This window comes from Engraulis encrasicolus, chromosome 1 (genome assembly GCF_034702125.1).
Source record: "Engraulis encrasicolus isolate BLACKSEA-1 chromosome 1, IST_EnEncr_1.0, whole genome shotgun sequence".
Taxonomy (NCBI): domain Eukaryota; kingdom Metazoa; phylum Chordata; class Actinopteri; order Clupeiformes; family Engraulidae; genus Engraulis; species Engraulis encrasicolus.
The window spans coordinates 35,696,366-35,813,714 of NC_085857.1; the positions used below are offsets into that span (position 1 = coordinate 35,696,366).

The window sequence follows — 117,349 nt, forward strand, 5'->3', positions numbered from 1 at the left end:
CTGTGTTCACAAAATGATGGGCCTACATACTTTAGGTCAGTTTCCATACTTTAGGTCAGTGCCCTACAGTTTCCTCAAAAGAAACAGTCAGTGAGTGAGTGAGTGAGTGTGTGCGTTTATTGTCTACTGTTTGTACTCAATTTTGTTTTCTTTTCTGTTTTGGTACAGTAGGACCCCCTCGAAAATGAGATGGCACATCTCAAGGGGCTATCCTTGTAACAAATAAATAAATAATAAAAAAAGCCCATTGTGAACTAAATTGGTTGTGACGCAGCAACTGCAACTGGAAGGTTCGAGTCCTAATGTGTCATTGAGCAAGATACCAAATTGGCAGGGTGGTTCCCAGGGTAGTCACCAGCATGGCAGTCACTGCCACCGATGTGTGAAAGGGTGAATGGGAGGCATACATTGTGAAGCACTTTGAATGTAAAGTAAGTAAGTAAAGCCAACACTCAAACTGCGTCTCATTATTTATTTATATTACTACCATGTCCAAAAAGCAAACACGTTTTGGCTATCAAGCCTTCATCAGTGCGCGGTACCACGCACTCATGAAGGCTTGATAGCCGAAACGCGTTTGCTTTTTGGACATGGTGGTAATATAAATAAATAATGAGACGCAGTTTGTGAGTGCGGATTTTTCTTCCTTAAGTTGATCCATTTTATCGCGCACCCAAAGACTTTCGTTTTTCCAAGAAGTTGAGCGCGTCCTTTGCCTAAACAGTAAGTAAAGCCCACCTGAGGAACTCCAACTCCCATTGTCATTGTGACACAGCACACCAGTGCACACTGAACACAACAAAATTGCATTTATGCCTCACTGGTGCAAAGGGGTCAGCCCCCAATGTCGCCCCAAGGAGCCCCAATGTCATCAAAGTAGTACAGTAGCATGTTGTACAGGCCTTAAGTATGTGAAAGTATTTGTTTGACCCTAAGAAACCTAATCACTCTTTATGGCCACTGATTTGTCAGAATGGATGGATATTTCAGAGCCGGACTAAAAGACCAGGCCATTAGACTTTTGAATTTGCAGGACTGCTAAGGAACATTACTGCCTAAAATGTTTGAAATGGATTACATTGAAATCATTGATAATTAAACATAGAGTGTTACTTAGTTCAATATACGTCTGGATGGAGAGTACGCATCTCATGTTAATTTAATTAAAATTCACATTGAATAGAATGATATAAATATTCATTCTTGCCTAACTATCAGAATTTTCCTCAACAATCAAACGTAACAAATGTAGAAACAGTACCAGAGCTCAGTGATATAGCAGCCTTTAAAAAATAAAAAATAAAACCTGTTGCAAATGGATCACGCAGGAATGCCAGTAAACAACACTAGTTATGACATGATTGTTTTATTAGTTTATGTTTTTTCCGTGGTTCATCCAAAGGTCAGTGACTTTTCGGGCACAATCTGATATGCCATCTGATACTGTAGGTGTGACTTATCCCAATGAGGAAATACAGTAATTCCCGCCATTATAATCAGACAGGGCCGGTTCTAGTCGATAAGGTGCCCAAGAAGGGCATCCCCTTTCTTTTTGTGGATTTAGAAATACATTGGCATCTGTAATTTCACATCTGATCCAAGGACAGCTGATGTAGTTCCAATGTACACTGCGTGCCCATGAGTAATCAACTTTAAGTGCAAGGTTTTATTTCAAATGATGTTCCGATTCTGTAAAACTTTTGGGCATAACCAGTTGCCCCGAGTCATTTCACCTCATCTCTCTATGGCTACTGCTGGCTCAGTAATCAAGCATGGCATATGTATTATTCGTCAGTGCACACACGCATGCACAGTAAATGGAAATGAATGTTAATGTTCCAGTAGGTTTCACTGGGCACCAGGCCCGTCACTAGGTTTGAGAGACAGGGGGGGCTTAGCCCCAGAGGAAGAAAATGCGCGCATATCGCGCGCCGAAATTTTTTCAGCTCACCTGCTAAGGTTTTGTCTATGAATTCATTATTTTAAGAGCAAAGAAATCCTGCACACTGTCCATTCCACCAACAAACTTTAATACATTGTTTCGGTCATCCGACCTTCTTCATGTTGTATTAAAGTTTGTTGGTGGAATGGACAGTATGCAGGATTTCTTTACACTTGAATGACAACCCCACTGGGATAATATCCTAAGCGTCTTCTTGAACAATTATTTTAAGAGCACCATACCAATTTTTAAACACTAGTTACAGTGTTTTTTTTTAATTCACATTTTAATGAACATTCCTTATATGTAAGCTAAACAAAACATTTCAAAATGTTTCAACTGATGAATATTATGTACGGAAGTTAAAATGATTAGATAAAAATGCCGAGAGCATTCTAAAGCCCCTAGCACTTAAAACTGCATTGATATTCATTCATTATGTGTAACAAGAATCTTAGTATGTTCATAGGCTACATTTACATTCACCGGCCACTTAATTAGGAACACCTCTCTAATGGTGGGTTGAACCCCCTTTTGCCTTCAGAACTACCTGAACTGCCTGCAACAATACTCGGGTAGGCTGTGACATTCCAACAAAGATAAATTGGTACTAATTGGCCCAAATTGTGCTAAGAAAGTATCTTTATGTCATTATATCCCCAGCCTGAGACGTTGATTTAAGGCAGGGTTGACCCATGTTTTCATGTTGTTGACGCAAATTCTGACCATTCCACCAGTAGATGTCAAGACTCATCAGACCAGGCAACATTTTTCCGATCTTCTAGTATCATTTATGGTGAGCCTGTCCAAATTGTTGCTTCATTTCCCTGTTCTTAGCTGACAGGAGTGGCACCAAATGTGGTTTTCTGCTGCTATATAGCCCATTTTCCTCAAGATTTGATGTGCTGTGTAATCAGGGATTCTCTTATGCCATACCTCGGTTGTAATGAGTGGTTATTTGACTTAAATGTTGCCTTTGTATCAGCTCAAACCAGTCTGGCCATTTTCCTCTGACCGCTGTCATCAACAAGGCATTTTTTGCCCACAGAATCGCTGCTCACTGCATTTTTTTTCTTTTTCGTACCATGCTTTGTAAACCCTTGAGATGGTTGTGTGTGAAAATCCCCGTAGATCAGTATTTTCTGAAATACTCAAATCAAGCCCTTTCGGCTTGACAGTCATGCCATGTTCAAAGTCATCTAAATAACCTTTCTTCCCCATTTTGATGCTCGGTTCCAATTGCATCACATCATCTCGACCATGTCTGCACAAATGCATTGAGTTGCCACCATGTGATATGCTGATCAGAAATTTGCCTAAAATGAGCAGTTGTAACAGGTGTTCCTAATGTAGTGGCCGGTGAGTGTATGTGTATGTGTAGACTTTTGTACAGAACATTGTCCATTAATTAAATTGATGGGTTTATAATGTAGTAACCTCACATTCTGTAAACATTTGAGATGCCTTATATAAACACTGATGGTTGCTATGCGAGTTACACTGAAATGGTGCCGTGTTATTCCGTGACCTTTGTTTTCCACCAATAGAGAGGGCTATTATTGCTTTATGGGGGAGATACCAGCACCACAGAGACTCTGTCAGGAATCGCACGGCACTTCCTTCTGAGGCCGCATGAATCCAAGAGCACTGCTTTCGTCAAACAAATGTTGAAAAATGTTGTTCTTGATGGCTATTTTGAAATCTATCTACTATCTATCAAAGCACTTTGTCATGGCTTTTCGTCTTCTTTTTACCTGCAGTGTTCTTTGTACGGATATAGAGAGGGCTTGTAAAGAAAGGGGAAAAGACATGCTTATTGCTTGCTGCGCTTGGACTATTTTGCTACAGGGGCAGATTGTGCAAACATTCAAGATATCTTCTAGTACTTATACAAATACATTTGCAATGTAGCCAGAGTTGTAATGTAGTAGGATTTGGATTTTTTGAAATATTTTATTTGCTGGGTCAAGGTTAGGCTTTGCAGCTATGCCTTTCCTTTAAATTAGAATAGCACTGTTTTTTTTTTTTTTTTCAACCATGGCATACGTTAAACCCTGTTTTGCATTGTCATTTTATACAGACACACTTGTGAAAAATATGGCTTGGGTTATTTTACATTGATTTATATAGCTAAGAGTTTAAAGAATGGGCAAACATTTTGGTTCATGCACCAAAAGTTGAGCAACCAAAACAGCATCATTCCCCAAGCCTAATCCTAAATCTTTAACATGTTCCTTTAAAATCTTTCACACGTTAAGACAGTGTTATACCGTATGTCACAGTACACCCCTGACATTTTTGCAGATTTGTAAATATATATTTTCATAGGACAACATTAAAGAAAATTCATTTTGACACAATGATTAGTGGCCTGTTAACAACATATAGGCCTATAACCATTTCATTTTGTTGTTCACTCACAAAAAAACATATCTAAATACAGCCATTAACGTGTGAACATGTAGCCACAAAAGTGAGTACACCCCACTGCCCTACAAAGGCAAAGAGCAGTAGGTCTAAGTGAATTTTTTTATTTTTTATTTTTATCGAAAGTGCACGGTCAGCTCTTCAATCTGTTAACATTTCATGTTGATCTGTAAACAGTTTCATGTAAATATTTGAGATTTTAATTTGCATTGTGTATTTAAAAGTATGGTAACACCAAGCCATAGTGCAATAGTGTTTTTGTTGCAGTTTGCCTATTCTTTTACTGCCGCTTGCCTTGGTTTCAGTCATATGCTGCTGTCTGCCTTGGTTCACCTTGCCATTGCCTTTGTTATTATATTTTTTGAAAAATGGCTTCTTGTAGTTGGTAGTTTGCAGTAGGGTAGTGTTGGTAGTTTGCAGTGTGTGTCATGATTATGTTAGTCATGATTAATAATGCAAATGAGTGGGTTTACACTTTTTATGCAGAGCCAAACAACACCCTTAGAAATGCTAATCGCGATTGCTAATAACTCACTCTAACTGCTAACCAATACACTTTCTTTACACTCCCAAGCAGCACAAACTTAGAAATCCCATACAGATTTTTTTTTTTTGCATGATTGCATGTTTGCATGTTTACAAGGATTAGGGAACAAAATGATCAAAGAACAAAGAAGATGCTAATCACGATTGCTAACTGCTAAGTGTAGCTACTGTTAAGGGAGTGTTTGAAGTACGACACGACACGACATGTAGCGAGCACTCGAATGCCGAGCTCCAGCCTTTATTGATTATATAAACCAACATTGCCCCCTGCGGGCATAACAGGAGATAGCTGGGAGCTATCTCTACATCTCCCTTTCTTAATTGTACCGAACACAGGAAGTCTCAATAAACAACATTACATAGCTGTCTGAAGTCACCACGCTAACTGTGATATGTGAATACCTGTAGAACTAACCAAGTTAAAGAGCATCTACTGTAAACAAAGGACATGTGAACATGTCTGAACTAAACATGTGATTGCCTACGTCTCTCCTTTCCCCCCTCAGATTTAAACACAGAGGATCACATCATATAGGCCAGTCGGCATATCGTCCTTTTTTTTTTTTTTCTCCACATTGTGTGTGTGTGTGTGTGTGTGTGTGTGTGTGTGTGTGTGTGTGTGTGTGTGTGTGTGTGTGTGACTTGCCACCTTAAGTATCAGGGCCAGGGTAGACTACCTGGCCCTGTCATGGGGGAAACTCCGGGTTTATTCTGCCCGTATGAGTATCCACCCGATTAAGTTAGACTGGTCTCAAAGTCCTGCAGATGTATTGGGGGCTCCCGTTGCCTTTCCGGATACCGACGGGGTTCTGGTGGAGGTAGCGCTGCCTCAGCAGGATCGGCGGCCGGTGGGACATCAGGCAGGGCAGGGTTAGAGGAATTAGGTGGGGTTTGGTCGGCGGAGCCCTTGCTGGTCTGCTGAGCAACCGTGAGGTCCCGCCTGTTCCTCCTCACCATACGGCCCTCTACGTCCACGTAGTAGGACCGTGGTGTGTCAGCCTCTCGTTGTACAGTACCTTTGGAGTTACAGTCCCGGACCCAGACACTGTCACCTGGGTTGAGAGGTGGCAGTGCTTTGGCCCTATGGCGGGTGTCAAAGTGTGTTTTTTGTTTCAGCTTAGACTGCTGGTCTTGCGTTGTGAATGCTGAGAGGTCAGGCCAGCCTGGCCGGAGGAGCGATGGATGGGCGGGTACTGGCGTGCGGAGGCGGCGACCCTGCAGGAGCTCAGAGGGGCTGTACCCACCAGCGAGAGGAGTGGAGCGGTAGGCCAGGAGTGCCATGTACGGGTCTGATGACTTCTTGAAGAGCTGCTTGACGGTTTGAACAGCCCTTTCAGCAGCCCCATTACTCTGTGGATAGAGCGGGCTAGATGTCACATGGGTGAAGTCCCAGGTCTTTGAAAAAAGACGGAAGGTGTCTGACGAAAATTGCGGCCCATTGTCGCTGATCAAGGTAACTGGGACACCGTTGCGTGCGAACCACGACTTCATTCGTTCGACGACTGCAGATGAGGTGGTGGACTGCATCTTGGCTACCTCAATGAACCGTGAATAGTAGTCGAACATGACGAGGTAAGTAGAGTCATCTAAATGACAGAGGTCAGCCCCTACTTTTTGCCAGGGGCCTTCGGGTGTGTTCCCGGGGAGGAGAGGCTCAGGAGGTTGCCGTCTGTTCTGTGTGCATATCTGGCATTGTTCTACGATCTGCTGTAGCCGTCTGCTGAGTCCCGGCCACCAGACAGATGTTTTGGCCCTCTCTCTGCATTTGGTGATGCCTTGATGGCCTGCGTGAATTTTGGTAAGGATGTCCTCCTGCATCGAGGTCGGGATGACCAAGCGCGTGCCCTTAAGCAGTAGACCCTGGGCTATGGTGAGGTCAGCTGCGACATCCCAGTATGCTCTCAGTGCACTGTCATGTTTGGCATTGTCAGGCCAGCCTTTTTGGCAGTGGAGGGCCACCTGTCTGAGTACTTCATCCGCGTGTTGAGCTTGTTTGAGCTCTATAAGTCTCTTTTCATTGATGGGTAGTGATGAGACAACTGAATGTACAAACGCTTCAATCACCTGTTCTTGTGCACGGGCTTCTGGGGGCTGTGAAGCAGGCACCGGGGCTCTTGATAGTGTGTCTGCTGTGGCCAGACTCTTTCCTGGCACATGTGTGAGGGAGAAACTGAACCACATGAGTCTCATCCGAAACCGCAGAATGCGGGGTGACAGTTCATCAAGCTGTTTGGTCACCAGGAGGGCTAGGAGGGGCTTGTGGTCAGTTTCAACTTGAAATTTCATTCCCAGCAGGAAGTCTTTGAAGCGCTCACACGCCCACGTTATAGCCAGTGCCTCTTTTTCGATTTGTGCATAACGCTGTTCCGTGGTCGTGAGAGCGCGTGAGATGTATGACACCGGGCGCCAGTCTGCGTCTCCTCGCCGCTGGAGGAGGACCGCCCCCAGGCCATAAGAGGACGCATCGGCAGAGACTTTGGTTTCACAGCTGGAGTCATACAAAGCCAGGCCAGGTGGGGTGGACAGCTCTTTTTTAATGTCCATGAATGCTTGGTGCTGTTGCGGGCCCCAGAACCAGGAAGAGTCCTTACTCAGGAGGTCTCTGAGGGGCTTTGACTTTTCCGCGAGGTGAGGGAGATATTTCCCCAGATGTGTGACCAGGCCCATGAAGCGCCTGACTTCCGTGACATTCTTTGGCTCTGCCATATGAGTGAGTGCTCTGACTTTGTCGGGATCTGCTCTAACCCCCTCTTCATCGACAATCTGGCCTAGAAACTTCATTTGCCTCTTGGAGAACTCACATTTTGTGTTCAGTGTGAGCCCTGCACGATGGAGACGCTCGAGTACAGCCATGAGGCGTGAATCATGTTGTGCCTGTGTAGCCCCAAACACAAGGACATCATCCATGTGGCACAGGGTCCCCTCTAAACCCTCCAGGAGTTGGGACATGCGCCGCTGGAAGTGTTCCGGGGCTGAACTTATTCCAAAGGGCAATCTCCTGTAGCAGAAACGGCCGAATGGGGTTATGAACGTCGTCAGGAGCATTGAGTCCTCTGCAAGTGGGATTTGCCAAAATCCTGACTGTGCATCGAGCTTTGTGAAGATTTTGGCGTCCTTCAGCTGTCCCAGTGTAGATTCGACACAGGGGAGGATGTGGAGTTCTCGCTGGACGTTTTCATTCAGCATGGTGAGGTCCACGCATATCCTCACTCTGCCATCTGGTTTAGGCACGACCACCATGCCTGCGCACCAGGCTGTGGGCTCCTCGACTCGTGTGATGATGCCTAACTCTTCCATTCGACTGAGTTCATCCTTCACTTTGGACATGAGAGGGAGGGAGACCCGTCTAGGGGTGGATAGGGCGAAGGGTGTTGCATTTGGCTTGAGGGATATGTGATACTCCCCCTCCAGGCAGCCAATACCCTTGAAGAGGGTGGGGAAGCGCTGTTTCACTTCTTGTTCGAGGTTGTGAGAGGCATTGTCGAGTGAGTCTATTCTTGTCACTAGGCCAAGGGCTGAAATGGCAGGGCGGCCTAGTAAGGCCATTCTGAGGCCCCTAATGACATACACGTTCTGCTGTGTGGATTTCTCTCCTGACACTAAGGTGGCTGGAAACCCTGCCTCGTATGTCTAGCGGGATGCGGCTAGGGCCCTGAAGCATTTTATCTGACTTCCCCAGGGGTGGCGGCGCCTGGAGGCCCAGATACACGGATTCCGGGATCACAGTCACATCGGCCCCCGTGTCAATTTTAAATACAGTGTTGCGACCACACAGATTGATATGGGCTACCCTTGGTTGCTCCTCATTGTCCGTTACTGTGCTGAGGAATGCAACATCTTCAACATCCCCTGCACCTGCGTTATCTCCCTGGATCTCAGCTGTGACTGCTGGAGTGGACCGACAAACGCCTGCAAAGTGTCCCTGCTTCCCACAGTTCCTACATATGGCATCTTTAGCTGGGCATGCCTGTCTATTGTGGGAGCTTTTGCCACACCAGCCACAATTTTTGTGTTGCATCTGTGGTCTTACTGCAGTTGGGGTGCGGGGCATTGAAGTGGTGGGTGGTCGGTTACTGTATTTTTTCATTGTGACGGCCTCCAGTGACTGTGCAGAGGTTGTCTCTCCTTTGAGGAGGATTTGCTGTTTTTTCACATTTTCGTGTGTAAGACACTTTTGTTTTGCTGTGTCCAGGGTGAGTTTCTCATCCATCTGTAGCTTCTCTGACAATGCCTGATCCCGCAGGCCAACTACCAATCTATCTCTGATAATCTCGTCACGTATAGCACCATACTCGCAGTGTTGGATGAGATCGTACAGTGCTTTTATGAAGCTGTCGACAGATTCGCCACTCTCCTGCACTCTTTTGTGAAATCTGGCACGTTCAAATATCAGGTTGCGTTTGGGAATGAAGTGGTTGGTAAGTTCAGTTTTTACCGTATCAAAGTTTTTAAGTTGGGCTGCGGTGAGATCCCTACAGCGGACGATGGATTCCGCCTCCGGTCCCATGGCATACAGTAGGGTGTTCACTTGCTTTGCCTGCGACTGTTTATCCAGACCTGAAGCATGTCGGAACCGCTCAAATCTACTGAGCCAAAGTGGCCACTCTTCTGGGCGGGAGGTGTCAAACTCGGACGGAGGGGAGATTTGAAAGAACGCCTGCTGATCAGTCATGTCGGCTGTCGATGTATCCTTTCTACGTTTCCGCGGCAGTTTGTAGGATAGGTGAGTAGGCCTACCGTAACTTCGGGGCTAATGCTAACTTCTGGTTGAGGTAAGCATACAGGTGCCGTTAGCTATGTTTCACAGAATGATGTATCGATAGAACTATCAAACCTTGAGGCGAAACGATGCTGTTTCTGACACCGGTAACTTAATAGTACCCATTCGTATGCTTGACGGTCTGGTTATTGGCGTGGATCTTGTCGTAAGAGACCAATTCTGACACCATGTTAAGGGAGTGTTTGAAGTACGACACGACACGACATGTAGCGAGCACTCGAATGCCGAGCTCCAGCCTTTATTGATTATATAAACCAACATTGCCCCCTGCGGGCATAACAGGAGATAGCTGGGAGCTATCTCTACTGCTACCATAGCTTTTTCTTGAAAGTGTGCCTTTATTAGCAGTAAGCATCTGTAAAATACACATTTGTTCCATTGCTTAGGCATAAAGGAACATTTTTACATCAAAATATTGTGAGTGCCCACTGATTTTCCCATAAAAAGAGTGATTATGGTCATCATACTGCAATATCTTATTGTATGCTTGTGTAATTTTAAGCTGTAATACAACGGCAAACTGCAGTAGGCCTATAGCCTATAACAGTGTTTCCCAACCTTTTTTGCCCAGCGTACCCCCTAAGCCATTTTGTCCTATGATAAGTACCCCTCTCACTCATGCTCTATATACCAATGTGACTATACTCCATATATTTGTTATTATTAAATTTTTCTGCGTACCCCCTGAGGTATGCCCGCGTACCCCTAGTGGTACACGTACCCCTGGTTGGGAAACACTGGCCTATAAAATTGCAAAATTTTGCGAAAATGTAAAAAAATATATGGGTGGTGTTCACCTCACTTTAATCTATCTAATAATACATTTTGCTGTTAAAAATGATTTACATTTTTTTGCTTAGTGTAAAGAAAACACAAAAAGCTGATTTTCTCAGTTTGGGGTTTTTGCACTTTTGCCTTTGTAGGGCAGTCCAGGTTAAAATCCAGTAGAGAAGGGACCGTGATGGCTCGAATCGTCTCGAAATGAAAAGGGATTAAAAGGCAGGTCACTGTTGTGCATTTCGACCTTTCTTTTTTTTGAACTTTTACATTTTGAGTCTGCACCTGGTTTAAATATTTGATGTGAGATTTGAATGAAATTCTATTGAGAGTATCATGGAGAGTATCATGATCTGCTTCAGTAGTCACAGTGCAGGTTGACATGCATGTTTCTTTTAGGTGTAATTCAGATTTCCATTGTTGACGAGTCGACGACATTCATGCATCCCCAGAGCCAGCGTTTCGTTGCCCAACCACAAAAAATGGACAATAACGTGAATGCACCACGAAAATTAAAGTTATTTTTTTCGTGGATCCTTCACGAAATTACAGAGATACGGTTGGCAAGTGTGTATGATCCAAACGCTATGCCCGTGTTCATCATGTTACTTTTTTTTGATGGAGTGCGTGAAATATTGCTGCAAATGGTAGCTAATATTCCAATGTAAACGTAGGCCTATCCAAATGACAATGGAGTGCACTGTTTATTTCCGAGAAGTAAGAATGGCGTGGTGCTTGAAATTAGATCGCCAATGTTTCACACTGAGCCTGTGTTGCGCCGTTCCCAGATATCCCAGGTGTAAAACACTGATTGCAGGGAGGTGGTTATCCTAATATTTATGACTAAACTAGCCAGCACGCGCTGTCAAGCAATGTGTGAAACTCGCTCTTGAACAATCTGGCTTTGGACAGCCAAGTGAAGTTCAGATTTTCTCTTTTGCCTGTCTGCGTAATCTAACCGAGGCCATTCCATGTAGCCTACGATGTACGTTATCTCGCCCGCACGCTATAGGCTATTAGTGACATTAAAAGAAAGAAAGAAAGAAAGAAAGAAACAGGGATAAAATGTATCCCAACTCGCGGGCACCAGGGAGGAATTATCAATTGGGCGCGGGCACACGTGTTGCATTATGGGATATCGGATCCATGTTTCGTGCCTTACCGCTAGTAAACAAAGGCAGACGCGAAACAAAGACCGAGGAAGAAACACGATTTTACTGAGAGAGAAACATGCTAAAATGCAAGAAAGGGTGTGGAATATATAGGGACACGTTGCAGAAAGAAGCCAGAGATCGGTATGGAGAAGATTGGCCTTATAAATGGACTGGATCCGTATGAAGTCCCTAGTAAGGAATGAAGTTGCCTTACTGCCTAAGTTCACCCTTTCGGATATCATTGCTTATCTAGTCTGCTCTGCTGTGTCAGTGCTCATACTCTGAACGAGTTTAAGTGTTACAAGTCAGTAGAAGCCTTCAAACAAGTGAACGCTGGACATCTGAGTGGTATGGAGGTCATTAAACAGGAGGAGAATGTCGTGGTCAGAGCAGAGGTAAGCTAAAATCTGTTTCTACTGCTGTACAGCTGCAACACGTGTTTTCAAGTGTTCTAAACGGTATTTAAGGCAGTGATCTGACTAGATGTAATGTAAACATTCAGTGGTTGTCATGCACGTCCTAAGATATACAAAGAAACAGTATATTGTACATATTATTACAAAAATAAACACAGCAGTAGGCTATCAGGCATTGATGTTAACTTTTGCTCACAGGCTAGTAGTTTTTATGGTAATGGTGGTCAATCTACTAGTGGGTAGCAGTCCTGCATAGAGTGAAACTTTGTCATTGTTATGAAAGTGAACAATGCCTATCCATTTTTTTGTTTCCTTAGGTCATGCACTCCCAGCGCGTAAACGACCCTCCGCTGAAACAGTGGATCATCATAACTGGCAGCTGGGAGGTCAGCTGTGCCCACTGTACCTGTATGGCTGGCATTGCGGAGTCCTGTACGCATGTTGGGGCTCTGCTGTTCGCAATAGTCAACTTACCGCAAACGAGAGGCAAAGACTGTGACAGCACTATGCAACTCAAACAAGGCCACAGGTATTACGCACAGGTGCAGACACAGATCTTTGTGACAGGTTCCTCTTACTGTGACTTTGTAGTGTGGACACTGAAAGATCTGGTCGTGGTCAGAGTTGTGCCAGATGTTGTGCCAGATGTTGGCACAGGAATTTTTCCGCAAGGTTTCCCTCCCTGAGCTCATCTGCCGGTACTACTGTACACCCGAGACCCCTCTACACCACAGCGCACCAGAGTTTTTACTGTGAAATCAAAGAACAGCAAAGCAGCCACAGCACCAGCACCAAAGCAGCAGTGGAAAACAGTGAGGAACCCAAAATCAGCAAGGAATGAGACCAACAAAGAATATGTGTGGTGTGTGTACAGAGTGCCTGAGGAGCTAGACACCATGGTTTGCTGTGACAACAGCAGCTGTACGACGCAGTGGTTCCACCTCACCTGTGTTGGACTTGATGCGGCCACTGCAGAAGAGAAGGCATGGTATTGTGATGCTTGCCTCTAATCACAAGGTGGTAGTTTTGCAGAGGTATTCCTGCACTGCACTGAAGTTCTGCACAATTTCCTTTTTTCTTTTTTGAATATTTTTTTTTTTTTGTATACGGTCTGTTAAGATAATTTGTCATTTAATATAATTTGTCCCCCCCTTTATAGTACTCAGGTGTTCTGAAGTTGAACTACTACTGTTAAGATATTGCAATAATTTCCTTTGTCCCCCCCTCCCCACCATTACATTAATATTTTGCCTTGTACTTTTTCAAATGCACCGTTTTGTGCTCTCAGGTTCTCAAGTTGCACTGTGAATTTATGTCAACACTACTGTTAAGATATTTCAATACAATTACAACATTTTTACTTACTGTCAGCTTACTGTACTTACAGATCTCAGGTTATCACTAGTTGCACTTTCAGTATTTACAGTGATTCAAAACGACATACTTGAAATGACTTTTGTCTTATTACTTTACTTGTGAATAAAATTATACACACTTGAGTCTCAAAGCACATTTATTTCAGTCAACTTCAGCTTTGCACAACACTCCTGCTCATGATGGTCAGAGTACAACATACAGACACAATCTTGTCAAGGAATGTTTTTTCTTCACCTTCACATGGCAACACCATGTTGATGGGCACTTTTGCAGACAAAATTGTGTATTTGTTTCAGACAGTTCCAATCACCCTTTCCACGTGAATTCGGAGATGAGCAATTGTCCTTGTGTTTTCCACATCTCTTGCTTCCAATTGACAGTGTCCTCTTGTGAAGGCGGGGATCTTTACCTCAGCACACACCGGCCCCTGGTCAGCTTCATCCTCTAGGCCTGCAGGTGCTGATGCTGATGCTCCCCCAGTTGTCTCCACTGTGGATCAGATACAGATTTTATTAGCCCAATGTGTCATGCAAATACAATGCCCATGCAAAAGGGACAAAACATATCTTAACAAGGCTGATGAGCAGAATCAAAACCACTCGCCGAAGAGTCAAAATAATCATTGTTTTGAAACACTTAACATTTCATTGGACAGACATAGATTTAAGAGATGCACCCAATCTAGATGGAGAAAAGACATTAGAGCCTTAGAGCCCTCATTGTTTTTAATTTTGTCAAAGGTATGTAAGGCTTACCTGGTGTAACAAGGGGTGTCTCATCCATCGACGCTATGCTCTCAGTCCTTCGTCGTTTTCTTTGTTCCTGTCTCATAGCGAGAAGTCTCGGTGGTGGTGGTGACTGTCTTGGTCGTGTACCCCAAGTGCAGTGATAGTGCCCAATCCGGATGGGAGGTGTTCATTTCATTTGCTGGTGTACCTAGTGAAACAACCAGTGTTATTACTATGCTGTGCAGCTTACTAATACGTATGTAGCAGAAAATAAGAGTGTTGTAGAAAGGGAAATCGGGTGCTACACAGTCCTCTGATGAAGACGCATATCGAAATCTTACTGATAGTAGGCCTACTGGTAAAATAAACAATAGGAAAGACAACCGTGTGGCACCAGATACCTTTCCACTTATGATGTAGCCCTGCTCTAAATGCACCTGGTTTATCATTTAAAAGCATGGAGTGCACATTTCCTTTGTTTAAAAAGGGTGTTGTTGTGTTTCAATGGACCTGGCTAGCTATGCCAGCTACAGTAGGCTGTAGATTAGCCAACAGTGGTTGATGAAAGAAACAGTGCATTTAACGAAAACTATTTCACTTACCAAAATGAAAATGCAGAGAGCACACTCGTCAGGATTGAGTGGAAAGTTATTTTTGGTCGTCTTACAGCAGCGACCCATGCTAGCCGACGACACTTTGTTATGTCCCAGACTTGGTCAGCATCAAAGAAACTCAAGAGAAAGAACAATCTCTTGGTGGGGAATGCATTGGCCACGGTGTAGTACGGGGGCGTTGCCTGAGGACACGAGTGGATGGAAAATTAACTCCCTTGCGTGGTCATTGGTCAGTGGGTGCGATGGATGCCATTTTCGTACTCCCTTGCACATGGTCAGTGGGGGCGACACCATGATGGATAATTTGTGGCCAAGTAACGGCAGCTGTTGGTCAGCAGTAATTGCTGGGGGTAATTAAGGACAGCTGACAGACATTCACGCTGTCCTATGACCTGTTCCACAGTGAATAACATTTCCGTACTCCCCTCGCCATCATTTCCTACTACGCTGTTATGACGTGAGTAAGCCCTCTTGTCTCAAGCCTCTTTGGTCAGCATGGTGCTGCCTCCAAGAAGGAAATGAGTAGAAAGATAATCCAATTCCCCCTTTCCTATGGTGGCTTGCGCTATTGCACCCCACGACACAACAACGATGGACAATAGTGGCAAAGAAAAGTGAGCAGCAAGATAGTTAAAAATCACAATTAAGTAGCAAGACCAGGCGAGACTACGTCCTGCGCTGCGCTGGAAAACAATGGGGAAAAGGGACGTCTATGCACTAAACATGGCAGATCCAGCGCGGTGACGTCATATGCCCGTTCCCAATTGGCTATCAGGAAGACTCCTTCATGTCATGCACTTCAGATAGTCTGCGCTATATTTCGAGTGACTGAACGCTATGCCATAGGCCTACATGCCATGAAAGTTAATTTTACATGCCGGTGAGCTCTTTGGATGTATTTTTATTTGGTTGTTGCGCGTGTCGTTTCTGACCAATAGCTGAACGACCTCAGGGCGCGTGGCTTTGTTGTCGATTTTTCGCTTACTGAAATGTAGCCTACACGGTCTGAAAGCGAACCGCACTAAAATTTTAAAATTTGGTTCGGACCAAACAAAGTGAACTATCGGAATTTCCTGGTCTGAATATGCTGAATACGTCTGAATATAGACGTCAAGAGTGACTTCAGTCATTCTTCAACTGATGATGATGGATTTCAAAGCCAACCATTATGACATAACAGTTACACATCACATGTTAAGACATTCTGCAGGTTGCATCATAATCAGTTGCTTGTTCCCTGATTGTATTAGCCTGGGAACTCCCATACTGCCTTTAGTTCTACACAATCGTTTCGATCTGAAAGACAGTATGGCGAGGATGACTCATAACGTACAAGATCATGGTACCTGTGTCATAATGGCCAAGCATTCCGACCTTAACAGTTTCTCTGCCCAATCAGAGAGCAGGGCAGTGTGTCATAATAGCCAAGTATTCCGGCCCCATACGGAATTTACAATAGGCAACTCCCCAGACCTAATCTCACTTGTGATTAGGTCTGGTGTTAACCAGGCAATGATTGTATTCCATTGAGAGTAAAAACTATTTACTGTCAATGTTGTATTCACATTCTCTTTCATATGTGCACCATTTAGGCTACCGAAAATGTGTTATTGTAGTTGTACATTTTTGTATTTAATCATTTGAAAACAAGCAGTTGGAAGAGATAGGTAAGACTCTCTGCAGCCAGAAGAACATGCTGTCAACTGGCATGGCAAATTGTCAATGTTTCAGATAGTTTAAATGAATCAAAGACTCTGATTTTGTGTTTTAGGCCATTCATCATGAGTGTGCCCATGGATGTTGAGAGTTTTAGCGGTTCCAGCTCTTTTGCATCCGACACCAGCCTTATCTGTGGATCGTCCCCCAGTCCGGTAAGATCCCAATGATCTCAGGTTACATCACTGATGATGTGTTCAGAAGCATCCTAGAGATGTATTCTACCAATTTCATTGAAGACTCTAACTTGCAGCAGCTATGTAACACATTTTTGTGATGGAAATACCAAGCAGTTTTAATGTAAATGGACTGAGTTTCAATAAGCCTAGAGGGCCATCTAAAACACATTACATTAACCCACAACTGTGCCCTAACCCATTCTGTCATGGAGGCCACCTTGCAACCTGTAGTTTTATATTTTCCATTACGTAATACTAATGGTTGAGCTGGCCTAGCCCAGACTGCTAGTGATGTTGGCTATGATTATGTCCTCTTTTGAAAGTCGCTTTAGTTATAAATGCAATGCAATGCGATACAATGTAATGTAATGTAATACATCTGAGGAACTCTGATTTACATATTTTTAGCCTGTGACTTTGAGTGGAGAACCGTGCAGTGCTGTTGCTTCCTCCCCCAGTCCCGTCTGTGCAGGGTCCAGTCAGGTAAGACACACAGCTTCAGCTGAAAACTCATACAGCCAGAAAGACTGGCATGTTTGGGGTGAGCGCTTTTAAGCAAGATTTCACATCCAAACGTTAATGATTGGGGAAATCAGATATATGTTTCAAACCTAAGCTTCAAGTAGTTTACTCTGACCACCAGTAAATGTTGCTCCACCATTTCTTCACCATTCCACCATTTCTTTACATATTAACTGGTATGTCTAGCTATGTATCGTGTTTGTACTGTATGTGTGTTTTTTTTTTATTATTGTAGTGTGTTTTCATGTCATTCTGCTGTGCTGTAAGACAAATTGTCTTTTTAAGGGCATTAAAGCGTTTATGTCAAGTCAAGTTTCTGTGTTCCGGACGAATTTCATTGTACGAATGAAATTGTATTTATCTCTTTTTAATGGCCATTGTGTTTGCATCCGTCTCCCTTCTTCTGTATCTATTCTAGTCTGTGAGTGAGTGCTTGAGCCTGGAGAGCTTGAACAGAGAGACGGACATCAGCGCTACCTCCACCTACACCCCCAGCCCCATCTACGCAGGTCCCAGCCAGGTAAGCTGAGGCTCTGTAGCCCTTACTTGTAGATGAGCCAGCAATCCCACTCATTTTTAATTTGCTGAAAAGCACAACTGTATCACATTGCTATGACATTGTTTTAATTGACAGATTAAGACATGGTAACAGCAAGCTTATAATAAGCTACATGATGAACGGTTCTAAACGGAACAGAAACTCTAGATAAATGGAACCAGATAAGCATGTTATAGCCAGCCTTAGGAAAGAACCATATCAGACCTAACCAAGACACTATTGTTGTGAATGTTGTGAAAGTAACATCTCTCTCTCTCTCTCTCTCTCTCTGGTTGATTCAGGTACCTGAGCGTCGTCTTCCATCCACCAGACCCCTCCCACGGCGAGGAGTGGTTAAGTGCTGGACAGCGGCCCCCGGGGGTCATAATGATGACTTAACAGCCACTGACAGCAGCAGTAGCGACAGTCTGGTCATGGAACTCGCTGCTGTCTGTGGACCTAGCAGCAGTTATGTTATGGTAAGTAAAAGCCGTGAAAGCCTGATTGGGAAACTCCAACTCCCATAGTCATTGTGAAGCAGCGCTCCACAGCACACTAGTGTTCACTAGCACACTGCACACAACGAAATAGCATTTATGCCTCATCCGTGCAAGGGAGCAGCCCCCAATGGCGCCCCAAGGGAGCAGTGTGGCGGGATGGTACCATGCTCAGGGTACCTCAGTCATGGAGGAGGATGGGGGATAGCACTGGTTAATTACTCCCCCCACCAACCTGGCGGGTCGGGAGTCGAACTGGCAACCTTTGGGCTACAAGGCTGACACCTTAACCGCTTACCCATTACTGGTAAGACAGACAGCCAGGCATTTAATGATAATGACTATAACCAAAAAGGCAGAGAGTGGTATTTTAAACTTTTGAGAGCATGGCCTCCATATAGAATTCAAAATCTTTGTGTGTGTGTGTGTGTGTGTGTGTGTCCGTGTCTGTGTGTGTGTCTGTGTACGTAATATCTGTGAGCGTATGAAATTGTGAATCCAAGAAAAAAATGTAATACTCTTATCTTATGCTTTTATTTAGCTTGATAGCGACTCCAATGATGGGCGGAGTGTGATCCCCATGGTTGACGCCTGTTTGGGAGACGCCACAAGTCTGTTAGATGTGAGTAGCAACATCTCTTTTCATTGAATGCTTTTTTAAGTGTGTGTATGTGTGTGTGTGTGTGTGTGTGTGTGTGTGTGTGTGTGTGTGTGTGTGCGCGCGCGAGGGAGAGAGGGGGCGGGGGTACGGATTATCAGGGTTTAAAAAATTATTGGTTTAAAAAAAAGAGGGAGGGGGCGTGATAACTAGATTTGTGCCTTGGTTGATGCCCAGATCAAATAAGGCAGCTGCATGTATTGGTATATAGTACAGTAACGTTCAGATGTCATTATTGTCTCTATGAGTATTCATATGAATTTGATCACAATTATGTGTGTTCAGCTGGAAGATGATGAGGGCGATGCCTTCTGGAACACCATCACAGACATCAGGGTGGACAACGCTGGAGACTGCCATCTTAGTGACGCCTCCAGCTTTACTGAGGTACGTTGGCACCTTAATGATGCCTCCGGATTCAATGAGGTATGTTGGCATCGGGGCAGGAATTTTGTGAGGGCCATGAGGGAAATTGGCCCTCGTGCCCTCCTACTTTGGCCTTGTGCCCTTGAAAAAAATATCTGCCATAAGGCCACAGTTGCCTTGATGCCCTCTCTGACTAAGTTTTGGTTTAGCATTAAGCCGGACACCTAATTGATTAAAATGCATTGAAATGTGTGAAATTGCATCTAGAAACGCAAATTTTCTTGGGGGAGGACCCCAAACCCCCCGTCCAAAAACGTGTCCTCCTTTTTGCTGTCACAGACATGGTTACCCTACTGTTCACGCACAATTAGTATTTTGTCTTAATTTATGGCCTTGGTTATCTGCCTTTGGCCTTGGTGCCCTTAAAAAATTGACAACTCAAAAGGCCAAATGGCCTTGCCCCTAAAATGATGAAATTCCAGTCCTGGTTTGACCCCTCCAGATACTTTGAGGGACACTGTCACTTAAGAAGGTTGGCATCTTAGTGTGTGTGTGTGTGTGTGTGTGTGTGTGTGTGTGTGTGTGTGTGTTTAGCTTAAACAAGACCCTGACGAAGAATTACGTGTCCCTCTCCTCGAGAACACTGGCTCCTTGAACGATGATAACAGCCTGCTTGAGGTGAGCAATAGAATGATGCAGTGAAGTGTGAGGATTTTGGATGACCATCATTGGCATCAGAAAAGACATCAGTGTGGTACAACCACAGCTAATGCCAATATTGTGTGAATTAAATGATTGTTTGTTTTTACTGGATTTTCTTTAAAAAAAAAAAAAAAAAAAAACATTTTTTTTAAAAATTTCTTTTACATTTTTTTACCAAGTCTTAATTACTTAATTGTATTAATAAAAGTGGTGGTTATACCACCTGGTGCCACCCCCCCCAAACAAAAAAAACCCTCAATGGCCCAAGCACTGCATGCATATATGTATGTATCTATGTATGTATGTATGCATGCCTGTGTGTCTGTATGTATATTATGCATACTTTATGCATGCATGTCAAACATGGTGGTTACTGAGACAAGTTTTATTTCTGACACCAACACACAATGTGTGTGTGTGTGCGTGTGCATGCATGTGTGTGCTTGTCTGAGAAGGCCTTCAGTAACACTCAGCTGAGGGGATGGCCAACCACCACTGCCACCGGGAACATAGACAACGCCAGCCTCTGCCCAGTGCAGGAACTCAGGGTGGTGGTTCCGACATGTTGGGCAGAGGTTCCGACATGTTGGGCGGAGGAGGAGGGACAGGGCACTGCAGAGCAAGGGGAGACCCCGGAGAGAGTCCCCGCTGAGCAGGACTACGTGCTGCCCTTCCACCTGGAGCCAGAGCCCCACCACCTGAACGTTGTGGAGACAGCTGATACTGCTTTCAGTTCCCTGAAGAGGCAGACACCCACCCAGCAGCAGCTGCAGGACCAGGAAGATGGTGAGGATGATGATGATGACACGGCCGGGGGGCAGGAGGGAACTGTGGCCCGTGTGGAGGAGCGTGAGCATCCTGAGCGCCTCGAGCGACTCGAACACTGCGTGAAGGAGATGCAGCTGGACATCATCAGGCACCTCCAAATGACACAGACACAGCGGCGCCCACCAACGTCCGAAGAAAAGGGTCTGCAGCTTCCTAAGACGCCTTTGTAGCAAATGCAGGTGCCTTGGGAAAAGGAGCAGGAAGGTGGGGCCTCAGAACACCAAGGAGACCGACAGCACGCAGGGAATGAAGGAACGTGCTGAAACGTGCAAGGAGACCCACGACAGGCAGGTAACCAAGGAGATCACAGAGGAGGAGGAGCGTAACATGGCTGAAACGCGGGAGGAGGACATGGAGGAACAGGCGGACGTGCAGCAGCATCAGAAGGGGATCTGCGGCTTCCTTAGGCGCCTTGGCAACGCCGCGAGGGACCTCCGGAAGAAGAAGAGGAGCACGGAGGAGAGCCCATCCGAAAGGAAAGGCCTGAGGAGGTGTGTGTGTGTGTGTGTAGGAGAAGTGAGTCAGCATAGTCATTGATTTGCATGACAATATGCAAAGCACCAGAGGTTTTAAATGTAAAAGTAACTTCATGGTGTAAGCACATGATATTACATAGCTGTTACACCAGTTAATCCTTTGTACCTAAAGAGGTAGTTAGACTGTGTTGCTACTGACAAAACACAAAAAAGACAAAACAAGAACCCACCACAAACTTGATCCAACCAGTGCAGTGCAGTCAGCTGATCGTAAGACAAGTACACAGGTCTACTGGTTTACGCATACTGTGTTGGCAAATGTGTTTCTTTTGTTTATTTTTACTTTCACTTTTGACACCTCTGCAAAGCACTCTTAATTGTGTCTGTGATTTTTCCTAATTAATATCTTGTTTACACTGTTTTGTTCATCCGAGCTTCTCCCCCTTAACACAAATCAAAGTTTTTAATAATCTATCTGCCTTGTGTCCTTCTGCTTACAGGTTCTCCTTCAAAGTTTCCTGCTTCAAGTAAAACAAATGAAGCAGGGAGGGGAAGGGGAAGGGGACCGAAGGGCACATCCGGCTGGACATAATAGGGTGCCTTACCTGGATAGAACTGCTGTAAAGCAGACTGGGGCATCATAATGGGCGGGTAAAGTGGGACAGAATCAACAGGAGGAGTGTGAGCATCTCAAGCGTCTTGGGGCGTCCCGAGCGTCTCGGGCGCCGCGTGGAGGAGATGCAGCTGGACATCATCCGGCACATCCAAACGGTGAAGACACATGAGCTGCAGGAGGGTGCTCACAAACGTCAGAAGAAAAGGGTCTGCAGCCTCCTAAGACGCCTTTGTAGCAAATGCAGGTGCCTTGGAAAAAGGAGCAGGAAGGTGGGCCCCCAGAACACCAAGGAGACCGACAGCACGCAGGGAATGAAGGAACGTGCTGAAACGTGCAAGGAGACCCACGACAGGCAGGTAACCAAGGAGATCACAGAGGAGGAGGAGCGTAACATGGCTGAAACGCGGGAGGAGGACATGGAGGAACAGGCGGACGTGCAGCAGCATCAGAAGGGGATCTGCGGCTTCCTTAGGCGCCTTGGCAACGCCGCGAGGGACCTCCGGAAGAAGAAGAGGAGCACGGAGGAGAGCCCATCCGAAAGGAAAGGCCTGAGGAGGTGTGTGTGTGTGTGTGTGTAGGAGAAGTGAGTCAGCATAGTCATTGATTTGCATGACAATATGCAAAGCACCAGAGGTTTTAAATGTAAAAGTAACTTCATGGTGTAAGCATTAGCAATAGCACATGATATAGTAGTAGAGTAGTATACTGTGTTGGCAACTGTGTTTCTTTTGTTTATTTTTACTTTCACTTTTGACACCTCTGCAAAGCACTCTTAATTGTGTCCCTGATTTTTCCTAATGAATATCTTGTTTTTACTGTTTTGTTCATCCCTTAACACAAATCAAAGTTTTTAATAATCTATCTGCCTTGTGTCCTTCTGCTTACAGGTTCTCCTTCAAAGTCTCCTGCTTCAAGTAAAACAAATGAAGCAGGGAAGGGGAAGGGGACCGAAGGGCACATCCAGCTGGACATAATAGGGTGCCTTACCTGGATAGAACTGCTGTAAAGCAGACCGGGGCATCATAATGGGCGGGTAAAGTGGGACAGAATCACCGGGAGGAGTGTGAGCATCTCAAGCATCTCGAGCGGGCGTCTCGAGCGTAACATGGCTGAAGCATGTCAGGAGGACTTTGGGCAGCAAGTCTACATGGAGGAACAGCAGGAGGTGCAGCAGCATCAGAAGGGGATCTGGGGATTCCTTTGGCGCCTTGGCAACACCGCGAGGGACCTCCGGAAGAAGGATAGGAGCACGGAGGAGAGCCCATCCGAAAGGAAAGGCCTGAGGAGGTGTGTGTGTGTGTGTGTGTGTGTGTGTGTGTAGGAGAAGATTAGTCAGCATATACATAGTCATTGACTTGCATGACAATATGCAAAACGTTCTTTAGTGTGTCTGTGATTTTTCCTATACTAATTAATATCTTGTTTTTACTGTTTTGTTCATCTGAGCTTTTTCCCCTCGACAAGTTTTTAATAATCTATCTGCTTTGTGTCCTTCTGCTTACAGGTTCTCCTTCAAAGTTTCCTGCTTCAAGTAAAACAAATGAAGCAGGGAGGGGGAAGGGGAAGGGGACCGAAGGGCACATCCGGCTGGACATAATAGGGTGCCTTACCTGGATAGAAGTACTGTAAAGCAGACTGCATCATAATGGGCGGGTAAAGTGGTGGGAAGGAATCCTGTCTAAAGGCTCCGTCAGAGAGAGTAGAGAGAGAGAGGTTCCATTGGCCCATTGTTTCCGGGTTCTATTATTGCAAGGGGGAGTGGGGAGAAATCCCCCTTTAGGCAGACCTAGGCAGACGTAAGGACTGTTCTATTCAATGCTAGGAGTATTATGACACGCCCCTTTAGGCAGACCGGAACCTGGTCATGTTAGGTGCCCATAGCAACCTATTACATTGGCATATCTCTATATACTTAAAGAATCTCTGGCTCCGTCAGGCCATAAATGGCTGAAGGCCATAAATGCCATAAATGGCTGAAGGCCTTGCACCTTGACAAGAAGATTTTACAGCTCTCAACTGCAACATTTCAGAGGGGCACAACCGGAAGCATTGTCCTTTTGCAGGTAGACAAGGACATCCTAATGGGCGGGAAAAGTGAGACACAATCACCAGGAGCAAAATTAGCTGCTGTGGCCCCTGAAAGCTGACAAGACTAGTTCAGGCCTTGCAGACATTTGTGACAGTGCTGAAGACGGTGCTGAATAAGTATCAATAGGTAACCATGTGCTACCCGGATGAACCTGCAGATCACGTCGGTGTAATATTTGTTCCGGTTTGCATTGCTAACTAAGACTTGTGAACACGCAAGTCGGTTCGAGATTAGGTGCGGGAACGGGCACCGGCACGGTTCTCTGTCAGCCTGAACGAGTCTACAGTGTCAGATATATTTAAGGTGGTCACGGCGTGGGGGAGTTGTATAGGCCTATAGGGCCCTGAAGTAGCTACTACACCCCTGACAAGCCAACACAGGCAGGTTCAGGCCCTGGCTTAGCACACTTCCAACACAGGCCCGAGTACAACTGGACGAATGAAAGGCTCAGAAGGACAAATGTCCACAACGTTGTATACAAAGTCAAGAACGGGTGTGGGGTGCGGGGTTGTGGAGACTTAAAACTCCAACCAGCATGGGTTGGGGTCAACTGGGCCACACTCAGAGCAATTGTTTGAGTATACCACCAAATAGCATATAAGAAATGTTACTAATAATGAATACATGTTGATTTGTCAATTCATGTAATTGAAATAAATGTGTTACTGTGTGCACAAGTTTGTGTTTTGTCCCTTCCTTTTGATATGATGTCAGATGCTAATGCCAGAAGACAGTCTGTCAGGTTTCCGTAATACGAATAAAATAAAATAAAAAAATGTAATTTTTTAATTGTAATTTTTTGTGTGTAATTTCGTAAACATAAAATAACAACATTGGAAAAATTTAGAAAAATAAATAAGAACAAAAAGTGTAACTGCAAGTGAGAACGAGTGGATTACCTTTGAATGTAGTGTAGAGTTGCAGGACTCTATTAAGTAGGGCTGTAATTTTAACGCTGTAATTTTACAAGGTGCATTAACGCGTTGTAAAAATTAATGGCATTAATTATGTATGGGTAGACATACATTCTAATGGTGCATTCCCCAGAGGTAGGAGCTTCCTAGTAGGCAACAAGAAGGCAGCTACCTCCCACTTGAAAGCGTTCCAACCAGCAAGTCAAACAAACTACAAACATGGAGGGACATCAACTACATATCCACTTCTCAAAGATGTCAGCAATGTAAACAACATCATAAGTTATTTTCATATAGCCGCATTTCATCTTTGAAAGAGGCAATGTAAATATAAATATACCTTAGAAAAGTTAACAGGCTGTTTTGCAACCGTTAACCTGTCCGAATCAACTTTATTTGTCCATAGAATGGTGATGTGCAACATAAACTATTCCTAGTGGTGCGTTCCCCAGGGTTGGGAGATGGGATGTTTCTGACCTCCTACTTGCTGAAATGTATTGGAACGCCTGGAAATGTTCAAGTCGCGAGCTGGGGCAAAAGCGAAGCAAACCGACTTCGCCCCATTGACTATCGTGATGTCATCACAGCAATGGCAGCGCACAGTGTTAGGAATAGTTTATGTTGCACATCACCATTCTATGGACAAATAAAGTTGATTCGGACAGGTTAACAGTTGCAAAACAGCCTGTTAACTTTCCTAAGGTGTAGTTATATTGACATTGCGTATTTCAAAGATGAAATGCGGCAAAATAAAAATAACGCATGATGTTGTTTAGCCTACATTGCTGACATCTTTGAGAAGTGGATATGTAGTTTTTGTCCCTCCATGTTTGTAGTTTGTTTGACTTGCTGGTTGGAACGCTTTCAAGTGGGAAGTAGCTACCTTCTTGTTGCCTACTAGGAAGCTCCTACCTCTGGGGAATGCAGCATAACACTGTGCACTGCCATTGCTGTGATGACATCACGACAGTCAATGGGGCGAAGTCGGTTTGCTTCGCTTTTGCCCCAGCTCGCGACTTGAACATTCCACTTCAACAGGCGTTCCAAACCATTTCAGCAAGTAGGAGGTCAGAAACATCCCATCTCCCAGCCCTGGGGAATGCACCATGTCTCCAAGTTTGGCATGAATCATGAAAGAGCGGTCGGTTGCCAAGCATGATTTGCGCCATTTCCCCCCAACAAGCCATTCATTGTTTGCAAAATCACAGAAGCCCCACTCTCAAGTCCCTGCCGCTGCTGCCATAACGATAAGTCAGCTATTACATGACTGAACCCAGCTATAGGCTCACAGTGACTGGTTAGTTATAAACATGCATGTGAGCGTACACCTCCTAACACATCTGTACAAGCACATTACATGTTAATTATCATATAGGTTCAAGCACATACCATGTTAATTATAAAGGTTCAAGTTTATTTTGCCGTATCATATAGCTTGTCTGTCTTTGTTGGACTCTTTGGAAAGACGCGCCATGAACGTTTGACTACAGTTGTTTGTTTCTACTTGAATAAGAAACAAGTTGCAACCGCTGTATACAATATAGAAGGACTTAGATGTGTAATTACAACAATAGTAGTATGGCATTACAAAGATTGTAGACATGTTATATGTTTGTAATTACACCTGTACAAGTACTTCTACTTTAATGAATACAAAGGAAACAGAGCACATAACAAAGCGGATGATGGGTTGTATGAAATTCCTTCGTCGTGCATAAATGCTTTTACTTTCATTCCATGGGGTTAAGTATATTGTTTTACAAAAAAATATGTGATTGTGGGGATAAGGGAAAAGAGCGCCAACTGTCACGGTGAATAATAACCAGTGATTGGCTCCAAAGCTTACAGCTTCAGCCACTCAGGCTCTAGGTTGCCTCCCCAGCCGTGCACATATAGAGGCGTGAGGTGAAACTACAGGCACTCGATTTTACGAAATCAAAGACAAAGTAACAAACATGAGCGGAAGAGGCAAAACCGGAGGCAAGACAAGGGCGAAGGCCAAGACTCGTTCATCCAGGGCTGGACTGCAGTTCCCCGTCGGTCGTGTGCACAGGTTGCTGCGTAAGGGCAACTATGCTCAGCGCGTGGGAGCTGGTGCACCCGTCTACATGGCTGCAGTGATGGAGTACTTGACTGCTGAGATTCTGGAGTTGGCTGGTAACGCCGCTCGTGACAACAAGAAGAGTCGTATCATCCCCCGTCATCTGCAGCTGGCCGTGCGTAACGACGAGGAGTTGAACAAACTGCTCGGTGGCGTTACCATCGCTCAGGGTGGTGTGCTGCCTAACATCCAGGCTGTGCTTCTGCCCAAGAAGACCGAAAAGTCCAAGTAAATTTGACCTCCAACCTCCCTGACCACAAAGGCTCTTTTAAGAGCCACCCACATCCCTAAAAAAAGCATTTTCCAAGTTGTTAAGAAATTAGTTATAAAATCACAAGGGATTACATTGTTCATAATGAGAACTAAACATGGTGTATTACGGTTATCATTAACAATTTCAATATAGTCTACACGCAGCGAAATCTACATTTCCACATTACGATAACCAGGAAGGTTCTATTGATGTAAAAATGAACAGAAAATCTTACTGGGAGTTCTGGCATAGGTTACGGACATTGGTTACGATTAATAAATACAAATTGACTACCTCAGTAATTTTCTTACAATACCTGGGTTCCAAAGTTTGTTTATAACCTGACTACGCGAAACTATCTGCCCACAACTCAACCTCTGATCTCTGCAGTGTCTTGCCTCTCCTCATAACATCGTGTTTACAAACATTCAGAACCCATGTATAGACGCAGCACAGCTCGTTGCATGTATCCACGACGAGACGCAGCTAACATAGCCTACATATTGTTTCAAAACAAAACCGATGATGGTGATGGCTGTTTGCGCGCCACTCCAAATGAAGCCGAAAACATGAAATGTGAAATATATGGTTATAAGAGAGCTTTGTATGAACAGACGTTTGTTGTTTACTTGGATGTACGCATTATTAGACGTGTAGGCTGGTTGAGACATGAAAAGTACATTTTTAAACGATTATAACACCGATGAATACATTGTACTGGTGGTGGGGCGGTGCTCTACGGTTTGAATTTTGGGCGCCATTAGGATGTAATCCAATCAGAAGGAACAGTCGAGGAAACGTCATTGGAGGCAAGTCTCGGGTGTAGCCATAAATAGCACGCGCTTCGCTATCATCTTCACATTCGTCCCTTCTAACGAAGCTTAATAATGGCAAGAACCAAGCAGACTGCCCGTAAGTCTACCGGTGGCAAGGCTCCGAGGAAGCAGCTGGCCACCAAGGCAGCGCGTAAAAGCGCACCTGCTACCGGTGGCGTGAAGAAGCCTCACCGTTACAGGCCAGGAACTGTGGCTCTGAGAGAGATCCGTCGCTACCAGAAATCCACTGAGCTGCTGATCCGCAAGCTGCCCTTTCAGCGTTTGGTCAGAGAAATCGCTCAGGATTTCAAGACAGACCTGCGCTTCCAGAGCTCTGCTGTCATGGCTCTGCAGGAGGCTAGCGAGGCTTACCTGGTTGGTCTGTTCGAGGACACCAACCTGTGCGCCATCCACGCCAAGAGAGTGACCATCATGCCCAAGGACATCCAGCTGGCTCGTCGTATCCGCGGAGAGCGTGCCTAAGTCTTTCCCCTGAAACCAACAACGGCTCTTTTAAGAGCCACCCACACCTTCATATGAAAGCATTGTTTCTACCCGCCAGTCGTAGTGTCAAGTACAGCACAGCTCAAACGCAACAAAAGCCAACACAACAAAGCGCTTGCACAGTCCAATAGAGCAGCAATCATAAACATAGTCATGGCTTCATAATATCAGCCTGTGAAGTAACGGGCTACACAACGCGTGCGTCTACAGCGAGAGCGCACGCTGGCAGAGCAGTGGGTATTTGTTATTTTTCGCCAATACATCATTGTTGTACTTTTCAGAATATATTCCCCAATCTTAAATGTGATTGAAAGCCAATTATACTACACTGTCGCAACTTATGACTCGCATCAACATGATCCAATCGGCACACTGCAAAAAGTAGAGCAGACGTGCAAAAAAAAGTTAGGGGTCCGGGCTGCTTGACTGTAGTCAACTTAAACTTTTGAGCACATCTCACAGTTTGGTCATCTTGTACGTACGTACTTTAATTGGTCTACAAGTTCAACCAGGGGCTATTGGTGCGTTCCCCAGGGTTGGGAGATGGGATGTTTCTGACCTCCTACTTGCTGAAATGCATTGGAACGCCTGTTAAAGCGGAATGTTCAAGTCGCGAGCTGGGGCAAAAGCGAAGCAAACCGACTTCGCCCCATTAACTATCGTGATGTCATCACAGCAATGGCAGCGCACAGTGTTATGCTGCACATCACCATTCTATGGACAAATAAAGTTGATTCGGACAGGTTAACGGTTGCAAAACAGCCTGTTAACTTTTCTAAGGTGTAGTTATATTGACATTGCATATTTCAAAGATGAAATGCGGCTAAAAGAAAATAACGCATGATGTTGTTTACATTGCTGACATCTTTGAGAAGTGGATATGTAGTTTTTGTCCCTCCATGTTTGTAGTTTGTTTGACTTGCTGGTTGGAACGCTTTCAAGTGGGAGGTAGCTGCCTTTTTGTTGCCTACTAGGAAGCTCCTACCTCTGGGGAATGCACCATTAGTTGACACATGCGGGGACCAATAGAGAAAGACTGCAATATCACACTGCGCGTCATCCTAGGCCTGGCAAATTATTCAGTAGCCTACATTTGGTTTGTTAGCTTTGGTTGAGCGCGTCTGTGTGGAAGACTTCATTTGATCACAAAGGCCTACTAAACAGATAATTCTGTTCAATATTCACAAGTAAATGGAATAGCTTTTCAATGAGATTTTGGGTAGCTCTTAAAAGAGCCTTTGGTTTGGGTAGAGGGGGAGAAGTCTTTACTTTGAGCTGGTGTACTTGGTGACGGCCTTGGTTCCCTCAGACACGGCGTGCTTGGCGAGCTCACCAGGCAGCAACAGACGCACTGCGGTCTGGATCTCCCTGGAGGAGATGGTGTGGCGCTTGTTGTAGTGTGCCAGGCGGGAAGCCTCACCAGCGATGCGCTCGAAGATGTCGTTGACGAAGGAGTTCATGATACTCATGGCCTTAGAAGAGATCCCAGTATCGGGGTGGACCTGCTTCAGGACCTTGTACACGTAGATAGCATAGCTCTCCTTCCTGGTCCTCTTACGCTTCTTGCCACCTTTTCCGGGGGTCTTGCTCACGGCTTTCTTTGAGCCCTTCTTGGGGGCAGGCTTTGCTGGATCAGGCATGGTTAGTAGTTGTCCGGGTCAGTGATATTGTCAGAGTTGCTCTGGTTTTCTTATACCCACCAGTATGCAAATACTTCACTTCAAATCGGCACAAGCTGAGCTCAAGGACAATCCAATGAGCCATTTCCCTCCATTTTCAGAGGGGTTGATTGGTCACTTTTGAAATAGGGGGAGGTTCCGTCTGCCTCAAAGAACACTACCCACAAACGTCAGTTTTGACCTCGTTGCACACTGACCATTTCCCGCACTTTTTAACGAAATAAATTACGTTCAACAAAGTAATACAAGCAGCATATTCTAGTCAGATGAACTTAAATCACCTGAAAAGTTACTATGAGTACGTTTAGCCTATAATTGCGTGCAAGCAGACTCAAGTTTCGTATTAGGGTAAATAGAAGACCTTATTGTACCAGCCTAACATATGTAGTTGCCTTCATTATTCATTCTGTAGTAGAGTAGAGTATAATTTATGGATTCCAGGGGGAATTATTGTGAGGGGCATTCCTGACCATTTGACTACCGTTTTCACGATTTTAAAATATACATTTACACAATGGACCACATTGTGGAAAGTGGCTTTTGTCACGACCAGCTCATAGGAAACCTGCTGGGAAAGTCCTACACACTAAATAAAGACGAGTCAGTAGGGCCCAAGTCATGATGGATAGCCTACAGTTAAATGATTCTACCACGCACGGCAATGGGCATGGTCTAAATTGAAATAAGTTCAACTGCCTCCGAATTACAAATTGATGGAATTGTTTTACTGCAAGTCATGTGAGTGGTTTGAACAAAGTTTAAGTTCAAAGCTTCACACTGTATAATAAAGATCTAAATTAACTTAGATTAAGTTCTGCGGCAGCTTGTGTGGGCTACTTTGCAGTGAAAAGCTAAAATTAGCCTTTTTATTGTTTCATACAGATTTTCCCTTCATTTGAGTGTGGACTCAATGGATATATTAGCTTTTTTAGATAAGTGGGTGGCTCTTAAAAGAGCCTTTAGGTTTTGGCGGGTGAGTCGATATTTAACCTCCGAAACCGTACAGAGTACGGCCCTGGCGTTTCAGAGCATAGACGACGTCCATGGCTGTGACCGTCTTCCTCTTGGCATGCTCGGTGTAGGTGACGGCATCACGGATCACGTTCTCAAGGAACACCTTCAGCACACCACGGGTCTCCTCGTAGATGAGCCCAGAGATACGCTTCACACCACCACGACGAGCCAGGCGCCTGATTGCAGGCTTGGTGATTCCCTGGATGTTATCGCGAAGGACTTTGCGATGACGCTTAGCGCCACCCTTTCCAAGACCTTTTCCTCCTTTGCCGCGCCCGCTCATGTTGGCTGTCTGTAATCACAAAGACTAGTACCTCCTGTTAATGAGCCCCGCTTGTTTATACCAGACAGGAGGACCCTCGGTCCAAGCGCCCCTCCCTTTGTGAGTTCAAAACAGTTATGGCGGGAGCATGTAAGCTATCCATCTTGGTGACTACGGAAGACGAGAGCGGCCCATCTTGTAGTACTCTTTTAATTCACCATGTTATCCCGAGATAACGATATAATTAATTCGAGACCTCGAGAAAACGCAACAATTATTCCGTGATCTCGAGAAAACACAACAATTATTCCGTGATCTCGGGAAAACGAATCATCTTTTTTTTATGATCAGTAGCTGACAAATGGGTCATTCATAGGCACCACGCTAAGAGCTTTTGATGACTTCGGGGCTCTCATAGTTGCAACGCTTGTCTTTACAATGTCTGGAATAATGGATAACCTAATAAGGCAATATTTTGATCAGGGGATGACACAGGCAGATATTGCATTAAGTCCTTTAATAAGGAATCATTTCAAAATTAGTCCGCGGCACCTCCGCAGAAGACTGGCCCGGCTTCGTCTGTAGGCCTACCGACGGAGATATAGCGATCCAGCTGAGGTCGTAGAGTTAATCTCGAGTCTTATGAACGGACCAGGACGGCTTCATGGCTACCGTATGATGCACGCACGGTGCCTTTTCGCTGGATTCCGTGTCAGTCGGGATGTCGTTACGGAGATCCAGACCACCCTTGATCCCGTGGCCGTGCATCGTCGGAAAGGCAGGAGACTGCGGCAAAGATCATACAGTGTTCCGGGGCCTAATTACGTATGGCACATGGATTCATACGACAAGCTCACCCCCTTTGGCATTGGGGTGAACGGGTGCATCGATGGATTTTCGAGGTATATAATTTGGATGGAAGCAAACTCTACCAACAGCAACCCGTGCGTAATCGCAGCCTATTTTGCGCAAACTGTCTCTAAACTCGGAGGCTGCCCCAAAATCCTGAGATCAGATCATGGAACAGAAAATGTCCATGCCAACAGACTACAGACTCTTTTCAGGAAGATGACACTGGAGATGCCCCTGGGCCCCCTTTTGTTATACAAGGAAGGAGCACGGCAAACCAGAGAATCGAATGTTGGTGGGGGATGTACAGGAGACAGAACGTGGACTACTGGCGAGACGTCTTCAGAGAGTTCCAAGCTACGGGTGATTTCAGCGGTGATTTCGTCGACAAGGGTCTTGTGCAATTCTGTTTCCTGAAGATTATACAGGTAAGGAATCAATACGCAATATGCTATTTATTTTGAGAGTAAAACGGTTGAAATAAAGTGGTGGATGTGTGCGTAATATTGTGCGTAACGGTTTGGCCATTGTGCGCAACTAGCCCAATTTGCTAGCCTGATTATCATCGACATTCAAATCTCTTGAGGGTGTTGAGGAGATCACAGTCTGGCTACCAATTTGCAACCCTTGCAAGGTGTTTGGGTGACCCGTTTAGCTTGAGAAAAAAAAAATATTGTTTCACATTGACATTCACATTGTTTCAATTAATGTTTCACATTGACATTCACTGACTTTGGTTCATTTTCTCAGGGGAACATATAATCTGAAAGCAAAACGAGAGACCCCCCCTTGCTAACCCCATTACATATTTCTATTAAACCGGAGGTGTTGCTGGGTCATTTTGACCAGTATCAGGGGGGGTTATAGAGCAATATTGTCTAAACTCTCTGATATAATAGTGATCCCATGTTGAGTTGAGGCAGGGGGTGAATTATGTGGGAAAATGAGCGCCAATATTTTTTGTGTTGTGCATCAATGTTGGCTCAGTCTGAGCCTGGACAGTGACTCACTTTCTTCACCATTTCCTTATCTTTCGCTCTCTGAATCTCTCACTCAAAAATATATTTACAAAGAAATTCACAAGCATGATGAAGGGAACATGGTGAATACGGGCTATGCCCCCCCTAACATTATTTTCCATAGGCCCGGGTCAAAATGTCCAACACCTTCAACAAAAACACAAACACCTTACCAGGGTTAAAGCAGTTAATTATAGTTGTAATCAATGCTTCTCACTAATTGCCTGTCTTACAGGACGAGCTGGACACAGTGGTGCAAATGTGGGACAACCATCACATTCGTCCGGGAAGGAATGGACGTGCTGTCTACCATGGCAAGCCAGTGATGATGTACAACGTACCTGAGCTGTATCATGCACAGAATTATCTGCATCCAGTTGAACTGGACAAAATAAGCACACTCCTAGGTGAAGACATTTGCCAGTGGAAAACAGATATTTCGTGTGACATTGACCTACCTGACTTGTGCTTGATGATGATGGAGGAACACAACTTCACTCACCGCCCTGGAGCTGAAGGAGCCATTAAACTCTACAAAGACCTGAGGCCATTGATAAGGGCACTCCTGGAAGAAGCGGATGACTGATCAAACATATTACTGTTATCATCTGGGTTCATTGTTCCTAATGCTAGACTCTTGCCTTAATCACTACACTGCCTTACTTGCTCTAGGCTACCATCATACAGTCACACAGCATTTTGTGCTACTGAATCACAGGGTCAGGGCTGAAAATGTATCATTGTACATATTATTGTATACCGTATATTAAATGTAGTACTACTGGAGCACAGGACTGGAGAAGAAGTACAACAAGCACTATATAAAAATAAGTTTTGCTGCGAAAATGTCTGGAAATTCAAAATGGCAGACATGGAGCATATCCATCTTTTCAAGAATGAAAAGTGCTCTTTCCCAATCATAATGAATAAGGCTGACAATGTGAGATTGTGATAAGCAGGCTTGTTCGTGAAAAAGGTCATTTGTGAATGGGCAGCATGAATTCTGGAAATGAACTGGAAATGTTACACAGTGCGTCTTTAAATATTAAAGAAAAACTCTACTACTGAAAGGAAAAGTTAAGAAGTAATAAAACAACCCTGATGCACAATTGCCATCAAGGCAAAGGGATCTCAAGCAGTTAACCACTGCCTCCAGGTTAACTTACTCAGATTTGTCTTTTAATTGTCCTTATCAAGTAGTTATTTCATCATATGAAAGTGGAAATGGGTGTAAACACTACTCCAAAAGTTCAGACACTGTATTGTAGTAGCCTACTACTTCCACCTCGTTACTCTGACATCTCTAGTGCCTCATGCTTGCATACTTCAGTGGTTATTCTCAGTACTAAAGTGGCATATACTGGCAAATGTTGATATTCTAGGAGTCTATGTGTGCGTTCCAATATGTGACCTTGTGTCCTCCACTTGTGCTTGTGGCCTCGTACCAGGAAGTAATACATTGTAATGGCATCAAAAACAACAGCATTATATTTCAATATCTCGCAAAACTCAATTGTAAAGTCATTTTCTCATTTTCAAACAGGATGGTAAATGAAGAATAGTCCCCCAAAAATTGTTTTGGCTAGGCTGACAGCGGGGAAAACGTAATCATTTTCTCCACAGAGGCGGGGCATCATCAAAACGTGAGGCCACAAGCCCAAGTGGAGGACGCAAGGTCGCATATTGGAAAGTACCTCTGTGTCACCAGGCAAAAATGCCTACTTGGAATTTACCCTAGCATCCTTGAGGAGTTGGGACACACCACCAATAAGACACACGGGACTACAGAATTAAAGGGTTGAATTTGTTTTATTTAAAATGAGAACACAGCAATCCATGTAAGTAGGGTGAATAACTACCGGTATACACAGCACACTGTAGGTCAATCAACTTGGGCGAGCTGGTTGGAAAGGGCAGTAGAGAACAGCACTAGTCCACAGGTCAGAGGGTGGATGGGAGCCCGATGAGGTCCCCGTCTTTGGGGGAGGGGAAAGCAGCAATAGTGCGATCTGTTAGGTCCCGTCCGGTACCAGCGGGCTGTGCAGCTACATCAAATGTGACCTGAGAGGAGGCATACAGAACACAACACTGTAATCAGGTTAGGCACAAGTGTCATTACAATCTTACGCGTGATGACAAACCCATGCCAGGAGAGGGACAAAGCCTGGGCAGCAGCAGAGTAGGGCAGGTACAACGGGCCAGGGCAGGTTGCCGTTCCTAGTTCCAGCATGCATACAGGTAAGGCTCAGGGGTAGTGAAAGAATATGCATTGATGGAGCAACAGAGACAAGCACAGCACTGTTGCAGCAGTTCAGGTGGTTAAAGGGTTAACAGCATGCATAGGGGCAGGGATTGGCACTTGGGGGATAGCAACAATTGCACTGGAAGAGATCGGGGCAGCAATAGCAACATGGATCAGGTCGGCTCCAGTCACTGTCCAAGTAGGGGTGGGGTCTCCAGGTCAGCTACCCGCATGTAAAAACATGGCACACTTAAGGTCAGGGGTGGGTAACCTATGTGTTGAGGACCGTTTGCAGCTCTTGAAGAGTTTTATCCGGCCCCCGATATAATTTTAATGTTATGCATCCTTCACATAAAATATGACATTGTAAAACTGCATTGGCAATACAATCATGTTATATTAAGGGGCCTAGAGAAGGTGTGGTCTCTTTTAAAGTTTGCTGCCTTCATTATAGACATGAAGTGCAGGGGAATATGCTGGTTTGTGTTCATAGTACAGCCCTCTGAGAACTTCTACGGCCCTTGGAGGAATTTGAAGTGGCCCCTCGAATGAAAAAGGTTCCCCACCCCTGCTTTAGCTCAAGCAGCACAGCTGATAGGCTAAGGTGGGGAGAGGGAGCATAATAACACTACAGACTCACACGTGAAGACAGACCAACGTTGGGGAGATGTGGTGGCATTCCGGCAGGAGTGGGCAGGGTACAGTAGGTCGGAGCCGCCTGGTTTCCTGTGGGCTGGGGCTAGAGAAAAAAAGATGGGGAGGTTAGCAAGGTAGTTACGCAAGAGGGGTAAGCACAGCACGGTTGCAGTAGCCCATGCAAAGGGAGGGACCCGGGGGATAGCAGCAGCTCTTGCAATAAGGGGACAGCAATGGTAAGCACAGCACAATTTACAGCCATGTTGGGGAACTATAGCAACAGTCATACAGGTAAGGGTCGGGAATAGTAACATGGGCAAGCGCTTCAGAATTAGCAGCTCAGGTGGCTAGGGGAGTAGCAGCATTAATGCAAGCAGGGGTTGGGGGAAGCGATTGGTTGTGTGTGCGTGTATTGTATTGTAGCCTACATGTCTATATCAGTATGACAGAGTTTGAAAATTGCACATGTGTGAGTGTGTATTGTCTGTGTACTGCACATGCTGTGAATGAATGTGTCAGAGAAAGAATAAGCTTAGTAAATTCATGTATGAGTAGGTTAGTTAGTGTGTGTGTGTGTGTGTGTGTGTGTATTGCACATTGGAGACTGCATATTGGAGACTGGTCAAACGCAATTTCAAACTGGTTCTGTGCCAACACTGTTACATAGATTTTTGACAATAAAGTACAGTTGACTTGACTTGATAGCAGCACACACAGAAAGGAGTTAACAGGGCGAGCACAGCAGTGGCCATGGGCCAGCAACATTATTACGTATAGAACTAATGCTGGCAGGTATCGGGGGTAGCGACAGCAACACAACGATGGGTTACCAGGGGCAAGCGAAGGCAAGGAGGCAATTGCAAGCACAATGGTAAGCCTACGGTGGAGGTGTAGCGAGCAAGGGCCAACAGAGCATCAGGCAGTGGCAAGGGGGGTATATCGCACAAAGTGACACTTACCTTGCCCAAAGGGCAGAAGGGGGGCTCCGTCCACCGTTTCCCGTCCGTGATGGGGTCCTCCACAGCGATGTCACAGTTTACAACTCCTCCAGTTTTTCACTGTTCCCTCTCGGCCATGTTCCTCTCCGGATAGCTGATGCTTTTAAATTGCACTCCTGCCTACCGCTAGAGTGGTTAATTACTAAAGTGGCTCTCATGGCTTTGCTTTACATTGATTAACAAACTGAATTGGCATGCCAGCGTTTACCAATGAGCTGTTGTTTACCTGCACCTCAGGTGTCGCTGTGACTATTGTTCCCCTCGGAAACAACGCAAGTGAATGCAGTTCCGCCTGTGACACGACATTATTGTTTTATCGAGATCTCCAATTAATTATACCGTTATCTCGGGATAACGAAGTGAATTAAAAAAGATGATACGAGGCCGCTCTCGGCTTCCGTACTATCCATCTTGGTGACATTCGCACCCAGGTCATTTTTTTTTAACTTAAGTGTATTTTAAATATATTTAATTTTTGATAAGTATATTTCAAGTACACTATATTTTTTAAGTACAGTACTTAAATATGTTTTTAAATATATACTTATAGTTGAGTGTATTTTAATCACATTTTAAATACGTTGATATTTTTAAAGTAATGTAGGCCTACTTAAATATAGTTTTAGAAAATATAGTATTATTGTATTGTATTTTAAATGTATTGGTATTTTTAAAGTAATGTGCTAAAGTGTGGTATTAGAAAATATACTATTAGTGTATTGTATTTAAGTATATTTTAAGTGTATTTGTGTTTTAAAAGTAATGTGTTAAAATGTGGTATTAGAAATATAATATTAGTGTATTGCATTTTAAGTGTATTTGTATTTTTAAAGTAATGTGCTAAAGTGTGGTTTTAGAAAATATGCTGTTAGTGTATTGTATTTCAAGTGTATTTTAAGTGTATTTGTATTTTTAAAGTAATGTGCTAAAGTGTGGTATTTGAAAGCATACCATCAGTGTATTATATTTTAAGTGTATTTTTAAGTGAAGTCAAGTCAAGTCAATTTCATTTAAAGCACATTAAAATACAACAGAGGTAACTGCCTAAAGTGCTGGACAAGTATGGGGACTTGAAAGATCCCATAGAACACACAGACAGACATACTTTGAGAACACACAAAAAGACCACTTGACAATAAAAGAGAGATAGTCACAATTAGTAAGATCTAAAATCAGAGCATCATGACATGTAGAGAAAAAAGGTGGCCAGGCAAAATAGTGAGTCTAGGGTAATACATAACTGGAGATAAGTTAGCTGGGGCAGAGCAAAAGGACAGTTAGCCTACATAAAACACATTTCAAAAAGCTAAGGGGCTGATCAACGGCTAGAAATAACAATAGAAATACATAAATAACTAGGTACAAGACCATACAGGGATAAAAGCCAGTGCGAAAAAGTGAGTTTTGGGTTTTCTGAGGTGAGTTTTAAAAGCAGCTAAGGAGGGGGACAGGTGGATATGGAGTGGCAGTACATTCCTGAGTTCGGGGCCCATTACTGCAAATGCTCGGTCTCCTCTGGTTTTCAGCCTGTCGCCATCATGAGGAGAGATTGTTGTAGTGACCTGAGGGACCTGGAGGGGGTGGGGGTGTTTACTTTATGGATACGTTTGAAATTCAATTAAGAACACAACTACTAATGGTGCATTCCCCAGAGGTAGGAGCTTCCTAGTAGGCAACCAAAAGGCAGCTACCTCCCACTTGAAAGCGTTCCAACCTGCAAGCCAACCAAACTACAAACATGGAGGGACAAAAATACATATCAACTTCTCTAAGATGTCAGCAATGTAAACAATGAGGTGTAAACAACACCATGCGTTTTTTTCATGTAGCCACATTTCATCTTTGAAAGAGGCAATGCCAATAACTACAACTTAGAAAGGTTCATGGGCTGTTTTGCAACGGTTAACCTGTCCAAATCAACTATTTGGCCAAAGAATGGTGATTGCTGAGTAATGTGCAACATAAACTATTCCTAACACTGTGCGCTGCCATTTTTTCTTTTTTTCCAATTTTTATACATCATTTTTTTCAGGACTTTGAAAAACGTCAACCACCCATATATATATATATAGTAATGTTAGGTGTATTAACCTAAACATTGTGGCTATGGCCATTATAATATCATGCAACCAATGTGTAGTTTTTTTCTTCTAAATACTGCAAATGTAAAGTAGCCTATAGATAGAATGTAATAAGTGCTTAACCCCCACAGTCCTAATAAATATATCAGTCTTTAAATAAATAGGCAACACCATTTAAACAATTTAGACATTGTCAGTAGACCTCCATGTGAAACAATAAGTGTACATGATTTAAATCTCTAACTACAACTTGTGCATCTGTGCAGTTTTGCCAAATTGGTACCCATATGGGCTACTGTACAACTTTAAGGGCCTGTACATTTTACAATGATAATTTCAGCAAGCTGTAACATCACAGCATTTGGGGGAAACACTTCAACATTTAGATTGAGCAATTCTTGGCTGACAATTCCTGCTCTTATGTTTATTCTGTTACAAATGCCAGGGGGTTCGTAATGGATGCAGAGTGGCACCGTGTAGTTGAAATATCTAACGCTTCATTTTTCAGCCAAGCTCAACTTTCTCGCCTCGCTCGCCCACTGCCCTCGCTTCCCTACGTCACCAGCTCTCGACTCGCTGCCGCGTCCCAACAGAAAATAATGGAACGCCACGCTTCTACCGCTTTGGAAGCGCCCATGTAAATCAGGCGTAATGTGATGTGGATCCTCAGTAGACTAAAATTCAGATATAAATTTGGTAAAGGGTTCCAAGTTCAATATTGCGCCATTTTTCACAACCAACCTCATTCATTGTTTGCAAAATCACAGAGGCCCCACTCACGGCCCTGCCGCTACTGCCATGACGATACAATGGTTGAACCCAGAGCCATCTAATAACAGAGTCACGTCACTCCCATAGACCTCTATGGACCAATCTTTCCACAGCAATGGCGGCTCACATGGAGCCTCACGGAGCGTTAACATGGAAATCCCCATTGACTTTAGTTCTATTAGAAGTTACTTAGTTCTAGGAGGTGGCCGTAGAACACAGAAAATGTGGTAAAGGTACTGTAATTTGTTTGTACTTAATCTTTGTTTGGTATGTGATGGTTCTGTGTTAGTTTCCAACGAACAGAAGTTTACTGTTAAGAAACATTTTAATCTACGCAAATCACATCACCAACCGACTTCCTGGTCCCCGGTTTGCGCAACTCTGTTATTAGATGGCTCTGGTTGAACCCAGCCAAAGGCTCCCAATCTATGCGTTTACATGAGACACTTAATTCCGATTTAACTTTAAATCTGATTAAAACTTAATTCCACTCTAAAAATATCATGTAAACACTTACCGAACAGGATTTAAGTTTATTCCGATTTAAACTTAAGTCCGATTAAATTGGGTGGTTTATGGTGCATTCCCCAGAGGTAGGAGCTTCCTAGTAGGCAACAAGGAGGCAGCTACCTCCCACTTGAAAGCGTTCCAACCAGCAAGTCAAACAAACTACAAACATGGAGGGACAAAAACTACATATCCACTTCTCAAAGATGTCAGCAATGTAAACATCATGCATTATTTTCATTTAGCCGCATTTCATCTTTGAAAGACGCAATGTCAATATAACTACACCTTAGAAAAGTTAACAGGCTGTTTTGCAACCGTTAACCTGTCTGAATCAACTTTATTTGTCCATAGAATGGTGATGTACAACATAACACTGTGCGCTGCCATTGCTGTGATGACATCACGATAATCAATGGGGCGAAGTCGGTTTGCTTCGCTTTTGCCCCAACTCGCGACTTGAACATTCCGCTTTAACAGGCGTTCCAATGCATTTCAGCAAGTAGGAGGTCAGAAACATCCCATCTCCCAACCCTGGGGAACGCACCATTATTCCTCTTTTATTATATGGTGTGACGTCATTGGTCGAATGCTCCATTAATTTCAATGGGGCTCCCCAACGTTCGCATGTCTGTTATTTTTCGATAACGGACGGGTTGGTCTATATCAGACCGCTGTCAATGGCAACAAGACTTTTCACTGCTAAAGCGACTTTTCAACAAGACTCTAATCAGCTGCTGTGATAGACAACACCTGTTGTCCTGGCTACCTAGCTGTTGCCTAGCGGTGTTCCACAACGGCACTGTTTTGTTTTGCGCAGCAACAATCTTTTGACATGAAAAACTATAATAAACTTAACATTAAATAGGCCTGAAGAAATGTCCCCGCCATGTGTGAATCATATATGAAGTATATCCATATAATAAGCGGGTTAACGTTCGGCGAGTCGGTGGCTTTGTGGAATAGCAGCACTTCAGAGACGCTCCGCGTCGGGGTCGAGACGCTCCACGTCGGGGTCCACATATCCACTCCTCAAAGATGTCAGCAATGTAAACAACATCATGCGTTATTTTCATTTAGCCGCATTTCATCTTTGAAAGACGCAATGTCAATATAACTACACCTTAGAAAAGTTAACAGGCTGTTTTGCAACCGTTAACCTGTCTGAATCAACTTTATTTGTCCATAGAATGGTGATGTGCAACATAAACTATTCCTAACACTGTGCGCTGCCATTGCTGTGATGACATCACGATAGTCAATGGGGCGAAGTCGGTTTGCTTCGCTTTTGCCCCAGCTCGCGACTTGAACATTCCGCTTCAACAGGCGTTCCAATGCATTTCAGCAAGTAGGAGGTCAGAAACATCCCATCTCCCAGCCCTGGGGAATGCACCATAAGTACATATGTAAGTGCTGTCATGGAATATGTATGTTACGTAATACGTATCTACCCCTGCGTTGTGTCTGAAGGTTAGCTGACGTCACCACGGTGTACGTAAGGCAGTCGAATACATGTAGTGATGGTGAGCACTTCAGTAAAAGTTGGCTGACACAACGGGATCCAAAGTGTGGACATTCCTTCTTATTTACTTTTATTACATGGTGTCAGAAACGTTTTCGGACCTACGATGCCGAAGTTCAACCCACCCGACAGTTTTTGCTTCGAAAGACCCGCTGAATGGAGTGACTGGAAGAAACGCTTCATGCGCTACCGGACGGGGGAGCGTACCTATGTTCCCACGCCCCATTGGTCCCACAGCCCATTGGTCCCACGGCCCACTGGTCCCACAGCCCATTGGTCCCACAACCCATTGGTCCCACAGCCCATTGGTCCCACGTCACTAAGACTTTTTTTCATTATTTAGGCCCATTGGTCCCACAGTCCATTGGTCCCACATTGCTTTTTTATTTGAATTTTTAGGCCCATTGGTCCCACGGGACTCACTAGTTCGACGCCCTTTCGGTACTTACCGCTTACGTCATACGACCCTAAACCTAAACCTAAACCTAACCCTAACCTTAACCCTAAACCTAACACTAACCTTAAATCGCTTGTTTGAAATGTTTGATTACCATGTGAAGTACCGAGAGAGCGTCAAACTAGTGGGTCCCTTGGTCCCACAGCCCATTGAACTGTTTGTGATGTGGGACCAATGGACTGTGGGACCAATGGACTGTGGGACCAACGGACCTAAAATTAAATTAAAAAATCTTAGTGATGTGGGACCAATGGGCTGTGGGACCATTGGGCCTAATTTTGAAAAAACGCAAAAGTCTTAGCAATGTGGGACCAATGGGCTGTGGGACCAATGGGCCGTGGGAACATTGGGCTGACCCCCCGGAGGGCTACGAAGCTAGACAAAGAAGAGCAGGTGATTCAGGTTAGCACCCTCATCTATGCCCTGGGTGGGGAAGCAGAGAACATATACGGATCGTTTACTTTCGACAATGTGGATGATTGTGATACTTTTGACATAGTTCTGGGCAAGTTCGATGCATACTTCATACCCAAACGTAACGTAATTCACGAGAGAGCCCGCTTTCATCAGCGAATTCAAAGCGCGGGGGAGAAGGCAGAGGCATATATTCGCGCCCTTTATGAACTCTCTGAGCACTGCGAATTCGGACCTAATCGTGATGAAAACATTAGAGACCAGCTAGTGGTGGGCATCAGGGATAAAGAGCTCTCCCGAAAACTACAGCTCATGGAAGATCTCACATTAGAAATGGCAGTGCAGGAGGTCAGACAAGAGGAGGAGGTGAAAGCTCAAGTTAGCTAACAAGGTGGCGAAGCAGCATGCTCCGTAGAGGAGGTCGCACGGGGGCTCAGAAAGTTCAAAATGGAGTCGCGTGTACAGCGCAACGACACTGAACAACAGACCAGACACTACGATCGCGGCAATACTTGCGGTAGGTGTGGGAAAATGATGCACAAGAGGAAAGAGCTTTGCCCAGCAGTTAAGTCCACATGCCATAAATGTAACAGAGCTGGACACTGGGAAAGAATGTGCAAAAGTAAGGTGGTAAACGAAGTCTGCGAGCACGAAGATGATGACGATGAAGCTTACAGTGTAGCCCACTTTCTAGGCTCAGTTAAGAGCACAACGTCAAGTAGCAGCGAACAGTGGACTGTCAAGCTGAACATACACAATACACCAGTCAGCTTCAAGATAGACACTGGCGCAGATGTGTGCATTACGACGTTTAATACGCTCAAAGGGGTGACACAACTTCACCCTTCAAGGGCCATGCTCTGTAGCCCAGGCGGCAAACTGAACTGCATCGGCCAATTTACAGCGAGCACTGTGCACAAACGCAGACGGCACTCATTCGCTGTGTATGTTGTGAGGGGAGAGAGTGTGAGCAACCTTCTGAGCAGAGAGACAGCACAGGCAATGAAGCTCGTTAAAAGAATACATGAAGTCAGCAGTGCAAGGGGAGAGCTTGGTTTGCTGAGAACACAGCCAGTGCGAATTGAGCTTCAAGATGATGCAAAACCCTATGCCGTCCACACTGCACGCAGAGTCCCCATCCCCCTCATGAAGAGGGTGAAACAAGAGCTTGACAGGATGGAGGCCACAGGCGTCATAGAAAAGGTGACTGTGCCCACGGAGTGGTGCGCCCCTATGGTGCCCGCTCCCAAGAAATCAGGCCAGATGCGCATCTGTGTCGACCTGAGAAAGTTAAACAAAAATGTTAAGAGGGAGAGGTTAATTCTGCCAACAGCTGAAGAGATCACAGCAGAGCTGAGTGGGTCCACTGTGTTCTCCTCACTGGACGCCGCGTCAGGGTTCTGGCAAATACCACTGGACGAGGGAAGCCAGCGACTCACCACGTTCATCACGCCTTTTGCCAGGTACTGTTTCAAGCGCCTTCCCTTTGGGATATCCAGTGCCCCAGAAATATTCCAAAGAAAGATGATGGAGACCCTGGAAGGCCTACCGGGCACTGCAGTGTTTATGGACGACATAATAGTGCATGGGGAAAACATGGCAGAGCACGACGACCGCCTTCAGAAAGTGCTGGAGCGCCTGGAGACAGCAGGGCTCATGCTGAATATGGAAAAGTGTGCACTGAGGCAGCAAAGACTACACTTCCTGGGCCACGAAATAGATGCAGAGGGCACACGACCGGACCCAGCCAAGGTGTCTGCAATCAATAAGTTAGAACCGCCAAGCAACGTCGCCGAGCTAAAAAGAGTGTTTGGCATGGTAAACTACTTGGGGAAATATATCCCCAACCTGGCCTCAGTGGGACAGCCCCTGTATGAACTTTTGAAATCAAAGTCCTCCTGGACTTGGGGTCCAGCGCAGCAGACAGCGTTCCAGCGCATCAAAGAGCTCCTTACGACCCCACCTACCCTGGCGTTCTATGATGTTGACAAACCCACAGCTGTCTCGGCAGACGCAAGCAGTTACGGCATCGGGGGTGTACTAATGCAACAGCACAGTGAAGGGTGGAAGCCGGTTGCCTACTGTTCACGACGTCTCGGCGAGGCAGAAACCAGGTACGCCCAGATCGAAAAAGAATGCCTGGCGAGCGTCTGGGCCTGTGAACGGTTTGGGAAGTACTTACAAGGCCTAGAGGGGTTTAGGTTAATCACAGACCACAAACCTCTCGTCCCACTGATGAACTCTAAAGACCTGGATACCGTCCCCATTCGCTGCCAGAGGCTACTGATGCGACTGATGAGGTTCAATCCCACCGCCGAGTACGCACCAGGGAAAACCCTCGTCATGTCGGACACTCTATCCAGGAGTCCTATTGGTGGCACACCAGAGGCGGGCGACATGAATGCAGATGTCGAATGCTACGTGGCATCCATCATCGACAACATGCCAGCCACAGATCGGAGAATGGACCAAATCAGAGCCGCCACCGCCGCAGACGACACGCTACAAGTCGTGGCCCGATACATACAGTCGGGGTGGCCCGATCACGCAAGCCAGGCTCACCCCACTGTCAGCGAGTACTACTCTATGAGAGGTGAACTGTCAGTCTACCAGGGCCTAGTGGTCAGAGGCAATAGGATAGTAATTCCGGAGAAACTAAGAGCTGACATAATAGAACGCATCCACGACGGTCATCAGGGGTTGACTAAATGCCGTGACAGAGCGAACGCCTCCGTCTGGTGGCCGGGCATCTCAGCCAAAATCAAAGAGAGAGTCCTGAACTGCCACCATTGCAGAGAGCATCGCAGGGCCCAGTCAAAGGAGCCCCTGGTGTCCACGCCTCTTCCAGACAGGCCATGGAAAAGAATAGGAATTGACTTGTGTGAACACAACAAACAGAGCTACCTTGTCATTTCTGATTACTATTCCAGATTTATCGAAATTCTGCACATGCCCACCACCACCAGCTCCCAGGTAGCCACAAAGTTGAAAGGCACCTTTGCCCGTTATGGCATAGCAGAGGAAGTGATCAGCGACAATGGGCCCCAATTTTCTAGTGAGGAGTTCAAAGACTTGGCTCGAGAACTAGACTTCACACATGTCACATCCAGCCCACACCACCCTCAGGGGAACGGGCACGCTGAAAGAGCAGTGCAAATTGCAAAAAGCATCCTGAAACAAAAAGACCCCCTTTTAGCCCTGATGTGTTACAGAGCCACTCCATGCAGTAGCACAGGGGTGAGACCAGCCGAACTCCTGATGGGTCGTAAGATCCGCACCACATTGCCATCCATAGACAGAAACCTGCAGCCCAAGTGGCCCAGCAAGCAGGTAGTTGCAGCCAAAGACGCAGCGGAGAAAAAGAAACAAGCACACTACTACAACCAGCGCCATGGCGTGAGAGATCTCCCGCCACTACGACCGGGGGACCGTGTCCTCACTAGACTGGACAGCCAGAAGTCTTGGACCACCCCAGCCTCGGTGGCCGCGGAGACCGTCACACCACGGTCATACATCATCGAGACGGACCAGGGAGCAACACATCGGCGCAACCGTCGCCACCTTCAGGTGGTACCTGTTGCAGAGTCACCAGCGTCGGGTGCACAGAGCCCTGCACCAGAGCGCCAGCCGGCGAGTCCAGCACAGCCTGTGGACTCTTCTGCGGCCGGCATTGTCGGCACTGCTACTGAAGGCCCGATACTGACCAGGTCGGGCAGAGCGAGCAGGCCTGTCCAGAGACTGGACTTGTGAACGGTAATTTCAACAACAAAACAAAACAGAAAAAAAAAAAAAGAGGGGAAGAAGTGGTAAGTTGAAAAAGAGTTCAAGAATTAACCTGAAAAGAGTTCCAGAATGTACACTGATTAATGGGATTTCCTGTGTGTATGTGAAAAGAGTTCCAGAATGTACACTGATTAATGTGATTTCATGTGTATATGTGAAAAGAGTTCCAGAATGTACACTGATTAATGTGATTCCCTGTGTGTATGTGAAAAGAGTTCCAGAATGTACACTGATTAATGTGATTTCATGTGTATATGTGAAAAGAGTTCCAGAATGTACACCAATGAAAATGATTGTGTTGCTTACTGTTAACAGAAGAAAGTTTTAGCAGCACGTTCTCCATGGCTACGGTATAGTAACAATGGGAGATACATTTATCATTTAATACACTGCAGTCTGCGTTTAGACACTGCAACAGTTATGTTTGGTTAAACATCAGTAAGTGTTACTTTTCATCAAAGTCCTGTTTAAATGCTTAAGTTACACAGTAAATGGGATAGCATCTATAAATGTGACGCCCAAGGTTAATACTGTAAAAGAACTTTAAAAGGGGGAGATGTCATGGAATATGTATGTTACGTAATACGTATCTACCCCTGCGTTGTGTCTGAAGGTTAGCTGACGTCACCACGGTGTACGTAAGGCAGTCGAATACATGTAGTGATGGTGAGCACTTCAGTAAAAGTTGGCTGACACAACGGGATCCAAAGTGTGGACATTCCTTCTTATTTACTTTTATTACAAGTGTACTTCTACTTTATTAGATACACCTCAGGGAACAGAGGACATAACAACACGCATGGTGGGCTGTATGAAATTCCGTCGTCAAACATACATGCTTTTACTTTAATTTCATGGCGTAAAGTATAATATTTGCCAAAAAAGGAAGAGACCTATGTGAATTTGGGGAGAAGGGGGAAAGAGCGCCTTTTGAGTTCCCCAACAACGTCACTGTGCTGACTACCCAGTGATTGGCTCCAAAGCTTACAGCTTCAGCCACGCGGGCTCTAGGTTGCCTCCCCAGTCGTGTATATATAGTGGCCTGAGGTGTGGAGATCGGTACTCAATTTCTCGAAATCCAAGACAAAGCTTCAAACATGAGCGGAAGAGGGAAAACTGGTGGCAAGGCCAGGGCGAAGGCAAAGACTCGTTCATCAAGGGCTGGTCTGCAGTTCCCCGTCGGTCGTGTGCACAGGCTGCTGCGTAAAGGCAACTATGCTCAGCGCGTGGGGGCTGGTGCACCCGTCTACATGGCTGCAGTGCTCGAGTACTTGACCGCTGAGATCCTGGAGTTGGCTGGTAACGCCGCTCGTGACAACAAGAAGAGTCGCATTATCCCTCGTCATCTGCAACTGGCCGTGCGTAACGACGAGGAGTTGAACAAACTGCTCGGTGGCGTTACCATCGCTCAGGGTGGTGTGCTGCCCAACATCCAGGCTGTACTCCTGCCCAAGAAGACCGAGAAGTCCAAGTAAATTTGGCCCAATCCACAAAGGCTCTTTTAAGAGCCACCCACCTTTTCTCAAAAAAGCTTATTTTCCACTTTGTGACATGTAGATACGGTAAAATCACAAGGGGCCACCTTGTACTTAAAGTATACTGGACGTGCTGTATTATCATGGTTATCGTGATAACAGTAGGTCTACTCTACACTCTTCATTTTCCTTGACATTTAGATAACCAGGAAGGTCATGTGGATGAAAAGAAAAGTACAAAGGCGCATAGACATCCCGAGTGTTTTCTGACAACAGACGAACGATGAGCCATTTCCCTCCCTTTTCAGAGACGATGATTGGTTACTTTTGAAATAGGGGGACATTCCGTCTGTCTCAAAGAACACACTACCCACCAACGTTAGTTTGCCCTCATTGCACACTGACAATTTCCCGCACTTTTTAACGACACAAATTACGTTCAACGAAGTAATACGAGCACCATATTCTAGTCAGATTAACTTAAAGCACCTGCGTTACAAAAAAGTTACAAAAAGTGCATGTATAGGCCTATAGCGAGCATTTAGGCTCAAGTTTTTTAAAAGGGTAAATAGCAGACCTTATTGTACTAAAATAGTGCTGAAAATAAGTGATCTAGTATATCACGGAAGTGAATACACCCCTCACAGTTTTTGCAGATTTTTGAGTAAATATTTTCAATGGAAAGCATTACAGAAATTTCACTTTGACACAATGATTAGTGTCCTTTTAACAACTTATTTAACCGCTTAAATTTCTTGTTCACTCAGAAAAAAAATACAGCCATTAATGTTTGAACATGTACTCACAAAAGTGAGTACACCCCAGATTAAAATCCGGTAGAGAAGGGGCTGTGTTGGCTCGAATCGTCTTGAAATGAAACGAAATGAAAAGGGAGGTCATCAGTGTGCGTTTCAACCTTTCTTTGCATTGAACTTTTACATTTTGAGTCTGCATCTGGCTTAAATAGATTGGTGTGAGATTTGAATGCAATCCTATGGAGAATATCATGATCCGCTTCAGTAATCACAGTGCATGTTGACATGCATGTTTCTTTTAGGTGTATTTCAGATTGCCAATGTTGACAGCATTCATGCATCCCCAAACCATGTCAGTCCCACTACCATGCTTGGCTTTTGATAGGATACACTTTTTTGTGTAAAACTCACTTGTTTACCACTACACATGCTTGACACCATCTAAAGCAAATTTGTTTATCTTGGTCTCAAGAGAGATGAACAGACCAAGTATATGGATCACTGGAACCATGTCGTGTAATTAAAAAAAAAATAAAAAGCTCATTGGGAAACTCCAACTCCCATTGTCATTGTGACACAGCACTCCACAGCACACAAGTGAACACTGCACACAACGATATTGCATTTATGCCTCACCCGTGCAAGGGGGCAGCCCTCAGTGGCGCCCCACGGGGAGCAGTGCAGTGGGACGGTACCATGCTCAGGGTACCTCAGTCATGGAGGAGGATGGGGGAGAGCACTGGTTAATTACGTCCTCCCAACCTCTGGGATGCAAGTCTGACGCCCTAACCGCTCACCCATCTGAAGACACGAAGATAAACAAATATACTTTAGATGGTGTTAAGCATGTGTGGTGGTAAACAAGTGAGTTTTACAAAAAAAGTGTATCCTATCAAAAGCCAAGCATGGTAGTGAGACTGACATGGTTTGGGGATGCATGGATGCTGTCAACATTGGTAATCTGAATAGTAATGGTGGGGTGGCGTCCGCGCCAATGTCTTATCCTGTGCGTATCGCTCGGTGTGTAATTCCAAGAGCAGTATGATAAAAGGAAGAAAGGAGTCGCACACTGGAGCTGGATGCAAAATCAAAAAAAATTATTAAACAAAGCCGAAAAAATGTAAATAAAACCGACAGACAGGGGACAAACGTTTCGGGTCTAGCCCTTCATCAGTGTTCCCAGTTTTAACAACATTGGTAATCTGAAATAGGCTACATCTAAAAGAAACATGCATGTCAACATGCACTGCAACTACTGAAGCAGATCATGATATTCTCCATAGGTTTGCATTCAAATCTTACACCAATCTATTTAAGCCATATGCAGACTCAAAATGTAAAAGTTCAATGCAAAGAAAGATTGAAACGCACACTGATGACTTCCCTTTTCATTTCGTGACGATTCGAGCAAACACAGCCCCTTCTCTACCGGATTTTCATCTGACCCAGGCATATAGACATAAGGAAAAAAAGGAAAACCAATCATATCTTATTCACCCTCATGTTCCCCTCACCCTGCCTGTGAATTTCTGTTTATATAGCCTATGTTTTTGAGAGTGGGAGATACAGAGAGAACAATATCTGCAATCCTTTTTTCACATACGTAGGCTTACTTCACCCTCTGCTTTGTGTTGTATCAGAGAGTTTTGAAAATATTGATGAATGAGCCCCCCCATACATCGATATATGTATATAGCCTATTCCTTTTGGTAACACTTTCTATGAAGCCCATATCTATAGCGCATTATGAGCGCATTTATAACAAATTATAATGCACATTAGAGTAGAGTAGAGTAGAGAAACTTTATTGATCCAAAGGGGGGAATTCAGGTTTCAAGTAGCTATATAAATACACATACAGACACACAGAGACACACACATGCCAAGAGGTTTCCCAATCGGGCCAGCTCTGGCATCTCAGGCAGTCCAATAATGATGTCATTGTTAGTGTCCTTCTGTATACTGTTAAACAGTTGAATGGCCCATGGGACAAAGGACCTCCTTAGCCTGTCTGTCCTGCAGGTGATAGCACGGAGACTGTGGCTGAACAGACTCAGCTGGTTACTGAAGGTGGTGTAGCTGATTATCCATAATATTATCCATAACATTATCCATTACGTAACGCATTACAACTACACCCATGATGTTTCATGATGTTTTATGTTAACAGTAATGAATAACGATGAATCCTTATACCTTATAGTACTTTATAAATCCAAGGGTGTTATGAGTGTTTGTGACTGGATATAAACTACAGGCTGCCTGATGGGGCTTACAGTACATTATGATGCATTATAGATGTGCATTATACAGTGCATTATAGATGCATCCATATGAACTTCCTTCACTTTACTTAGAGCATACATTGACAACTTATGATCTCACATGGAACATTATAGCATCTTATGAGCTCTTATGACAGTTTATCATACAGGTCTGTGCATAGAGGGGTATAGCTACTCATAATGTACTATAAGCCCCATCAGGCAGCCTGTAGTTTATAGCCAGTCATGAGCACTCATGTGCACCCTTGGATTTATAAATCATTATGAGCTAGATTCATGGTTATTCATAACTATTAATATAAAGCATCATGAAGCATTATGAGTGTAGTCATGATAAGTTGTAAGCCGTGGTGGAGTTGTAAAATCAGAGCAGGGGGGCTGGTCAGAGATGGATTGTGATTATTGGGGGTTCGGGGGTTTCTCCCCCGGGAAAATTTTGAGAATGTAGTTGTTAAAAGTGCAATTTTAACACAATATGTGAAGAAGGGAGGCCTATTCTTGAGGGGGATGATTTTTCACCATTTTCATTAAGGGGGATGATTTTAGATCATTTTCATTATTGGGGGGATGGCATCCACCCCCATCCCCCTACAACTCGAGCCCTGGTTGTAAGTAATTATAATGTGCATTATAATTTGTTATAAATGCGCTATAGATATGGGCTCTACGTAAAGTAAAGTGTTACCGGAATGTTATATGGATGCTCAGTATAGGCCTACAAATATCAAAATTCAGATAGGCCTACTATTTTGGTAAAGGGTTCCACGTTCAATGTTAAAGCTGTTGCATGGGCTACTTTAAAGCTACCCCATAGAGATAAGGGGGGAATCATCTTTTCTTTTTTTTGTGCAAAATGCATATATTAATTTGGTAAAGGGTTCCAAGTTCAATATTAAAGCTGTACATTATTTGTGGGAGATTGCTTCATTATAATGGTGCGTTCCCCAGGGCTGGGAGATGGGATGTTTCTGACCTACTACTTGCTGAAATGCTGCTGAGAGAGAATTGGTGCGGATTGGAGTGCAGCCTGGCCTGGTAACCTGGATCACTGATTACCTCACAGAGCGGCCTCAGTTTGTAATGGTGCATTCCCCAGGGCTGGGAGATGGGATGTTTCTGACCTCCTACTTGCTGAAATGCATTGGAACGCCTGTTGAAGCGGAATGTTCAAGTCGCGAGCTGGGGCAAAAGCGAAGCAAACCGACTTCGCCCCATTGACTATCGTGATGTCATCACAGCAATGGCAGCGCACAGTGTTAGGAATAGTTTATGTTGCACATCACCATTCTATGGACAAATAAAGTTGGTTAACGGTTGCAAAACAGCCTGTTAACTTTTCTAAGGTGTAGTTATATTGACATTGCATATTTTCAAAGATGAAATGCGGCTAAATGAAAATAACGCATGATGTTGTTTACATTGCTGACATCTTTGAGAAGTGGATATGTAGTTTTTGTCCCTCCATGTTTGTAGTTTGTTTGACTTGCTGGTTGGAACGCTTTCAAGTGGGAGGTAGCTGCCTTCTTGTTGCTTACTAGGAAGCTCCTACCTCTGGGGAATGTAGCATCAGCAATCACCATTCTATGGCCAAATAGAGTTGATTTGGACAGGTTAACAGTTGCATGAACCTTTTCAAGGTGTAGTTATTGGCATTGCCTCCTTCAAAGATGAAATGTGGCTACATGAAAAAAAAAATGCATGGTCTTGTTTATACCTCATTTTTTACATTGCTGACATCTTAGAAAAGTGGATATGTAGGCTATTTTATCTCCCTCCTGGTGCATGTTGCATAACATTGGGGACATGATGGTAAAGATGGACAGAAAATGAAACCACCCAGGCATTGTTATGAAGTAAAATGCCATAGTTTGATGTCACTGCGTGGTGAGGCATAGTGAATTGCAGTCCTTGTGCTGTTTCCCAAGGTGAAATGAAAAGGCCGAGACCAAGAATTGTGTGTATACCACGTTTGTGCTTAGCCTTGCCGTCCATTCTTTAGTGCATGATGATGGTTATAGATCATAAAGCGGAGAAGGCAACATCATCACACAGGTTAAAACATCAAACACACATTTGTTTACCAAGTTGAAACATGGCAAACATGGCAAAAGTCTCAATGGTTACTTTAGTGGCACATCTGAGCTTCTTTTTTGCCCTAAGGTTCCTAATGACTATACGGGTATGGCCAGTTGGGCACGCAAGGGACTGTGTTTTACGCAGTCCAAAACATGCTATTTCTAGAGCCCCCATACTCAAATAGCGGCCCTCGAATAATTTTGAAAAAAAAAAAATTTTTTTTGGTCCGATCGCGCTGCCGGCTCTTATTTTGAAATCGCGCCACAGACGCTAGGAAGATGCGTGCCGTGTCTCCGCCCCCTCAATCAGTTTCTCCCTGCAGGCTCCAAACAGAAGTGACTGTGAGGGTGGCAGAGGCTGTTGTGAGGTAGACTACTGAAGGGAAGTACGGCAGAACTTGTAAATAAATTATTTACAAAGTTCTCTTTGCCTCGTTTTTGAAAGTAATGGTCCACATTTCATTGCATACAGTGTGTTAGGACTTCGAATTGGTTTAGCACTAGCTGTAGCTAGTTGCTAACACAAATGAAGGCAAATTGTGTTTGAGCTCTGCTGGCAGCTAACTAGGGGTAGCCTACTTAAAAACGAATTGCTTGATAAACTTTTCACACTTTTAAACAGTCCCCAAATAGTTCGTTTGGAAAGCTAAGCCCCTCATAAGATTTCAAACAAAGTTATGAGCAACTTGATGATTTATTATTGGCTGTTGCATTTAATCAACATCGGATCAATGTGCCATGTTCTTGTTGGCAAAACCTGGTGTCCTCCTATCTATGTGTCCTCTTTGTTGGGTCCATTATTGCATCTGATTCTCATTATGCATGTGAGAGCTGCATAAACAAAGTCATAATAAGCAACATTTGTTTGAAAAGTGTTATCTTCAGGCTTATTGGTTTTCTCACTAAGAAATAAATGTTTATGAATGTAGTCTGCAAATATAGGCTAATCTTATGTCATTTAAAAAAGATAATCTTATGTCATTAAAAAAAAAATACTGAAGGGTGGGTGGCAATGACAGCAATGCAGGCACCTCACCCCACAGTGCTCCAGAAAAATGCAGGCCCTTTATGAAAGAAATGTTCTCCCATCCTGTCACTGGAAACTAAATATCTGCTGTGGGTGTGAGTGCGTGTGTTTTGTGATTACAAAGGCCTTATCATTTATTTTTATTTTTTTATTTATTTATTTTTTGGTGGGGGTCGTCTCGTGTCAGCCCGGCCCGGCCCTTTATTGGGAGGAATTTTGAAAACTGGCCCTCTGGGACTTTTAATTGAGTACCCCTGTTCTAGAGTAATACAGAAGGCGTAAGCAAGTTATTACTTTTTCGTTGGATAGACGAAATTGTGAATTTGATCACATGGGCTTCGAAGACAACGTGTGATATCTGGAAAACTCTGAAAATCCCAAGTTTCCATGACAAAACAGACACAAGTCCCCATAACTCCACCGGCACTATTGAAGTTGGGGGCAAGTTCAAACACCAGAAACGGACAGAGAGGCACTTTGTTTATGCTTCTGTGAACATCGAACTGTTTACTTTAACAGGGGACTTGTTGATGCACCCAAAAGTGGTTTCATTCTTTACATATTTTGCCATAAACCGAGAGCAGAAAACACAAGCGATTTGCTAGTACAGACAAAGAGTCGACGAGCTCGCTTAGTTGAGACTCTACGGCTCTCATGTCGATGTTAAGTACTGCCCACTGACTCATCCAGTCATTTACTGAGTAGAGAAACTCTGTGTTGGAGAAACTCAACGAGAATGGCAGACGCTGCTCCAGCCCCCGCTGCCGCACCGGCAAAGACACCCAAGAAGAAAGCACCCAGGCCCAAGAAGGCTGGTCCAAGTGTTGGCGAGTTGATTGTGAAAGCAATCGCTGCCTCCAAGGAGAAGAAGGGAGTGTCCCTTGCCGCTCTGAAGAAGGCGCTCTCCGCTGGCGGATACGATGTGGAGAAGAACAAGGCTCGTGTCAAAGTGGCAGTCAGAGGACTAGTCACTAAAGGCACCCTTGTCCAGACTAAAGGAGTCGGTGCGTCCGGATCCTTCAAGTTAGCCAAGAAGGCGGCAGAGCCCAAGAAGAAGGCAGTCAAGAAGCCAGCGGCCAAAAAGCCAGCTGCCAAGAAGCCCGCAGCAGCAAAAAAGCCCAAGAAGGCAGCAGCCAAAAAGCCAGCCGCCGCCAAGAAGTCACCGAAGAAGGCTAAGAAGCCCGCCGCCCCCAAGAAGGCTACAAAGAGCCCTAAGAAGGCAAAGAAGCCCGCGGCTCCCAAGAAGGCAGCAAAGAGCCCGAAGAAGGCTAAGGCAGCCAAGCCCAAGGCTGCTAAACCTAAAGCAGCCAAGCCCAAGAAGGCAGCCCCTAAGAAGAAGTAAATTCATTTTAGGCTGTTGTTTCTCAGACAAAAGGCTCTTCTAAGAGCCACCCAATTCCCTCATTAATTGCACGTGTTCCAATGAAATGCACGCATCAGTACTGTCTCATGACAAGGTTTGACATGAATGAACGACCGGTCGGCTGCCAAGCATGATTTGCGCCATGTTTCACAACAAACCTCATTCATTGTTTCCAAAATCACCGAGGCCCCACTCACAGCCCTGCCGCTACTGCCATGACGATACAACGGCTGAATCCAGCCACACGCTATAACATAATGGTTAGTTATGAACATGCACACGCATCTGTACAAGCACATAACATGTTGTTTATAGCTAATTGTCTATATTTTTGGAAGCTTTAGAAAAATGCGTAATGAACGCATGACTCGAGCTGTTTGTTTCTAGTGGGATAGGCAACAAGTTGCAACAGAGTTGTACAATAGAAGTACTTATATGTGTAATTACAACACTAGTAGTATGGCACTACAAATAATCTATGTTACAGGGTAGTAATTACATCTGTAAGTGTACTTTATTAGATAAACACCTCAGAGAACAGAGGACATAACAACGCGCATGGTGGGCTGTATGAAATCCCGTCGTCAAACATATATGCTTTTACTTTAATTTCATGGCTTATATTATTTGCCCAAAAAAAGGAATATGTGGTTTTGGGGAGAAGGGGGAAAGAGCGCCTTTTGATGGTGCATTCCCCAGAGGTAGGAGCTTCCTAGTAGGCAACAAGAAGGCAGCTACCTCCCACTTGAAAGCGTTCCAACCAGCAAGCCAACCAAACTACAAACATGGAGGGACAAAAATACATATCCACTTCTCTAAGATGTCAGCAATGTAAACAATGAGGTGTAAACAACACCATGCTTTTTTCATGTAGCCGCATTTCATCTTTGAAAGAGGCAGTGCCAATAACATCACCTTAGAAAGGTTCATGGGCGGTTTTGCAACTGTTAACCTGTCCAAATCAACTCTATTTGTCAATAGAATGGTGATTGCTGAGTAATGTGCAACATAAACTATTCCTAACACTGTGCGCTGCCATTGCTGTGATGACATCACTATTGTCAATGGGACCAAGTCGGTCTGCTTCACTTTTGCCCCAGCTCGCGACTTGAACATTCCGCTTCAACAGGCGTTCCAATGCATTTCAGCAAGTAGGAGGTCAGCAACATCCCATCTCCCAATCCTGGGGAACGCACCATAAGTTCCCCAACAACGTCACGATGTTGACTACCCAGTGATTGGCTCCAAAGCTTACAGCTTCAACCACTGAGGCTTTAGGTTGCCTCCCCAGTCGTGGATATATAGCGGCCTGAGGTGGAAAGACAAGTATCCGATTTCTCGAAATCTATGACAAATCTTAAAACATGAGCGGAAGAGGCAAAAGTATGGAGAGAGATCAGTATCATTATTAAGAAATGAATGTCACACCACTCACCAATATATTTCGTGATCCAAAAACAAATGTAATAACATTCGCAAATATAATTCATACATTTCATGATCCACAAACAAATGTAACAACATTCACAAATATAATTCATGATGCACAAATGAATGTAACCCCATTCACAAATGCCAGCGCAGTTCTATTAATTTGCAAACCGGTCTACATATATTCGCAAGCCCTATACATATTTGTGACTTCCATTGTATTTGTGTGTGGATTTTTGAGACTGTCCTGACGGTATTTGACACACAAATGTGCTCAGCCAATCACATCAGTCGGCGTTCGAGCGTAAGGTTGAAGACATTGCGCTTCTATTACGCAGAGCAGGCTACTAATGCGAAGCCACCATAGATCTGTATACATAACTGGAAGTAGAGCCATTACTGAAGTGCTCCCTGACGTAAACTCGGAAGCGTATGAAGTTACTGACTTTCACATCATCTTTGTACAAATATGTCTGGATCTGGACTAACGTGTGCCGTAATCGGATGTAACAATAACAGCAGAAAGCTAAAAATGTGGAAAAAGAGCGTATGTGCGCTTCATAGTCCACAGTTTAAAGAGGATTGTCCATGTTGTGTGCCCTACGGTGTACACCGCTTCCCCGGCCGTGCTGAGGATGAAGACATTCGCAAGATGTGGATTAAAAACGTACACCGAAAGGACTTTGCCCCCAAACAAGTATTCAAGGGTATGTATTTTTATTTCTAGGTGGTTAGTGTAGTTAAGTATTGTAAGCCAGTGTCTATGTAAACTGGTGGCAACAATTATTTAGCTTGGCTAGCTAACGCTAGTTACTATTATTTAGCATTCTTTCATTAATACCTAAGTTTCCCCAGGATTGGGAAGAGCACCATGAGCCCCATGGTTATCTGTGCTGTGTGTCATGGTACATTTGTGTGCTTATTTTCGTTTATTTGTGTATGTGTGCCCTTTGAAATGAAAATGTGACCCTGGCAACTTAGCTAATTATTTTGTTATGCTAGCGGAGTTTTGGCAAGGCTAGCCAGGTTACACTGACTTTAATAAGAAGTCAGGCTAGGTTTTGGTAGCACCATGAGCCCCATGGTTATCTGTGCTGTGTGCCATGGTACATTTCTGTGTTTATTTACGATTATTTGTGTATGTGTGCCCTTTGAAATGGAAATGTGACCCTGGCAATTTAGCTAATTCTTTTGTTATGCTAGCGGAGTTTTGGCAAAGCTAGCCAGGTTGTGTGACTGACTTTAATAAGAAGTCAGGCTAGGTTTTGGTAGCTTTTGTTTTGTCCATAACCTAGCCCAATTTTATTTTCATCTCATAAATCGACCAGCATGTTTGTATTTGTAATAATGTTTGCCATTCTATTGGAAATAAAGTGGTGGGGACAAGCTAGGTTCATCTCAAAAGTGGTAGGCCTATGGACATGTCCCCCAACACCCAGACTGAAAATTACACCCAGACTGAAAATAACCCTTCCTCAACAAAAGATACTTTTCGCTATCCAACCTCAGTGTACATGTCTTGCTTTGTCCTGTATTTTGTCTAATGTCTGTGAGAATGACTGCAGCCATGGCAAAGATAATTTTCTGTTTCATGTGTAACAGCCAATTATATTTTTTTTATCTCATCTTATTCCCACCTTAGGTGTGTGGAGTACACTTCCCTGACGGCAGACCAACGCAGGAACACCCATATCCCATAATATGGGATATGAATATAGTGTAAGTTTACATGTATATAACAAATAACTTAAGTGCTTTTTTCTTAATTACCTTAACCATATGTTGTTAAAGTACTTTTGGAGCGATTTGCCTCCAGACGTTAGACTCTCTCCCATCTGCCACTACTTTTTAATCTAGGCTAAAAAAAAAAAAAAATAATAATAATAAAAAAACACACACACACATTTTCTTAACTTAGTTCTTGACTCTTAGTTGTTATGCTTTCTCTCCTTAAGCCACTGCTTTTATGTACCTAAATTGCCTTTCAACACTTGTGTCTTATTATTCCATGCAAGAGTTTACATCTGCTAATTGTAATATAAAGCAATGTGAAGTGAGATTTAAAGTGTTCTGTAGGACAGTGGCGTTGTAATTAACTGTTTTTAAAAGCTGTTGGTGTTTTTTGTTCCTTCTTATATTTATTCTCAGAAAGCACCGTCATGTGGAAGACCACCCCAAAGAGGAGATGTCTCCAGCCCCCAACAGAGAGACCATGTGATGAGCCTCCTGTGACAGATTCTGACACCGAAGTAGGGCATAGCTTGGAGGATAGTCTGTCTCCACACCAATGTGATGTTGGCACTCAGTGGCCAGAGCGTAGTGATCATGATTGTTGTTCGATGAAGTCAACAAAAGATGCAAGCACACAAACCGTTCCTACACCATCACTGTCAGATCATGACATGGATGATAAAGTGTCAAAACTTTACACTGGACTAGACATCATCAGCTTTTGGCAACTTTTGAACACCATCATTGGCTTTCTTCCACAGTCGAAGACGTTCAAATTACCAGTCCATGAACAGCTAAGTGCTGGTCCTAATGAGGCTTCGGCTTGGCTACAGCCTGTGATATGTCCGCAATGTGGAGAGCAACACTTGCCAATTTCACAAGGGAAAATCTTATTTTTTGGCTCCCTCGAGACACTCTGAATAGAGTAAGACCCTCAAGTGTTCTTGAACACTATCCCAATGCAACATGCATCATAGATTGCACTGAAATATTTGTCCAAAGACCGAAGAACTTGGGGAAAAGAGCAAAAACATACAGCAACTATAAGCATCACAACACCTACAAAGTCCTCTATTGCATAGCCCCCAATGGTTTTGTGATGTATGTGTCAAAACTGTTTGGTGGCAGAGCTAGTGACACTTTTATCTTAAACTGTGGATTTCTGGTGATCAGATTTTGACAGACCGGGGATACACAATTGGAGATGTTCTTCCTCCAGGAGTGACATTGGCTATTCCAGCATTTACACGTGGATGTACACAACTATCAGAACATGAAGTCACAGGAACCCGCCGTCTCGCCAATGTCCGAATTCATGTTGAACGTGCAATAAGAAGGTTAAAATGCTTCAAAATTTTGAGTAATGTAATTCCAGGTTGATTAAAACATGTTGATGACATTTTGACTATTTGTGCAGGCCTGTGTAACCTTCTTGAAATCTTACAAACATGTTTGGCATACACTACACTTGTCCCTGTCTGTAGGCCTACATGTCAGCATCATCTTCCAACTTGTCAGCGATACTATGCCCAAGATATTTTGTACTGCTTGACACACAGTGATTGCCCTGACAGGTAAAACGTTGGAAAGACTTAAGATCCTGAACATAACACTTTTTTGCATTGTACTGTAGGCCTACATCAAACTCAACCCCATACTCAGAGCACACATTCAGAAGTTGCTGAAACTCAACAGCGCCGGGGGACATGGGCCTAATAGCCAGATCATCAAATGGTTGAAAACAGTGCATGTGTTTTATTGTCTGTGTCTAAATCTCGTCATACATCCAGTGCGTTTTGTTTTTTTTAACAGACGTGTTTTCACAATGACACTCTGAGAATTTACTTTTGAACAAAGTGTCTTGTGTATAAAATTGTGTGCAGACAGCCGGAGTGTGTGTGTTGCGTAAAGGAACAAGTGCTTTGCAAAGCTGGTATGAAAGTGTAATGCTAGACTTTTGATTAAGGTAAAGCAGCATGTGTTATAGTACCAACAACTGAACAATATGCTACTTTGGTCATCAGCCTTTAGTGTTTAAGCAGTAGCCTAGGCAAAAACTGTAACAAAGTAAAAACAAAACAAAGAAAATATAACTGCCGAATGAATTAAGAACCTGAATTATCACCAGCATTTGACCGGTTGTTAATTTAAAACCAGGCATGCATATGTATCTATATCTATCTTTAGAAATTAGGCCTACGTTAACAACAGGGAATCTTTATCTTTTCAGGTCAAGGTGGCCGCCTTGGCAATAGGGAAACTCTCTCTCTCTAGGCTAGGCCTGATCAGAAAGCAAGGTGTGTGTGTGTGTGTGTGTTTTTTTTATTTATTTTTTTTAAAACCTCTGTCATTAAAGGGACACTGCAAGATTTATAGTTGTTTATTTCCAGAATTCATGCTACTCATTCACTAATGTTACCTTTTTCATGAATACTTACCACCACCATCAAATTCTAAGTATTCATTATGACTGGAAAAATTGCACTTTTCATACATACAGTACTCCTCCATCATTGTCCGCCATTTTGAATTTCCAGAAATAGCCATTTTTAGCTGCAAAAAGGACTGTACTTGGGCCATAACAGAAAATCTGAGTTTATTATTTAGTAAACTATCATGAAAAGATCAAATTTGGCAATAGGCAACCCAGTTACAATGAGCAGCATAGTTGCAGTACCCTTTTTGACCATTTCCTGCACAGTGTCCCTCTAACTGATAAAATAAAGCCTTGTTGGCCTCAACATGTCATTAATTTCACCATGTAAATCGTGCCTTGCAAGAACTGATATTTTGAGGCAGTGTTAAGACAGTGGGTTGCACCAGCTGATTGCTTAGGCTACTTAACCACAGCCCTTTTAGAAGACATCACCTCCCGTCCTCTCCTTGTGGTAGCGTCTCCAGCAATAAGTAAGGATTTGGCGCCCCTTAGTGGCAAGCTGTGCACCCAGCGATGAACAAACAGACTGCAAAACTCAATCACATATTATGTGGCAGAGGTAATGATAAAAATGATGTCTGGTATAGTCAGGAGGTAATGAAAAAAAGCCAGTATAACATTTCCCAATCAATATAAGGGGGATAATGATTAATTAAATTGAATGTGTGACAGTGGCACCAGCTCTCTGTTAAGACTGGACACCACAGGTCAGCTCCTGTGTCTATTCCACAACACACTGCAGCAAGATTTTACATTACATTACATTTCACTTAGCTGACGCTTTCATTTGTTCAAAGCGACTTACAACTATTATTTTTCAGGGTATTGGTTACAGTCCCTGGAGTAATGTGGGGTTAGGTGACTTGCTCAAGGGTACTTCAGCCATGGATGGAGGTGTAGGGAGAGGTCGTGGGGGATTCGAACCAGCAACCCCTAGATTGAAAGACCAACTCTCTAACCACTAGGCCAGGGGTGTCAAACTCAAACTCACAGAGGGCCAAAATACAAATCTGGAACAAAGTCGCGGGCCAAACTCAATATTTACAACGGCCTTAAATTGGGCAAACACACTTAATCTCATAATTAAATTTCACAAACAGATTCCCATCGTAGTTCAAATGTGCCTGCAGATACTCTGTTGCAGTAGTGTGAGCTGTTTTACTGGCCTATGCCCAGCCCACTCATATTTTTTTTGACACATTACATTTTATGTTCAGGTCTTATGCTATATATTAATGGTGTATGTGGGCCAACTGTAATACACATTTGAAATGATCTTACGGGCCAAATGAAATGACTCTGCGGGCCAGATTTGGCCCCCGGGCCTGAGTTTGACATCCCTGCACTAGGCCATGGCTGCCCAGATTTCTCACAAAGAGCTGCATTGAAATGACATTAAGAACATTAGTGATTAATAACAAGTTGCCAAGTAAAAAACACACCAGCAAGAGTCATTTAGTGTATGGGGCCATTTGTAAAGTGGACCAATGTAAGGTGTGTGTCAAATTTGAACAACCACCACCCCCCACCTGCAACTACAATGCTGCAGTTGGATATTGAGCACAAGTAGCTAGGTTGTTTTTCAGTTCAGCACATATAAAAAACACCATCAAGTAAGCACACAGTATTGAACTATATTAAATTCACTATCTGTATGCATTTTAATAACTGTGTAAATAAACAATTCAAAACCGCCAGGTTAATTCATTTTTCTTAAGCATTTAAGCCTACAGTATACGGTATGTCATACCTTTGTCAGGTGCACTGATTCTCATTGATATGATTAGATTAGATAAAACTTAATTGTCTGTTACACCCATGAAAAAGAAAATTGTCTTTGGCGTGGCTTCAGTGATTCTCACAGACATTAGACAAGGCTTGACCAAAAAAAAAAAAAGACAAGACCACACAATACATGCATGCTGCAGCTGGACAGTTCATCTCTTGTTCAGTATGGTCACAGCTGAGGGGAAGGATTTCTTGAAAGATGATAGATATATACATATAACTGAACCAAGTGTTTCTACACCGTATTGAACAATAATCCTCTCAACATTAATCCAAGTCTCTCTGTTGGGGGCTGGAGACATCTCTTTGGGGGTGGTCTTCCACATGATGGTGCTTTCTGAGAATAAATATAAGAAGGAACAAAAAACACCAACAGCTTTTAAAAACAGTTAATTACAACGCCACTGTCCTACAGAACACTTTAAATCTCACTTCACATTGCATTATATTACAATTAGCAGATGTAGACTCTTGCATGGAATATAAGACACAAGTGTTGAAAGGCAATGTAGGTACATAAAAGCAGTGCCTTAAGGAGAGAAAGCATAACAACTAAGAGTCAAGAACTAAGTTAAGAAAATGTGTGTGTGTGTTTTTTTTATTTTTAATTTTTATTTTAGCCTAGATTAAAAAGTAGTGGCAGATGGGAGAGTCTAACGTCTGGAGGCAAATCGCTCCAAAAGTACTTTAACAACATATGGTTAAGGTAATTAAGAAAAAAGTTATTTGTTATATACATGTAAACTTACACTATATTCATATCCCATATTATGGGATATGGGTGTTCCTGCGTTGGTCTGCCGTCAGGGAAGTGTACTCCGCAAACACCTAAGGAGGGTGGGAATAAGATGAGATAAAAAAATATATAATTGGCTGTTACACATGAAATTCATTCACAGTCATTCTCACAGACATTAGACAAAATACAGGACAAAGCAAGACATGTACACTGAGGTTGGATAGCGAAAATTATCTTTTGTTGAGGAAGGGTTATTTTCAGTCTGGGTGTAATTTTCAGTCTGGGTGTTGGGGACATGTCCATAGGCCTACCACTTTTGAGATGAACCTAGCTTGTCCCCACCACTTTATTTCCAATAGAATGGCAAACATTATTACAAATACAAACATGCTGGTCGATTTATGAGATGAAAATAAAATTGGGCTAGGTTATGGACAAAACAAAAGCTACCAAAACCTAGCCTGACTTCTTATTAAAGTCAGTCACACAACCTGGCTAGCTTTGCCAAAACTCCGCTAGCATAACAAAAGAATTAGCTAAATTGCCAGGGTCACATTTCCATTTCAAAGGGCACACATACACAAATAATCGTAAATAAACACAGAAATGTACCATGGCACACAGCACAGATAACCATGGGGCTCATGGTGCTACCAAAACCTAGCCTGACTTCTTATTAAAGTCAGTGTAACCTGGCTAGCCTTGCCAAAACTCCGCTAGCATAACAAAATAATTAGCTAAGTTGCCAGGGTCACATTTTCATTTCAAAGGGCACACATACACAAATAATCGAAAATAAGCACACAAATGTACCATGACACACAGCACAGATAACCATGGGGCTCATGGTGCTCTTCCCACTCCTGGGGAAACTTAAGTATTAATGAAAGAATGCTAAATAATAGTAACTAGAATTAGCTAGCCAAGCTAAATAATTGTTGACACCAGTTTATGTTACATAGACACTGGCTTACAATACTTAACTACACTAACCACCTAGAAATAAGAATACATACCCTTGAATACTTGTTTGGGGGCAAAGTCCTTTCGGTGTACGTTTTTAATCCACATCTTGCGAATGTCTTCATCCTCAGCACGGCCGGGGAAGCGGTGTACACCGTAGGGCACACAACAAGGACAATCCTCTTTAAACTGTGGACTATGAAGCGCACATACGCTCTTTTTCCACATTTTTAGCTTTCTGCTGTTATTGTGACATCCGATTACGGCACACGTTAGTCCAGATCCAGACATATTTGTACAAAGATGATGTGAAAGTCAGTAACTTCATACGCTTCCGAGTTTACGTCAGGCAGCACTTCAGTAATGGCTCTACTTCCAGTTATTTATACAGATCTATGGTGGCTTAGCACTAGTAGCCTTCTCTGCGTAATAGAAGCGCAATGTCTTCAACCTTACGCTCGAACGCCGGCTGATGTGATTGGCTGAGCACATTTGTGTGTCAAATACCGTCAGGACAGTCTCAAAAATCCACACACAAATACAATGGAAGTCACAAATATGTATAGGGCTTGTGAATATATGTAGACCGGTTTGCAAATTAATAGAACTGCGCTGGCATTTGTGAATGGGGTTACATTCATTTGTGCATCATGAATTATATTTGTGAATGTTGTTACATTTGTTTGTGGATCATGAAATGTATGAATTATATTTGCGAATGTTATTACATTTGTTTGTGGATCACGAAATATATTGGTGAGTGGTGTGACATTCATTTCTTAATAATGATACTGATCTCTCTCCATATAAAACCGGTGGTAAGGCAAGGGCAAAGGCAAAGACTCGTTCATCCCGGGCTGGGCTTCAGTTCCCCGTTGGTCGTGTGCACAGGCTGCTGCGTAAAGGCAACTATGGTGAGCGCGTGGGAGCTGGCGCACCCGTCTACCTGGCTGCAGTGCTCGAGTACTTGACCGCTGAGATCTTGGAGTTGGCTGGCAACGCCGCTCGTGACAACAAGAAGACTCGTATCATTCCCCGCCATCTGCAGCTGGCCGTGCGCAACGACGAGGAGTTGAACAAACTGCTCGGTGGAGTCACCATCGCTCAGGGTGGTGTGCTGCCCAACATTCAGGCTGTGCTCCTGCCCAAGAAGACCGAGAAGTCCAAGTAAATCTGCCCCGACTTCGCTGACCACAAAGGCTCTTTTAAGAGCCACCCACACATCCAGAAAAGAGCTATTTTCAATGTCTGACAAATCATGATGAAACTAAAATATACATATAAATTGGCTATATACTGACATAGTTATATCATGAATAATGGAGATTGCTCGGTTACTATCACTATCTCCAAAACACTGGCCTTCTACTGATATAGCCTAAACGGGCTAAAAAAAAGAATGTGCCAAGACGCTCGATATATGAGGCACCGGAAGGGAATTGCTTAGCTATTATTAATACAAAGACTCGTTGACTGTCCAAGTATGTTTCCCCGCATTAGACGCCAGCACAGTCAGTTGCTATGCATTCATCCACGACTATCAGCTAATATACACATCTTGTGTGTTGATGAATGCATTTAAACGTTCCACTTGAAAATGTTTCAGACAGAGATGAGAATGCTGCGGTGTGGGCGCCAAAGCACAATGGAACCCAAAAGCATTTAGGGTGGCTGTGGTTTCAATATAGCGTAGCTTGAAAGGACACGTGTTGTTCACATGTAGGATAGAGGTGAAAAGTAATTGTTAACTGTTTTAACACCGGTAAATAAATGGTATTGGTCGAGCAGTGAGTATGCCTACACTGTGCATGTGGGATAGTTAGAGATGAAAAGTGCTTGTTGACTACTTTAACACTATTGAATAGAACTAACATTGCACTGTCGGTGGGGCGGTGCTCTATGCTTTACATTTTAAGCGCCATTGAGATGAAGTCCAATCAGAGGGAACTGGTGAGGAAACGTCATTGGAGGCAAGTCTCGGATGTAGCGCTTAAATAGCATGCGCTTCTCGTTCATCTTCACGTTCGTTCCTTCCAACGAATCCAACGAAGATCAGCAATGGCAAGAACCAAGCAAACCGCTCGCAAGTCCACCGGAGGCAAAGCCCCGAGGAAGCAGCTCGCCACCAAGGCAGCGCGTAAAAGCGCACCAGCTACCGGTGGCGTGAAGAAGCCTCACCGCTACAGGCCAGGAACGGTGGCCCTGAGAGAGATCCACTGAGCTGCTGATCCGCAAGCTGCCCTTCCAGCGTCTGGTCAGGGAAATCGCTCAGGATTTCAAGACCGACCTGCGCTTCCAGAGCTCTGCTGTCATGGCTCTGCAGGAGGCTAGCGAGGCTTACCTGGTTGGTCTGTTCGAGGACACCAACCTGTGCGCCATCCACGCCAAGAGAGTGACCATCATGCCCAAGGACATCCAGCTGGCTCGTCGTATCCGCGGAGAGCGTGCTTAAGTCTTTCCCCTTAAACCAACAACGGCTCTTTTAAGAGCCACCCACACCTTCCTATGAAAGCATTGTTTCTACCTAGCCAGTGGCAATAAAAAGCATTGCACAGTGCGAAATAGCAGCAATCAATAATATTTTGAAGCCAAGACCATCAACCCATGAATTAACATTCTACACAACGTGTGAGTCTACAGCGAGAGCGCACGCTGGCCGAGCAGTCGATGTTTGTTATTATCGTTAGCCAATACATCCTTGTCGTACTTTTCAGAAAATATTCCCCAATCTTAAATGTAATCTAATTTGTAGGCCAATTACAGTAGGCCTACACTGTTGTTCGCAACATCACATGACACGCATCATCAAGATCCAATACTGCAAAAAGTAAAGCAGGGCGTACAAAAAAAGTTACGAGTCCGGGCTGCTTGACTGAAGTTGTGCGGATTTCACATATTAAGTTTGGTCAACTTAAAACACTTGGTACACACGTACTTTCATTGGCCTACAAGTTCAACCAGGCGTTATGTTGTACTTACTAATGCGAGGCCCAATATAAAAATTAAACTGGGAGAGACTCCAGTATCTTACTGCGCGTAATCCTGAATATAGACCTGGCGAATTATACAGTAGCCTACATTCAAGTCTGCCATCGTATGGACTGGTGGTTTTGGTTGTGAGCATGTGTGTTGAAGACTTCATTTCATCACATAATACAAACGTCATTCTGTAGGATATGGAATAGCTTTCAGATGAGATTTTGGGTGGCTCTTAAAAGAGCCGTTGGTTGGGGAAAGGTGGTAGAACTCTTTACTTGGAGCTGGTGTACTTGGTGACGGCCTTGGTTCCCTCGGACACGGCGTGCTTGGCGAGCTCACCGGGCAGCAACAGACGCACTGCGGTCTGGATCTCCCTGGAGGAGATGGTGTGGCGCTTGTTGTAATGTGCCAGGCGGGAAGCCTCACCAGCGATGCGCTCGAAGATGTCGTTGACGAAGGAGTTCATGATGCTCATGGCCTTAGAAGAGATCCCCGTATCGGGGTGGACCTGCTTCAGGACCTTGTACACGTAGATAGCATAGCTCTCCTTCCTGGTCCTCTTGCGCTTCTTGCCTCCCTTTCCGGCGGTCTTGCTCACGGCTTTCTTGGAGCCCTTCTTAGGCGCAGGCTTGGCTGGATCAGGCATAGTTAGTAGATGTCTAGAACAACGATAGAGAGCGCAGTTGCTCTGCTTTTTTATACCCACCAGTATGCAAATACCTCACTTCAAGTCGACACAAGCTGAGCTCCAAGACAATCCGATGAGCCATTTCCCTCAATTTTCAGAGGCGATGATTGGTTACTTTTGAAATAGGGGGACGTTCCGTCTGTCTCAAAGAACACACTACCCACCAACGTTAGTTTGCCCTCATTGCACACTGACCATTTCCCGCACTTTTTAACGAAATAAATTACGTTCAACGAAGTACTACGAGCAGCATATTCCAGTCAGATTAACTTAAAGCGCCTGAAAAGTTACAGAAAGTGCATGTATGCAGCGAGCATGTAGGCTCAAGTTTTTTTAAATGGCAAATAGCAGACCTTATTGCACTAATAAGCTGCCTACATTATTCATTCTGCTTTAGAGTAGAGTAGGCTATCATTTATGGATCCCAGGGGGAAATTATTGAGCTTTATTTCTGACCATTTGACTACCGTTTTCACGATTGCAAAATATACATTTACACAATGAACCACATCGTGGAATGTGGCTTTTGTCACGAGCAGCTCATAGGAAAACTGCTGGGAAAGTCCTACACAAAAAAGATGAGTCACGGTGCAATGATACAGTTAAATCATTCTACACGGGCAATGGGCATGGTCTAACTTGAAATAACAAGTTTAACTGACTAGGAATTCCAAATTGATTTAATCTTTACTACAAGTCGTGTGAATGGTTTGAACACAAAGTTGAATTTTAAAGCTTCAATGTAGGCCTATAATAATGATGGAAATTACCTTACATTAAATTCTGCGGCAGCTGGTGTACATAGTTGTTCATATTGAAGGCCTAAACATAATTGTTCATTCCACGTCCCGAACAAAACCAACCATTACATCTTTTCATACAGATGTTCCCTTCACTTGAGTGTGGACACAATGGATATATTAGCTTTTTTAAGATATGTGGGTGGCTCTTAAAAGAGCCTTTGGGTTTCCTTGGGCGAGTCGATATTTAACCTCCGAAACCGTACAGAGTACGGCCCTGGCGTTTCAGAGCATAGACGACGTCCATGGCTGTGACAGTCTTCCTCTTGGCATGCTCGGTGTAGGTGACGGCATCACGGATCACGTTCTCAAGGAACACCTTCAGCACACCACGGGTCTCCTCGTAGATGAGCCCAGAGATACGCTTCACACCACCACGGCGAGCCAGGCGCCTGATTGCAGGCTTGGTGATTCCCTGGATGTTATCGCGAAGAACTTTGCGATGACGCTTTGCGCCACCCTTTCCAAGACCTTTTCCTCCTTTGCCGCGTCCGCTCATGTTGTCTCTTGGTAATCACAAAAACTAGTACCCTTTTATTGTGAGCCCCGCTTATCTGTACCAGACAAGAAGACCTGCTTGAAACCAGGCTTACTAGGGCCAAGCGCCCCTCCCTTTGTGAGTTCGAAAGAGTTATGGCGGGAGCACGAAAGCTACCCATCACGCCGTGACATGCGCAGTGCCCTTCTAATAGCAACAATGTAATGGTGCATTCCCCAGGGCTGGGAGATGGGATGTTTCTGACCTCCTACTTGCTGAAATGCATTGGAACGCCTGTTGAAGCGGAATGTTCAAGTCGCGAGCTGGGGCAAAAGCGAAGCAAACCGACTTCGTCCCATTGACAATCGTGATGTCATCACAGCAATGGCAGCGCACAGTGTTAGGAATAGTTTATGTTGCACATGGTGCGTTCCCCAGGGTTGGGAGATGGGATGTTTCTGACCTCCTACTTGCTGAAATGCATTGGAACGCCTGTTGAAGCGGAATGTTCAAGTCGCGAGCTGGGGCAAAAGCGAAGCAAACCGACTTCGTCCCATTGACAATCGTGATGTCATCACAGCAATGGCAGCGCAGAGTATTAGGAATAGTTTATGTTGCACATCACCATTTTATGGACAAATAAAGTTGATTAGGACAGGTTAATGGTTGCAAAACAGCCTGTTAACTGTTCAAAGGTGTAGTTATATTGACATTGCGTATTTCAAAGATGAAATGCGGCTAAATGAAAATAACGCATGATGTTGTTTACATTGCTGACATCTTTGAGAAGTGGATATGTAGTTTTTGTCCCTCCATGTTTGTAGTTTGTTTGACTTGCTGGTTGGAACGCTTTCAAGTGGGAGGTAGCTGCCTTCTTGTTGCCTACTAGGAAGCTCCTACCTCTGGGGAATGCACCATTATGACTCAGCAATCACCATTCTATGGACAAATAGAGTTCATTTGGACAGGTTAACAGTTGCAAAACCGCCCATGAACCTTTCTAAGGTGTAGTTATTGCAATTGCCTCTCTCAAAGATGAAATGCTGCTGCATGAATAAAAACGCATGGTGTTGTTTACACCTCATTGTTTACATTGCTGACATCTATCTGACATTGCTGACAAGTGGATATGTATTTTTGTCCCTCCATGTTTGTAGTTTGGTTAGCTTGCTGGTTGGAACGCTTTCAAGTGGGAGGTAGCTGACTCCTTGTTGCCTATTGAGAAGGTCCTACCTCTGGGGAATGCACCATAACACACGAGTAGGAGTAGGCCTACAGTGTTACAACCGTAGCCCCTTAATGCGCACCGTACCTCCAGTGGCACGCTGTAATAGTCATTGAAATGTAACTACCATAGCACTACAATACTATGACACAACACATGTGTTTTAGTAATGCACCACGACTTGGTCATTACCATACTGGTAACAACAAATGTATAAAGCCGCGTCTTAAGGGGTTAAGCGAGGCCTTTCAGAGGCTTTTAGGCTGCTTGCACCACCCTGACATTTTCAAGTAATTTCAACTAACAGTAAGCATCTATGCAAAAGTGGAATATATGGTTGTATTCTGAAAAGCCTGACAAGAAATAATCTGAAAGAAAATTGGATGTTATACAAACATGTTTTATTTAAATTGAGTATAAACACAACTGTACAAAAAAAAATGTTTCAGAGGTCTTCAGAAAGTGCAAGAAAACACACAATAAATATATCTAGCCAAGACTTTTGAAGTTTGAATCTTGTAAACAAATGTGTTGGCTGCATAAAAGTAGAAAGGGCATTTAGAAATGTTTTGTTGTTTCCGTACAAAATGCAAAAAAGAAAGATCAGACCTCTGAGTGTTAAAATGTAGTCCAGTCGCATTCTACACACTACATGCATAATGACATTAATATGCATGCATACATTAATAGGCTATGTGTTTACTCTTTTTTTATTTATATTTGTACCCCTCTGACAGGGGTGGGTGTAATATGTTTGGTTTGCATTACCATTTTAGACGAATGTTTGCTGGTTGGTATATGGGCCAAGATGAAGAACTATAGGCTAACAGAAGTTGTCCGTATATCTACACACATATACATATTTCCTTGTTTAGTGTACATGTGTGAATCATTTGTCTGTCTGTTGTGTTAAGTTTTGGTGTACATCACACTCTCCAAACAAAAGTTCTCTTGAAGAGACAATAAAGGATTATCTTATTATCTCATAATAATAATACTCCGTGGAATAATTGTATTAGTCATTGTAATGATAGAAATATACAGTTGCAAAAACCCTATGCATAGATTGCATTGACAAGACATTCTGTCGAGATGAGCTGTCAATAGCCGAAATCGAAGGTGAGCCTATGGAAACCCTATAAGTAGCCTAATCTAACTGCATTTCACCTAAAAATGCTGATTAAAAACTGGAGAATATTGAACTTCTGCGATTTGCACTCCTGATTACATCCTGAACACCTGCTGTGTTTTGTAGGCTACACACGCACAACTAGACTGCATTTCCGCAGAGACAATGCTATTAGTAGGTTTATGCTTCCGGCTTATGCACACACACACACACACACACACACACACACACACACACACACACACACACACACACACACACACACACACACACACACACACACACACACACACACACACAGGTGCCTTTCAGCAATGGGTGGGTAGGGAGAGATTCGAACCTGCAACCCTCTGACAGACCAACACCCTACAGTCAGAGATTCTGTAAGTATATAGAGATATGCCAATGTAATAGGTTGCTATGGGCACCTAACATGACCAGGTTCCGGTCTGCCTAAAGGGGCGTGTCATAATATTCCAAGCATTGAATAGAACAGTCCTTAAGTCTGCCTAGGTCTGCCTAAAGGGGGATCCCCCCCCTCCCCCTTGCAATAATAGAACCCGGAAGCAATGGGTCAATGGAACCTCTCTCTCTCTACTCTCTCTGCTACAGCAGCATTAGGCTGCGGTTGCCCAGGCGACAGTAGAGTTCCAAAGTTCTACAACGTTGCATGTGTGTGTGTATGAACGAAAATTCTATACACCAATCCGAGAAGCGATTCATTGACAATAAAAGGCAGCAAATATCAAGGAAGACTAAAAACAAAACAAAAGACAACACTTAACAGTTAAATACATTAACCGATGAGATGATTTTATATAAAAAACAGTGTTAATTCCTATCTTGGACATGATTTCACCAGCTTAAATGGTGGGTGTATTCCTGGTCATGTTTTGCAATGTTTTCCTTTCTGTAGGAAAGCCAGCCTGCCATTTTATCACCTGCTGGTCCTTATGATGGAGTTAAACTGTTAAAACATACTACAGAATGCAATTTGTCCTTACTATGTGGCAGTAATTGAAGATCTCCCTTCAAAATATAATGCATGAGTGCCTTTTCATGCTCTTAAAAAAACCTTTTATATCATTCAGCACTTTATTTAACTCTACAGATGAGTGAGAACAACTTAACCAATGCACTACTGCACCCCCGGCAATCACCACTGATCGAGGAGTACTGGAAAGACTTAAATCCAAGGCGGCCGGCCCTGATGGCATCTGTGCAAGACTGCTAAAGACATGTGCTGAGGAATTAGCTGAGCCTCTTCATCACCTTTTTAATAGGAGTCTACAAGAAGGCAAGGTTCCTATCTTGTGGAAAACGTCATGCCTGGTACCTGTTCTAAAGAAAACTCACCACAAAGAACTTAAAGGTGCCCTATTATGCTATTTAGAATAACTTTCATTGTTAATATTTTGCTTTACTGTGGTTAGTGGAGTTAATTTTGAATGATCACTTGTTTTCATGTCCATTATTTTTTATCATTGTGTACATGCACCCTACGCCGCCTGTTTGAAACGCGTGGAAGTGCAGAATGTTAGACCCTTCAACATTCTGAAATCTCGACGCAGCATGGAGCGTTTCATCAAGCATTCTATTACTAATATTACGTCAGCAGCACAGCTGTTTTTGACCTGGAATCCAACCCTGTAGCCTATGTCTAAAGTTGACAGCCAAATAGTTCACCCAATGTCCACAATTAATCTGAAAAGGACGCATCACAAGTCCCACGTTGTTATTTGGGCACCTTGCTGTGTCATTTGCTGAAACCCAGTCCCTATCCAATGCGAGTCTTCCGTGCATGGGCTTCAGTTTGATTTCAAAATCGCTTGGGACAATTAGGCTGCCATTAATCTGAGAAAGGGTTGAAAGTGCTGGGTACAGGCTATTGCTTCCGATTTGAGGTTTCATGAAATAATACGCATATTGCATATGATGCGTAATAACGCGATTGTGACCATATTTAAAAAAAAAAAAAAAAAAAACTAATAGCCATCTGCGCTGTCTTGTTTATTTCTGATATCCTGCGCTGAAGAATCTTTATCTCAAACATTATTAACGCAACAGTAGGGGCCTGATTGGTTAACCCGCTGTCTAGCATTGCATACTGTAGCCCTAAAGTTGAAGTTATCAGCCAAGTTTACTGCTCGCAAACAGACAAGTGTCGTGCTGGTCTAGGTGGGAGAAGTCTAGATCTGCTGTTGACAGGTGGAAATTTGAAGACACAAAGAATGTTCTGGGATTGAAATCAGATCACATTCCCTTGTTAATGACAGGTTAACCTTCACAAAATAGGCTATCCAATAAGCTAATCATCTGCAATTGCTGTACACAGTTCAAAGGATAGGCCTATTTATTCAGCGAAGTTGTGAACATTTTCTTCGCTCCCGCGGCAGCCCCCATCTGGCTGTCAAAGACGCAGTCCGAAATTGAAAGAGTGCGCCCAGTAAGACAAGGGCACGACTTGTCGGACTCAAACCTATCAATTCAACGTCTGTCAGTGATATCGTGACACCCTATTTGTGATATGAACTCCGTGTTCAAATTCGTCCTGTGGTCTATTTGCAAGCCAGACTGAATAGGCTACTGAGCGCACGCGTTGTTGGCTTTTAAAAATGAGTTCCTCTTTGCTCGTTGTCTGTAGGCCTAATGCACAATGGTGATAGGCTATGTTTCATAAAAATACATTTCAAGGTATTTTCAGGTGCATGGTTTCATTTTAGTAACTGCATTTCTATTTAGTCCCCGGCAGAAATGATGCGCCCACTGGATTGGAAGCGCAATGGGCAGTCCTCGATGGATTGGTTTCATATTGGGTATTATAATAACGCCTAGGCCTAGTCTCGGTTTCGTGGTTTTTTTGTTCGCATTTATAGACAGGACAGGATTTTTTTTATATAACAATAGGCCCTATCCGTTTCAGTTTCATTATTTTTGGCATGCCGCCCGACGACTCGACCAGTTTTAAACGACGTCAAGCCAATATCCACGTTGCTCTTGCAGATATGATGAACAAAACTGCGTTGCATTTTAATTACTGAATTGTAGCCTACGCATAGCCTAGGCTATACTAACTGGCTAATCCTTGCCAACATTGCTGATGCAAACGGCTGCTGGTCATGTCGTGATACCTATTTGGATAACATCAGCGCACGTCTTCTAATTAATGTTATGCTTCAAGCGGCAATACAAGTGTAGGGTTTTCACATCTTACCGGACAAAAGTTAGTCTTGCCAACAGCATATGCAAAACGGCCCTGAAGCGAATAGAGAGAGAAAGGAGAGATTCGAGTCTTTCACCCACTTGGAAGTGTTTTGGATTCTCAGTGCGCAACTGCGTTAACGCGTTCTGCCTGTTTTCGACCTTCCTCATTCAACTGTTTCTGACCCGTTAGCCATAGGCCTACCAACCGGTATTTTATCAATGTAAAATGCAGCTTTAATATCACAATGAAACAAAAATATATAACTTGGGCCACAGGTGAGTGTAGCCTCCAGTCTAGACCGATGCTGTAGCCTATTGACGGAGCCGATTTATGAATTGAAAAAGAAAAACATGCGTAATGGAATAAACTTGTGGATGGCGAAATCCTACACTATCCTTGTAGGCTACACTATTCTTGTACACTATTTTGTACACTGAGTGGTGTATTCACAAATAGGATACATCTCATCACAATACTGTCAAATTCAGATAAGCCTAGGCTATGTGGCTGCGATGAACAAATGCGCATTAGGTCTACTGTCTCTGCAATTAATAAGTGGTCTGTGACATCGTCAACACTCCATCCCATAAGCAGCAATGTTAGGTACAGCATGACGTAGACCCGTACCGGAAACAAAAGCTATAGAATGTTGAAAACCCAACCACGCGTTCTGTGGCAGTTGAGAAATAACGTTCCTGCGGCAGAGAAATTCTCCCCGAAGAGGACAATTTGTGACATTTTTACATACAACAGATGCTGTGTACCCCAATAAATGAGTAGTGGACATGAAAAAGCATAACAGGTCCCCTTTAATGATTACAGACCGGTTGCCCTCACCTCACACCTAATGAAAACTTTTGAACGAGTGCTGCTGTGCAACTTTCTTAAACCCCAGATACGGGTGACATTACATCTGAGACAGTGATTAGCAGCACAGGAGCACCACAAGGAACGGTGCTCTCCCCCGTGCTCTTCACCCTGTATATGACTGACTTCAGCTACAATTCTGGGACATGCCACATGCAGAAATTCTCAGACGACACTGCAATTGTGGGGTATATAATGGTGCGTTCCCCAGGATTGGGAAATGGGATGTTTCTGACCTCCTACTTGCTGAAATGCATTGGAACGCCTGTTGAAGTGGAATGTTCAAGTCGCGAGCTGGGGCAAAAGCGAAGCAAACCGACTTTGTCCCATTGACAATCGTGATGTCATCACAGCAATGGCAGCGCACAGTGTTAGGAATAGTTTATGTTGCACATTACTCAGCAATCACCGTTCTATGGACAAATAGAGTTGATTTGGACAGGTTAATAGTTGCAATAAGAGACGGTCAGGAAGAGGAGTACAGGGGACTGGTGGAAGACTTTGTAGGATGGTGCCAAAACAATCAGCTGCACCTGAACACCACCAAAACCAAGGAAATGGTGATCGATTTCAGGCGCTCCACCCCGCCCTTGGTGCCTGTTTCTATTGGGGAAGAGAATGTCTGCAGCCAACTTCTGCTTGTGTTCTACCAGTCTGTCATGGCCAGTGTGCTCTTCTATGCTGTGACTTGCTGGGGTGGAAGCATTAGGAAGAGAGATGCGGGACGCCTTGACAGACTGGTTAGGACGCGGGGTCAGTGGTGGGCATGGAGCTGGAGACTCTTACCTCAAAAGCTGAGAGCAGAGCCCTGAACAGACAGGACTGTATTGTGGATAATCAGCTACACCCCTTCACACCACCTTCAGTAACCAGCTGAGTCTGTTCAGCCACAGACTCCGTGCTTTCACCTGCAGGACAGACAGGCTAAGGAGGTCCTTTGTCCCATGGGCCATTCAACTGTTTAACGGTATACAGAAGGACACTAAGAATGACATCATTATTGGGGATTGGACTGCCTGAGATGCCAGAGCTGGCCCGATTGGGAAACCTCTTGGCATGTGTGTGTCTCTGTGTGTCTGTGTGTCTGTGTGTCTGTGTCTATGTTTGTATTTATGTAGCTACTTGACACCTGAATTTCCCCCTGGGGATCAATAAAGTTTCTCTATTCTACCCTCTGACAGACCAACACCCTACCCATTAGGCCACTGCCACTGTACACATCCTGTGCTACAGTGAAAATGGGCCATCCAACTTGTGTTATTGCTTACTTCAAAAGTCAGCCTCCATGATGGCATGGGGGTGCAGTAGTACATTGGTTAAGTTGTTCTCACTCATCTGTAGAGTTAAATAAAGTGCTGAATGATATAAAAGGTTTTTTTAAGAGCGTGAAAAGGCACTCATGCATTATATTTTGAAGGGAGATCTTCAATTACTGCCACATAGTAAGGACAAATTGCATTCTGTAGTATGTTTCAACAGTTTAACTCCATCATAAGGACCAGCAGGTGATAAAATTAGGCAGACCGGAACCTGGTCATGTTAGGTGCCCATAGCAACCTATTACATTGGCATATCTCTATATACTTAAAGAATCTCTGACTGTAGGGTGTTGGTCTGTCAGAGGGTTGCAGGTTCGAATCTCTCCCTACCCACCCATTGCTGAAAGGCACCTGTGTGTGTGTGTGTGTGTGTGTGTGTGTGTGTGTGTGTGTGTGTGTGTGTGTGTGTGTGTGTGTGTGTGTGTGTGTGTGTGTGTGTGTGTGTGTGTGTGTGCATAAGCCGCAAGCATACTAATAGCATTGTCTCTGCGGAAATGCAGTCTAGTTGTGCGTGTGTAGCCTACAAAACACAGCCATGTTTCAGGATGTAATCAGGAGTGCAAATCGCAGAAGTTCAATATTCTCCAGTTTTTAATCAGCATTTTTAGGTGAAATGCAGTTAGATTAGGCTACTTATAGGGTTTCGATAGGCTCACCTTCGATTTCGGCTATTGATAGCTCATCTCGACAGAATGTCTTGTCAATGCAATCTATGCATAGGGTTTTTGCAACTGTATTTTTCTATCATTATAATGAGTAATACAATTATTCCACGGAGTATTATTATTATGAGATAATAAGATAATCCTTTATTGTCTCTTCAAGAGAACTTTTGCTTGGACATGAGAGTGTGATGTACACCAAAACATAGCAAAGCAGACAGACAAATGACACACACACATGTACACTAAACAAGGAAATATGTAAGATATGCGGACAGCTTCTGTTAGTAGGCCTATAGTTCTTCATCTTGGCCCATATACCAACCAGCAAACATTCGTTCAAAATGGTAATGCAAACCAAACATATTACACCCACCCCTGTCAGAGGGGTACAAATATAAATAAAAAAAGAGTAAACACATATAGGCAGTGGGCCAGAAATCCTATCTTGCAAGTTCGTCGGAGTGATCAGGTGGCAACTTGGTTTTTGCTCATATATATCCATCAGAGTGCATGAATCAATATTCTAACTGTTGCCATCGTCAAAAGTTGCACATTCATATGAAAAACAAAGGTTGAAATAGCGATTTTTGGTAATGTAGGATTGCAATTAAAATTGACCTCTTCAACAAGAAAAGTGTCACCAAATAAATTTGAAGTGATCCACAATAGCAAAACTTCACATATAGGTGTGTATTATTCCTATCAATATTTCTTTATGGGTGTAATGGCAGTCAGGCATAGCGCCACCATGTGGTAGGTAATTGAACTGCTTGAAATGCACTGCAGTTACTGTTAATTCCATATAGGAAAAAGTGGTGAAGTTGATGTGTAGATTCTATTAAACATGGCCTATGAGTGAAATGGCAGTCAAGCATAGCGCCACCATTTGGTAGGCGATTGAACTGCTTGAAATGCACTGCAGCTACTATTAATTCCATATAGGAAAAAGTGGTGAAGTTGATGTGTAGATTCTATTAAACATGGCCTACTTTGTGAATGGTTTGTTGATGTCTTGTAAAATAAGGAAATTGTATGGTGAGAAACGTACCACAGGTAAACCGTTAATTGTTAATTCAACATTCATTGCCTAACATGAATGATAATTAGCAGATCATGGCTGATTGTAATTATGAACACAAAACACATAATCACAACTTAGTTACTGTCTTTTGCCTTTGCATGACTCTTTCACTCAAGACTGATAGACATAATGTAGAATACAGTAGGCCTAATTGCCAATTATGGGTCAAAGGTTTTCACAAAATTGAAAAAGACAAAATTCTCATCATTTTAAGTAAGACTCTATTATTAGTTGTATAGTATTATTATTATTTATAATTATGATAATTATGCAAATATAAAAATATAAATCCAAGGTGGTCACAATTTTTCAACATGGCCACCCTCTCCACTTGTAAAAAAAGGCCTGGAATAGTTCACTTAATGATGCAAGCATGCAATTTGGCACAAAATGTTCATCAGAATCCACTCTTTGAAAAAAGGGTGCGGGCCTCAGGGAATTCCAAGATGGCCGCCCACCTTCCACCAATGACTCCTTAGCCTATATTAACTGATTTGCTGTACAATTATTTTAAGAAAAAAAATCTGTTTGATCACTATCCTATCATAGAGTCTGACCAAAAAGATCTGCTATTTTTGCACGATGGCATTTTTAAAGCAAAACAACATAAATATTAGAAGTGTAGTCCTATAACAAAATCTCGAAAAGAACTGTGTAAGGCTGGACAGTGGACAAATAAGACATGTAGCATACACCCGTCTGAGCCATTCTCTACTCTCTGTAATGGGAGACCCAATTACCCAGAACACTTTCAATTAGTTTCCTATCCCCAGTCAGCTGGTTTTTCTAACTAGTCTCGGCCTTATCAGCAGATATATTCTAAAAAACTTTCAACAGCCTCATTTCCCATCCTCTGACAAGTCAAGTGGAGTGTACTGACTACTCATTGGTGCTTTGATGCATTGGTGGCTTTTAAATTCCACTGAGGAAATTGGCAAAGGTGTTGTTATCCAAGTTGACAAGTTGGGGGAACACACAGTTATTTTCTTTTTAACTACACAGCATTTACAGTCCTTCCATTTTGGCCAAGTTGTACAGTAGGTAAGGACATTGGAATGATTGGCATGATGCTGTGCTGGAAACGCGAGACCCTACATCTCCGATAGAATTGATTGTGTTTGATATCTTTGACCAAGTCGACTTTGATGATGTTGAGATTTTCCTGAGTAAGTTGGGAGCTGTATATCTTTTGCCGTCGGCATCAGACTTGGTAGAACCAAAACTCTCTCTGAATGAGATAGGCTTACATGGTCCTAGGAGGAAGCCAATAGCCACATCTTTTCCCATGCCAAATTATGGTAAGGCAGATCGCCGAACCTCGTCTGTGTAATAATAAAAGAAAGTTAATGCATGGTGTGACCTTTTCTTACTCTTCCCTGCCAAATTATACCAATGGCAATTTTCTCCACTCAAGTCTAGATGTGCAACATTTAAGGCTGATGTGTGGCCAAACCCAGAGCCTTCAATTCATTGTCATCCACAAACTTTACAACACAATTGGACAAGAGAAGGCCTAATACATGCTGTTCTGCCATGCTTTTACATGCTATGACATGGTCACAGCCTTCAAAACCAATGATAAAGGAAAGTAGTGGAATGAGAGATTCTGCAGATTGTATGAGTGATGCGAGCCATTAAGTATTTTGCAGGAAGGCCATGTGAAGACATCCCTCCAACAGCAGCAGCACTGATACAACATACTACATAATATGCAACAAATCAAGCAGAGTGCCTGTGGGTTTTGAAGCATATGCCAACCAGAACTCAAAGAAATGAAATCCAACTGACGGGAGAAGATTGGCAAAGAATGAACAGGGCAGCCATTGCAAAGAGTAGTAAAAGTTTGCTAAGTGCGGCAGGTGCACATGCCTCAGGCTTGGTCTTATATGCATAGTCTAGTGAAGCTGCAAATGTGAAGTACAGTTCTGCTTAATCCTTTTACTTCAGTCCTGTCAAGATTTTGACATTATATTGTGCAGTTTTAGTATTTGTGAATCATGTTTTTGAATAAGAAATCACAGCTCCTTTTCAGACTGTATCATGTATACAGTATTGTTCTTCAGTAATTTGTTGTGAGTGGCATTGCGTCAAACGTTTCCTACTCGGTGCAAAACAATAACTCATAGCACCCGAGAAAAATGCCATGTTGTAAAAATGGCATATAGTCTATTTTCAATTTCAGTTCACTGCTCAGTAGGCCTATTACATGAAACTTCAATAAAGCTCATCCACATGCACGTCACAAAACAATAAACCAGGCGGCGGGACTTTCGATTATATTCCCTCCAAAAATGTCCGCATGTCACAAAAAACAGTTATTTGCATTGTCCGTAATTATACCAAACTAAAAAAGCATTCCCGTAGGCTAGAAGAAATCAAGTCTTCAGCTGCTATAATCCTCGTTACAAAACTGAAACAAAAATGGCAGCACAAATATTACCTATATAGCCTACCTATTTTTGCATTGCGAGCTGTCCACGTGTGTGGTGCTAGGGGCGAAATGTGCACTGGCAGCACTCGTCGTTGAGTTTGGGAGATGTCTTTAGTGGGAGTAGGCCTATTTGAATGTGTAAAACACGTTGGACATGCTGGGCATTTTCAGTAGGCTATGCTTGGGGAAGTAGATCGATTATTATTTTCCTGCGTCATTGTTTCACCGTCGACCTTGCATCAGCATGCCAACGTTAGGCTACATTTGCCAAACTAACGTTGATGTGGTCCTGACATTTTGATGAATAGCATAATATCTCCACAAAATCGGGAGTAAATTGAATTGAATTGAAGTCTCCCAACAGGTCTTGCCAATCCATGAGGATACGGAAAATCTAGCACACCACACGCGGAGAAAGCGTTCCTTTGATAGAGAGGATACCTGCGTCTTTGTAAAGTGCTGCGCGCACGTTTGAGTGCCGGTTTTACAAATTACGGGGATAAACATGCCAGGTCCAAATTACTAACAGGAAAAGAGGGACGATGACAAAGGAGATGAATCGCCAGGAAGAAAGGGATGATCTTTCTCGCAGAGCAATGTTGTCTGCAAGAGCGAGTCTCGCCTGGTTTTGTGTATGGTTACGACACGCAATCCACCGCTGGACCAGCTGGCTATCAGCAATCGCCGCAAGAATCAAACCTGTTTCAAATCCTGGTCATCTCTCGTGAGTGTAGGGTAGGCCTACTGCATATAGTTACAGCTTGGATTTTCTGCGCGGCCAAGGGCATTTTTTTAAAGAGTGCACACTAATGAATATTTGTGCCAAATCTATACGTGCACTTTTCTGTGCATTTACCGGTATATAAATAAGGTAAAAACCGAAGTAGCGCCCCCTGTGGTGGCCAAGGGAGCAGGTTTATGCCCTGGCAACAGACAGATGTGCATTCAGCACCCCCAAATTGAACAAGTACACATATTTTTAAGTTGCTACTAAGAGGTCACAACAAAACTCATTTTCCAGATGAGCTATGACTTCTGGTCCGCAGCCTATGTGTCATATTTTGGTATTTTCTTCCATCTTGAGTCTAGATTGTAATGTATATGTATGTTGTTCGATAATTCAACCAATTAACTGTCATGTTAAGAGAAAAACATGGCTTGAAGTAAAGAAACGTTCCAAAACCAGCATTTTAAGTCAGTTTGAACTAGCCCCCTGCCCCCCCCCCCCCCACACACACACACACACACACACCAAGTCTTCAGTTTCATGGAAAATGTTGTTACAAAGCAATCTGTAAAATGTTATAACTGAACAGGAAAGAACACTTTAAAACTCTGTTTATACCCATAAATAAGCAAAAATGAATATAGCGCCCCTTGTGGTGGCCAAACGTGCAGGCTGACGCCGTGGCAACAGGCAGATTTGGATTCAGCACCCCCAAATTGATCAAGAAAACATGTTTTTAAGTTGCCACTAAACGGACACAACGAAACTCATTTTCTAGATGAGCTATGATTCTTGGCCCGCTGCCTAATAGCCTATTAATGTATGCATGCATATTAATGTATGTCATTATGCATGTAGTGTGTAGAATGCGACTGGTCTACATTATAACACTCAGAGGTCTGATCTTTCTTTTTTGCATTTTGTATGAAAACAACAAAACATTTCTAAATGCCCTTTCTACTTTTATGCAGCCAACACATTTGTTTACAAGATTCAAACTTCAAAAGTCTTGGCTAGATATATTTATTGTGTGTTTTCTTGCACTTTTTGAAGACCTCTGAAACCTGTTTTTTTGTACAGTTGTGTTTATACTCAATTTAAATAAAACATGTTTGTATGACATCCAATTTCCTTTCAGATTATTTCTTGTCAGGCTTGTCAGAATACAACCATATATTCCACTTTTGCATAGATGCTTACTGTTAGTTGAAAATAGTTGAATATGTCAGGGTGGTGCAAGCAGCCTAAAAGCCTCTGAAAGGCCTCGCTTAACCCCTTAAGACACATGTAACACCGCATTATGTAATAACGGTGCAATATGTAATAATGTAACAAATTATTACATAATGTGGTGACAATCGCCGCATTGTGTAATAATTTACGCATTTCGTAATACATTTCTTGAACGCATTTCGTAATAACTTTTTTCTCATCTTGTAATAAATTATTACAAAATGCGAAATTTATTACGGAATGCGGCCGCAACTTTTTTTTTTTGATGGAAATGTAATAACATGGTGCATTATGTAATAATCTATATGGATATGTTTTTTCTGCACTTGGATTCAGTAGGCGCAGCACACACACATAGTCTCAGTGACATGGTATAGTCACTGCCCTCTCTCTCTCTCATTCTTCTCAGTTCTCAAACTGCTCGAGAGTCGCGAATGATGCGGTTAAAACCGTTAAGAAATAATTTCACAACTTGTTGCGTGCAACGAGTCCAACGAATGTCTCGCACTTTCTGCTACATTACACCAATTTACAGCGACATTAAATAGGCCAGGTCTAAACACTTCACGAGGTGGTGAAAACTAAATTAAATATCTAAATTAAATATCTTGGATAGCCTATATAGACCTAGGCCTAACTAGATTTGTTGCAATACAGATTCATTTTCTAGAGCCAGAAGTGTTCCGCTGGACTGACGAAACCGAACACGATCAAGTTTGCAACTTCTTTCCCTCGTGCGCTGTCCGTCAGCACCACCTGTCATTAGACGTCCGATTAGCTTTCATTACGTGCTGAGGGAAAAACTCCCGCCATTAGGCCTATGTGCTGTTGCACTGTTGTGAGGGATATCACCAAATAATTTAGATAAAAGTCAGAACATTATTTTGGCAATGAAAGGCACACAGGTGGCTGGAAGCTCAAGCAGTCTTCAGTCTGTTCATTTAAGCTTTTGGGTGCTCTTGGATATCGGGGATCAGTTCATGTAGAGAGAAGAGTTCATCCAGGCACTCCAAAATAAGGTGCCCAAACGATAAGTTACATTAAAAAGCCTTTAATGGTACTGGGCTGGGGTTACATTAAAAAGCCGACATGTTTCGACCTCACCAGGTCTTCATCATTGAAGAGAAAGGCCTCCCTTAAATAGTGACATCACCACATGTGACCCACCATTACGCACTACACACATTTGCGCACACCATAGAAAACAAAGATTAAAAATAGCCTGGGGTAATAAGTGATGCCACAGAAAAAATGACCAGAAGTACAAATAAAAATCACAAAAAACAAGTAAAATCAATATCCTCATTTAGACCAGTATAGCGCATGGCATCCAGTTGGTGTATCCAAAAAGTCTGCCTCTGATTAGGCCTAAGTCTTTTTAGCCTGTCCCCACCCCTCGGAAGAGGTTTGATATGCTTGACGCCCTGTATGCGCAGCAGAGAATCATTTTTACCATGGTATTCATATGTTTCGCCATGGGATAGTCAAAATTGCCCACTCTGATACCATATTTATGTTCTGCTAGCCTATCTCGCATGCGCCTTTTTGTGCGCCCGATATAAAAGAACCCTTCAGCGCGAGGACAAGTTAGGCGGTATATGACAAATGTAGAATTGCAATTAATGAAATCTCTCTGTCCATATTCATTCGTGGTTTTAGTATCCACAAAAGATTTGGCTTGTGTAACATTTGGACAGTGGGGGCAGTTCATACATCTATGAACTGTCGTAACAAAAAAAGGACGGGACTGCTGCTGGCGATGATGTTTGTTTTTGGTCAATAACGTGTTGCGTTGTAGGGAGCGCGCTTCACTGTATGCGTTTTGGGTGGCTTCCTTGGAATATTCATTAACTAATATTCACTTTCTGGATTTGACGATATATAAAGACGCGGAGGGACAGCTGCACACCACCTTATTCAGAAAGGCGACCTCTCGGAACACCATTCTGAGAGCGGATTCATTCCATCCCCCGCATCTCATTAGAAATATTCCACAGGGCCAATTCCAGAGATTATGCGTATCTGTGATTTCGAAAATGATTTTCACGAGCAGGCCGAGCTGATGGAGAAAAGATTCAGTGATAGAGCCTATCACCCTAAAGCCATCCAAAACGCATACAGTGAAGCGCGCTCCCTTCAACGCAACACGTTATTGACCAAAAAGAAACATCATCGCCACCAGCAGTCTCGTCCTTTTTTTGTTACGACATATAGTACACAAGCGACGCGGATCAGGCAAATTATTAAGAACAATTGGTCCATTATTGAAAGAGATGCGCAACTACGTGAGGTGTTCCCAGAACCACCCATGGTGTCTTTAAAGAGTGCACCCAGCCTAGGAGATAAATTAATGCGCTCTCACCTACAGGTGAATAAGAGAGAAACCTGGCTGCGTAAACCTATTGGCACCTATAGATGTATGAACTGCCCTCACTACCCAAATGTTACACAAGCCAAATCTTTTGTGGATACTAAAACCACGAGAGAATACGGACAGAGAGATTTCATTAATTGCAATTCTACATTTGTCATATACCGCCTAACTTGTCCTTGCGCTGAAGGGTTGTTTTATATCGGACGCACAAAAAGGCGCATGCGAGATAGGCTAGCAGAACATAAATACCTGTATGCTATCAGAGTGGGCAATTTTGACTATCCCATGGCGAAACATTTCAATGAATATACCATGGTAAAAATGATTCTCTGACAGGGCGTCGAGCATATCAAACCTCTTCCGAGGGGTGGGGACAGGCTAAAAAGACTTAATCAGAGGCAGACTTTTTGGATACACCAACTGGATGCCATGCGCTATCCTGGTCTAAATGAGGATATTGATTTTACTTGTTTTTTTGTGATGCTTATTTGTACTTCTGGTCATTTTTTTCTGTGGCATCACTTATTACCCCAGGCTATTTTTTAATCTTTGTTTTCTCTGGTGTGCGCAAATGTGTTTAGTGCGTAATGGGTCACATGTGGTGATGTCACTATTTAAGGGAGGCCTTTCTTTTCAATGGTGAACGTAGCCCTGATGAAGACCTGGTGAGGTCGAAACATGTCGGCTTTTTAATGTAACCCCAGCCCAGTACCATTAAAGGCTTTTTAATGTAACTTCCCGTTTGGACACCTTATTTTGGAGTGCCTGGATGAACTCTTCTCTCTACATGAACTGATCCCCGATATCCAAGAGCACCCAAAAACTTAAATGAACAGACTGAACAGATTGCCAAAATAATGTTCTGACTTTTATCTAAATTATTTGGTGATATCCCTCACAACAGTGCAACAGCACATGGGCCTAATGGCGAGAGTTTTTCCCTCAGCACGTAATGAAAGCTAATCGGACGTCTGATGACAGGTGGTGCTGACGGACAGCGCATGAGGGAAAGAAGTTGCAAACTTGATCGTGTTCGGTTTCGTCAGTCCAACGGAACACTTCTGGCTATAGAAAATGAATCTGTATTGCAACAAATCTAGTTAGGCCTAGGTCTATATAGGCTATTCAAGATATTTAATTTAGACAGAATCCTTTCAAGCCGTGCAGCATCAACGTGGTCATATAGCCTACTGTCTGCACTTGTTCCGTTGCCTGCTTCATAGCAGAGAAGGAATGGCTTGCTGTTGTTGAGGATTTGTAACGTGGATTATCGAAACTGAAGACTTGATTTCTTTTATTGATACCTTTTTGTTTGGTATAATTACGGACAATGCAAATAACTGATTTTAACCGCATCATTCGCGACTCTCGAGCAGTTTGAGAACTGAGAAGAATGAGAGAGAGAGAGGGCAGTGACTATACCATGTCACTGAGACTATGTATGTGTGCTGCGCCTACTGAATCCAAGTGCAGAAAAAACATATCCATATAGATTATTACATAATGCACCATGTTATTACATTTCCATCAAAAAAAAAAGTTGCGGCCGCATTCCGTAATAAATTTCGCATTTTGTAATAATTTATTACAAGATGAGAAAAAAGTTATTACGAAATGCGTTCAAGAAATGTATTACGAAATGCGTAAATTATTACACAATGCGGCGATTGTCACCACATTATGTAATAATTTGTTACATTATTACATATTGCACCGTTATTACATAATGCGGCGTTACAGCAGCTTTATACATTTGTTGTTACCANTATGGTAATGACCAAGTCGTGGTGCATTACTAAAACACATGTGTTGTGTCATAGCAGTGTAGTGCTATGGTAGTTAACTTTCAATGACAATTACAGCGTGCCACTGGAGGTACGGCGTGCATTAAGTGGCTACGGTTGTAACACTGTAGGCCTATTACTACTCGTGTGTTATGGTGCATTCCCCAGAGGTAGGACCTTCCCAATAGACAACAAGGAGTCAGCTACCTCCCACTTGAAAGCGTTCCAACCAGCAAGCTAACCAAACTACAAACATGGAGGGACAAAAATACATATCCACTTCTCAGCAATGTCAGATTGATGTCAGCAATGTAAACAATGAGGTGTAAACAACACCATGCGTTTTTATTCATGCAGCAGCATTTCATCTTTGAGAGAGGCAATTGCAATAACTACACCTTAGAAAGGTTCATGGGCGGTTTTGCAACTGTTAACCTGTCCAAATCAACTCTATTTGTCCATAGAATGGTGATTGCTGAGTAATGGTGCATTCCCCAGAGGTAGGAGCTTCCTAGTAGGCAACAAGAAGGCAGCTACCTCCCACTTGAAAGTGTTCCAACCAGCAAGTCAAACAAACTACAAACATGGAGGGACAAAAACTACATATCCACTTCTCAAAGATGTCAGCGATGTAAACAACATCATGAGTTATTTTAATTTAGCCGCATTTCATCTTTGAATTACGCAATGTCAACATAACTAACTTACACCTTTGAACAGTTAACAGGCTGTTTTGCAACCATTAACCTGTCCGAATCAACTTTATTTGTCCATAAAATGGTGATGTGCAACATAAACTATTCCTAATACTCTGCGCTGCCATTGCTGTGATGACATCACGATTGTCAATGGGACGAAGTCGGTTTGCTTCGCTTTTGCCCCAGCTCGCGACTTGAACATTCCGCTTCAACAGGCGTTCCAATGCATTTCAGCAAGTAGGAGGTCAGAAACATCCCATCTCCCAACCCTGGGGAACGCACCATGTGCAACATAAACTATTCCCAACACTGTGCACTGCCATTGCTGTGATGACATCACGATTGTCAATGGGACGAAGTCGGTTTGCTTCGCTTTTGCCCCAGCTCGTGACTTGAACATTCCGCTTCAACTGGCGTTCCAAATGCAGTTCAGCAAGTAGGAGGTCAGAAACATCCCATCTCCCACCCCTGGGGAATGCACCATTACATTGTTGCTGTTAGAAGAGCGCTGCGCATGCCACGGCGTGATGGGTAGCTTACATGCTCCCGCCATAACTGTTTCGAACTCACAAAGGGAGGGGCGCTTGGCCCTAGTACACGTGGTTTCAAGCAGGTCCTCTTGTCTGGTTAAAATAAGCGGGGCTCACCATCAGATGATATCAGTCTTTGAGAATACAAGGAGACAACATGAGCGGACGCGGCAAAGGAGGAAAAGGTCTTGGAAAGGGTGGCGCTAAGCGTCATCGCAAAGTTCTTCGCGATAACATTCAGGGAATCACCAAGCCTGCAATCAGGCGCCTGGCTCGCCGTGGTGGCGTAAAGCGTATCTCTGGGCTTATATACGAGGAGACCCGTGGTGTGCTGAAGGTGTTCCTTGAGAACGTGATCCGTGATGCCGTTACCTACACCGAGCATGCCAAGAGGAAGACTGTCACAGCCATGGACGTCGTCTATGCTCTGAAACGCCAGGGCCGTACTCTGTACGGTTTCGGAGGTTAAATATCGACTCACCCAAGAAAACCCAAAGGCTCTTTTAAGAGCCACCCACATATCTAAAAAAGCTAATATATCCATTGTGTCCACACTCCAGTGAAGGGAATATCTGTATGAAAAGATGTAATGGTTAGTTTTGTTCAGGACGTGGAATGAATAAATAGGCCTATGTTTAGGCCTTCAATATGAACAACTATGTACACCAGCTGCCGCAGAATTTAATGTAAGGTCATTTCCATCCTTATTAGGCCTACATTGAAGCTTTAAAAATTTAACTTGGTGTTCAAACCATTCACACGACTTGTAGTAAAGATTAAATCAATTTGGAATTCCTAGTCAGTTAAACTTGTTATTTCAAGTTAGACCATGCCCATTGCCCGTGTAGAATGATTTAACTGTATCATTGCACCGTGACTCATCTTTTTTGTGTAGGACTCCCAGCAGTTTTCCTATGAGCTGCTCGTGACAAAAGCCACATTCCACGATGTGGTCCATTGTGTAAATGTATATTTTAAAATCGTGAAAACGGTAGTCAAATGGTCAGAAATAAAGCTCAATAATTTCCCCCTGGGATCCATAAATGATAGCCTACTCTACTCTAAAGCAGAATGAATAATGTAGGCAACTTATTAGTACAATAAGGTCTGCTATTTACCCTTTTAAAAAAACGTGAGCCTACATGCTCGCTGCATACATGCACTTTCTGTAACTTTCCAGGCGCGTTAAATTAATCTGACTGGAATATGCTACTTCGTTGAACGTAATTTATTTCGTTAAAAAGTGCGGGAAATGGTCAGTGTGCAATGAGGGCAAACTAACGTTGGTGGGTAGTGTGTTCTTTGAGACAGACGGAACGTCCCCCTATTTAAAAAATAACCAATCATCGTCTCTGAAAAGGGAGGGAAATGGCTCATCGGATTGTCTTGGAGCTCAGCTTGTGTCGACTTGAAGTGAGGTATTTGCATACTGGTGGGTATAAAAAAGCAGAGCAACTGCGCTCTCTATCGTTGTTCTAGACATCTACTAACTATGCCTGATCCAGCCAAGCCTGCGCCTAAGAAGGGCTCCAAGAAAGCCGTGAGCAAGACCGCCGGAAAGGGAGGCAAGAAGCGCAAGAGGACCAGGAAGGAGAGCTATGCCATCTACGTGTACAAGGTCCTGAAGCAGGTCCACCCCGATACGGGGATCTCTTCTAAGGCCATGAGCATCATGAACTCCTTCGTCAACGACATCTTCGAGCGCATCGCTGGTGAGGCTTCCCGCCTGGCACATTACAACAAGCGCCACACCATCTCCTCCAGGGAGATCCAGACCGCAGTGCGTCTGTTGCTGCCCGGTGAGCTCGCCAAGCACGCCGTGTCCGAGGGAACCAAGGCCGTCACCAAGTACACCAGCTCCAAGTAAAGAGTTCTACCACCTTTCCCCAACCAAAGGCTCTTCTAAGAGCCACCTAAAATCTCATCTGAAAGCTATTCCATATCCTACAGAATGACGTTTGTATTATGTGATGAAATGAAGTCTTCAACACACATGCTCACAACCAAAACCACCAGTCCATACGATGGCAGACTTGAATGTAGGCTACTGTATAATTCGCCAGGTCTATATTCAGGATTACGCGCAGTGAGATATTGCAGTCTTTCCCAGTTTAATTTTGATATTGGGCCTCGCATTAGTAAGTAAAACATACAGCCTGGTTGAACTTGTAGGCCAATGAAAGTACGTGTGTACCAAGTGTTTTAAGTTGACCAAACTTACTATGTGAAATCCGCACAACTTCAGTCAAGCAGCCCGGACTCGTAACTTTTTTTGTACGCCCTGCTTTACTTTTTGCAGTATTGGATCTTGATGCGTGTCATGTGAAGTTGCGAACAACAGTGTAGGCCTACTGTAATTGGCCTACAAATTAGATTGCATTTAAGATTGGGGAATATTTTCTGAAAAGTACGACAAGGATGTATTGGCTAACAATAATAACAAACATCGACTGTCTCGCTCTCTGCTCTCGCTGTAGACTCACACGTTGTGTAGAATGTTAATTCATGGGTTGATGGTCTTGGCTTCAAAATATTATTGATTGCTGCTATTTCGCACTGTGCAATGCTTTTTACTGCCACTGGCTAGGTAGAAACAATGCTTTCATAGGAAGGTGTGGGTGGCTCTTAAAAGAGCCGTTGTTGGTTTAAGGGGAAAGACTTAAGCACGCTCTCCGCGGATACGACGAGCCAGCTGGATGTCCTTGGGCATGATGGTCACTCTCTTGGCGTGGATGGCGCACAGGTTGGTGTCCTCGAACAGACCAACCAGGTAAGCCTCGCTAGCCTCCTGCAGAGCCATGACAGCAGAGCTCTGGAAGCGCAGGTCGGTCTTGAAATCCTGAGCGATTTCCCTGACCAGACGCTGGAAGGGCAGCTTGCGGATCAGCAGCTCAGTGGATTTCTGGTAGCGACGGATCTCTCTCAGAGCCACCGTTCCTGGCCTGTAGCGGTGAGGCTTCTTCACGCCACCGGTAGCTGGTGCGCTTTTACGCGCTGCCTTGGTGGCGAGCTGCTTCCTCGGGGCTTTGCCTCCGGTGGACTTGCGAGCGGTTTGCTTGGTTCTTGCCATTGCTGAGCTTCGTTGGAAGGAACGAACATGAAGATGAACGAGAAGCGCATGCTATTTAAGCGCTACATCCGAGACTTGCCTCCAATGACGTTTCCTCACCAGTTCCCTCTGATTGGACTTCATCTCAATGGCGCTTAAAATGTAAAGCATAGAGCACCGCCCCACCGACAGTGCAATGTTAGTTCTATTCAATAGTGTTAAAGTAGTCAACAAGCACTTTTCATCTCTAACTATCCCACATGCACAGTGTAGGCATACTCACTGCTCGACCAATACCATTTATTTACCGGTGTTAAAACAGTTAACAATTACTTTTCACCTCTGTCCTACATGTGAACAACACGTGTCCTTTCAAGCTACGCTATATTGAAACCACAGCCACCCTAAATGCTTTTGGGTTCCATTGTGCTTTGGCGCCCACACCGCAGCATTCTCATCTCTGTCTGAAACATTTTCAAGTGGAACGTTTAAATGCATTCATCAACACACAAGATGTGTATTAGCTGATAGTCGTGGATGAATGCATAGCAACTGACTGTGCTGGCGTCTAATGCGGGGAAACATACTTGGAAAGTCAACGAGTCTTTGTATTAATAATGGCTAAGCAATTCCCTTCCGGTGCCTCATATATCGAGCGTCTTGGCACATTCTTTTTTTTAGCCCGTTTAGGCTATATCAGTAGAAGGCCAGTGTTTTGGAGATAGTGATAGTAACCGAGCAATCTCCATTATTCATAACTATGTCAGTATATAGCCAATTTATATGTATATTTTAGTTTCATCATGGTTTCGGTCAGACATTGAAAATTGCTCTTTTCTGGATGTGTGGGTGGCTCTTAAAAGAGCCGTTGTGTTCAGGGAAGTCGGGAGCAGATTTACTTGGACTTCTCGGTCTTCTTGGGCAGAAGCACAGCCTGAATGTTGGGCAGCACACCACCCTGAGCGATGGTGACTCCACCGAGCAGTTTGTTCAACTCCTCGTCGTTGCGCACGGCCAGCTGCAGATGGCGGGGAATGATACGAGTCTTCTTGTTGTCACGAGCGGCGTTGCCAGCCAACTCCAAGATCTCAGCGGTCAAGTACTCGAGCACTGCAGCCAGGTAGACGGGTGCGCCAGCTCCCACGCGCTCACCATAGTTGCCTTTACGCAGCAGCCTGTGCACACGACCAACGGGGAACTGAAGCCCAGCCCGGGATGAACGAGTCTTGGCCTTTGCCCTTGCCTTGCCACCGGTTTTGCCTCTTCCGCTCATGTTTGAAGATTTGTCTTAGATTTCGAGAATTCGGATCCTTGCCTTTCCACCTCAGGCCACTATATATCCACGACTGGGGAGGCAACCTAAAGCCTCAGTGGTTGAAGCTGTAAGCTTTGGAGCCAATCACTGGGTAGTCAACACCGTGACGTTGTTGGGGAACTTATGGTGCGTTCCCCAGGATTGGGAGATGGGATGTTGCTGACCTCCTACTTGCTGAAATGCATTGGAACGCCTGTTGAAGCGGAATGTTCAAGTCGCGAGCTGGGGCAAAAGTGAAGCAGACCGACTTGGTCCCATTGACAATAGTGATGTCATCACAGCAATGGCAGCGCACAGTGTTAGGAATAGTTTATGTTGCACATTACTCAGCAATCACCATTCTATTGACAAATAGAGTTGATTTGGACAGGTTAACAGTTGCAAAACCGCCCATGAACCTTTCTAAGGTGATGTTATTGGCACTGCCTCTTTCAAAGATGAAATGCGGCTACATGAAAAAAAAAGCATGGTGTTGTTTACACCTCATTGTTTACATTGCTGACATCTTAGAGAAGTGGATATGTATTTTGTCCCTCCATGTTTGTAGTTTGGTTGGCTTGCTGGTTGGAACGCTTTCAAGTGGGAGGTAGCTGCCTTCTTGTTGCCTACTAGGAAGCTCCTACCTCTGGGGAATGCACCATCAAAAGGCGCTCTTTCCCCCTTCTCCCCAAAACCACATATTCCTTTTTTTGGGCAAATAATATAAGCCATGAAATTAAAGTAAAAGCATATATGTTTGACGACGGGATTTCATACAGCCCACCATGCGCGTTGTTATGTCCTCTGTTCTCTGAGGTGTTTATCTAATAAAGTACACTTACAGATGTAATTACTACCCTGTAACATAGATTATTTGTAGTGCCATACTACTAGTGTTGTAATTACACATATAAGTACTTCTATTGTACAACTCTGTTGCAACTTGTTGCCTATCCCACTAGAAACAAACAGCTCGAGTCATGCGTTCATTACGCATTTTTCTAAAGCTTCCAAAAATATAGACAATTAGCTATAAACAACATGTTATGTGCTTGTACAGATGCGTGTGCATGTTCATAACTAACCATTATGTTATAGCGTGTGGCTGGATTCAGCCGTTGTATCGTCATGGCAGTAGCGCAGGGGCCTCGGTGATTTTGCAAACAATGAATGAGGTTGGTTGTGAAAAATGGCGCAAATCATGCTTGCCAGCCGACCGCTCGTTCATTCAGGTCAAACTCTGAGACAGTACTGATGCGGGCATTTCGTTGGAACATGTGCTATTAATGAGGAAATTGGGTGGCTCTTAGAAGAGCCTTTTGTTTGAGAAACAGCAGCCTAAAAATGAATTTACTTCTTCTTAGGGGCTGCCTTCTTGGGCTTGGCTGCTTTAGGTTTAGCTGCCTTTGGCTTGGCTGCCTTAACCTTCTTCGGACTCTTTGCTGCCTTCTTGGGAGCCGCGGGCTTCTTTGCCTTCTTAGGGCTCTTTGTAGCCTTCTTGGGGGCGGCGGGCTTCTTAGCCTTCTTCGGTGACTTCTTGGCGGCGGCTGGCTTTTTGGCTGCTGCCTTCTTGGGCTTTTTTGCTGCGGCTGGCTTCTTGGCAGCTGGCTTTTTGGCCGCTGGCTTCTTGACTGCCTTCTTCTTGGGCTCTGCCACCTTCTTGGCTAATTTGAAGGATCCGGACGCACCGACTCCTTTAGTCTGGACAAGGGTGCCTTTAGTGACCAGTCCTCTGACTGCCACTTTGACGCGAGCCTTGTTCTTCTCCACATCGTATCCGCCAGCGGCGAGCGCCTTCTTCAGAGCGGCAAGAGACACCCCCTTCTTCTCCTTGGAAGCAGCAATTGCTTTCACAATCAACTCGCCGACACTTGGACCAGTCTTCTTGGGCCTGGGTGCCTTCTTCTTGGGTGCCTTTGCCGGTGCGGCAGCGGGGGCTGGAGCGGCGTCTGCCATTCTCGTTGCGTTCCTCCAACAGAGTTTCTCTACTCAGTGAATGACCGGGTGAGCCAGTGGGCAGGCCTTATCATCGACACGAGAGCCGTAGAGAGTCAACTAAGCGAGCAATCCGACTCTTTGTCTGTACTAGCAAATCGCTTGTGTTTTCTGCCCCCGGTTTATGGCAAAATATGTAAAGAATGAAACCACTTTTGGTTGCATCAACAAGTCCCCTGTTAAAGTAAACAGTTCGATGTTCACAGAAACATGAACAAAGTGTCTCTATGTCCGTTTCTGGTGTTTTAACGTGCCCCCAACTTCAATAGTGCCGGTGGAGTTATGGGGACTTGTGTCTGTTTTGTCATGGAAACTTGGGATTTTCAGAGTTTTCCAGATATCACACGTTGTCTTCGAAGCCCATGTGATCAAATTCACAATTTCGTCTATCCAACGAAAAAGTAATAACTTGCTTACGCCTTCTGTATTACTCTAGAAATAGCATGTTTTGGACTGCGTAAAACACAGTCCCTTGCGTGCCCAACTGGCCATACCCGTATAGTCATTAGGAACCTTAGGGCAAAAAAGAAGCTCAGATGTGCCACTAAAGTAACCATTGAGACTTTTGCCATGTTTGCCATGTTTCAACTTGGTAAACAAATGTGTGTTTGATGTTTTAACCTGTGTGATGATGTTGCCTTCTCCGCTTTATGATCTATAACCATCATCATGCACTAAAGAATGGACGGCAAGGCTAAGCACAAACGTGGTATACACACAATTCTTGGTCTCGGCCTTTTCATTTCACCTTGGGAAACAGCACAAGGACTGCAATTCACTATGCCTCACCACGCAGTGACATCAAACTATGGCATTTTACTTCATAACAATGCCTGGGTGGTTTCATTTTCTGTCCATCTTTACCATCATGTCCCCAATGTTATGCAACATGCACCAGGAGAGGGACAAAATACATATCCACTTTTCTAAGATGTCAGCAATGTAAACAATGAGGTATAAACAACATGCATTTTTTTTTTCATGTAGCCACATTTCATCGTTGAAGGAGGCAATACCAATAACTACACCTTGAAAAGGTTCATGCAACTGTTAACCTGTCCAAATCAACTCTATTTGGCCATAGAATGGTGATTGCTGATGCTACATTCCCCAGAGGTAGGAGCTTCCTAGTAAGCAACAAGAAGGCAGCTACCTCCCACTTGAAAGCGTTCCAACCAGCAAGTCAAACAAACTACAAACATGGAGGGACAAAAACTACATATCCACTTCTCAAAGATGTCAGCAATGTAAACAACATCATGCGTTATTTTCATTTAGCCGCATTTCATCTTTGAAAATGTGCAATGTCAATATAACTACACCTTAGAAAAGTTAACAGGCTGTTTTGCAACCGTTAACCAACTTTATTTGTCCATAGAATGGTGATGTGCAACATAAACTATTCCTAACACTGTGCGCTGCCATTGCTGTGATGACATCACGATAGTCAATGGGGCGAAGTCGGTTTGCTTCGCTTTTGCCCCAGCTCGCGACTTGAACATTCCGCTTCAACAGGCGTTCCAATGCATTTCAGCAAGTAGGAGGTCAGAAACATCCCATCTCCCAGCCCTGGGGAATGCACCATTACAAACTGAGGCCGCTCTGTGAGGTAATCAGTGATCCAGGTTACCAGGCCAGGCTGCACTCCAATCCGCACCAATTTCTGTCTCAGCAGCATTTCAGCAAGTAGGAGGTCAGAAACATCCCATCTCCCAGCCCTGGGGAATGCACCATTATAATGAAGCAATCTCCCACAAATAATGCACAGCTTTAATATTGAACTTGGAACCCTTTACCAAATTAATATATGCATTTTGCAAAAAAAAGGAAAAGATGATTCCCCCCTTATCTCTATGGGGTAGCTTTAAAGTAGCCCATGCAACAGCTTTAACATTGAACGTGGAACCCTTTACCCTTCAATGAAGCTGAGAGCTTTTGCCGGGCCTGGGACAGTAATTTGAAAGGGCCCCGATCCAATACACATATAATAATAAGGACCCAATTCCGGGCCCTATCTCCCTGGGCCCAGGACAATTCACCCTTTTGTCCCCACTGCAGGCTTCCCTGGCTGTGTGCACTCTGTGCTGTGGTGTCCTATGTCACAATGACAATGGGAATTTCCCATGAGACTTGCACCATGGTGTGTATAGACATGAACTGTACAGTGTAAAAACAATGACCTGAATGGAACACCAAGAAGAAGAGTAAGATTAACAGGAAAACATTTGTTTTATGAATTGATTGGCCAATAATGCAGAGAATATGATGAATAGTTTACAGCCGTAACAATGAAAAGAAAATAGGTGTTTATTTGGATTCATTCAAATTGTAATAGAATTTACAGTTATCACATTGTTGTCTTGTCACCATCTAAACCGGAATCCCTGCAGGTCCTGGCACTGCTGACAATACGAATCACAAAAAAATGTTCTTTGTTTTTGTTTTCATTCACTTCCAATGGCTGACTTCATTTCTGTTAGAGGTGTGTCGTTCATGAACGAGCCGGTTCTTTTGAACGGCTCCCTGAAGTGAACGATGGGAACCGGATCACAGCTGGGGGAGCCACTCGACCGTTATTTTGTTCATTTTTCATTCATTTTAAGCATGTGACCTCGACCAGAGTAATTAAATTTGGGAAAAAACACAATTGTTTGCCTCAAAGAGAGGCAAAAACGGTCTTTAGAAGCAGGAGAATAATCAGTTGTTGTTTGGACAAAATTACCTTGAGGTGGAGTCAAAATATTACATTCTTAACACTGAATAAATAATTTAAAAAAGAGCCAAAAGAGCCAGTTTTTTGAACGGCTCTTTGAAAGGAACGAGCCACTAAGATCCTGATCCCGGAAAAGAGCCATAAATCCCATCTCTAATTTCTGTTGCAGGTCACATATTAGATTTCAGACATCAGTCTCAAGCAGTGTCTGTAAATTCTGTTAAACTATACAATTTAGGTTACATTTAATTACCACTACATTACGATAAACCGACTGGGCTGGGCCCGGGACAAAGACATCTGAAAGGGCCCCAAACCCAATCAATACAATGTAATGAGGATCCATATCTGGGCCCCCTCTTTCCCTGGGCCCATACTTCAGGCCCATAAGGCACACATCCACATTCCATGTACTTCAGCATGGTACTACCTATAGACTAAATATTGTACATGGTTGTTTGATACATCATCATGTGATGCAGAATCTTGGACACATCATCAGTGATAGTACCTGGGGTCTCAGCGGGTTTGGGGTATTTCAACTTCAGACCCCCTCACCCAGTTCTCAGCCTGTGTCCAAGAAGCGCTCTTCCATGCCTTGTCCCTCTGAATCCACAGCCAACGTGAAGCTTTCTCAGCGGCTCCTGTGGCTGATCAGATGGCTCTCCTCTTCCGTGCCCCTGTGATGCCCAGGAGACTGTTGGCCCTACAGAGTGACTTCCCTTACAAAGCCCCTTCCCCCGACTTCAATGGGCAGGCATCTTGCATGCCACCCCCTGTTGCGGCAGTCTACACATGCAATGTGTAGGATTATTCAATCATGTCAGTTGAAAACTTTGTGACGTTTAGATAGGGCCCTGTTTCCCAGTTAGTCAGTCTTGTAGACATGTTGAGACACGTTTTAGATATTCCAAGCAGTCCTTGTAATTGCAGAGGTCGCTGGTGCTAGGGTAAAATAAATAAATAAATAAATAAATAAACAAAGTGTCACTTTAAAGCTCAACCCCATAGCCCTTGGCCAGAGATGTAGGCTATGAAGAAGAAGTAGAAGTACTGTTATGGATGCAATTACAAGAACTAGTGGCATGACCCCACATGGTTCCAACTATGTAACATACTTCTAGAGCTGTAATTACATCCGTAACAGTACTTCTATTTCTACAGTACTTGATGATGGGAGAGGGGGAGGGAAGTTCAGCATCCTGAAGGTCAGGTGGTGGAGGCTGGTGGTCATCTGCATTGACTCATCTGCAATAGAAGGATGCCCACCGGCCTATCACTGCCTACCCCACTACAACTAGAGTAGATGTACTGTCTATGCAAATAAGGCAAGAAGGAAGATGGTGCCATCTTCACACATCTATCCTCCAGTCATAGTTTATAATAGAGATTAAAAGAGGAAGTGGAAATAAACTCATTGGCGACGTCAGCATTATCTGCAAAGGACAAAAAAACCTTTTCTCAGTTCCTCTCAACCCCTACACACTCTTACAGATGACTGCAGAGACTCGGGTAAGACGACAAATACGTTTTTGATGAAAATAGACATGCATGTATTCAGTATATACTGTATGCTTACGATGTGTTTATTTACATGTGTCACTAAATAGGAATGACTAGGCATCACAACACATCTTGCTAAAAATTTATCATGACCTTTTGGTCTGTCGTATATGATTGCTATGCGTCTCGCTTCCTCTGTTTTGTGGCTGTGTGGCTGAGTGATCTTTCTCTAGTTCTTTTCTAATCAACTGGCCCTGTAATTTCAGAAAGTAATGGTTGATATAAAGTAGAGGTTTCATTATTTTTTTCATTATTTTCATTATGTTTATTGTATAGTGTGACTAATATGCTTATTTTCCTTTCTGTTGGTTTATTGAGACCAATAATGATGTGGTGTTTGTATGAGTGGATACACCTGAGTGGTCAAGAAATAAACACGATCTGAAACCACCACAACAACATACGAGTGATTCTACGATTCGCCTACGCTTTTGGCAAAAGCAAAATGTCAATTATCAGTATTTTTTTTCAACTAAATGACCTAGATGTTTACATAGTGTATATATTTATTTTTCCAAGAAAACAAATTGGCAAGCTTAATCTTAAATCATTTGATAAATGCTCAAATGAAAGCGAACATTTGCTTGATTATTTTGTCAACAGTGTTATGGACAAATATTATGTCATTTCAAACATATATTAAAATACTACAGAGTTGAAACAACATACGTTTGAAAGTGCTTATGTCCCTTAGCAATAATGTTGTCATTAATCTGTGCAACTGATATAGAACATGTGATTGTTGAGCTTCATGAGTAGGATTTTATGATTCACTGTGATACAGACTGACACATTTTTCATTATAAATCCCTGTAACGTCTGATTTGAATTTAGTCACCCTCCTTACACAAGACTTCCTTCTCCAGAGATAATCCCTAGTGTCTGTTCATAGGATTTTTCGAAACCCACAAGGGATCAATAGCTCAAAAACACTTTCAAAACAGTCAACCGTGTTACTCAACTGTGTTACTTACGGTCAACAGTGCAGGGGAACAAGTCGGCACTTTTTTAGGAGAAAAAACAGAGCAGAGAAACCCATCTCCCTAGAACACAAATTATTTTGTTTGTTTGTCTGTCAATATGGAGATAAATCGGCAAAAACATATTCCTCCTCAACTGTCATCAGTGTTGCCAGAATGGGCTGGTTCCCGCCCAATTGGACTGCTTAGGATGGCCATGTGCGGGTAAAAATGGCATTTAACAGGACGGCATGAAAACGCCCAAAACCAGTATTAAATATTCATTCTTGCTGAGGGAAATAATGCTATGTCTACACTTTCTGTATTATATGAAAGATAAATGTGTGCTAATGTCCAAAACATCATTGCATGCAGTTAATAGTTAGTGGAATTGGCAAATAAAATCCATGGACTTAAAAGTGCAGCCGAATCGTAGAATCACTCATACGTATACAGTGTAATATAGTCAGTATAAATGAATACTGTAAATGGGCTGCTAACCCATCCCCTCCATCCACTTATGAGGTTCATGCACAATATTTAATAATATCTATATAAACCATTTGCAGGTTGGAACCACTATGACTGTGATCCCCCTATCCTGCTTTGTGCTTCTGTTCACTGAGGGTACGTATGTCACTAAGTCTGTGAATATTGTCATTCACCCAGATCATGTTGTCCAAAGAGTTTACATGTAAGCCACTGGACTCCTTTTCATCTTGACAACTGTTTTGCTTAAGAGTGATTCTCTAATTCGCCTACACTTTTAAGTCCATGGATTTTATTTGGCAATTCCACTAACTATTAACTGCATCCAATGATGTTTTGGACATTAGAAAATTTGAATATGAATATTTAATACTGGTTTTGGGCGTTTTCATGCCGTCCTGTTTTCCAAATGTCAGATTCAGTCTTCATATTAGCATGTAAAGAAACTTGTTTTGCCCAAGACGATTGCAAATGTTGATTCACAGAAATCATCACAATATGACAAAACTGTCAGAAAGACCACTGTCCTTTCCATTATACATGAAATTTGCCATTTTGTGTGTGTCCACGAAAACTGTGTTAACCGTGTCACGGTCTGAAACCTCTTCCATAAATCAGTAATGGTTTGGTCTTAGGCCATACGAATAACATCACGTGATGTCATAACCTCTTTGGCAGGATACGGGAAGACTTTTTGGTAAATTTTGAGCTCCATCCTTCCATAATTTAATCCATTCTTTTTCATGTTCTCATAGCGGGAAAATTGCCTGCCAACTGTGTTATCAACATATTCATAAGAATCTGAATTAAAAATCACATGTAGAAAAACACAGATAAAGCATACAGATACATGAATTGATTAAGGTGTTGTGGTGGAACTTCTGAGGTCCTCAGTTAGCACAACACCCTAAAAATGGCTGAAATGTCAACGGTGTTACCGTCAATGGTGTTACAATTAAGTATGACAGTCAGGGTTGCCAGATGAGGCTGATGATTTCCAGCCCAAAAAATGATCAAAATCCGCCCTAAAAACCCGCCCAATTCTATTGATTTATATGGCAGTGGGAAGGTTTTTCTGATAGATGCCATTTTTTACCCGCACACGGCCATCCTAAGCAGCCCAATTGGGCGGGAACCAGCCCAATCTGGCAACACTGATGACAGTTGAGGAGGAGTATGTTTTTGCCAATTTATATCCATATTGACAGACAAACAAACAAAATAATTTGTGTTCTAGGGAGATGGGTTTGTCTGCTCTGTTTTTTCTCCTAAAAGTTCCCCTGCACTGTTGACCGTAACACAGTTGAGTAACACGGTTGACTGTTTTGAAAGTGTTTTTGCGCTATTGATCCCTTATGTGTTGGAAAAATCCTATGAACATACACTAGGGATTATCTCTGGAGAAGGAAGTCTTGTGTAAGGAGGGTGACCATATTCAAATCAGACGTTACAGGGATTTATGATGAAAAATGTGTCAGTCTGTATCACAGTGACTCATAAAATCCTACTTATGAAGCTCAACAATCACATTTTCTATATCAGTTGCACAGATTAATGACAACATTACTGCTAAGGGACATAAGCACTTTCAAACATATATTGTTTCAACTCTGTAGTATTTTTATATATGTTTGAAATGACAGAGTATTTGTCCATAACACTGTTGACAAAATAATTAAGCAAATGTTTGCTTTCATTAGAGTATTTATCAAATGATTTAAGATTAAGCTTGGCAATTTGTTTGTTTGGAAACTTAAATATATACACTATGTAAACATCTAGGTCATTTAGTTGAAAAGAAATACTGATAATTGACATTTTGCTTTTGCCAAAAGCGTAGGGGAATCGTAGAATCACTCTTAAGTCTTTGGATGTCACATTGAGTCACAGCGAGTTACTGGTATTGTCAAGATTGTTATCAGAAGGGTATTGGCAATATTATAGCAAAAAAGTTTCTGCATGTTATGGAATTGCGATCTCCATTTAATTTGCAATGAAACATTTTGGTGTCAGACTAGATCGGGCATACATACTCTGTTGACATATTAGATCCATATCTAGCATATCTAATTCACAGGGAACTATGAGAGGATGTGCTGCAATAGTGGGTAGCCTATTAGCAATATTATGCAAAAAAACAAAAACATTTCTTCATTTTAAGATATTGTGATTTGTGTCTGCTCTCCTATATTGGAAAAAATAGCAAAAATGCAATGAAAGGCAAATTCAATGATACATGTCAGCAGCATAGATTCAGTTTCTCTGATTCACATGGGACTTAATGTATTGTGTAAAGCCTAGTGTGTGTGTGTGTGTGTGTGTGTGTGTGTGTGTGTGTGTGTGTGTGTGTGTGTGTGTGTGTGTGTGTGTGTGTGTGTGTGTGTGTGTGTGTGTGTGTGTGTGTGTGTGTGTGTGTGTGTGTGTTTATGTATTTCAGGTCTACAAGCCCTAACAATAACCTACAATCCTGAGGAGATGTGTGCAATCAAAGGATCCACCGTTGTGCTTAAATGCTCTTACACTCCAACACAAATGCAATTTCGAAGAGGTCATTGGTACAGACATGATTCTAGGGTTACTTTGAATACAGGTCACCACATACTCTCATCGGCCTCCAAAGACTGTTCACTGAAATTAGACGGTCTTTCCTCTAGTCACTCTGGCTTTTATGAGTACATAGTTCAGACTTCTTCCTACTTGCCTTCAAAATCAACTTATCTCGCAGGACCCCGGAGAGTCAGTCTCACTGTAGTGGGTAAATGCTGTTTGTTTTTCCCTTCTTAAACACCCTGGTGGTTGATTCCTTGATTGTGATTGTGATTGATAGCTGGTAGACAATTGTGCATAAACACAAAGTAGTAGCCGTAGCAATGTAGGGATGACCATCTCCCCCAAAAGAACACAATTTATTCACTTCTACTTTCTGGCGCCATACCATTATACTGGACACTCTGGTTAAATCCTGACCTTAGGTCATTTCCTGATTCTTCCCCCATACAGTCTCTTTCTCCTACTCATTTCCTGTCTCACTCTCTCACTGTCCTAAAAGATATAAAAAAAACTAAAAAAAAACAACAAAAAAAACAAGGTAGCTTCCTGATACCTGTCCACTGCAGATACTCTACACAAAAATTGCTGGGGGATCTAAAATTCTGTTTCTTGATTACGATACTGCTGCAGATTTTTTTGCTGCAGGTCAGCTCAATGTTGATGTAATATACAGTACATAAGTTACTGTGTTATACTGCAGCTACACAAAGACTGCTGGGGCATATCCTAATAAGAATTGTATACTCATGTATGTTTTTTTTTTAAAGATTTGTACGTCTTTCATATGAAATGATTCCTTTTCACTGCAGACAATCTACACAAAGACTGCTGGGGTGTGTCCTATGGGTCTGTGACTGACGTCTGTCTCCTGGAGGGCTCAACTCTGAACATCCCCTGTTCCTATGGCTACCCCAGGGGCCACACGGTCACCAAGAGCTTCTGGTTCAGAAGAGAGGAGAAGAAGGAACCTATCGACCTGCGCGAGTTGGAGCAGTACAAAGTAAGTCTAGCCCATTTTAATTCAAGACTTAAAGGGTAACTTCAGCCAATTTCAACATGCAGTTGTAATGCTCACACTATGGACTTGTTTTTTTTTCAGCCTTTTCCAAGATCCTGGTTATTGTAATGGGGCAGGTGTTTGTTTACATTTCAAAAAAACGTCTTAATTTATTCCCAAAAACGTCCAAAAAGTTATGTAACATCAGCAGACAACTAGCAAACAGTGATACGTTTTGGGAAAATATTTGGAGTAGGCCTATGTTAAGAGTTTTTAAAATGTGAACAAAAGCTGCCCCATTAGAATAGCACATATCTCAGAAAGGGCTGAGCCAAAAATGCAGCATCACCGGGTACTGACAAGTCAAGGGTAGTGTGAGCAATACAACAGCATATTGAAATTGGCAGGAGTGCTCCTTTAAACAGTCAAATTTCACAGTCTTCTGACATGTTTTTCATACCGCTCCAAATCAGTGTTAAACACCAGTGTTAAAATTATTTACAGCATGGGATTTTATTGGGTGTTTTGTAACTAACATACTACTCACAACTAACAACTAACATACAGTATGTAATAATATGTACTTCCACTGTGCATACTCCGTCCTAACCCAACCAATATGTGATGATGATGATATCTAGCGTCAGTGCCCTAAACTGCACAAGCCAATATGTTGGCACGCAGGTTCCATATGTGCACAGATGATGTCAAGGTCAATCTCTTTAGAGCCTACTGTACTCCTTTCTATACAGCTCACATATGGTGTAAATACCATACAGCCAAGCTGAAGAAACTGCAGGTGGCATACAATGATGCCTTCAGGATCCTCCTTAAGATCCCAAGATGGACAAGCACTAGCACTTTATTTGTTAATTGTGGGGTCCCCGCTTTTCATGCACTGTTGAGGAATTGTATGTATAGATTTATGGGTAGACTTGTTAAATCAAACAATGGTATAATATCTGCATTTGCTGATACCAGGAAGAGTAACACAAGATATTACTTGGAATTGTGGAAGCACTGGTATAAATGTCTGAATGTATCCTAATGTCTTATTTGTGATGTCCTGTATGTTTCTTATGTGTTTTTTTATGTTTTTTAATATTTTATATGGACCATTCTGAGTCTGCAATGAAGTTTTCAATTCAATTCAATTCAATTCAATACTCTGTACTCAAAATAACTTTAGTCACTGAAAACGTCAGCTAAGTGTGTCATGTAATGTATCAACATAATGTGTATGTAGGCCTACTTCCATTGTACGCACCCAATCATAATCCTTGCCCTGAGGTACAGTACAAGTACATCATGTTACATGTTGTTACATACGTTTCCCTGTGTATCAGGGCAGAATAGAGCATCTGGGTGCTGACGACGTCCATAACTGCACTGTCCGGATCAGAGACCTGGGACTGAATGACTCCGGGCAGTATCACTTCAGATACACCACCGAAAAACCAGGAGGAGCCTTCTCTGGTGGAGCGGTCAACGTCTTGGTCACAGGTAAAGCTTGTGCATTTTGTGAACTAAGTTTGGTTATGGGCAGTCATGGGTGAGCGGTTAGGGCGTCAGACTTGCATCCCAGAGGTTGCCGGTTCGACTCCCGACCCGCCAGGTTGGTGGGGGGAGTAATCAACCAGTGCTCTTCCCCCATCCTCCTCCATGACTGAGGTACCCTGAGCATGGTACCCCCTTGCACGGGTGAGGCATAACTGCAATTTCGTTGTGTGCAGTGTGCAGTGTTCACTTGTGTGCTGTGGAGTGCTGTGTCACAATGACAATGGGAGTTGGAGTTTCCCAATGGGCTTTCACTTCACTTTCACATTATCTGTAGGAGGACAGTGTGTCCCTATGAGATGTGCTGCTGACAGGCCTATACAACACGAAAATTAATTGAAGTCATGTCAGATTATTCTGTATGCACTGCTGACTACTCTGCCTTTTGATGATGATTGAAGTACACATCAGTCTTTTGTGAAATTGTGTTTGATTTGTATACAATACCAAAGAGCTCATATAAAATACTGATCAGTTGTTGCATCTTAATTCTCATGCTAAACAGACACGCTGAATTTACTGCCTTTCTGGTGTCGTGCTGTCTTGTGAAAAGCGCACCTCCGCTTCTCTGCTTCATTGCTGGCAAACCGCACATAGCAGCGACGTGACATGGAAATTGGTGGATCTCTGCTTTCTGTCTGTATATTATATTATATATTATATTATATATTGATGAGGAAATCAATCAACACTTTATATTACTGTTATAGCTACAGTACAGTCTGATGAGCAGATGCATTTATTCATTGACATTCATTTCTCGGGAACACACAAACCATGGGAAAGGGTAGAAAGAGAATGTTCCAATGGTACCACACATTCCCCCATTAACATTGGTTATTACAAGATACAAGATACAAGATATTTTTATTGTCATGTGTATATATATGAAACATATATATACAATGAAAAGCTTCCCTGCTCTGGTAGTCCCAAAAAAGGTAAAAAAGAATGTTAAAAAGGCAAAAAAAAAGTAGGGAAAAAAATATATATTTAAAAAGTTGAAAAAGTTGAAAGCTGCAAAAAATAAATAAAAAATTGGCAGGTTCGAGAAAGGGGAGATGTGATGAGTGAATTCCTTCCCATGTCTGTGTTTTTGAATTCAACAGTCTGATACACTGAGGGAAGAAGCTGTCCCTGAGTCGGCTGGTGTGAGCACGTAAGCACCTGTATCTCCGGGCAGATGGTAGAAGGTTGAAGTGTGTGTAGCTGGGGTGGTGCGGATCAGCTATAATTCGTTTGGCCCTCCTCAGACACCGCTGATTGTAGAGATCCTGGATGTTGGGTAGATCTGCTTTAATTGTCCGTTGAGCAGATTTGATGACTCGCTGGAGGTCTCTCCTGTCTTGGGCAGTGGTGTTACCATACCAGGCTGTGAAATTACCAGTTAGTATGCTTTCTATTGTACAGCGATAGAAGTTGACCAGTATCCTACTCTCCATTCCATATCTGTGCAGCCGTCTCAGAAAAAACAGTCGCTGTCTAGCCGTCTTAGTTATGCAATTGATGTGATGAGACCAGCTGAGATCCTCCTTGATGTTGACTCCTAGGAATTTATAGCTCTTAACCCTCTCCACTGCAGTATCAGCGATGTAAATTGGCTGGTGTGGCTGGTGTTGTGTCCTCCGGAAATCCACGATCAACTCCTTTGTTTTGCTGACATTCAGGAGTAGATTGTTATCCACACACCAGGTTGACAATGCCGCCACCTCAGCCCTGTAGGCTGACTCATCTCCATTTGTGATGCAGCCAATTACCGTAGTGTCATCAGTAAACTTAATGATGGTATTGGAATTGTGAATGGCTCTGCAGTCATGTGTGAAAAGGGAATAGAGTAGGGGGCTGAGCACACATCCCTGGGGCGCGCCGGTACTGAGGCAGAGTGTGGAGGAGGTGAACTTGCCCAGTCGCACTGCTTGAGGCCTATCGGTGAGAAAGTTTAGAATCCAGCTGCAGAGTGAAGGATTAAGGTTTAGAGATTGCAACTTTAACACTAGTTTGGATGGAATAATTGTGTTGAAGGCAGAGCTGTAGTCGATAAAGAGCAACCTCACATAGGTGTTACTGTGATCAAGATGGGTAAGAGCGGTGTTTAGTGCAAGGGCAATGGCGTCATCAGTTGATCTGTTTGACCTATAGGCGAACTGAAGTGGGTCAAGTGCAGCAGGAATAGATGATGTGATATGCATCTTGATAAGCCTCTCAAAGCACTTCATGGCAACAGGTGTAAGAGCTACTGGTCGGTAATCATTCAGACAACTCACTGTAGATTTTTTAGGGACTGGGATGATGGTAGTCCTCTTGAAGCATGCAGGGACAACAGACTGCTGTAGTGAGAGGTTAAAAATATCTGTAAAGACACCAGCTAATTCAGATGCGCAGGCTTTAAGCACACGACCTGGGATGTTGTCAGGTCCAGGAGCCTTGTGAACATTCACTTTCTTGAACGATGTATAAACGTCTGTCACAGATAGTTGGATGGGGCAGTAGTCACTCTCTAGCAGAACTTCAGGCTTTATGTTGGATTCAAACCGGGCATAGAAGGAGTTCAGCTCCTCAGCAAGATTGGCAGAGCCTTGGCCTGAACAGGTGTAAGTAACATTAAGTATCCATATACCATATGAAATGAGAATAACATGGTCTTCAGATTAGAGGGTTGCAGGTTCGGATCCCACCAGGAAGACAGTGTATCCCTTCCTATACTTTTATTCATGGTCAAGGCCACTAACCCCACATTGTTCCAGGGACTGTGAATGTAATGGAATCCAAAGTGCACTCACACATACTAAAGGACATTGCACACGCTCCCTGGTGGGGTTGTGCATTGTTCCAGGGCACCAGCCACAGATAAGGGGTACTTCTCACCTCTCGCATGTGTTTGCTTATTATCAGATCTGCAAGTTTCGATGAGCTCTGACACAGTGACCGAGGGAGACAACGTTACGCTGACCTGCAGCACCAGATGCAAACTGAAGGGCAACATGACCTTCATCTGGTACAAGGACAACATGACACCTACCGAGGTATAATTGCTTTATAAGTCAGCTGCATGCATACTATGTTAATATTGAATTTGTTGTAGAAAGCAATACTGTGTAACACTACATTTTAAGTAAACGTCAAATGGTAAAAATGTTTATCACCCTGTAACACATACGTGCTGCCAAAACTCAAATGTGTTGCATTACATTTCAAGTTGTAAATGTTGAATTTGCATGTGTAACAAAAGTCAAAAAGTAAACTTAAAGTCAAGTAAAATTATAATAGCCTAGCCTTCCACGATTGTAAATAGAAAAGGGGCTCCAATCCTTTGCTACAAGGGCACAGACAAGATTGTTGATATGATAATGCCTTCGTAGACCTCTTCCAGACATCCCTCCACCTCCAGCAGCCTGCCCCTCAACCCAGTCAGCAGTGAGGATGCAGGCCAGTACTACTGTGCCATCGAGGGGCAAGAGGACGTGACGTCATCTGCAGCTACTCTCCATGTCAGATGTATGTATGAATGAATACAAATCTTAATTATATTAATATTTAGTGCTTTTCATTGAGTGTATGCATTTTATTTAACCTACTTATCCTTCGTGCATTTACATAGGCCTACAGTCCTTTGGTTTTGTTTTTTGTTCTTTCTGGAATGTAATGTGTAGGCTGAATAGCATGCCTTCCTGATAAAATAAGGAACAGCAAACATTGTCTTAAATACAATTCAATTCAGTTGTTATCTATTTCTATTTAATTCATAATCATCAAAACATGGCGTTATTTTTGAAGTTGGGAAAAAATTGTTGATGCAATGTGTTGTCAGACGCTCCAAGGCATATCACTTCGATTGCCTCTCCTCCTGGTGGTCATAATGAGAACAACACAGTGACTCTGACCTGCATCAGTGATGCCAACCCTCCAGTGCACACCTATACCTGGTACAGGAAGGATGGTGGTAACATCACGTTGCTGGGTGTGGGTCAGAATCATGTGGTCATCAGCAACAGTTCCGAGATCAGTGGATTCTATTACTGTGTGGCACAAAATGACATTGGTTGGAAGATCTCTGAGCTTTTATCATTGCCCACTTCAGGTAAGGCCAGTTGAGATTGCTTTATTCACCAACATGATTTTACTCCTGTATGAACTCAATTATGCCCATGATTCTCTAGAATAATGGAAAGGGCATTAGATCATCCAAGACATTTTTAACGATTTCAAAAATAGATAATTTAATTATTTAATCATGATTCATAATTAATTGTTTATTTCATTGTTTACATATCATTTTGAACGAAACAATGTTGTTGTTAATGTATTATGCAAGTATGACTAATTAACACATGGTAGCCAATGTACTAAGTATGGCTAATGAACTCATGAAATATCGATAACTAAATTACCGACCCGGTGTAAATGTTTGTGTGTGCAGGCTCACAGCAAGGCTCTGGGAGAAATGCAGCTGCCGTGATTGTTGTTGTCGTGGCGTTTGTGTTGGTCATTGGCTTTCTCTGGCTGAGGTAAAAGACACTAGTTACAGAAGTGGACACGCTGAAACACTTTTAGTTTTAAATAATGCTTTGGGTGCAAGTTAAAGGCATGAGATTATGTAGAACTGAAAAGAACTTACGGTTACACTTAACTTGACACCGTCATCGTGCGTATGACATAACGGTGTCATAAGTGTTAAAACAGTGTCATGACACAGTCATGAATGAGTCATAAACATATTGTCATTGCCTGTCTTTACCATAGCCAAATGTCACTTCATGACATAAAATAATGTAAAATGTTTATGACATTGACGTAAGGTTAATGACACATGAAATGACTGCGTTATGACACTGTTATTGCCTGCGTCAAGTAAAGTGTTACCTAACTTAGGCCTACTAACTTTGTGTCATATACGTGCGATTAACCAAACTACTGAGTTTGGTGATCCAATACACACTGATCCTTTTGCAGAGTTTTCCCAGAATGACACATAGCTATTGAGTCCAGTTTCCTATGAAATAACATGTTGCATTTGTATTCTTTGACACAAAAAATATGATGACTGTACAAAGCGAGTAATGTTCTCCATGATTGCAGTTCCTCTTCTTGTCTACTGACTGTACACACTTCTCATCATATGAGGGAACTGTGGATTTATTACAAAGATGGAGATCTTAAGTTGTTGTAATAGAAATTGTGAAGTAGGGCTACAGTGAAATTGTAGGAAAGAGGTGTGAATATCAGCATGCAAATGAAATTGGTCATTGCCTTTCTTATAACAACAAACTAACTAACTAAACTAAACTTAACTAAACTAACAACAAAAACTTCTGTATTCTGCTCCTCAATAGAAAGAAGACGTTTTGTGCTCTCCTTCAAAAAGGAACTAGGCCTATTTCGCAACAGGTGTGTTGATCGTTTAAACTGTTCAAACACACACACACACACACACACACACACACACACACACACACACACACACACACACACACACACACACACACACACACACACACACACACAATGTGCTAACACAACAGTCTGTTTTATTTTAAAGAACCAGACAGCCAACAATAACCCAGACAAAGCTGGCTGAGGAAAAGGAAAGCAAGGAAATCAGGAAATATTCACTTGAAACAGTCCTTCCTTTGTGTCAGCACTTGCAAGGCATTTTAAAATGCTCTGGTCTCATTCCTAAATTTAAATCTCAATAGCCTAGTAAACTTAACAAACCTCCTCAGTGTATAAAATATTGTCTGCCTTGTTTTCGTGTTTCTCAGACTTCAATGTCAGCTGGGTACACAAGAACTAAATAATAATAAAAAGGCAGATTCACATCCTGGTAACCACAGCAACCATGTTGATGACATGACACAGTGAATATTCATAATAATAATAAAAGTTATTTTAGAATACTTTTGCATCTTTTTGCCCTGCATTTTCACAAATGTTTCAGCCCAATAAACAATACAATTCAAATACTAAATAGTCAATAGCAACTCACACGTTATTTCAATTTTTCGAAAATTATTTAACGTCCCACTTGAAATAGTTTCACGCCCCTCCAAAACTTTATAATTAAAATACATTTTCGCTGTTTCCTCTACCTCTTCCACAGGCAGACTCACATCCTGGTCAATGCGGTAACCATATTGATGTGTCAAGAAAAGGCCCAGCAATGACCTCTAACCTCAGCTCACAAAGACAAATTTCCACAGTACCAGAAGGGGGCGCCAACGACGATGTCCACTATGCCAGCATGGTTGAGGGACCACACGCCAACCCTAAACTTTCCACCACCCAGACTCATACCAAAGAAGCACAAGAGGATGTTGAGTATTCTTCAGTAAAATTTTGCAAACCAAAGGAAGCTCGGTGAGTTTATTAGTATTAGGTTTAGGAAAAACATTAATGACAATCCTTAATCCCTTCACATTCTCCATTTCATCTTTGTATGTAGCTTCACATTATGTCCTTAATTGTTTAAGTCAATTCAAATAAAAGCGCAATGTACTGAACTTTAATGCAATGTCTTGTATCATGGTGTTGTTCACAGGAAACAGAGAGAAGACGATCTCCCAATTTACAGTACTGTTCAGAAGAAAAACCGGCGATGATAACCACGGACATTACCTCACCAACATCTTACTTTGATGTACATAATCTGTAAATATACTGTATATATTTATGATGTACAGTATGTCATGTACTACAGTATACAGTATATACTGTATATATTTTGATGTTAAGCATGTTATGTACTATATATTTATGTATTATACTTGTAGAATTCTGGCGTATTCTGGAGGTGCTTTCTGCACATTCATGTGCTTCTCAGTTCACGTGGGATGAACACAAGTTGACCCCATACCCACACGTTGACCACAGGCCATTGGAAATTTGTGGGAGGGAGGTTTAGGTGTCCAGCTCAGAGTAAGCATATTTACGATTATTGGGCATTCTTATATTTACGACTATTTTACGACTATTGAGCATATGCAATTAGTGCTTCAAGGGAGAACTGGGAGAGCTGGAGAGTTAATCTCCAGGCCAGGAAGGGCATCTACTTAGAAGTGCGTGTTGCTAATGCATTCTATTCCTTAAAAGTGTGTGTCGCTAAGGCATCCTTTGTAGGTCAGGTCCGGACACTTGCATTTATGGCGATGGACATTTTTCACTTTCTAACTTGAAGATAAAACACAATGACTGTAGATTTAACTGCGCAGCGAATCACTTTCACTTTACCTGGCGTAATGTTAGAAAAAAATGATGGTGGAACTCCAAGTATTGAATATGTTAAGCACATCACAGCGCAACGGGCTCATGAAAGTCCCAGTGAAAGACCTTGCATGCACGAGGAGGAAGGAACATCAGTCTGCGTGTCCGCGCTCTCACACACCCACACCCGAGAGCTCGAGAAGGGCTGGGGGGAAAAACAGCCCAGACAGAGAGCTTCTCGCATCTAGAACTAATATCAACAAACCTGAAGATGATTTAAAGGCTCAAATAACGAGTAACGACCGTTACAACAGTGCAGTAACTGTAATTCCGTTACTGAAATTTGAAGAGTAATGCGTTACGTCCCAAAGTTACTGCCAAAAGTAATTCAATTACGTAACGACATTACTTAGTAACGCGTTACCCCCAACACTGGTCATGCCTATTCGAAAAGCAAAAAGTGACCGTCGAGTCGCGCTGTGTCGAGCTGTAGGCCTACCAGAAAACCAGCAGTGGAAAAGAGGCATTAGTAGTTTTAATCAAACTAGCCTGAAAATACACTTAACAAAAAAAACATGGTAACACTGTATTTTAGGGATAGGCTACATCTATTAGCACTAATACATACAATGTGCCTGTATAAGTAACTTGTAAGGCATGTACAAAGCAAAATCAAACATTTGTAAGGCATGTATTCGCAAATGTCTTGTTCATGCACAATAAGGGATTTATTACCAATTTAACCTTAGTAAGGACCTAGTAGGCCTTAGTGTTTGCTTAGTACATGCCTTACAAGTTAATTATGCAGGCATTAACATTGTATGTATTAGTGCTTATAGATGTATCCCTAAAATAAAGTGTTACCAAAAACATTTATTGCGAAGTTTCAAGCCTATCAGATGTGCGGACCACTTCCTTACTGAGCCAACCTTTAATGTAGTTTGAATTTGCTATACAGTTGCAGTGAAGTTATAGTTTAGAGCAAAGGAAAAATATTGCAAGAGAAGAGTGCAATTTTGCAAGGTTTTAATTTTCAAGGGGCACCCTCCACCTGATGCACCCTACTCGATACATAAGTTCATAAAGGCCCTCAGTGCACAGCAGGAAGTTCGTTCATTCTCAGGAATTAGGAGTATTCAGGCCTTTGAATCCTTATATGAATCCTCGAGACATGGAAACCCCTTTATCCTTATAAAACGGCGTGACTCCATGAGGCCTTGCAATCGGTTTTACTTGGTCCTCTATTCACACACGAGCGCACATACGCACACGCACGCGCACATGCACGCGCACACACACCCAAGGCAAGTCAAGGTCATGGGTTTATACTACTCGGTAAGGTGCATTTGTATTTCATCATAGTCATTATTGCAAATTAAAAGAACTGTTACAGTACCGCTATAAGAATGTCTATACTATTGCGAGTTAAAGTGAACTGTTATAGTGTAAGAATGTCTTCATTATTGTTATGTATACGAGCAGATTCCAAGCTATCTCTAAGTCTGATAAGGGACTGTTCGTAATTTACAGGGGGGGGAGGGCTGGTGCGTAGGGGGGGGAGGGCCATGATGAAAAAAATGAGGTGGAGGGGAGGGCCATGGCAAAAAAAATCGGAGTTAGGGGGAGGGCCATGGGGAAAAAAACGAATTTATTTTATTTTATTTTTATTTATTTTTTTAAACAATAATAAAACATGCTCTGAAACACATCGCTTTGCGATGCAAGGTCCCGGTGCATACTATAGCACTGAAGCGTGTATCTGTAGTCAAAAAACTATCAGGTGCAGCTACTGTAGATTGCCCGCGCTGACTCTCTTTCACTGTAGGATTGCTAGTGCTACTAGCTGAGGTGAACTATATGGGCTAAACAGTATGGGAAGTTTTGACAACGAATTGTAGTCAACTGGTGGTCACAGCCTCTGGTAAGTCATGATTTTATTTATTGGCACCGCCGGGTGCTTTACATTTGTGTTCAAAGAACTTTTAGACCCCAACCAGACCGGAAAGAAAAGTAATACTACCTAGGCCTGGACGTACTTTGGTAGAACGGTGCAGTGACGCGAGTTTGTTTAGCTTGTGGTGTCAAGGTAGTAATAAAAGTGGAATAGAGTTCTTCAGCGGAAGCGGAAGCATGTAGTAGATTGTAGTCTTTCATGTTAGCATTTAAGGACGTCCTGGTTCCTATCGGCTTCCGGCCTCCATTGGGAATGAATAGGGGTAAATTTCAAATAAGCTCCGAGTGCAAGCACGCGCTTAGCGAACCCCCGCAAACTGTCGAGGGTGTTAAAAATAGGCTGTAGGTATGACATGGTTGATCATTTTGTGTCAAACTTCGACATAAATACGATGTTGCGTCCATATGCTAAACCCGGAAGCTTTTGGCGACTACAGAAGCGGCGCCTGTATCTAACGGCATGTACGTGCGGAGGGTTGTACCCATGGCAACCAAAGAAAAGTATGTAGTTCGGAAGTTTTAATGATCAGAAAGGGGTTAGCAATATTGAATTATAATCGTCATGATTTAACATGTGAATACACCAACATGATGATACGATCCGTTCCACTAACGAGAAAGGGATGCGGGGACACGCTAATGTTCGTTGTTGCCGTGCAACTTATATTTTTGCCAAACCTGAATCTCTATGGCGTTTTGCAATGTAAAAAATCGCCATGGAACCGGTAGTCCAAACGCCGCATACAAGTTGACGTCAACGCTGAAGAGCTCTATTAACAGCGATGTGTTGGCCATGCATCATAAGGTCTTGAAACCATTGGAGGAGCTAACTTGTTGTGAAGAGAAGTCTCATCACTTTGGTGAACAAAAACGGACCAACTAAGCAAGGAATTATCTACATTTAAAGCGTGACGGGAGAAGGGAATGTCACCAAAGTTGTGCATCGTGTCAGGTAAGAAGTGACTTTTGTTTCTCGCTGTGGAGATTGGCTTCGTAGAAGCGTGTATTGGTATGCTAGGTCTTGCCTGTTGCTGGTGAAGTAGTCTATCTTAGCCTCGGAGTTGGCTATGGGGTGAATCTGAAGGAGAGCACAGCCGATGGTGTGCTTTAGAGTTCTCAACGGGCCTGAAAATGTCAACCCGACCCTACCCGGCCCGTGGCTTTTAAAGCCCGAGCCCGATGTTACCCGACACATCACTGGAATTATCTAACCGAACCCGGGCCGAAGCCCGAAGTCGGGGGTCAGTTTCCCCACGTTATCCTATGGAGAATGACGGGTTGTGGTAGGTCTTTAAGGGCACTTAAGTGCTGTAAATTGCATAATCCACTTAAAAACCTAGTGAAAAGATATTTTCCACAATAGAAACATAATATGAAATGGGGAAACTTAGGCCTACATTCTTGCTATTTAAGCAGAATCATCCACAGCGCGATTTCAATAACCGCCTCGTGCTTCACCGCAACAACAATTTATCCACCTTTTTATTGACTTCTAAATGTAGGCTTACTACATTTCCATCCCGAGTAGGTTGACTTCTAAATGTAGGCTTACTACATTTCCATCCCGAGTAAGCCTATCTGATTAAATGTAGGCTACGTGAAGTTGCCCCTCCCTCGTTTGTTCATATGCGCGGATGAGATGGGAAGCCTGGCTGTGCCAAACATTGTTTAAAAGTTTCATAAAATTTTGGTCGGCACACAAGGTTTTGGACATACTAATTTCTAGTGGCACCTGGGCTACGGTTGGTGCATTGATCAGCCATATGGCAAAAAAGACATAGCCTAGGTGAGAGGATGAGATCTTCCTCGGCTGGCGAGCGCTCCGCATGTGTGTGCGCGCGCGGTTCCTCCCCTCCCAAGACCCGACAGTTACTTATAAGTCAATTTGAGCACGAAAACAGCAAAGACAAGGTGATATTTCATTCAAACAGGGCCTACACGCTCCAAATAAAACATTGGCTGGGGGGATTTTCAACCAGACC

General features: G+C 43.3%; 16 protein-coding genes, 2 long non-coding RNA genes and 1 pseudogene across 20 annotated transcripts in view; 10 read left to right on the forward strand and 9 right to left on the reverse strand.

Moving 5' to 3' along the window:
• Positions 1-17,369, forward strand: part of LOC134464095 (cytosolic phospholipase A2 gamma-like) — a 56,731-nt gene extending 39,362 nt beyond the window's left edge. The window contains exons 10-11 of one of the 3 annotated variants that reach the window (XR_010037857.1): positions 16,533-16,632; positions 17,065-17,369. Coding sequence is in view for 2 of the 3 variants with exons in the window: in XM_063217580.1 (XP_063073650.1) it covers positions 10,619-10,680 (62 nt within the window). In the remaining variant the exon portion in view is untranslated. Of the gene's footprint in view, positions 1-10,618; positions 10,752-16,532; positions 17,021-17,064 lie in introns of those variants that run through there. The other 2 variants (XM_063217684.1, XM_063217580.1) reach the window with 2 other exon arrangements.
• Positions 13,538-15,244, reverse strand: LOC134464034 (uncharacterized). The gene is made up of 3 exons (XR_010037833.1): positions 14,750-15,244; positions 14,175-14,355; positions 13,538-13,908 (listed from the first exon to the last, which is right to left on the reverse strand). It is a non-coding gene; the product is annotated as an uncharacterized LOC134464034 (long non-coding RNA).
• An 8,559-nt stretch (positions 17,370-25,928) lies between the features above and the next one.
• LOC134451019 (histone H2A-like) lies at positions 25,929-27,271 on the forward strand. The gene has a single exon (XM_063201134.1). The coding sequence runs from the start codon at positions 26,818-26,820 to the stop codon at positions 27,193-27,195; it is 378 nt and encodes a 125-aa protein (XP_063057204.1). The 5' UTR covers positions 25,929-26,817; the 3' UTR covers positions 27,196-27,271.
• Positions 27,272-28,051: 780 nt separating this feature from the next.
• Positions 28,052-29,172, forward strand: LOC134450960 (histone H3). Its single transcript, XM_063201033.1, has one exon. The coding sequence runs from the start codon at positions 28,104-28,106 to the stop codon at positions 28,512-28,514; it is 411 nt and encodes a 136-aa protein (XP_063057103.1). The 5' UTR covers positions 28,052-28,103; the 3' UTR covers positions 28,515-29,172.
• A 204-nt stretch (positions 29,173-29,376) lies between these two features.
• Positions 29,377-30,183, reverse strand: LOC134451052 (histone H2B 1/2-like). Its single transcript, XM_063201198.1, has one exon. It carries the CDS (start codon positions 30,173-30,175, stop codon positions 29,801-29,803), a length of 375 nt encoding a protein of 124 aa, XP_063057268.1. The 5' UTR covers positions 30,176-30,183; the 3' UTR covers positions 29,377-29,800.
• Positions 30,184-31,190: 1,007 nt separating this feature from the next.
• On the reverse strand, positions 31,191-31,526 carry LOC134451103 (histone H4). Its single transcript, XM_063201288.1, has one exon. The coding sequence runs from the start codon at positions 31,509-31,511 to the stop codon at positions 31,200-31,202; it is 312 nt and encodes a 103-aa protein (XP_063057358.1). The 5' UTR covers positions 31,512-31,526; the 3' UTR covers positions 31,191-31,199.
• Positions 31,527-47,847: 16,321 nt separating this feature from the next.
• LOC134451013 (histone H2A-like) lies at positions 47,848-48,249 on the forward strand. Its single transcript, XM_063201120.1, has one exon. The coding sequence runs from the start codon at positions 47,867-47,869 to the stop codon at positions 48,242-48,244; it is 378 nt and encodes a 125-aa protein (XP_063057190.1). The 5' UTR covers positions 47,848-47,866; the 3' UTR covers positions 48,245-48,249.
• A 6,692-nt stretch (positions 48,250-54,941) lies between these two features.
• On the forward strand, positions 54,942-55,756 carry LOC134450919 (histone H1-like). The gene has a single exon (XM_063200975.1). It carries the CDS (start codon positions 55,123-55,125, stop codon positions 55,726-55,728), a length of 606 nt encoding a protein of 201 aa, XP_063057045.1. The 5' UTR covers positions 54,942-55,122; the 3' UTR covers positions 55,729-55,756.
• Positions 55,757-57,567: 1,811 nt separating this feature from the next.
• On the forward strand, positions 57,568-60,700 carry LOC134451112 (uncharacterized). Its single transcript, XR_010035187.1, has 3 exons — positions 57,568-57,887; positions 58,823-58,899; positions 59,329-60,700. It is a non-coding gene; the product is annotated as an uncharacterized LOC134451112 (long non-coding RNA).
• Positions 60,701-62,416: 1,716 nt separating this feature from the next.
• On the reverse strand, positions 62,417-65,330 carry si:ch211-113p18.3 (uncharacterized). The gene is made up of 3 exons (XM_063201052.1): positions 64,892-65,330; positions 63,886-63,964; positions 62,417-63,473 (listed from the first exon to the last, which is right to left on the reverse strand). Exons 1-3 carry the CDS (start codon positions 65,127-65,129, stop codon positions 63,404-63,406), a joined length of 387 nt encoding a protein of 128 aa, XP_063057122.1. The 5' UTR covers positions 65,130-65,330; the 3' UTR covers positions 62,417-63,403.
• A 322-nt stretch (positions 65,331-65,652) lies between these two features.
• Positions 65,653-66,057, forward strand: LOC134451100 (histone H2A-like; the record flags this gene model as incomplete). Its single annotated transcript, XM_063201274.1, has 1 exon — positions 65,653-66,057. A coding segment is annotated over one exon (357 nt), but the record flags the coding sequence as incomplete, so codon positions are not given.
• An 839-nt stretch (positions 66,058-66,896) lies between these two features.
• Positions 66,897-67,793, forward strand: LOC134450970 (histone H3-like; annotated as a pseudogene).
• Positions 67,794-67,892: 99 nt separating this feature from the next.
• LOC134451047 (histone H2B 1/2-like) lies at positions 67,893-68,473 on the reverse strand. Its single transcript, XM_063201185.1, has one exon. The coding sequence runs from the start codon at positions 68,461-68,463 to the stop codon at positions 68,089-68,091; it is 375 nt and encodes a 124-aa protein (XP_063057255.1). The 5' UTR covers positions 68,464-68,473; the 3' UTR covers positions 67,893-68,088.
• Positions 68,474-69,459: 986 nt separating this feature from the next.
• LOC134451077 (histone H4) lies at positions 69,460-69,815 on the reverse strand. The gene has a single exon (XM_063201235.1). It carries the CDS (start codon positions 69,802-69,804, stop codon positions 69,493-69,495), a length of 312 nt encoding a protein of 103 aa, XP_063057305.1. The 5' UTR covers positions 69,805-69,815; the 3' UTR covers positions 69,460-69,492.
• Positions 69,816-89,208: 19,393 nt separating this feature from the next.
• On the forward strand, positions 89,209-89,541 carry LOC134451091 (histone H4). The gene has a single exon (XM_063201261.1). It carries the CDS (start codon positions 89,209-89,211, stop codon positions 89,518-89,520), a length of 312 nt encoding a protein of 103 aa, XP_063057331.1. The 3' UTR covers positions 89,521-89,541.
• A 992-nt stretch (positions 89,542-90,533) lies between these two features.
• LOC134451038 (histone H2B 1/2-like) lies at positions 90,534-91,338 on the forward strand. Its single transcript, XM_063201172.1, has one exon. The coding sequence runs from the start codon at positions 90,544-90,546 to the stop codon at positions 90,916-90,918; it is 375 nt and encodes a 124-aa protein (XP_063057242.1). The 5' UTR covers positions 90,534-90,543; the 3' UTR covers positions 90,919-91,338.
• Positions 91,339-91,627: 289 nt separating this feature from the next.
• On the reverse strand, positions 91,628-92,486 carry LOC134450951 (histone H3). The gene has a single exon (XM_063201024.1). It carries the CDS (start codon positions 92,119-92,121, stop codon positions 91,711-91,713), a length of 411 nt encoding a protein of 136 aa, XP_063057094.1. The 5' UTR covers positions 92,122-92,486; the 3' UTR covers positions 91,628-91,710.
• A 75-nt stretch (positions 92,487-92,561) lies between these two features.
• Positions 92,562-93,475, reverse strand: LOC134451007 (histone H2A-like). Its single transcript, XM_063201107.1, has one exon. It carries the CDS (start codon positions 93,371-93,373, stop codon positions 92,996-92,998), a length of 378 nt encoding a protein of 125 aa, XP_063057177.1. The 5' UTR covers positions 93,374-93,475; the 3' UTR covers positions 92,562-92,995.
• Positions 93,476-94,087: 612 nt separating this feature from the next.
• On the reverse strand, positions 94,088-96,224 carry LOC134450928 (histone H1-like). The gene has a single exon (XM_063200987.1). The coding sequence runs from the start codon at positions 95,348-95,350 to the stop codon at positions 94,745-94,747; it is 606 nt and encodes a 201-aa protein (XP_063057057.1). The 5' UTR covers positions 95,351-96,224; the 3' UTR covers positions 94,088-94,744.
• Between the last annotated feature and the right edge of the window lie 21,125 nt (positions 96,225-117,349).

Coding starts and splice junctions, on each gene's coding strand:
- LOC134451019 (XM_063201134.1), top strand. CDS start 26,818: ATGAGCGGAAGAGGCAAAACCGGAGGCAAGACAAGGGCGAAGGCCAAG.
- LOC134450960 (XM_063201033.1), top strand. CDS start 28,104: ATGGCAAGAACCAAGCAGACTGCCCGTAAGTCTACCGGTGGCAAGGCT.
- LOC134451052 (XM_063201198.1), bottom strand. CDS start 30,175: ATGCCTGATCCAGCAAAGCCTGCCCCCAAGAAGGGCTCAAAGAAAGCC.
- LOC134451103 (XM_063201288.1), bottom strand. CDS start 31,511: ATGAGCGGGCGCGGCAAAGGAGGAAAAGGTCTTGGAAAGGGTGGCGCT.
- LOC134451013 (XM_063201120.1), top strand. CDS start 47,867: ATGAGCGGAAGAGGGAAAACTGGTGGCAAGGCCAGGGCGAAGGCAAAG.
- LOC134450919 (XM_063200975.1), top strand. CDS start 55,123: ATGGCAGACGCTGCTCCAGCCCCCGCTGCCGCACCGGCAAAGACACCC.
- si:ch211-113p18.3 (XM_063201052.1), bottom strand. CDS start 65,129: ATGTCTGGATCTGGACTAACGTGTGCCGTAATCGGATGTCACAATAAC. Junction 63,965..64,891: donor CCCCAAACAAGTATTCAAGG/GTATGTATTCTT, acceptor CACCCTCCTTAG/GTGTTTGCGGAGTACACTTC. Junction 63,474..63,885: donor ATATGGGATATGAATATAGT/GTAAGTTTACAT, acceptor ATTTATTCTCAG/AAAGCACCATCATGTGGAAG.
- LOC134451047 (XM_063201185.1), bottom strand. CDS start 68,463: ATGCCTGATCCAGCCAAGCCTGCGCCTAAGAAGGGCTCCAAGAAAGCC.
- LOC134451077 (XM_063201235.1), bottom strand. CDS start 69,804: ATGAGCGGACGCGGCAAAGGAGGAAAAGGTCTTGGAAAGGGTGGCGCA.
- LOC134451091 (XM_063201261.1), top strand. CDS start 89,209: ATGAGCGGACGCGGCAAAGGAGGAAAAGGTCTTGGAAAGGGTGGCGCT.
- LOC134451038 (XM_063201172.1), top strand. CDS start 90,544: ATGCCTGATCCAGCCAAGCCTGCGCCTAAGAAGGGCTCCAAGAAAGCC.
- LOC134450951 (XM_063201024.1), bottom strand. CDS start 92,121: ATGGCAAGAACCAAGCAAACCGCTCGCAAGTCCACCGGAGGCAAAGCC.
- LOC134451007 (XM_063201107.1), bottom strand. CDS start 93,373: ATGAGCGGAAGAGGCAAAACCGGTGGCAAGGCAAGGGCAAAGGCCAAG.
- LOC134450928 (XM_063200987.1), bottom strand. CDS start 95,350: ATGGCAGACGCCGCTCCAGCCCCCGCTGCCGCACCGGCAAAGGCACCC.